This window comes from Carcharhinus amblyrhynchos, chromosome 13 (assembly GCF_965287045.1).
Source record: "Carcharhinus amblyrhynchos chromosome 13, sCarAmb.v2.hapA, whole genome shotgun sequence".
Lineage (NCBI taxonomy): Eukaryota > Metazoa > Chordata > Chondrichthyes > Carcharhiniformes > Carcharhinidae > Carcharhinus > Carcharhinus amblyrhynchos.
The window spans coordinates 25,018,523-25,161,313 of record NC_137336.1 but is presented as its reverse complement, the minus strand read 5'-3'; the positions used below and the strand labels follow the sequence as shown (position 1 = coordinate 25,161,313).

General features: G+C 44.4%; 2 protein-coding genes across 2 annotated transcripts; both read right to left on the bottom strand.

Annotated features, from left to right (window-relative positions):
- Positions 1-29,202: 29,202 nt before the first annotated feature.
- Positions 29,203-97,450, bottom strand: LOC145351652 (organic cation/carnitine transporter 2-like). The gene is made up of 12 exons (XM_080201212.1): positions 97,435-97,450; positions 96,831-96,921; positions 92,339-92,465; positions 77,604-77,704; positions 72,508-72,722; positions 61,754-61,936; positions 60,047-60,182; positions 53,444-53,565; positions 41,701-41,792; positions 35,533-35,635; positions 33,903-33,953; positions 29,203-29,225 (listed from the first exon to the last, which is right to left on the bottom strand). Exons 1-12 carry the CDS (start codon positions 97,448-97,450, stop codon positions 29,203-29,205), a joined length of 1,260 nt encoding a protein of 419 aa, XP_080057338.1.
- Positions 97,451-97,769: 319 nt separating this feature from the next.
- On the bottom strand, positions 97,770-120,431 carry LOC145351651 (organic cation/carnitine transporter 2-like). Its single transcript, XM_080201211.1, has 6 exons — positions 119,937-120,431; positions 109,950-110,053; positions 106,419-106,573; positions 104,770-104,941; positions 101,094-101,175; positions 97,770-97,919 (listed from the first exon to the last, which is right to left on the bottom strand). The coding sequence occupies exons 1-6, from the start codon at positions 120,324-120,326 to the stop codon at positions 97,770-97,772; spliced, it is 1,053 nt and encodes a 350-aa protein (XP_080057337.1). The 5' UTR covers positions 120,327-120,431.
- Between the last annotated feature and the right edge of the window lie 22,360 nt (positions 120,432-142,791).

Sequence of the window (142,791 nt, the reverse complement as noted above, 5' to 3'; positions counted from 1 at the left end):
AGAAATCCATGCAGACATGGGGACAATGTGCAAGCTTCACACAGACAGTGATCCAAGTTCAGAATCACTGTGCCACCGAACCACCCTTGAAAATGTTGGAGATAATTAGCAGGTCTGGCAACATTTGTGGAGAGAGAACAGAGGCGATGTTTTGAGTCTGATCCTGGCTTGAAGCATTAGCTCAGATCTCTCTAGAAACGCGAGAGTTTGAAAAAGGTGGAAAGGGAGAAGAGACAGAATGAATAAATGGGAAGGCCTGTGATACAGTCGAGAGCAGGAGAGACGGTATCAGTGGTGGGCGGGTCTGTGATGGGGTAGAGAGCAGGAGAGACTGTATCAAGGATGGTTAGAGCAAATTTGCTTTCACTTTCCAGGGCCTTCCAAGGAGCTGTTTGCACACGGATTGCAGAATGTTCTGACTATTATCCGGGACAGAATAGCTGAAGCTGTCAACATAACTTTTCCGACCCAGTGTCTGTTGCCGTTTGGTGACGATTTACTGTTGATGTTTTGCTTTACAAAGAGGCATCTCCAGCTATTGGGATAAAATGTTGAATCTAAAATGTTGAGTCAGGGGGCATGGAGTTGGGGGTAGGGTGTTAGCGTGGATAGAGGATTGGCTGTCAAATAGGAGGCAGAGAGTGGGGGTCAATGGGTGCTATTCGGATTGGCGGTTGGTGACTAGTGGAGTGCCCCAGGGGTCGGTGCTGGGGCCTCAGCTACTCACCATTTATATAGATGATCTGGAGGAGGGAACCGAGTGTAGGGTGTCGAAATTTACTGATGACACCAAGATTGGTGGAATGGCAAATTGTGCGGAGGGTGTGGAGAGTCTGCAGAAGGATCTAGATAGGCTGGGCGAATGGGCCAGGAGCTGGCAAATTGAATTTAATGTTGGCAAATGTGAGGTTGTCCACTTTGGTAGGAATAATGGTAGGAAGGACTATTACTTACGTGGCGAAAAACTGTAGCATGTGACGGTGCAGAGGGACCTCGGGGTCCTTGTGCATGAGTCGCAAAAACCCAGCCTGCAGGTACAGCAGGTGGTCAGGAAGGTGAATGGGATGCTGGCCTTCATAGCAAGGGGGATTGAATATAAAAGTAGGGAGGTCTTGCTACAGCTGTATAGGGCACTGGTGAGGCTGCAGCTGGAGTACTGTGTGCAGTTTTGGTCGCCGCACTTACGCAAGGATATTTTGGCCTTGGAGGGAGTGCAGAGGAGGTTTACTAGGCTGATTCCGGAGTTGAGGGGGTTGAACTATGAGGAGAGGCTGAATAAACTAGGCTTGTACTCATTAGAGTTTAGAAGAATGAGGGGAGATCTTATTGAGACGTATAAGATGTTGAATGGGATGGATAGGATAGAGGTGGAGAGGCTCTTCCCGCTCAGAAAGGACAGTAGGACTAGAGGGCACAGCCTCAGGATAAAGGGGGGGTGGTTTAGAACAGAGTTGAGGAGGAACTTCTTCACTCAAAGGGTGGTGAATCTCTGGAATTCTCTGCCCGTTGAAGTGGTGGAGGCTGCCTCGCTCAATATTTTTAAGATGCGTGTCGATAGGTTTTTGATAGGCAAGGGGATTAAAGGTTATGGGGAGAGGGCGGGAATGTGGAACTGAGCCACGACAGATCAGCCATGATCTTATTGAATGGCGGGGCAGGCTCGAAGGGCTAGATGGCCTACTCCTGCTCCTATTTCTTATGTTCTTATGTTATGTTCTAATGAAAGTGACAGGACTAAAACTAAATCTGAACAAGGTGCAGCTGATGCAAGGGTGAGTCATGTTGATGGGGATTCCCATTAATGCCACCAGACAAGAACCATTTGTACGTCATGTAAAGATTATTCAGAGGCCATCTTTACCACTTTGAAATATAGAACAATACAGAGAGTAGGAATAAACAGGCCATTTTCACATTGGAGCCTATTCTTAATGGGATGGGATAAGGGTCCGTATGCAAAGGTCTCAGCTATTTTCAATCCAAGTTACCAACTTGCGTGAAGGGGTCAAGAATAATGGATCCAACTTGGTGATGATCCAAAGTCAGATAGGGAGTAAACAGAGAGGAACACATAAAGAGGCTGCAAAGGGGAGGAGAAATTAAATGGTGAGAATGTTGGTATTCCAAGAGTTTTGAGTGTCCTTGTACTCGAAACACAGAAAGCTAAACTGTGGGTATGACTAAACAATTAAGAATGTCAATGGCATGTTGGTCTTTGTTGCAATGATGTCAGAGTTTTAAGTTTAAGTTTATTTATTGAAGTCACAACTGGGCTTACATTAACAATGCAGTGAAGTTACTGTGAAAATCCCCTAGTTGCCACACTCTGGCACCTATTTGGGTACTCTGAGGAAGAATTTAGGATGGCTAATGCACCTAACCAGCACATCTTTCAGGCTGTGGGAGGAAACCAGAGCACTCGGAGGAAACACTCAGAGACACAGGGAGAATGTGCAGACTGCACACAGGCAATCACCCAAGCTGGGTATCGAACCTGGGTCCCTGGCACTGTGAGGCAGCAGTGCTAACCACTGTGCCACTGTACCTTTCATGTGTTTGTGATTAACAAAGATAGTAATTAATGTTGGCTTTGTTTGGCTCGCAAAGAATAAATTATTTTGTTCTCAATGGTGAAATTCTGTAGCTCGTTGGGTGAAATTTTAATAAAAATTGGGACTGTTGGTTCTGGTGGGAAATATGGCGAGTTTCTTTTCACATTCTGCCACAAAATATCAGCTTGATGTGTTTTATGCTGTCAAGTAGGAAGGCGGGGACTCAAATGAAGTCAAAGTTTGGCAGCACTGAGATCAGGCATCATGTTTAAAGGCCCCCCAACCAGACTAAACAACAACTTCCCTCCCCTCTATCTTCCCAGCCCACCATGGAGGTCTCAGAGGCTCCTCCCCAGCCCCTCCTCCTCTCCATCTCCGTTCCAGACCATAAGCAACATTCACCCCTTCCCTTGATCGGAGCTGGCATTTTCTCCCACCCCGAGAGGAAACGGCTTTTTTCCTCCCCCCCCCCAACATAGCTAGTGCTGGAACCACCTGACCCCTTCCCCCCAAACATTGGACCCTTGCCCCCCTCCCAACAGTCAGTCCTGGCACCTCCTCTCCCCCACGAACATTGGACCATTTCATCTCACCCACACAGTCAATGCTGGCACCTCCCTCCTTCGCTGAACAGCGGATCCTTTCCCCCCATCACAAAGTTAACACTGGCACCTCACCCTGCCCTATCCTACATGGCCACCACAGGCATCCCCAGCTCCCATATCTGCCCTCCACCATAAATAAACAAATTCTCCTGGCACCCCCCAAAAGGCTCCCACTGGGGTCCACCCAACACTGCCAGAGGCACAAATTGGCACTGCCAGGTTGGCCGTACCAACATGTGCCAATGGGGCTGTGCCAGAGGACATTGCCAGGTCACTGCCTGGTCATGTCCCTCTTCCACAGGAGATATAGTCACCTTTACACCCCTAGGGGAATCCCCACTACAGAATCATGTCTGGGTGAACTTGTTGTGAACCGTGCCATCGGTGTGGTTTGAGTATATGGTGGGGGATCAATATATGGTGAGGGAGCGTTAATGACATGCAGGGATGTACCTGACAAGTGGTGGTGCGAATCGGAAGTCATGGTCTCACTGACGAGATCTGTGACCCTTGGTGTTTTTGCAGAATTGTGAAGCCTTGCCTCCATTCCCACGGACGGTGAGTGTGGGCGCAAGATCACCCCCAACCGTTTAGAAAATAGCCTGGGCTTCAGATTTCTCCTTGTTTTCAAGAACAATTGTCTCTATCCAGACTGTAAAACATTGAAGGGCACTGTGCCAAACTTTACTCTTCACAATCACTCTTCACACAGATCCTAGTGCAGTAGAAATGAAGACTGGAGGTGTTAAAATCTGATCTACCTGCTTAAAGAATGAATCACACCATTCTTTGTGAAAACTAAAGACATAAAGTAACAATTACTTTTAACTGAAAGTTCCACATCAAATTACCTTACCTTGGACAGGGTGAATCAGGGTTCAGCTAAACACTACAATCATCTATTTTTATGGAACAAGTAAAATATTTATAGAATTTTGATTAATTGTAAACATAATAAATGTCTATTAACTACCAGTGTTCATCTCTCACAGCATGGAAGTTCCAGTGTCCAGTAACTTGGTCTATACATGAACCAGTGATTTTCAGGAATGTGCTAGTTAGCATGACAGAATTTGGGCAAAATTTTAATTTTGGCGTACCTTTCCGAATGGTGTAACTGGTGCTGTGTGTTGCTTCCGCTCTTTCATCCTTTCCCATTTTCCATGCAATTCTATATAAATATCTTAGTGCCTCACTTCGGCAGCACATATACTAAAATTGGAATGGCACAGAAAAGATTAGCATGTTTGGGGAAACACTTGTGATGCTGCGGTGGGGAAACACTTGTGATGCTGCAGTGGGGAAACACATGTGACACTGCGTTGAGGAAATGTGTGTGATATCGCGGTGGGGAGGCAGGTGTGACACTGCGTTGAAGAAATGTGTGAGGAAACACGGGTGATACTACGGTAAGAAAACACATGTGATACCATGGTGGGGAATATTGGTGACATCCAGCTGGCTATGCTGCAGTCATTGCTGGACTATAAAGGAGCTCCCTGGACAAAAGGAGAAACTCTTGACTACAGCCACTAACTAACTGCCAAATGCTACGTCCATCTGCTAGGATGTCTTCTCTGGATAAATGCATCCTTTAATATGGAAATGCCGGCTTTGGACTGAGGTAAGCACAGTAAGAAGTCTCACAACACCAGGTTAAAGTCCAACAGGTTTATTTGGTAGCACAAACCACAAACCTTTAGAGCGCTGCTCCTTCATCAGGTGAAGTACAAGTTGTGTTGACAAACAGGGCATATAAAGATACAAACTCATTTTACAAAATAATGATTGGATTGCAGATCTTTAGAGGTAATCAAGTCTTAAAGGTACAGACAACGTGAATGGAGAGAGGATAAAGCACAGGTTAAAGAGATGTGTATTGTCTTCAGCCAGGACAGTTAGTGAGATTTTGCAAGCCCAGGCAAGTTGTGGGGGTTACAGATAGTGTGACATGAATTCAAGATTCCGGTTGAGGCTGCTCTCATGTGTGCAGAACTTGGCCATCAGTTCACGCTCAGTGTTGTCATGTGTCGTGAAGGCTGCCTTGGAGAATGTTTACCTGAAGATCAGAGGCTGAATACCCATGACCGCTGAAGTGTTCCCCAACAGGAAGAGAACACTCCTGCCAGGTATATGTCAAGCGGTGTTCATTCATCCATGTTCACAGCATCTGCATGATCTCCCCAATGTACCATGCCTCAGTTTGAGTGTGTGAGACCCACAGGTTTTCCAGCAAATTAAATTTTGCGCAGAAGGCAGATAGTGTGATGAGAATAGGTGTGTCCCAGGATTTTACCCGTAGACCCGATGAGCAGTGAGATTTTCAATTCCTTTCACATCCACAAACAAAACTCTACCCATCACACCCAGGACATTTAGCTCAGTCATCTTCTAATCCCTGAGGCCCCAGCATTTATTGTCCGTAACCCAATTGCCTTTGAGATAGTGATAGGAAGCTGCATTCTCAAACTGCTATAGTCCGTTTGTTGTAGGTACAATCTCAGCAACCTGAATGTCTATAAATTTACTCATCTCAATATTTGAACATTGCCCAAACTTCCAGTAGGAAATCCCAGATGTGGCATTCACAGCTGGGGAGTCTGGATGTCTGAAATCAAGAAGCACCAGTACACAATACTCCAGGTGCGTTCCCACCAAGACTCAATACAGTTGCAGCAAGATATCATTACTCCCGTGTTCAAATCCCCTTGCTATGAAAGTCAACACACCATTTGCCTTCCTGATCACTTTCTGCACCTGCATACTAGTTTTTTTCTGAATCATGAACAAGGATACCGAGGTCCCTTTAGACTTCCCAACTTCTCAACATATAAGAAATACTCTGAAGTCCTATTTTTTTCTATCAAAGTAGATAACTTCACATTTATTCACATTATGGACAAAACCTGTTGCCAAGTTAAAGGTGTACGCAGGAGAAGCAAATAATTCATAAAAGCCTACAGTGCAGAAAAAGGCCTTCTGGCCTATGGAGTCTGGACCGACTTCAATTCCACCCAGGCCCTACCCCCATATCCCTACACATTACCCGCTAATCCCTCTAACCTACGCATCTCAGGACACTAAGGGGCAATTTTTAGCATGGCCAATCAACCTAACCCGCACATCTTTGGACTAATAATACTGATCTGCCTGTGCCAGAAGAGGAACCCATTCTTACACTTCCTGTTAATGTCAATCCTGTGGAAGCATCTCAAACTACAGAATTACACCACTCTGTTAGAAACAGAAAATCCCCTCAAAAACTCATTTATAATTATTGAACATATGCATATAGTGTGTAATCAGAAACTAGTGGAAAAGCTTAACTTATTTATAATGGATATTCATAGCTAATGTTTTAGCGACATTCATATCCCATCTAAAGCTTAGTTTTTAACCTCTAATCAGCCAGATAGGCAAGTTAAATTTGTGGGGCCCCAATTGCTAACTTCACTTGACCACATTGTCGTGTTGTTCTAATGATATAAAGGCACCAACCACTCATAAGAGATTGGATAAACAAGTTGAGTGTTCATTTATTCAGACCAGGCACAATAACATATCCACCTCATGGCCCCTCGGTGACTAGAGTGCTATCCAATCAGTTGGCCTGGTCTCCAGCCGCAATTTGCCAGATGAGCTGCCATTTCCCTGCTCTCCAGTGACCATCAGAGTTCTCAGTCTGATCTAATTGTGGCCTCTGCTCCTCAATGCAATGTCTTACTGGCCTTGAACTTCCCTCCAACTCTTTGCTACAATCCACCTCCCTCACTTTTCATACCTCTGTCTCTCTTTTTCTTCCTTTCTCTCTCTCTCTCTCCCTGAGGCTTCTGGTACCTCATTTTCCTCCAACCAGTGCTCCAGGCTTAGGCCCTAACCCCAGCTTTCTTCAACTCTTCCTCTGGGATCAGGACCTGAATCTGTTTGCCAAACACTTGGGCTCTTATCTGAGGGGAGTCCCCAGGGCTAACTGAATCTCCATGCTGACATCCTCCCAGGCTGATGACCCCTGCTGGTTGGGGCAAGGAATGCCTCACTGTGGTTGGGGCCCAGCCTCTGGCTCTGCTCTGAATAATAACACCCAATGGCCTGCTCACCTCCTCCGTTACATTTACTTGTTTCAATATCACTCCCATTGGATCTGCATAATCTAGTTTTTTTTAATCATTTAATATAGCCTGTATTCACAGACCTTCTGTTTTGTTCTTTTTGTATTGTCCCCTTTATCCTGCCTAAAACACAAATTGAATTGTCCTCCTCCACTTTTACAATTATTATTCAATAAAGATTCTTATCACATCCTATCCTGTATCATGTTTCTATCTGTTGTATATTAACTGATAGGGATGGAAGGGGTACAGAGGAGATTCACCAGGGTGTTGCCTTCAGGATGGGGCATTTGATCTATAAGAAGCGACTGAGTAGGCTTGGATTGTTTTATCTCGGGCAGGGAAAGCTGGGGAGAGGGGTGGTGGTGGCATGATTGACGGGTATAAGATTATGAAAGGCATAGACAGACTGAATAGAAAGCAGCTGCTCCCCTTGGTGGAGGGTCAATTACAAAGGGGATAGTTTCGGTGTGAGGAGCAGGAAATTCAGAGGGGATTTGAGAAAATACTTCTTTACTCAGAGGGTGGTGAGAATCTGGAGTGCGCTGCCTGGGAAGGTAGCGGAGGCCAGATATCTTACAACCTTTAAGAAGTATTGGATAAGAACTTGAAATGTCATAACATTCAAGGATTTGGAACCAGTGCTGATAAATGGGATTAGCGCAACTTTAGAGATAATTATTGCCGGTGCAGATTACATTTTACAATTCCATGGAATTTTACCACCCTACCCACTACAGGCATTTGAAAGGTTTGCTGACTTCGGGCAAGATTTTATGGTTTCAGGATGAATGATGCTGTAAAATCCCATCCTTTGACTCTATTAGTCAATAACTTCATTATCTTTGCATTACGTGTGATTTGTGGTAAAAGACAATCTAGATCAAACTTTGTCTTTTATAATCTGGCAAACTTTAGACTGCCATTTTGTTATCAAGATCAGACCTAGAAGGGTTCAATTTGTAAGATAATCTTCTAGCTCTTTGTAGGGTAGGTGTATTGCTAGGGTGAAGTATACATTTTCATTTTAACATTCTTTCATTTTTGTTTGCTACTATTCTCCTGTTATTGTAATCTTAGAATCATCGAATCCCTACAGTGCAGAAGGAGGTCATTCGGCCCATTGAGTCTACACTGGTCACAATCCTACCCAGGCCCTATTCCCGCAACCCCACGTGTTTACCCTGCTAATCCTCCTGACGCTGGGGCAATTTAACAAGACCAATCAACCTAACCCGCACATCTTTGGACTGTGGGAGGAAACCGAAGCACCCGGAGGAAACCCATGCAGACACAGAAAGAATGTACAAATTCTGCATAGACAGTAACCCAAGGCCAGAATTGAACCCTGGTCCCTGGTGCTGTGAGGCAGCAGTACTAACCACTGTGCCACTGTGCTGCCCCAAAAGAATGGGCTTTGCTGGGAATTGAACTTGGGCTCCCATGTGGCAGGCGAGAAGTCTACTGCTGAACAACCAATGCAAACAGCTAAATCTTAGTTTGCTCACTTTTCTCCTCCTCTGTTCCACCATCAATCCTGCGCGAATGTGCCCTCACTGATGTTAGGTGACTGTCTGTCTGTTGTTTCCTGATTTATCTCGCTGTGCCCGCATCAGAAGAAATAAAGCAAAATAATTACACCAGACCAGATATGAAGGTGCTAATATCAGAAGTACCACCTGCATCTTCCTGCTTTCATCGTCGCTCTGGTGAAGATGTAGCCAATGTGTAAGACCATGAGCTGGGGGACTGCAGTAACACTTTGTCCTTCCTGATCATCTTGATCAAATGGTGAGTGCGATTTTTACAGGTTTCAGTTATGTCACTGCTAGAATTGGTGTATGTTTATTTATATATCAGTGTGGTGACCCTGAGGCTGGAATCAGGGTTAGGTTAGATTTGGCAATGAATAATGGTGTTTTTGCCAGTTGGAACACATCCTGATTAGCACTGCCATCGTTCCATAGAGTTTTATGAGATGTCAGTAGGAGCTGTGCAGTGAAGGGTATGAACTGGCTGACAGTTTAATAGCTTGTGAACATGTAAGGATTTTGATTTATCACACACGCCAGCACAAGGATTATTGGAAATATTAATGTTTCGACTGATCCTTCAGGGAAAGTTCCCTGAATTAAGGTCTAGGGAATGGCTATTGCAACCATTGGAGTTGTTTTTGCCCTGAACCTGTTTCGGTCCTTCAAGTCCTTTTGCTTTATTGTCTAATTATTCTTCAGAGGGTTCTTGGAGCAGCTGAAAATTTGTAGAACCTCCTTAAAGGGAATGGGCAGGATTTTCCAGCAGCACTCACCCCAAAACTGGAAAATCCCACCCAAGGTCAGTGGACCTTTCCATGGTCTGCCCTTTGCCTGCTATGATTCCCAAGGCAGGCGGAACAGGAAAATTCGCATGAATATGGAAAAAAGCAAAGAATCACAATAACTTAGGAAATTTGGATGATGTTACAAGCCAAGAGACAAATGACATATCGAGGCACTGGAACACCTCCTGAACATTCTTATGATGATATTGTTGATTCTACAGGATTCACAATAATAATTTGCAAATATTATAGTTAAATAATTATTACATGAATCTAATCTTTAGATGATGTGTTCTCTGTTATAGGTTGATATATCAGAATATACATGGAAAGTGACCCTGAGCCCATGTCGCCATTCGCGGGAATGGGGTGGACTCAGGATTTGGTGGAACGCCGAAAGTCACAGATCTCGTCAATGAGATCGCGCCTCCTGATTTTTGCCGCCCCCTCATCAGTGACAAAATCAGTTTCACACCCAGTGCAGCCAGGCTTTGGCCAGCATGTATTGGCCCTGCCCCCCTGACTTGACAGCATGAAACTCGCCCACCAATTTTTTTTTTGTGGCAGAGTTTGGCAATATCTGGAGAGAAAATTGCTGTGTTTCTTTGGAGAGGAACACACTGATATTCTCGCCAGAACCAGCACTCTGCCACCTTATGATAAACTTCCACCTGTGGTAATGGACGTCCTATTTAAGTGTCATTGTATCAAATGCCTTTTGAAAGTCCATATACATGGCATCTACTGCATCAATTTTTAAATTATTTATTCATTGCATGTGGGTGTCGCTGGGCCAGCATTTATTGCCCATCCCTAATTGCTCTTGAACTGAATGGTTTGCTCAGCCATTCAGAGAGCACCCATAGCTATGGATTTTGTAAGCCAAACAAGGACAGCAGTTTTGCTCCTCCTAAAGGGATATTATGCGTTTTTACGACACTCAGCATTAATTTCATATTCAACACTAGACTTTTACTTCCAGATTTTTAATCACCTGTTGTGTGATTTGAATGTAAGTTCCCAGAGCACTATCTCAGGTTACTAGTGCAGTGACAAACCCTACCAGCTCCCCTCATATTAATCAACCCTGTCCGTACTTTTCACCAAAGAGTTTGATCATGTTGGTCAGACATGATGAACAGAATGTTAACTGCCAAGAAGGCTTGGGTTGTGGTGTGGGTAAGAGTTTAAAGATCTAAAAAGTGGCTGAAAACCAAAACGATTCCACTGCCTTCCAAGTTTAATTGTAGTTGTTTGCAGGTGAATGGGAAATCCTGTGTGAAGTTGTTGGGTAAGTAAAACCACTGCAGCCGTAGCTTTTTTATTCCAGAATGTATGACTGAACTGAATTGAAATTTCCCAGCTGCCATGGTGCAATTTGAACTCAGGACCCAACGTATTAGTTCAGGCTGCTGGTTTACTGAGTCCAAAACCATTATCTCGATAGCATCATCTTACGTTCTGGTAAAATGATAACACGTCCTGCTTTTTGCAAGATGCTGACATACAGTTTCAAAAGCAGAACACTTCAATTAAAATATTGTCATCATCCTTGAGGAGTGGATATAGCAGGCTTGTTTTGCAGAACAGTGGGATTGAACAGCCCTTCTGAAGCTCTTCTCCTGGGTCTGGCAGTCAATGTATTGCTCTTTAATGCTGAGGGTTTAAAGATCACACAAGAGATCATACAATTGTTTTATTAGCACTGATTGTTGTAAAGTGAAAGGTGGGTAAACATTCCCTGACCAGTTTGAACCTTTTCAACTCAGGCGTATTTCGCTGTGAGATAGACAAAGGGGACAAGAGTCAGGTGAAGGTCCAACACAACTTTATTGAACACTTTCTCAAGGAAAAACAATATTCAGTCTCTTCACAGGACTCTTCAGAAACAGTCATAAATCTCTAATAAACAGTCTCAAATCTATACTAGTGATCTACTTCTAACATGCACTTCTGAGGATTCGCTGCACCCTACCTACAGATCCCTATCACCAGACTTGAACTGCTGGTCTGAATATGACTGATAATACCCATTCAAAAAGGTTGGAACAGGCTGTTCCCTGGTCTTTGAGGGCTGGCTGATGTTTCAGGGTCTACAGTCGTGGATTTGGTTTTCCCCCTTTCATCTGGGCCTTGTTCTGGTTTTCAGGTTATCTCACCTGGGGTCGTCTGGTTCTGGTCAGTCTGATTATGCTCACCGTGAGACTTGAGATGTTGTGCTGCAGGTCGGGTCCCATCACTGGGTTACAGCTCGTGTGGCACATATTCTCACTGGCTGCTGAGAGGCCCTTGAGAGGCCTATGGTGCCAATTAAAGTAAAAGTAAAGTAAAGTTTATTTATTAGTCACAAATAGACTTACATTCACATTGCAATGGAGTTAGTGTGAAATTAGCATGCTTAATACACCTAACCAGCACATCTTTCGGACTGTGGGAGGAACCTGGAGCACCCAGAGGAAACGCACACAGACACGAGGAGAACTTACAAATTCCACATTGACCCAAGCTGGGAATCAAACCTGGGTCCCTGGCGTTGTGAGACAGCTGTGCTAAGCACTGTGCCACTACGCAAAGTGCACTGATATCGCACTGGTTACCTTGCTGGTCAAACTCTGCGGTTTATTTTTGACATTCCATCCCAAGTCCCACTAATAGTTACAAGCAACAGGCCTGGAAGCATTTGCCCCACTGTCAGCATGGCTTTTCACACTATATAAACTCTGAAGTGCTTCCTACAATGAGCACCATAATGTCTAATTGCATGGAAGTTAGGAGGGTTCTTCTGTCTGAAATACAGGCTATTCCTGGAGGCTAGTTTGCACAAGAAGTCCAGGTAGTTACACCTGGAAATAATACAACAAATGTTCCCCAATAATGGTCTTCACACAGCCAGCCTTATTGTCTACATCAGCGCCACATAGCTCAGCCCAATCTGCCAATAGCCAGGAGTACAGGGTTCTATATCTGGGCAGGAGGGACTCCCACGACTGAAACGTGCCAGCACAAGGGGCAGGCTGTATGTCACTCAGAGAGAGAAGTTGGGACAGACATTGTGAGGGTGGGGAAGGGTCTAATATCTGACTTCCTGCCAGGCTACGAGTCACAGTTCATGCACTGATTGCCCAGCTGCATTGAGTATGACAGCGTGATAGCTTCATCCTGGGGCACTCAGATATCCCCGGGGACTTTGAGGACCACTGCAGGCCGCTGGGATGGCTCATGGGAGCAAGAGGTGATGGCTGATGATGCCAATGTGGAGGCCTGAAACTGAGGCAGAAACCCGTTACATTTCGACCCAACTGCCACCTGATCTATCATTGAGCACTGCATTGGTAGGTTCGAGATGTGCTTCTGCTGCCTGAACCACTCTGGTGGCACTCTTTAGTGTGGCCCCAAGAGAATCTCCTGCATTGTGGTGATCTGCTACACCTTACAAAGCAGTCACTTGACATTCTGGAGGATGTATTCCTCTGGGGAGGAGGAGAACAAGGAGGGAGAGTCAGAGGAGGACCTAAGGATGGAGGACAGATGGCAGCAATATGCTAGAAGGATCAAGGACGCCATGATTGCTTCCAGATTCTCTGTTTGGGAGTCTTGGTTTTTACAATGAATGATGTTAGTTTCATAGTCAGACGAACTTTCAATTCCAGATTTTATTAAGTATTGAATTTAAATACCATCGGCTGCCGTGGTGGGATTTGAACCAACACCTCAAGAGCATTATTAGTTAGATTACTAATCAGGTTACATTCGCATTAAATCATCATCTCCTATAACTTCCCAATTCATAATGAGGCAGCTATATGTTCATGAGGTCAGCATCAATATTGTGTTCATTCCAGTAATGGGGTGACCATTTGGCCAGTGGGTGCCATTGTCCAACTGTCCAGTCATCATCCAACTGTCAAAATCAACCTCACAATACACTTTAGCCCAAAAGGTGAGACAAAGTTTTGTGTTAAACAAGAATACATTGTTGGTTCCAAATGAAAGTGTTTGGAAACATCAAACTGTGCAGTACCGTGCTGATCTGAATATTTATCAGTAAACCCTGAGTATCTTGATTACATTGCTAAGAGTGTTTGCACAGGAGATAATGTTAGTCTATGATATAAACTGGAAAGAATTGCTGGTCCATTTCTCCATTGCTGCTGATCTGTGGCCGGGATTGGGTTAGATTTCTTCCGTTTTACTAACAACTATATTGTTTTCTCCAGACGTTTTATTTTCATAAAAAACGGTGTGGATTATTCTGTTTCTTTCTGCACTGGAACCTGTGATAAACTCAAAGAGGGTGCCATCATAAAGAATGCACCAAAACCTTTTGCATTCTGCCTCTTGAGATGCAGGCACTTATTTCACAATAGTCTGGTTTTATTTGAGTAATTCAAAAAGGTTTATTGTTGGTGATATGATAATGGGGTAGCTCATGCTACCAAATAAGTTTGTTGTGAGGCTTGTTACTGTGCCTACCCCAATCTAATGCTGGCATCTCCACATCATGTGTGACATTTGCATGTTCTCCCCGTGTCTGTATGGGTTTCCTCTGGGTGTTCCCATAGTCTGAAAGATGTACTGGTTAGATGCATTGACCTGAACAGGTGCCAGAGTGTGGCGTCAAGGAGAATTTCATAGTGATTTTGTTGCAGTGTTAATGTAAACCTACTTGTGACTAATAAATAATCTTTTTTAAATACCTGAAGGGAAACATTTGCAAGGGAAATGGAGAAAGACTGGGGGAGAGTGATGAATTTCAAAATAGTCAACTCTGAAGCAATGGGCTGAATGGCCTCCTGTTTTGCCATATTCTCATCTATATTCTTAGATCCAGTGAAATACTCACCCACAAGAAAGTTTATGACGGTGATGGCTCAGATATTACAGGTTGTAAACAGGTTAAAATTTCAATAGAATTGTTTACTTTTACCCTTCATATCTCTGAGCTGGAAGGAAAACAAAGGGTTCAGTGTTACCCTAGATTATTAAAAAGCAGCAATATTATCATGCTGTCGAGTGTATATTGGCATAAATGAGAAACTTTTTACTTGAAAACAATGCAGTACAAACCATCACATTTGCAGATTCTTTCTTTTCTCTGCTCTGTCACCTACTATTGACCTCCTACCTGTTGGCCTGAATTTTCTGGATGACAGGTGCTGAAGAGTCAGCCTGGAGCACTGCCCCACCGGCTCCAGCAATCTCTCGATGCCATTGCATACTGTAACAAGTGGTAATTGGCAAAGGCCATCACCAGGAGGAAGTCCCACCTTGGAGAGTTGTCAGCCAATCCAATTGCCCAGCAGTTATCTGGTCAATCATTCCAATAACTGCAATGGCCAGAAGAGGCACTGCAGGTAGCTGTCAAAAATTAAATGCTCAGAACCAAAGTAGCAGGAGTCAAGAGGGGTTCACGAGGTGGCTGTCAGGGTCTCGGAGAATGGGCCTAGAGGACACTGTCCCTGAGGGGAGGGCACCTCCATTCAGAAGTCTCTGCTGATGCAGGCATGGGTCTCTCCCTCCCCCAACCAAGTGCCCAGCAGCATACCAATTAAGGCAGGGTGGAAAAAGGCCCCAAGTGGTCACCCAAGGGCTTCAAGTTGGGGCAAAGCCAGGCTTCCCATTCGAGACCCTGACTGATCCTGTGTAAAATTTCTTCCAGGTCAGGTCGTGGATTAAAAAAGAGAGGCTCAGTATAAACATATCAAAGCGTTTATTGATGCAGGGACATGTACATGTCACTCTTCATGATATTGGCTTCAGAAGAAGAATATTGTATCTCAATTTGTGCTTGGATAGGTAACATGTTTGTAGGATTTGCATTATTATATATTATTGTTTTCTAAAAGTGAGAATTGTAATTAAGTTATAATTCTGCTTGCAATTTCCTTCAGAAACAAAAATGTGGTGTTAGTGGGCAAGTTATTTTAACATGTTATTTTAAAAGTTTATTTATTCGTTTATTACGTTGTGTACTTTGAGCATGATAAATTCTTCCTTACTGGTATTAAACCAATGAATGATTCACACATGATGTGCAATTGTTTAAATTGCTGTCTACGATTACCCAGAAGTGTTAAAGAGACAAAAGTGCAATGATGTGATCAGCAATTCAATGGCAATAATATGTTATTGTTTTAAATCCTAGCTTTTATAAACATGGGGGAAGGGACACAGTGCAAATGCATGTGGCAAGGAAGACACTGAAACTGCTGATCTGCAGTGGCAGTATTGTGTGTGTGTGTGTGTATGTGTGTTCTTCACACCGTATATAGGGCTACCCCAATGGCTATGTATGTAAATACTACTCATCTCCTACCCACCCATTCTGCCCACGCATTCATTGGCCAATTCACTAATACTTCAAAATTAATCTTTAAATCTACCAGATGCTGGATAGTCAAAAAGGGGGTGTGTGCCATTTTCTCAGACATGACTGTCAGAGGTCTGAGCGACGCTGCACATTTCTCAGACAGCTCAGATCGGAATATCCAAGAAGAAACATGCAGTGGCGTCGGGTCAGGAGAATTTTCATGGCAATCCGTTCAAGATAGCGGCACAAAAATTGAACAAGGTGATGCCCCCAAGTACTCAAGTGCTCAGCTACTCTTATTACAGCATGAGAACAGAATTATATAATGGTTACAATAGAAAATGAGGCCATTTGGACTGCTATTTCTGTGTCAGCTCTTTGCACAAGCAACTCACTCACTCCCCTGCCTTTTCTGAAAGGACTAAGTAACTCTCACCCTGCTCATTTTACCTATTGTGGAATATATTAATTTGGAAATATTTAAGAATTTCTGCTAAATTGTGCATTATTATGGTGACTAGGGAAATTCCACAGTAACATTTTTGCAGTGTTAATGTAAGCCTTACTTATGATTAATAAATAAACTTTACTTTTGAGTTAGTCACCCATTATGTATTAACCTCGATTTTCCTGACTGTTAACGTCAATGTAATGAAAAATCATGCGAATTGTCTCATTAACAGTGATTGCATTTTGTACACATCTGCAGACAGTAAAATTGCCCATCCTATGTTTCAGATCAAACTTTGAATTCACCAGCTACAGAGAGATTAGAGGAGCACAAATTCACAAGATATCCAGATGCAGCCTGGATCAAAATCAATTTCATTGTTGCACTCCGGGAGTGCAATATATAATAATCATATACATGGAAGTGTGAGTAGTGTCCCGTAACAAAGAGGCTCAGACTATTTAAGGGAGTGACCAAGCCACTAAACATAAGAGGTATCCATGGTCACATGCAATCCATAAAATCCCCCATCTCTTTTTATATACAAAGTAAATAAATGCTCTACCTTCCTCACATTTATATCCCCCCTATAACAGGATGACCAAACCTCCATACAATGGCCAAGATTTGCTGGCCTCCGCTCAGTGTTTTTCTTGATGGTGGAATATGATATGCAATTCGCTGGCAGCAAGATTTTCTGGTCCCATCGCTGACATTGGGAGTCCCCATTGAAGGACCCTCCCACCATCCAATCCCTGGCCCCACTCTCTGCTCTGTGCCATTGGGGTGTGCGACTGACAGGACCAGAGAATCCTGCTGTTTGAACAGTCAGAGAATTCCAGCCAATATTTTAATTCAGCCTACTAAAGATCTTGTACAACATGTTCTTGATCTTCTCAGTAGAGGCATTGAAGACAAGGATTCTATTTGGATTTTTCATGGCCATCTCTATTCTTGCTGCTACCTTTAATACCGCTAGTATCTGAGTATTAATTGTGCCTGATCGAACTTCTCCTGATTTCTTTCCTTTCTGTTAGCTTGGGGATGGCATGGTGGCATGACCTTAGTGGTAAAAAAAAGTGCGGCATTGACAAGTTGGGCCGAAGGGCCTGTTTCCATGCTGCAAACCTCTACGACTCTATGACACTGCCTTTTGAGTAAGAGAGTTCCAAAGACTCTAAACCCTCAAGAAAACATATATCTCTGGTCTTAAATAGGCAACCCCTCGTGATCTCTAGTTCTAGATTCTCCCACAAGAGGAAGCAAACTCTTTACAGCCATCCAGTCAAGATTTCTCAGGATCTTAAATGTTCCAGTCGAGTCATCTCTTACTCTAAGCTCCAGCAGATTCCAGCCTTGCCTATCCAAACTTCCATTAAAAGACAACCCTCATAAGTTGTCCTAATAGCAAAGATCCTACATAAACTACCTGCCCCTATGCATGGCTAATATATTTTCTCCACTGTTCATTTTTCCAGTCGTGCTATAGTCAAAAGGACAAGCTGCTGAAAAAGGGAGGAGGAGCTTTGAGAGAATGGCTCTCAGTAGGAGGCCACACATTCTTGAGGTGTGCAAGGAGCAATTCATGTATTTGAACATCACCAAGAATCAGTGTGCTGCATGTCAACACTTGGAGCAGGACATTCTCAGTCAAATCTGTCATTTGTTCTAGCCATAACTGCAACTTCACAACAAAGGGTGGGTAGTACTGTTGGTGACTATGACAGCCAATGATATGAAAATTTATGGACAGGACCTTACTGGTCACCATGCCAGTTAATTGGCATGGTGATCCAGTAACAGGGCGAGAGGCGAGAAATCTGGTTCATGTCCATTTCTTGCCTCACGCGATCTTGCTGGTGCAGTTACATAAGAACATAAGAAATAGGAGCAGGAGTAGGCCATCTGGCCCTTCGAGCCTGCCCCGCCATTCAATAAGATCATGGCTGATCTGTCGTGGCTCAGTTCCACTTTCCCGCCCTCTCCCCATAACCCTTAATCCCCTCTCTTATCAAAAACCCATCAACCCGCTTCTTAAAAATATTTAGCGAGGCAGCCTCCACCACTTCAACGGGCAGAGAATTCCAGAGATTCACCACCCTTTGAGTGAAGAAGTTCCTCCTCAACTCCGTTCTGAACTGCCCCCCCTTTATCTTGAGGCTGTGCCCCCTAGTCCTACTGTCTTTTTTGAGCGGGAAGAGTCTTTCCACCTCTATCCTATCCATCCCATTCATCATCTTATACGTCTCAATGAGATCTCCCCTCATTCTTCTAAACTCTAACGAGTACAAGCCTAGTTTATTCAGCCTCTCCTCATAGCTCAACCCCCTCAACTCCGGTATCAGCCTAGTAAACCTCCTCTGCACTCCCTCCAAGGCCAAAATATCCTTGCGCAGGTGCGGCGCCCAAAACTGCACACAGTACTCCAGCTGCGGCCTCACCAATGCCCTATACAGCTGCAGCAAGACCTCCCTACTTTTATATTCAATCCCCCTCGCTATGAAGGCCAGCATCCCATTCGCCTTCCTGACCACCTGCTGCACCTGCAGGCTGGGTTTTTGCGACTCATGCACAAGGACCCCGAGGTCCCTCTGCACCGTCGCCTGCTGCAGTTTTTCGCCACGTAAGTAATAGTCCTTCCTACCATTCTTCCTACCAAAGTGGACCACCTCACACTTGCCAACATTAAATTCCATTTGCCATTTCCTGGCCCATTCACCCAGCCTATCTAGATCCTTCTGCAGACTCTCCACACCCTCCGCACAATTTGCCTTTCCCCCAAGCTTGGTGTCATCAGCAAATTTCGACACCCTACACTCGGTTCCCTCCTCCAGATCATCTATATAAATGGTAAATAGCTGAGGCCCCAGCACCGACCCCTGGGGCACCCCACTAGTCACCAACCGCCAATCCGAATAGCACCCATTGACCCCCACTCTCTGCCTCCTATTTGACAACCAATCCTCTATCCACGCTAACACCCTACCCCCAACTCCATGTCCTCTGACCTTCTGCAGTAACCTCTTGTGAGGTACCTTATCAAACGCCTTCTGAAAATCCAGAAAGACCACATCCACCGGCTCTCCTCTATCCACCGCCCTAGACACATCCTCATAGAACTCCAGTAAATTTGTCAGACACGACTTCCCTTTAATGAAACCGTGTTGCGTCTGCCCTATCAAGCAATTCCCTTCAAGATGCCTCGCAATTTCCTCCTTTTGCTAATGAAAACAGCCTCATACCCAGGAAGAGTGAGGGGCTGATTTAAATATCATTGAGGCTCACTTACCATCGCCCCCTTGCTGGTCAAGGTCCTCACTGGCGAGGATCACAGATGGTGCCCACCAATGGGGACCAGACATGATGGATGACCTTGCTGAAGGTAATGGAGGCCATTGAAGCCCCTGGGTGATCAGGGGCAGGACTGGGCAGTACTGCTGGAGCAATGCCCAACTGGCACTGTCCACTGGGCACCTTGGCACTCCCAAGGGTGTGGAACCTGAGGGCCTGATGGGCTTGGGGTGGTGGTGGTGGTGGGGGGTGGGGGGGGGGCTTCATAGGGGGTTGGGAAAGGTGAAGACAGTTGATCAGTTAGATGGCAAATGGGATTGTGAGGAGGGTGGGTGGCAGGATAGTGATAGATTTCCCAGCGTAATGTCTGCACTGTGTACATAGTGTACTGGGAGTTTGAGGTGTCTGCACAATGTCACCCCTGGACTTGCGCATCCAGCCTCACAGGTGAGCAATTTAGTATGGCCAATCCACCTAACTTGCACATCTTTGGACTGTGGGATGAAACCTGGGCACCCAGAGGAAACCCACGCAGACATGGGGAAAATGTACAAACTACACACAGACAATGACCCAAGCCGGGAATCGAACCCAGGGTCCTAGAGCTGTGAGGTAGCAGTGCTCAGCACTGTGCCACTGTGCCACCCCAAAATTAATGACAAGAAAGTTTGGAAATCCTTCCAACAACTTCTTCATTTAGAATCTCAAAGCAACTGACTAACAGCTCACCTTCATTTGTCAATCAGGGGTTGCCTTTTATGGGGGTTTAGGCCTCATGCCACTTTTGAATTAAGGAAAAGGTAGAAGTATTGCTGTCTGTCTTAAACATACATGTAGAAGCTGCCTCTGACACTGCAGACAATGTCATCAATGAGCAGGATAAAAAAGGAAGGGAGCCTAGAAGCGATCTTTGGTCGATCTTACTGGTAAAGTGGCATAATTGTCAGAGAAAGCATTGCTTTGGTAAGAATTGGATAGTAAATGGGGAACCAAGCAAGAGCACCCTCACCAATATCGACAATGGGGTGAGGCATTGTAGGAAAACAATAGTGTTGACTGGGTAAAGGGCTAGATAGAAGTTGATGACAAATTGTATTACATGACAACAGTCATAGTGGGGCAATGTCATTGGTGATTTATGACAGGACCGTTTTGTCACAGTGGCAGGGATAGAAACCTGACAGGATAGATACAAATCAAATAAAATTGTTTTTAGACTTAGCAAGTGACATCACGTTCATGATGAGTGAAAAGTTTATTGGCGATCAAGTGTTACTGTAGTTTGCATGAAAATTAAGGTTGATTTTTTTTTAGAATAAATAGAATAACGATGACATTGGTTGAGAAGTGGGGGCAGTAGTTGAGAAAAGGAAACCATTGAGAATAATCCAGTGTGGAGGTCAGGAAGGGAGGATGAGTGGAACCAAAAGAGCAAGAGTTGGATTCTCAAGGCCTGAGAAGAAGATGGGAGAGAAACAATGTTTTAGGTGTGGTCTCACCAAGGCACTGTACAGCTGCACTGAGGCATCCTTGCTCCTGTACTCAATTCCTCTTGCAATGAAGCCCAACCTATCTTTTGTCTTCCCAACTGTACCTTGCTGTACCTGTATGTTTGCTTAACGCTCTACCATTCTGTTTCTCTGTCCGAAGTGGATAGCATTACATTTGTCCACATTATACTGCATCTGCCACATATTTGTCCACTCTCAATTTTTCTATTTCACCTTGAAGCCTCTTAACATCCTCCTCACCACAAGCGTTCCCACCAAGTTTCATATCATCAGCAAAGTGGAAATGTTACTCTTGGTTCCTTCATCCAAATCATTAATGCATTTTTGAATAGCTAGGGCCCAAGCATAGATCTCTCTCACAGTCAGGGAGACATTAACACACTATCAATGTTGATGCCCACTTTTACTTTCATTCACGGGTTTTCATTTCATCTTGATTGGAACTAGTGACAAAAGTTACCAATAAATAAAAGTTCTTACCTACTGTCCACATTGGGATATGGTTCACATTCATACTTACCACCACTAAGTACTGTACAGGAAGCCATCAAGAGGCAGGGTCAAAAGCAACATACATCGGTTTCTTATGAAGTATGCAACTAAAGGCAGGAATGTATAGCTGGCTGCAGAAGAAATGCCAACTTCCAGTGTGCCGTGTACAATACGCATAGATTTCCCAAGAAATTCCGATCCAGCAACGAGTTCAAGAACAACAGTGATTGTCAGTTCAAAACAACAAGTGCTGGAAATACTCAGCAGGTCAGGTAGCATACGTGGAAAGAGAAACCAAATTCATTTCAGGTCAATAGTCTTTTATCAGTATCCTTACTGAGTTATTCCCTAAATTAGTTCCACGACTGACTGTTGCTACTTTTTTGTGCGCGATAAACTTTCAATAATTTAATTAAACATCCTTATAATTTAACCCACAAACAAACTGTGCGAAGGATCAGGTCTGTTGACATATCGGCTTAGCCCAGAAACCAATGATTGGGCAATATAAAAAGGGAATAAGATAGTGAGGGTGGAAAAAAGGAGTTGAATACATTTGAAAAACAGGGAAAAACAAAACAAGATTAAAAAAACATACTGGGACTGGCCATTATTATTGCATCTAGAAACAAAAATACAAGAACAGTCTTTCCTTGAAAGCTTATCCCTCTAATCCTTTGGGTCTTATCATCCAACTGTATGTTCAACAATCCCACTGCGTTTGCCTATGCTTCCTGGCAGACGTTTAAACACATGCTCATTGCTTCAATAAATAGTTCTGTTTTTTAATGTATTTTTCACTATTTCTTGTCATATTCCCTGGATCCATTTTCCTGGTGTATTTGAAATAATATTTAGTATTTTAGATATCACAAGAAATCCCAGGTTCACCGAACTGATTCCTGGGTATGCAGGATTGCTGTACGAGGAGAGATTGGGTCGACTGGGCGTCTATTTGTTGGAATTTAGAAGAATGTGAGGGATTTAATTGAAACATAAAAAATTCTGTCAGGGATGTTGCTTCTTCTGGCTGGAGGGGCGGAGTGGGGGAGGGGGGGGCGGTGCGGTGGTGTCTGGTACAAAGGGGCACAGCATACAGGGTAGACCATTGAGAACTGAGATGAGGAGAAACTTCTTCACTCAGAGGTGGTGAACCTGTGGAATTCTCTAGTACAGAAGGCCATGGAGTCCAAGTCACTGAATATATTTAAGAAGGAAACAGATTTCTAGACTTGAGAGGTTTCAAAGGGTACAGGGAGTGTGCAGACGTATGGTGTTGAAGTAGAGGATCAGCTATGAACATGTTGAACAGTTAAGCATGCTCAAAGGGTCAAACAGCTTACTCTGCTCTTATTTTCTATGTTTCTATTCCTGCCTTCATTCCAGGCCTAGAGCAGAAATTGGCTAATTTTTCCTCACAGCTACTTGTCTTTACATTTGGAATCAACCTTGATTACCTCCCTGTACCCTTTCCAAGACAAATAATCAAACATTTAAACATTTATTGAACTTAATTTAGTTGTTTGCATTGGCATCAGTTGCCAAGATTGAAGTCACATTACATGTGAACAAGTATCAGCACATTCTGGTCAATCTTTTGTCACTGCTTAAATTATTCCCATTGCAATATTCCACCATTCAAAATCTCCTGGGTGCATATTCACCCTTACCCCTTTTTCGAGGTCTTCTTTCTTATTCCAGCACAATTCCAGTATTATGTATTTATGACAATTTTTTTTTATACCTGAAAGAAATACATTATAGGAGCAGTCTTTCACTGGTACAGTCTAGAGGAAAGGCTTGCAAAGCACGACCTCTAGGCCCAATTTTACCATTTTGATTCTAAGTGCTGAATCTAGGTGCAATTCAGATCCGACTTGGAAACCTGCTCTCAGGCACCCTCATATGCACTTAGCCTGAAAAAGAAATCGCGGGTCTGAATCACGCTGTGGGCGGGGCTTATCGCGTCCAAAACGCTGCTGCTCCGAGTGGAGCTTTGAAATGTTCCTGCACAGTGAGAAAAAAATTCAAAAAACACTCCTCTGCCACATCATTCCCGGGCTGTAAAGAGCAGATAAAGTGGCCCAGAAATGACGGCCCCCTCAGATGCATCCCACTCCCACAACATAACTGTCCCACTCACCCACCCATGCCTCCCCCCGCTCCCCCGCTACCCAGACCGATCACGACCTTCTGCCCCCTTCCCCCCACTGATCACCCGCAGAGTGGCAGCGGTCTCCCCCACCCCTCCCCCCACACCACAGAATGATCTGGTCTTCTTCCTTCCTCTCCCACCCCCTCCCCTGTCAGCGATACATCTGATCCATCTCCCTCCTCCCTCCCCTCCACCAGAGAACCATCTGGCCTTCCTTCTCCCTCCCCACCAGAGAATGATCAGGCCTCCCTCCTCCCTTACCCCCACCACCAGAGAATGATCTGGCCTCCTCATTCCCGATGTAGAGATGACGGTGCTGGACTGGGGTCAACACAGTAAGAAGTCTCACAACACCAGGTTAAAATCTAACCAGTTTATTTGACAGTAATCCCACAAGCTTTCGGAACCTTCCACACACCTGACGAAGGAACACTGTTTCTGAAAGCTTGTGGGATTACTATTGAATAAACTGGTTGGACTTTAACCTGGTGTTGTGAGACTTCTTACTCCCCATTCCCACCAGAGAATGAGCTGGGCTCCCCCCCACCCCCCCCCGCGACTCAGTAGAGAATGATCTAGCCTGCCTTCCCCCCCTCCTCCACCATCGACCTGAGTCAGAGAGCCGTTGGAAGCTCTGAACTTACCTCTTCAGAAGTTGGAGCGCCCGAAACAGACCTTTGCCGAGCATGTCTGTTTTGCGTCGAATCTGGATGCACGAATGCGATGGTAAAGGGGGAAGTGCTGTTAACGAATGCGATGGTAAAGGGGGAAGTGCTGTTAAAGTTGGGTGGGCAGCCAATTAATTCAATTTAAATGCATGCAAATGCATTTAAATTGCTGTTGCGTCTGTTTTGGGCGCAGTTCGGATCGCGGCCATTTTCGAGCCTTGGTAAAGTGGGCACCTGCGCGGACATGGGCGCAGATAGAATTAATTGCCTCATGCCCGACTTTACCAAGTTTTCGTGCCCGAAAATGGGCGCAATACGATGGTAAAATTGGGCTCTATGTATCTGAGACAATCTGGGTACGGGACTCCCAAAGTACACTCTACGACCTTGCCCTGGATTGATTGACTCAGGAACTCTTTAAAAAAAGTGGTCTGTTGCTGATTCCAGACCTCCTGAGTCCATCCTTGGGCTGAGACTTTGTGGGAGTGCCTTTAAAAGGTATGAGCTGTTTTCTGTCAGAAGCCCACATTCACACACTGCCAATGTGGCTGGCTCCAGGTGAAAATTGCCTGGTTCTCAGCAATTTTTATGGACTCGGGGCAGATTTTTAAAGTGTCATGTTTCATGAACTCTGAGAGGAATTATGAGTGAGCAAGGGGGACCTTTTAAAGGCTAAGTTCCAAAAGTCCTTCTCATGCTCCTTATTCCAAGTTATGCCACTCTTCTGACCCCTCAAAGACCTTGAACCCTCTATGTCAACCTCTGGAACTTCCATGCCAACTGAACCACTGTATGTGTTTTACATCCAATGAGGATCATGGTGCATAATGGTTTCTATGAAAAATATAACTTTGAGAAAATGTGTAAAGTTTCTCCGATGAAAGAAAAATCTTGATCACATGGTAATCAAATTATCATTCATCCAGGTTATTTGAAGTTTCAAATACCCGAACTACAAACACTTGAAACTAATTGGCTTACATCAACAAGGATTGTGAAATTGACCACAGAGATCAGTGATCTTAGCTGCCAATTGAATAATGTTTATTCTGGGAGGTGTTTTCATAATCTAATAGCTCTCTGAGCACTCAAGCCTCATTATGTACATTTGTGGCTTGTGGTGTTTAGAATTTCAAAGGGCTTGAATGGTTAACACTTTCGTTAGCTTACCATGAGGAGAAATCTATTTGAATTACTTTTCTTCATGAGATTTTCTTTACAAATCTGTCTATACACTATGGTATTCACTGTATTTTAAAATTGTACACTGAGTCATTGGACATGGTAATCCTAGAACTTGGAAAGCATGAGGGGCTCAGTGGAAATGCAGAGCTTTGCACAGGAAACACAAGAGGATATGGAGGGTTGGAGATGGGGCAGAGGGGGAAATGTTGGGATATGGGGAGTGTTTAAGGGTGGGAAGGGAGTGTGAGAGGTGAGGGCTGGGGGACCTTTGTTTCTCTTTCACTGGGACCAAATCCCACAGCATTAAGGTGGGCTTGTTAAAGAGCCAGCCTTCGCACTTGGTGGCCCCTGTGGCTACCTTTACAATTCTCACATTGGGCTGGCCAGACTTCAGCTCACACCCGGCCCCCAGCAATGAAGATCCCGCCTGGTGGGCTCTCAAAGCCAGTAGCCCAGGCCAGTAATTATCCTGATGCCCCCCCTCAGCCACCTGGTGGGTGAAAATCCAGGCCCATTCTAAACTTCCTGTATGGCCTAATATGAATATCTGAAGATGCACTGGACCCATTTTGGGGTGTACTTGTGAGTTCAGCATTGAAGAGCCTTTAAAATTAGATCTCTAACATGAAACAGATGATAACAGTGAATACAAAAGTCAGGTTGAATAGAAAAGGAGATGGTGTAACCCTATTAATTATTTTATTTGTTTTAATTGCTGCATAATTTCATGGGATTCACATGCTGAATCTGTGATATCAGAATTTGTCACTTCTATTTTGTCACTGAATTCCATGAATCATGCTTCATTTTGATCTCTTTTTTGCAATCCATTAACTCTCTAGTTGACATTCTGATCAGGAACAATTCTTGCAGACAAGAATTTTCATGTGTCAGAAGTTTTTTGGCCATTTTTCAACAAAAGGATTGGGAAAAAAAAATGAGACTTCAAAATTCCATGACTGTTCTAGCAGTCTGCCATGCCACCAGAAGAGTCATACTAAGAAGGACACCATCACCAAATAGCAAGAAAAGAACTAAAGTATGAATGGAGTAGATATTTACCAAGAATAAAGGCAGATACATAGTTCGAAGTCTGTCCAAGATTCACAATAAAATTCAGAATACAGAATATTTTCCAATTTAGAGATAACACTTGAAGCATAAAGTCTGTACAGCTAAATTTCCAAACAGAACCATCCTCCTCCCAAATCGGCAAAGCAGAAGAAAGTAATGCATCAATATATTGTTGTGGCATGGCTGATTGTTAAGTGCTGCGCTGCCCAAATCTCAACGGCTGTCAGAACTGGTTTTACAATTTGTGTATTATGATGAGGTCCTCTGAAATCCGGAGGTGACATTTCGGACAAATTGTGATGGTTTCTTTATTAAAATGGAACTTTTATTACAATAAAGAAATTAAAATATAATTACACTTAAAAGATAAGAATACCTTCACAGAGTTAACAGTGTTTTGAAACCCTCCAAACAGATCTCATGGATGGTAGATGTCCTTAAGAGTCTTTCTAATTTGTAAAATTCCAGTAATTTTGCCACATAATGCCCTACTACTCTTAATGTTTTCTCTAATCTCTGAAGGTGACAGCAAACTGTTGTCCAGGCTTAGCCTTGTCCGCACTGTCTTCCGTGAGACCTCACCAACTACTGCAAGCACACAATCTTCAATTTTTTAAAATCTCTTTTCCCTTTGATTTTACCTCTCGTTGTTCCTTATCATCCTTTAGAAGTTTTCTTTTCCAGAATCGATCAATCCTCCCTTCTTAACATGGGTTCTATATGTTAGAAGTACACTTACCCTGTCTTTCTTTATCTATTTACAACCTTCCAATTTGTCTAAGTCTTCCTTTGAAATATAACAGCCAACTTTGAACCATTTCTTTTGCTGCCTTTTGCAAATTTTTATTCAAGTGCTTTTGGTTTCCTCTGTTCATCACTGGGTGGGACTTTCTGGCTCACCCCAAAACCTGCTCAACCTCAACAGATCTTTGCATAGTCCCTCTGCTCCCCCCCACCTAACCACCACTACCACCACCCCCAGCCTGTTGCGATTCCCATGGCGGGTGGGATGAGAAAATTACCCATACCCATATCAGATCTTCTCATTGTTGTTTGACCTGTACAATTTTTTAGTCTGTCACCCAGCTAAACCAGCCACGCCCCCACAAGCTTATTTTCCAGTACAGCAGAATATGACAATGCTATTAGAAAAGGTTGAAAAACATTAAAACTCATTTTAGTGACATTCTACACTACTACATACTTACTAACATACACAGACATATGCATATACAAAGAACAAAGAACATATGTTTATTCATATGTTAAATCATGCACTTATGTGCAAATATACAGATGTAGATGGTATAACTATATTCCCTGTGCTACATAGCCATCAAAGTAGTAAATTCAGACCCCTCCATGTGAATGTGATTTAAATAAAGTCACATTGGATTGAAAATTTTGTTCTCACCTACTAGAATTTTGATAAGGGTGCCTTGGAACCTATTACATTGTGGTCTAGATACAAGGTTGCAGTCTTACCTCTGGGACTGAGACATGGTTTGTAGAATCCTACAGTGCAGAAAGGGGCCATTCGGCCCATTGAATCTGCACCGGCCACAATCCCACACAGGCCTTATCCCCATAACCCCATGCATTTACTCTAACTCATTCTCCTGACACTAAGTAGCAATTTAGCATGGCCAATTCACCTAACCTGCCCATCTTTGGACTGTCGGGGGGAAACCAGACCACACATGGGGAGAACGTGCAAATTCCACACAGACAGTGACCCAAGCCAGGAATCGAACCCGGGTCTCTGGTACGGTGAGGCAGCAGTGCTAACCACTGTGCTACTTGTGCATCCTCTGTTAGAGACTAGCTCTCCCCATTCTAGGAAGAAACAAGTCTGGCGTTGATATCAGGAGTTCCCACATCTCTGACCCTGAAAGAGATCTTTGGCACTATTTTATGTTCTTCCCTGTGGTGAATTTGGAGGTAGGAATGATATTCATATCGGGCAGGATCAATGCCTGATCAGTTGGGTGGGGAGGGGGGGTGAAATCAGGAAGGGGCCCCCCACAGGATGCATCTCCGTGCACTCTCCCCTTTTGCTGCTTGCTCCCTGCACCCATCTCTTCCACTACTCCCATTGTGAATCCCCATCCTCCATCACTTATCTCTGGTTTGGGTGTAGGATTGCAACCTGCCATCCTAGACCTCCAGTGTGCATTATTCCAGCACCACCACTGCCTCCTGGTGCTGCTGCTGAGCGAAAGAGCTGGTAGCCTCTGATTAGCCTGATAGGGTTCTCATTTCATGGAAAGTCCATTAGTGATCTTTCAATTGCCTGAATTGTACTAATACCAATGTACAAGCTTATCCAGGTATAATGTACACATAAAAGCCAGGATAATTTTTCCCCACCTAATAGCAACACAATCTGTCTCCACTTAAGTATAAGTAATGTAATGGAGTCATCAATCAGGTGAGATAGCTTCTTCTCCAGTTCATTTCACAACAGCACATATTGGCTTCAGATCTTATCACGGCCTTTATCTGGAAATGGGTGGAAAAGGAGAGGTGCAATTAATGTTATGTTGTAATATTTTGGGAAACTCATTTAAATATATCTTTTCAGGCACATGTATAAATGACTATCCAGAATGCCACATCAGTAACTGTGCCAAGCATACAATGCATCATTCCATCTCACAATAGAGATGTAAGAAAATATAGTTCAGCAAGTCCACTATGACTCTCGCCAATTTTTACAGATGCACCATAGAAAGCATCCTTTTTGGATATATATCACAGCTTGGTGTGGCTTCTGCTCTGACCAAGGTTGCAAGAAACTGTAAATAGTTGTGAACGTAGCCCAGACCCTCATGCAAACCAGCCTCCAATCTACTGACTCCATCTACATTGCTTGGAAAAGCAGCCAGCATAATCAAGAACCTCACATACCCTGGACATACTCTTTTCCCCCTTTTTACATCGGGAAAAAGATACAAAAGTCTGAGATCATGTACCCCAACCTACTTAAGAACAACTTCTTTCCTGCTGCCATCAGACTTTTGAATAGACCTACCTTATATTAAGCTGATTTTTTTTAATGCCCTAGCTACAACTGTAACACTATATTTTGTACCCTCTCCTTTCCGTCTCCCCGATTTACTCTATGAATGGTATGCTTTCTCTGTATGGCATGCAAGAAACAATTCTTTTTCACTGTATACTAACACACGTGACAATAATGAATCAAATCAAATAAGCTGTAACCCATCGCGAAAGTAATCCACCATTGGCCTTATCATCTGGTCCTGCCATTGTTAATTGAGTTTCCCATTGAATGTACTCCTTGCCTTATTCCTTGCCATCATGAAACATATGGGAGGGGTGGGACTGGAAGATACTGCTTGCATGAATAGTGGAACGTTCTGGCCCTAATGTCCGTGCTGGAAAATATTATTGTGTTTGACTTCTGAGAACTAGAAAATATAACATGGTGACACCTGGTGTTGAGTCGAACATTGTGAAGTATGCAAATACTGAATTTGATATTGAAATGTCTACCTGAATTAGAACCAGAGAGAGAAAGTTAAGTAAGTAGATCCCGTGAAAATGTGATGGTGTCTTCCACCAAAATGAATGTGCAGCTCCAGTCCATGTTGAATTAGAAGGCCAGTGATATAACAGATATTTGAGAAGTTCCTGGCAGGAACCAGGTGAACTTGTCAACATTTTCAACAAGATTGGCAGACATAGCCAGAAAGTATAATTTCCAGCAAGTATAATCTGGTGAAAGACTGATCAATTAGCTCGTCTGGGGCTTTGCGCATCCAGATATAAAAAGTCCCCAACCAGAAAGGGCAGGCTATTGACATATTACATGAAGCCACTAGTAGGCAGATAAAGACTACCTAAATGTCTGGAATTCAGTACCCTCAAGGATAAAGTGTAAATAATTCAATTCTCTCAAGGATAAAGTAGTAGGGTTGGTGCAGTAAAACAGAAACAAAAGGACGCACACCAGATAGTAAGAAAGAGGTGAAAAAGTAGTGGATGACCACATGTGTTCAGAAACAACAAGAAATGTTTTGGGTCCAAATCAAACTGTAGAAATTGTGGAAAGCCCAATCAATGGGAAAAGATGTGCAGGAAAAAGAAAGCAGATGGTGAAGGAATTTCAAGGAGCGGAGAAACAGGGTGAATGTGAAAGAGAAGAAGTAAAAATATTCATGAACCGGAAGATGATGATATGTTTGAGGACAAGATAGATATAGGAATCATACACCTACATGAAATGGCTGGATGTGATTGTTATCAGGGAAATAAATTCTCACAACCATTCAAATCAGGAAAAGGGCAAGAGATAAACCCACAGCCATAAATTTGAAAAACAAAATTAACACCATGACACACAGGTTATACCAGAAGATCTTTCCAGAAGGTCAAGAGGACCCTTGTCAAATGCTGAGAGACAAACAAAGACATAAACTTTGTCACTGCAAACTACACCTCTCAAGACTGACATGAAATCACAAACAGCTCAACATAAATAGTTTAGTTTTAAAGAGAAATTTAAACTTCCAGTTAACATCTGAAACTTGGAGTTCTGACAAAGGTCATTGGCTCTATCCTCCTTCCACAGACGCTGTGCTAAGTTTTCCCAGCATTTTCTGTTTTTCTTCCAGATTCTAGCATCTGCAGTGTTTTGCCTTTATCTTAAAAAGATGATGTGTTAAGATTCTGTTTTAAATAAAAACACTCTTGGTTAATGTTTTGCTGGCAACTTATGCTTTCAAATTAGAGAAATAAAGATTATTTATTAGTCACAAGTAAGGCTGACATTAGCACTGCAACAAAGTTACAGTGAAATTCCCCTAGTTGCCACATTCCAGCTCCCATTCAGGTCAATGCACCTAACCAGTACGTCAGAATATGGGCAGAAGCCAGAGCACCTGGAGGAAACCCATGCAGACACCCATGGGAGAACACAGACAATGACCCAAGTCAGGAATCGAACCTGGATCCTGCTGCTGTGAGGTAGCAGTGCTCACCACTATGCCACCGAGCCACCCCACTATGCCACTGTGTGGCCCCATGAAACAATTGATCACACATCACATTCACCATGGAATTATATTTCTTATAGCTGTTACGATGAACAGTTTTGATATTATAATGTTTAATAAAATTGTTTTAAAGGGTACATTCAAAAAAAACTTTGGACTGAGTTTAAAGATTGGTTAAAATTGACTTCATGCCAGACAGAATTGTGTATTTTATACAAGATCATCTTTTCCAAGAGGATAAAAGACAGTCCTTCATTTAATTATGGTTCACTGTGTTCTTACTGAGGAGATAACAAAGTTTTGTTGATGCATCATTATAAGAATGCAATTTGTACCTTGCCCAGGGCAAAAACCACAGATGGGGGAGGGCCATTTGAAATTTGTAAGATGACTTTGCACAGGTCTTAGGATGACAGCATTCATCTCAGTTTACCTGCAAAAAGCATTGGAAAGGGCAACAATCTGCCTCAGGACAGATCACCCTGGATCTATCCAGAACCATCTTGATAAGGCTTCAACCGACGGGGAGAGACAGAAAAAGACACACAAAAACAGCTACTGTCTGCTAATTAGGCAGCTAAAATGTATCACATTTGCAAAACAGGTGCAAGTATTGTAAACCCTGATTGTTTCTATGATGTTCACCACTTAAAGCAGCTTCCCGCAAATTGAGAGGGAAGTTGCAATGATAACTCTACATCCTCAAGACCTTCATTTCTAAAAAATGCAGCACTTCGACTTCAAAGCACATCAAGCCAACATCAAATATTGAGTAATCTAGATTTACGTTTACAAGTGTTGGCCGGAACTTGCTGGTCATTCGCATCTGCAGGATCTCCTGATCCTGTCAACAGTGCACCCTCACCACAAGTTTCAGGGCAGCATGGGGTCAATTCAAAGGCAAACACTATTGCCAGAAGCCGGACCCTAATCCGAACCCTCCACCAGTGGGCCACCTCCTGCCACCACCAAACACGCAGCATGTTGTGTGGTAAATCACAAGAGTCTTTTCCTTTATTTTTAACTATTGCACTGGTAACTTTGGGTGCAATGTCACCAGCTGTTCATGCTAGGCTCTTACTGCAGCAAGGTTGGAGAATTTTGGGGCCAGTCAAATCTCCATTCACTGCAGTGGGATGGGAAAATCCCCCTGGTGTGAACGCTGATAAGATTTGGCCTGTCCACTCTCTACAAAGTACAAGTCAGGAGTGTGATGGAAGACTCTCCACTTGCCTGGGTGTATGTAGCTCCAATACTCAAGAAGCTCAACAGTATCATAGACAAAGCAGCCCACTAGATTGTCACCCTTTCCACAAACATCCAATCCCTCAACCACCAGGGGACAGTGGCAGCCATGCACCATGGATGTACTTCCTCAAGGGCAACTGGGATGGGCAATATATGTTGACTGAGCCAATGATGTCCACATGCCTTAAATTAATTTTTGAAAAAGATAAACTGTTAGACAGCTTCAGGTTGTTAGCTAAATCTTGCTCATTTCCCATTACTACATCAGATGAAGCATGCCCCGCAGTTGGTCCGAGGACACACTCACAATTCTTCACTTTTTCCAAGCATACTAGTCCGCTTGTCCTGATCGATAAAAAATTTAGAAATCTCCATTGAAACCACTTTGTCTTTGTACCACTTTGTAGCAGTCTTTGGTGCGGCATCTTGTCAAACGTCTCCTGGAAATCCAGACATACCACATCCACAGGTTCCCCACTGTCAGCTGTGCATGTAATGTTCTCAAAGAATTCCACTAAATTAGTCAAACATGACCTGCCCTTCATGAACCCATGCTGTGTCCTACCAATGGGACAATTTATATCCAGATGTCTCGCAATTTCTTCCTTGATGACAGATTCAAACATTTTCCCTGCTACAGAAGTTAAGCGAAACAGCCTAAGGTTACCTGACTTTTGTCTACCTCCCTTTTTAAACAGTGGTATCACGTTTGCTGTTTTCCAACCTGTGGGAACCACCCCAGAGTCCAGCGAATTTTAGAAAGTTACCACTAATGCATTTACTATTTCTCCTGCCATCGCTTTTTGTACCCTGGGATGCATTCCATCAGGGCCAGGAGACTTGTCTATCTTTAGCTCTATTAACTTGCCCAACACTACCACTTTCGTGATAACAATTTCTAGGTTCTCACCTGCCATAGTCTTCCTGTCATCAGTTTTTGCCATGTTATTTGTGGCTTCCACTGTGAAGACCGACACAAAATGCCTGTTCAATACCTCAGCCATTTTCTCATTTCCAGTTTTAACATGCCCTTTCTCGTCCTCTGAAGAACCAATGTTTACTTTCACCATTCTTTTTCGCTCTATATATTCATAGAAACTTTTGCTATCTGTTTTTATATTCTGAGCTAGTTTACTCTCAGAACCCATCTAATCTTTCTTTATAGCTTTTTTCATGGCTTTCTGCTAATCTTTAAAGATTTCCCAATCCTTTAGGTTCCCAATAATTTTTGCCATTTTGTATGCATTTTTTCTCAATTTGATACCATCCTTTATTTCCTTAGCTATCCATGACGGATTACCTCTTTTTCTACAGTCTTTCCTTATCACTGGTATACGCTTTTGCTGAGCACTGTGAAAGATCCCTTTGAAGGTCCTCCACTTTCCTCAATTGTCCCACCATAAAGTTTTTGCTCCCAGTCTCCCTTAGCCAACTCCTCCCTCATCCCTTTATAGTCTCTTTTGTTTAAGCACAAGAGACTGGTATTGGATTTTAACTTCTCACACTCCATCCGTATTTTAAATTCAACCATACTGTGATCGCTTCTTCCACGAGGATCCCTAACTGCAAGATCATTCATTATTCCCATTTCGTGTCCCTGATACCAAAAACAAAATACAAACAATGCTGTACGTTGAAGATAAAAGCTGAAAATTCTGGAAATAATGAACAGGCCTGGCAGCATCAGACCTGACAGTACCTGTGCAGAGAGAAACAGAGTTAGTAGATCTGGGACCTTTCATCACACCGGCAGCTGGCATGGTGTTTTGAACACAGTGTTTTGAGTGACTTTACCATATCCAGACTTTGGAATATTTATGAAGATCCCACCAGCCTGCAGCAAGCACTTCACACACATCCACAAATCCAGACTTTGGGAATATAGCACAAATGGTTAGACATTTGTACTATGCACAATTGTGGCCATCCTATTATAGAAAGGATATTATTAAACTAGAAAGAGTGCAGTAAAAATTTATTTGGATGCTACCAGGACTTGATGAATTATAAGGTCAGACTGGATAGACTAGGACCTTTTTCCCTGGAGCATAGGAAGCTTAGGGGTGACCTTACAGGAATAATGAGGGGCATAGATAAGGTCAACATCTGTTACTGAAGGTGGGGGAGTCTAAAACTAGAGGGCATATATTTAAGGTGAGAGGGGAGAGATACAAAAGAGTCCAGAGGGCATTTTCTCACAAAGACTGGTGAGTGTCTGGAACGAACTGCCAGAAGCAGTAATAGAAGTGCGTACAATTTTGTCTTTTAAAAAACATTTAGACAGTTACATGGGTAAGATGGGTATAGAGAGATATGGGTTAAATGTGGGCAACTGGGACTAGTTTAGTGGTAAAAACTGGATAGCATGGACATGTTGGGCCAAAGGGCCTGTTTCTATGCTGTAAACCTCTATGACCAATGACGTCTGTGTACTTGACCCAAGTTTAGCAACACCTCCCCATCCACCAAGAGACTGGTCTTATCTGTGGAAATTAGGATGAAGATTCCTTCTGCCAGGATTGAATAAATGAAGAACTTACCTGTCAGATAATTGTTGGAAATAAAAGCACCAACCAGCACTTCCATGAAGAATGTTGACATGGAAAATGTCCCTTTCCAGTCATCGTTACACACCAAGTCCTGCTGAAAAACAAATGAAAAATAAATTGTGCCTAGTTTGGGCAAAATTACAGGCAAATCATTTTACTGTACTGGTTTTACAATGGTGGGATCAGATTTGAGATAAGTCCTTTTGGCTCACCAAGTGTCAAATCAATGGCAGCATTTACACCTCTAAGCTAGAAGGCTGTGGGTTCAAATCCAACGTGACACACTTCAGTACATAATCTAGGCTGTCACTTCAGTTCAGCATTGAGGGGATGCAGTGTCTTACATGAGATGTTAAACTGCAATCCTCTCTGCCCTCCAGATATAAAATATTCCATGATACTATTTCAAAAGAAAGAATTACTTATGGCGACGTTTGTTGCTCAACTGGTTTGACTGAAGCACACAAGTTGCTTGTTTGTAGGATGTAATTTGTAGGATGTTGCTGTCACATTCATCTAAATTACAACAGTGATTCCAATTAAAAAAGAAACATTCATTCACTTTGAGGAGGGAGTGAAACCACAGACTGCCAATTTAAAAATATTCTCAGTTCAGCACAGCGGAGTCGGCTGGCAGTTTGTCCGCTATGAATAAATTAGCATCTGTCGGGTGGGAGAATCTCACCTGATAGACACTCACCTGATGAAGGAGCAGCACCCCGAAAGCTTGTGATTCCAAATAAACCTGTTGGACTTTAACCTGGTGTTGTGAGACTTCTTACTGATAGAGACTGTTAATAGCTATGGGAAACCTTCCAGGGTTCCTACTGGGGTGAGCACCTTGTCCCAATTCGGAAGAATCACAGCCCATATTATTTTGTCTAACCCAATTAATTTTAACCTAATTATGACCACATGGAGATTACAAACTTATTATTGACATAAGCAAGGCCTCACCCATGAGCAATTCTTTATCCTCCATGGCATCAGGCTAGATCTATTTATTTTTAAATTCAGTGAGTTTGCCTCTCTAAGAATTAGTGTTTTGAATTTTAACTCCTGATTCAGATTGTTCTCAGTTGATATCAATCTTATTTCTTCTTCTGCAATGTTTAACCATGCAGGACTGTGTGTGGCTTCATGTTCTCTGGCCTCTGAGTCAACAGGTTCAAATCCTAGCCCTGCACAACTATCTAGGCTTCTACTCCAGTGGAGAGCCTGGGGAATGTTGAGCCGTCAAACACACAGTTCTCAGGTTGGATACTCAACCAAAGTTCTGTCTGCCCTCTCATAATTTCTCTTCAAGTAGCTGTTTCCAGTCTACTTTTGCCAAACTATATCTTAGCTTTGTAAAATTGGAACATACCTCCATTTATAATGCACACCCTTGGTTTATCTTTGTTCTTTTCCACAATTACACTAACTGAATTACGATCACCAACATCAAGGGCCCGATTTTACCATCGCGTTGCACCCATTTTTGGGCTCGGAAACTTGGTAAAGTCAAGCATGACGCGAGTAGCACGATCCGTGCTGCCTTTGCACCAGTTCCCCCTTTACCAAGGCTGAAAATGGCTGCAATTGAGACCAAACCCGAAATGGGCACGATGGCCATTTTAGTGCATTTGCTTGCATTTAAATTGACTTAACGGGCTGCATGTCCAACTTTACCAGCACTTCCCCCCATTACCACCACATTTGCCCATCCAGGATCAGCGGGAAACAGACATGCTCCATAAAAGTACAATTTGGATGCTCCAGTTAGTGAGGAGATAGGTGCTGAGTGTCCAACGGCTCTCTGTTTGAGATCAGTGGGGAAGAAGGGGAGGGGGAGGGAAGCTGCTTCCACTCTGGTTTGATTTGATTTATTATTGTCACGTGTATTAACATAAAATATTGTTTCTTGCACGTTATACAGACAAAACATGTTCATAGAGAAGGAAACGAGAGAAAGCAGAGTGTAGTGTCACAGCCACAGCTCTAGTGTAGAGAAAGATCAACTTAATGCAAGGTAAGTCCATTCAAAAGTCTGACAGCAGCAGGGAAGAAACAGTTCTTGAGTCAGTTGGTAGTGACCTCAGGCTTTTGTATCTTTTTCCCGACAGAAGAAGGTGGAAGAGAAAATGTCCGAGGTGCGTGGGGTCCTTAATTATGCTGGCTGCTTTATTGAGGCAGCGGGAAATGTAGACAGAGTCAATGGATGGGAGGCTGGTTTGCATGATGGATTGGGCTATGTTCACGACCTTCTGGAATTGCTTGCGGTCTTGGGCAGAGCAGGAGCCATACCAAACTGTGATGCAACCAGCAAGAATGCTTTCTATGGTGCATCTATAAAAATTGGTGACAGTCTTAGCTGACATGTCAAATTTCCTTAGTCTTCTGAGAAAGTAGAGAAAGTTAGCTATAGTATCGGCGTGAACGGACCAGGACAGGTTGCTGGTGATCTGGACATCTAAAAACTTGAAGCTCTTGACCCTTTCTACTTTGTCTCCATTGACATAGACAGGGGCATGGTCTCCTTCATGCTTCCTGAAGTCGATCACTATCTCCTTTGTTTTGTTGACATTGAGGGAGAGACATTGTTGCCATACCAGTTCACCAGATTCTCTATCTCATTCTTGTACTCTGTCTCATTATTGTTTGAGATCCGACCCACTACGGTGGTGTTGTCAGCAAAGTTGAAAATCGAGTTGGAGGGCGACTTGACCACACAGACATAGATGTATAAGGAGTATAGTAAGGAGCTGAGAACATAGCCTTGAGGGGCACCGATGTTGAGGATGATCGTGGAGGAGGTGCTGTTGCCTATCCTTACTGATTGTGATCTATGAGTTAGGAAGTTCAGAATCCAGTTGCAGAGGGAGGAGCCAAGGTCTACGCCATGGAGTTTGGAAATGAGTTGGGAATAATAGTGTTGAAGGCTGAGCTGTAGTCAATAAATAGGAGTCTTTGTTATCTAGGTGTTCCAGGGCTGAGTGCAGGGCCAGGGGAATGGCGTCTGCTGAAGCAGTGAAAGGCAAACTCTAGTGGATCCAGATAGTCCGGGAGGCAGGAATTGATTCGTGCCATGACTAGCCTTTCAAAGCACATCATAATGTTGGATGTCAGAACCACTGGCCAATGCCTGAGATCAGTGAGGGGAAAGGGTGGAGGGCCCCGTGGTCAGTTTGGATGGCAGGGGGTGGGGGAACAAGGGGGCTCTTGGTTGTTCGAGATTGGCCTAGTGCTTCATGTCGTTAGTGTGTGCCTAAACTGGACAAGATACTGGGCAAGACGACAGCTCAGTGACTATCGCTGATTGCTGTGCAGACACATGGATTTGGGCCAGTGTCTGTGGGAGTTTGCGCATTCTCCCCGTGCTTGCGTGGGTTTTCTCCGGGTGCTCCGGTTTCCTCCCACACCCCAAAGATGTGCTGTTAGGCTGATTGGCAGGAATAAATTGTCCCTAAATCAGTTTTCCCTCAATCTGGATGGCCATAAAACATTAGATAGGGGTCATGGGTAGAGAGGTGGTGTTGAGATGGCGGCGTGGGCTCGTTGGGCCAAAGGGCCTGTTTCCCAGGCTGATTTTGTTCTTTGTTCTTTGTTCAGTAATGTTGTAGGGTGGGGCAATGTCTATGTGAGCCAGGGGGAGGCAATATCTGGCCCAGGAGGGACATGACAGGGGAGTGGCATTCTATCATCTTTCTCTGTGCTTAAGCAGTTGGAGGCTCCAATTGGAGCTGCGGGGTTTCGGGTGTGTTAAGATAGGCATCTGCAGCATGATTCGGAATTGCTGATATTTTTTCAGGCAAAGTGCATATGGGGTCGCCTGAGAACGGGTCTAAGAGGCGGATCTGAAACACTCCCAGTTTCAACTCCACCCAGCGGAGTTGAAATGGCCCTAAGATAGCTCAGGCTAACAAGCTTTATTCCCTCACAGTAACTCCAGAAACAAATCTTTTCTCATTAGGCTCTAGCTAAGAAGAAGTCCCCTTGAATTCATTTTAGGATTCCATTCCCTCTAATATCATTTATACTGACTTCATCCCAGTTAATATTAAGGTAATTGATACAATAAGGTTGGTTCGCCCGCATTTGGAGTACTGCGTCCAGTTCTAGTCGCCTTACTACTGGAAGGACATGGAGACCCTGGAGAGAGTGCAGAGGAGGTTTACCAGGATGCTGCCTGGTATGGAAGGACTGAGCTATGAGGAGAGATTGGGCAAATTGGGGCTGTTCTCCTTAGAAAGGCGGAGAATGAGGGGAGATCAAATAGAGGTGTATAAAATTATGAAGGGTATAGATAGAGTGAATAGAGGTAAGCTTGTTCCTAAGTTGGAAACAAAAATTATGAGGGGCCACGGGTTTAGGGTGAGGGGGGGGGGAGGTGGCGAGGTATAATTCGGATGTTAGAGGGAGGTTTTTCACACAGAGGGTGGTGGGGGCCTGGAATTCACTGCCAAGTAGGATGGTGGAGGCAGGCACGCTTGAGTTGCTTAAGGCTTACTTAGATAGGCACATGAGCAGACTAGAGATGGAGGGATACAGGAGACTGATCTAAATAAAGATCAAAAGCCTTGGGATGTCGCTGGGAATCAGTTGATTCCTACGGACCTTCCAACATATGATATGGCTCACTTGTCTTACCTCTGAGCTTCTGGGGATTCCGTAAATGTCTGTCAAAGTTTTGCATATTTATTGATGTCTTTTCTTTTTCTTTGATTCGGTCCGCCTTGTTGTCCACACACGCGGTGGGTCGTGCGAGGGCTGCTCTTGGATGTTGCTTCGAGAGTTGCCCAGTGCTTCACGTCGTTAGTCTACGCTTAAACTGGACCATCTGACGGGCAAGATGACAGCTCAGTGACTATCACTGTTTGCTGTGCAGATACATGGATTTGGGCCAGTGTCTGCAGGAGTTTGCACATTCTCCCTGTGATTGCGTGGGTTTTCTCCGGGTGCTCCGGTTTCCTCCCACACCCCAAAAACGTGCTCTTAGGCTGATTGGTGTAACAAATTGTCCCTAAATTAGTCTTCCCTCAATCTTCCCCAATAGGTGTAGACAAAGGTCACAGGTAGAGGAGGGCACTCATAATGTTAAAATGGCGGTGCAGGCTCGTTAGGCCAAAGGGCCTGTTTTTCCATGCTGTGTTGTTCTTTGTTCTTTATACTTTGCTGTTGTTGCCTTATTTTTTTCTCACATCAACTGCCTAAGTATTTGTTTTTGTAAATCCGTAGGAAAATTGTTCAGAATTGAGGTGGGCGCGGCTTGCAGAACGGAATTCTCCGCTGGCCTTGGGCAAGGTTTTACGAGCACCGCCCATGTGAGTTCGTAAAATACCAGCTTTCATAACCCAAACTATAGACAGATAAGCATTTATAAAATATGAGAAAGACAATGAATGATAAATTAAAGACAGCAGCTGTTTCTGGGGGGTATGGTGAGGATTAGATGACCAGCTGTGATCATAATGAATGTTGAAGTAGACTCAAAGGGCTAAATTGCCTACTCTTGCACCTACTTTCTATGCTCCTTTCTTAGGATTATAACAAATGATAAAATGGAGAGTAGCAGAGCAAGAGGGAGTCAAAGGGGAACATACGCCTCCAGTTTAAGGGGCAGAACAGGTGTAAGGTTTAAGAAAAAAGCACCAGAATGTTGGTTACTATCAAGGATCTAGAAAATCGGAAAACCCTGATGGCGGAGATTGTAAAACATGGCACTTGAAGGAGATTTGTTCTTGTACATCTTTCTGACTAGGGGTCTGTAGCCCTCTCCCAGCAGGAATTCAGAGGTGTGTTCTTCATCAGCAATTCTCAGCTGGGGATCATGAATCTGTGAGAAGTTTTCAAATGCTCCGTCCGTCATGGAAAGGACTTTGACAGAAAGTCAGTGGCTGGATGCAGAATTGTGTTTACCACCAAGCGATTTGCACAGAACCGCGGCTATGAAGATCTCACATTGAATGTCGTTTTTGATTTTGCCTTATTCACTTTCACTAAGTGTTCCTCACCAGAGAACTGGACTTGAACAATTCCCCTTCATTTAGTGCCTTATATCATTGGTTCTGGTGAGGAGAGGCAAGTTAAACTGTTAAATTATGTATTACTATCTTCACAACAATCTAATGTCAGAGTCCCTACTGCCAGTGCAATGGCTGCGTTCCTTCAGCCACTTACCTCGCTGGCGATGGTGGAGATGTACTGATCCTTAGTGTACTCCCAACCATCCAAATGGGGTTCCTGTTCTAGCCCAGACATATTGAGGGAATCTGGATTGGGAAAAGTTTGCGAAAGATTTACGATCACATCCAGCCGGTACCGTCTACATTTGCTGTGCTGGAATTTGCCTCTTTCTAGCTCGAGAGGGATAGTCCTATTGATCCATGCTTCATTCAGATTGAGATTCCTGGGACTGACACAGCGATGTTCTGGAATATCCACAAGGAAAACCATTGGAAAAGATCCTGGAACTCAAAAGGAAGAAGATAGCTTTCTGGTAGGGTCCCCGTTCTCCGAGGAAAGCGGTGATTTCATTGTAATCTCGCATAATGGTAACAGTGTGGGGACCTGGCAGTGAATTCCTTCCCTAAAACTATAAGAATTTACCTCTGGAAGGGAGTGGAAAAAGAGCCTGGAGTCATTTCAAAGTCTGGTGCAACCTAAGTCAAAAGATCCGTCAAGATAATTAAACGTTTAAATATAATTAAATATTAATCTAATCTTCACCTAGCACTGAGACAGCTCCTCCTAAATGGGACATCATTTAGCAGATACTCTGCTGTTTAAACTCAGCCTCTGATGTCCCTTGTGAAACACATTGCTGACAGAATGCTTTCCAGTTGAGACATTGACAGTGTTTTAAATTTTCTATGAGGTGTTGGTAATTAACCTATTTCTTACAAATTTACACAGAACAAATTCTCGCAGATGTTGGAAAACCAAAACAGAAACAAAAAAATGTAAGAAATAATCAATAGGCCTGACAATATCTGTGGAGAGAGACACAGAGTTGAAGTTACACACATCAATGAACTTCCTGAGGAAGAAATGTGAAAGTTTGAAAACAGTGGAAAGGGAGAAGAAGCAGAACAAAGAAATGGGAAGGCCTTTGATGGAATAGAGAGCAAGAAAAAATGTATCAGTGATGGGGTAGAGAGCAGGAGAGACTGCATCAGTGATGGGAAGGTCTGCAATGGGGTAAAGTCAGGAGAGACTGTATCAGTGAAGATAAGGGCTGTGATGTGGTAGAGAAGAGAGACTGTATCAGTGATGGGGTAGACAACAGGAGAGACTGTATCAGTGATGGGGTAGAGAGCAGGAGAGACTGTATCAGTGATGGGGTAGAGAGCACGAGAGACTGTATCAGTGATGGGGTAGAGAGCACGAGAGATTGTATCAGTGATGGGGTAGTGAGCATGAGAGATGGTATCAGTGATGGGGTAGAGAGCACGAGAGATTGTATCAGTGATGGGGTAGTGAGCATGAGAGATGGTATCAGTGATGGGGTAGAGAGCAGGAGAGACTGTATCAGTGATGGGGTAGAGAGCAGGAGAGACTGTATCAGTGATGGGGTAGAGAGCAGGAGAGACTGTATCAGTGATGGGGTAGAGAGCAGGAGAGACTGTATCAGTGATGGGGTAGAGAGCAGGAGAGACTGTATCAGTGATGGGGTAGAGAGCAGGAGAGACTGTATCAGTGATGGGGTAGAGAGCAGGAGAGACTGTATCAGTGATGGGGTAGAGAGCAGGAGAGACTGTATCAGTGATGAGGTAGAGAGCACGAGAGACTGTATCAGTGATGGGGTAGAGAGCAGGAGAGACTGTATCAGTGATGGGGTAGAGAGCAGGAGAGACTGTATCAGTGATGGGGTAGAGAGCAGGAGAGACTGTATCAGTGATGGGGTAGAGAGCAGGAGAGACTGTATCAGTGATGAGGTAGAGAGCACGAGAGACTGTATCAGTGATGGGGTAGAGAGCAGGAGAGACTGTATCAGTGATGGGGTAGAGAGCAGGAGAGACTGTATCAGTGATGGGGTAGAGAGCAGGAGAGACTGTATCAGTGATGGGGTAGAGAGCAGGAGAGACTGTATCAGTGATGGGGTAGAGAGCAGGAGAGACTGTATCAGTGATGGGGTAGAGAGCAGGAGAGACTGTATCAGTGATGGGGTAGAGAGCAGGAGAGACTGTATCAGTGATGAGGTAGAGAGCACGAGAGACTGTATCAGTGATGGGGTAGAGAGCAGGAGAGACTGTATCAGTGATGGGGTAGAGAGCACGAGAGACTGTATCAGTGATGGGGTAGAGAGCACGAGAGACTGTATCAGTGATGAGGTAGAGAGCACGAGAGACTGTATCAGTGATGAGGTAGAGAGCACGAGAGACTGTATCAGTGATGAGGTAGAGAGCACGAGAGACTGTATCAGTGATGGGGTAGAGAGCAGGAGAGACTGTATCAGTGATGGGGTAGAGAGCAGGAGAGACTGTATCAGTGATGGGGTAGAGAGCAGGAGAGACTGTATCAGTGATGGGGTAGAGAGCAGGAGAGACTGTATCAGTGATGGGGTAGAGAGCAGGAGAGACTGTATCAGTGATGGGGTAGAGAGCAGGAGAGACTGTATCAGTGATGGGGTAGAGAGCAGGAGAGACTGTATCAGTGATGAGGTAGAGAGCAGGAGAGACTGTATCAGTGATGGGGTAGTGAACAGGAGAGACTGTATCAGTGATGGGGTAGAGAGCAGGAGAGACTGTATCAGTGATGGGGTAGAGAGCAGGAGAGACGGTATCAGTGATGGGGTAGAGAGCAGGAGAGACTGTATCAGTGATGGGGTAGAGAGCAGGAGAGACTGTATCAGTGATGGGGTAGAGAGCAGGAGAGACTGTATCAGTGATGGGAAGGCCTGTGATTTGTTCAATGGACAGAGAGACTGTAAGGGTAAATGAAGACTGTATCAGTGCTGCTTCCTGCTCTTGCCAAGAACTGGAAAACTTTGTTCCCTTGGTTTCCACTTTCCATTCTTTTCTCTGTTTACTATTGACTATTAACCCACAGTTATCTTCACTACATTTCCTAATGTCTGCTTTCTGGAGGGTCTCCAATTCATTTTATCTGTTTCTCCAGTTGTCACGTCTAATCTGACCTCGCCACCTTCCACCCAGAACTTCTGAGTTGCCTTCCTTTTTCCTCAACCAGGGATTCCCACCTTGCAGCAACAACAGGATCTTCAACCAGCCATTTCCCTCACTTCTGCTTTCATCCTTACCCTCACTCTCAAAAACATGACTGGCTCACCTTTCCTCACCTTTCACCCCACCAGCCTCCATATTCAACGGATTATCCTCCACCATTTTACCAGTACTACCACGATGCTACCACCAATCGCACCTTCCCTCCCCTTTCAGCATTCAGAGGGGAGCATTCCCTCTGCAACAGCCTGGTCCGCTCCTCAGTCACCCCATAATAACCCTCAACTTTTCTATGATGCCCCACCTGTCCTCCTTTCTCACTGTCCAAAGCCTCAAACACTCCTTCAAAGTGAAAATTAACTTGCTTATACTTCTTTCAACGCTGCATTCAGTTTCTCAATGTGGTCTCCTCTACATTGGTGGTGCCAAATTGATTCTGGGTGAACGCATTACTGAACACCCCCATTCAGTCCATAGACATCACCGCGGGGTTGGGAAGGGGGTTGTTTTCTCAGGTGAAACTGTAGCAGCAAGGGGAAATAAACCACAACGTCACAACTTGCCTGAGCTCAGTGGAACATCTTCCATCCTCCAGGACGTGCACTGATAACCAAAGCTGAAAGGCATAGATTGTGCCTTTTAGCATTGGCAGCTCATCTGGACTGGAAACACCAGCTGCGATTCTCCCAAAAGTGCTGAATTGGTGGGAAAACTGTTCTAGATCCCGACTCTTTTCTCAGTTCAGCTTCTCACCTGAATCTCTGCACTCTGTGCACTGCAGAGGTCGTAGTCGTGAATCTCATTAAAAACCCAAGGGGGCAGGGCCTATTCGCACCAGAGACTGACAGTTCTGGAATTCTGTGCCTGCGCAGTGGCCCCGATCTGTCAGTCTCCCTGTTTCCTGGTCAGCTTGATCGCTGGCCAGTCCGGGACCCCCGCAGTGCTGACCCTCCAGCCCCCTCTCCACTGGTCCGATCATGGCCCCCACAACATTTCCCGGACAGCCCTGATCTCCCTCACCCCAGAGTGCCCCAGTGTCCAGCCCACCGCCTCCCCCCAGCAGTGGCAATCCCCCATCCACTTCACCCTGGCAGACCTCTCCTACAGACTCCCCCCCCTGGTCAGAACCCACCCCCGGGAGGCAGCCCTCCCCCCCCACCCCAGCAGACCAACCAGCCCCTCTCCCCAGTCCACCCCAATCACTGTCCTCCCTCCGTCCCAGTCCGATCCCAATGCAGAAAGGCAGCGGGACCCTGACCCCCATCAATCACCCTATGCCCTGCCCACAGTAGGCTCTATCCTCTTGGCACTGCCTGATGCCTAGTGGGCAGTGCCAAGGTATCCCCTGGGAATGGGCACTTTGCTCCTTGGGTATGGGCACTGCTTAAGTGATGGCACTACCAGGGTGCCCGTGACCCAGGGACACCAGCCTCATGCTGCTCAACCCCCCGGGGGGCCTCAATTGCCCCCCCTTCATTCCAGTGAGGTCTCCTGCTAGTTCCCCAAATGTGGGGAGCTACTCTAAACCCTGCCAGAATGAAGTACCCCGGCATGGTGGGAGATTTGATCAGGACCGGCAAGTTCGCGATAATGACATTTAAAAGATATTTAAAGCATATTAAAAACAGATTCAAATTACTTACCTGTCTTCCCACCAGTTTCCAGCGTGGTCTGGACTCCAACTGTTTGTTGACTCTGGGAGATGCGCGTGTGCTCCCAGCACATACGCAAATTCTGGAACAAGGCCGGCAATGTGCATCTCCCACCCCGACTCGCTAGAAACGTTGTGGGTCATGATGGGAGAATTGCGGCTGAGTGTCAGTTCCTTTCTCCCTGGGATATCCTGCACTCCTGGCTCCAATTGATATCTTTAAGTCCAGCTGAACCTGAACCTTTTAGGACTTTAGCTGCTTAAGGGAATACTTTCTGAGGGTCAAACATTGCCCGGCATGTGCTTTAGATGATTTTGGGTGGAGTTGCCAAAATCCAGGATTTGCCTGGAGTCGTATTCATAGAATATTATAGCACAGAAAGAACCAATTTAGCCTACTGAGTTCATCCTGGGCCCTCTCTCCCATAGCCCTGAAAGTATTTTCCTTTCAAGTGTGTGTCCAATTCCTTTTTTAGAGCTATGATTGAATCTGTCTCAACTATTCTCAGGAAGTACATCCCAGAATCTAATCGCTCATTTTTCTTCATGTTGTCTTTCGCTGTTTTATCAATCATCTTAAATCAATGTCCTCTGGTTCTCAACCCTTCTGCTAATGGGAAAAGTTTTACATAGGAACATAAGAATTGAGAGCAGAAGTAGGCAAATTTAGTCCTTCGAGCCTGCTCACCTCAGCTAGGTTCATGACTTTCTGGTAAATTAGGACCTGGGTTGCCACATTTGGAACAGCTGATTTCTCCTTGGTCTCAAATTCATCTCCTCACCTGTTCTTCATATCTCTCTTTCCTTTTTTTATTAGAAGTACGTCGATCTTCATCTTGAAACCATTCAACAATTCAGCCTCCGCTGTGCTATCGGGCAGCGAGTTCCACAGATTCACCAGCCACTGCAAGAAGTAATTCTTCCTCATCTCAGTTTTAAACCTACAGCCTTGCATCTTGTTCTAGATTGTCCCATAAGAGGAAACATTTGGTCCACATTTACGTTATCAATCCTTTTAAAGTTTTATATACCTCAATCAAATCCCTTCTCATCTTTCTAAACTCCAGGAAATACAAGCCCAAACTCTTTAATCTCTCTTCATATGTGAACTCCTTCACCCCGGAATCGACCTGGTGAACCTCCTCTGAATTCCTCAAATGAGGCAAGCAAAACTGGACATAACACTCCAGATGTGGTCTCACACTATACAACTTTTGTACTCAAGTCCTTTTGCAATGAATGCCAACATCCTATTTGCATTTTTTATTACGTGCTGCACCTGTTTACCGATTTTCTGCAAGTCATGAACATAGATACCCAGATCTCACTGCTTGGACTCATTTTGAGTCTGCTTTCCATTAGGTAATATTTGTCTTTCTATTTTTTCTGCCAAAATGGGTAACCTCACACTTATCCACGTTAAACTCCATCTGCCACATTTTGGCCTATTCTCCTATTCTATCTAGATCTGTCTGTAGAATCTTTATATCCTCTTCGCTGCCTGCTTTCCCACCTATTTTAGTATCATCCATAAATTTTGCTATGTTACATTCTGCCCTTGCTTGCAGATCATTTATGTAGATTGTAAACAGTTGAGGTCCGAGAACTGACCCCTATGGCACCCCACTAGTTACATTTCACCAGTCAGAGAAGGACCCACATATCCCGACACTCAGTTTCCTGTCAGTTAGCCAATCCTTAATCCATTGAATTGATCTAGATCTGTCATGATTCTGAACACTCTTTTATCAAATTGCCTCCTAACCTTCTCTAAGGAAAATAACTTCAACTTCTCCGGAAGAAGCCCCACATCATTGGAATGGTTCTCATAGTTTTTTTTGCAGTTGTACCCACATCTTTCCTAAAGTATGTTGGCCGGAGTAAAATATTGTATTCTCGTTGATGCTGAACCAAACGTGGGTGAAACATGGGCAATTGGGACTAGCTTAATGGTAAAAACTGGGCAGCATGGACAAGTTGGCCTGTTTCCATGCTATAGACTTCTATGAATCTATAATGTTATAATCAATGATTTATCAAGCTTCATCACAAACTCCCCACTTTTGTACTCTTATGGCCTGAATTTTATGGGGAGTGGGAAATCACATGGATTAAAATCCCTTTGACATCCTGCTACCCCCATCTGGAAGCAATATTATGGTGGGGTGGGCTAGTTTTCAGAGGAGGGCATTCTGCTCTCACTCCAATAAGGTCCTTAAGTGGCCACTGATTGCCCACATATGGATCTTATCCTGCCCAGCCTCAATATTTAACTTAGCAGATGGATGACAGATCAGGATGGACATCTTGCATGGAACATGGATGAGACACCTCCAGCAGAAGCCCCCTTCTGATGGTTGATACTCTCTCTTGATGGTCCAGAGCTGGGACATCCCTTGCTTATCCCCCAGGATTGCTATCATACCCCTCACAAACCCTACCAAGTGCCCCCCACACTCCTTGCACTGAGTCATGTATCACTTAGATGGCCTTCATGTCCCAGTGCTAACTTACAGGTATATTACTGCATTGCCTTATCCAGCTACAGTATTGTTGTACCTGGAGGGCATGGAGAACTGCTAGCAAATCAGCTTAGCCAAGAGCTCTCCAAGGCAGGACTTCATCCTGATAGCGGAGATCCATCAGATGACCGTATGACTTCATTCTTGTCTTGGTTATTTTCTTTGATGCTCTCACAATCTTTCTGATCTCCTAATGTGCTGGTTCTTAATTCTTCCTTTCTTCATTCATCCACACATTCATCTCAGCATCCATATCTCATTTGTATCTCATAGTTATTCCTCGCTTCTTGAAGTTGCTCAAGATTCTCCCAAGTCCATCCTCCCCCCACCCTCCACCAACCCCCCCACCACCCCCAACCAGAGATCCATCTGAGCCCACCCCCCTCCTCTGGCAGGCACCAGCTGAAGGCCAGGAAGCTGCTGCAGGCTGTCCAATGAGTGCAGTAAGAAGTCTCACACCACCAGGTTAAAGTCCAACTGGTGTTGTGAGACTTCTTATTGTGTTTACCCAGGTCCAGTGCTGGCATCTCCACGTCAGTGAGTGCAGGTCAGAAGGATGTTGGAGGGAGAGCAGCAATCGAGGCAGGGTGGGGGTGTGCTCTGCCAAAGGGGGGGGCCTGCCTCCTGGGGGGCTGTCTGATCACGGTGGGGGGAGGGCTGCCTCCCGTTGGGGAGGGTGGGGGGGGTTGTGACCGTGGTGGGGGGGCTCTGCCTGGGGGGTCTGCCTCCCAGGGGTGTCCGATTGCAGCTCATCCAACCACTGCCCCCCCCGCCCCGGCTCTCTCTGCTGGTTTTGTTTTACGCACCCAGGCGCATTGTTTCAGATTTTTTTCGAACTGCGCATGCGCAGTTCAGAGCTCCAATCGTTCTGGCAGCGCTAAGCCCCACCCACAGCACATACCAGATCGGAGCTGGCAAAAAGCGTATGGGCGCGCTGGAATGAGGATTCGGGGCTCGGATCCATTTTACATCCGGATCCGAACCTTAGCCTCCGATTGGTAAAATCGGGCCCCAGAGTACTGTGTGCAGTTCTGGTCTCCTTATTTGAGAAAGGACATACTGGCACTGGAAGAGGTGCAGAGGAGATTCACTAGGTTGATTCTGAAGTTGAGAGGGTTGGCATATGAGGAGAGACTGAGGAGACTGGGGTTATACTCATTGGAATTCAGAAGAATGAGGGGAGATCTTATAGAGCCATATAGAATTATGAAGGGAATAGATAAGATAGGAGCACGGAAGTTGTTTCCATTGGCGGGTGAAACTAGAACTAGGGGACATGGCCTCAAAATAAGGGGAGCAGATTTCAGCCTGAGTTGAGGAGAAATGTCTTCACACAAGGGGTTGTGAATCTGTAGAATTCCCCGCCCAGTGAAGTAGTTGAGGCTACTTCATTTAATGTTTTTAAGGCAAGGATAGATAAATTTTTGAACAGTAAAGGAATTAAGGGTTATTGTGAGCAAGTGCGTAAGTGGAGCTGAGTCCACAAAAAGGTCAGGCATGATCGTATTAAATGGCGGAGCAGGCTCAAGGGGCCAGATGGCTGACTCCTGCTCCTGGTTCTTATGTTCTTAAAGCTTACTGTTCATAGAGTACATAGGGGAGAAGGAAAGAATGCAGAATATAGTATTGCAGTTACAGATAGGATGAAGAGAAAGATCAGTTTAATATATAATAGGTCTATTCAAAATCTGATAGCTGCAAGGAAGAAGCTATACTTGAGTCAGTTTCTACGTGTTCTTAGACTTTTGTGTCTGACAGTAGAGGGTGGAAGAGAGTATGTCCTGGGTGCATAGGGTCCTTGATTATGCTAGCTGTCTTTGAAACGCTGATAGTGTAGAGGAATCTGTGCCAGCCTCCTCATCGCAAATGGTCCCAGGATGTGTTTAACAGATACAACTGGAAACAAGGCATCCAGGAACTTCCAAACATTTATTAACCATATAGAGATATGTGCAGAATAGATAAACACGAGACCGCTTCCAGCTTTTCTCCCTCTTCCTCACTCCCTGGGAGCCCCGGTCATGTGATCTGATATCAATGATGATGTACATTGAGTCATAGATTTTGATATGTTATCCATCCCTGATTGCCAGTTGAGCTGATTGCTTTGCCATTTCAGAGGGCAATTAAACTACAGCCGATCACATCACCATTCTCAATTTCAGCCCTGGCTCCAGTTGTTGATTTTAAATCTCCCCTCCCTGAATTTAACCTGATGATCTTTTTCCCATTTTATACCCAGCTGGGGGAATTTGGCTGTGGGACTAGAACAGGAGTAACGGTTGTCAGGAACAGTGGAGAGTACCGGCTGAAAAATAGGCACTGGTTTGGTGCTGTGGTTTGGTTCATGTTCTTTGGCAAAATTGTTCCTCCGGGGAGAGAAGCACACAGAGAATACAATCCTCATGGTGTCAATATTCACTTGTACTGTCTAGTGATAACAAGACTCGAAATGGCACTGGTAGCCTCATCACCCCAGTAACATCAATGATTTAACTTCATTATTGGGAGTTCAGTATGGACATCTGTATTGGCACTTTTTAATTCTTCCATGGGATGTGGGCATTGCTGGCAAAGCTAGCTTCTGTTACCCAGCCCTTATTGCCTTTGAACTGAACGGCTTGCTCAGCCATTTTAGATTCAACCACATTGCTGTGGATCTGAGGACTCATGTAGACTAGACCGGCTTTCAATCCCTATAGGGCATTAGTGAACTATATCGGTTTTTAACAACAATCAATGGATGATGTCAATTTCATGCCCAGACTCACTCTTCATCCTGGATTTTATTGGTTAATTGAATTTAAATACCACCACCATTTAAGTACCACCACCATCCAAGGTACCAGTGGAGCCCAGATTTGACCCACCCACATTAGACCAAGCTTTTGGATCACTACTCCGGTAACATTAGCACTATGACTCCACCTCTCTAAACTTCACAACCCACAAAGGGACAACTACATGATAATGAGGTCAGCAACTCAAGATTGAGGTCAATTCTGCATTCCTACAATGGGAGAATGGCTGGCCGGTGGGTGTCACTGGTCTGTTGTCCACTTGTCAAAATCAAACTCGTAACACACTCGCACTCAAAATGTGAGACAAAGCTTTATGTCACACAAGGGGCCTGATTTTACCATTTTCATTCTAAGTGCTGAATCTGGGCGTAATGCAGATCCAATATCTGTTTTCAGGTGCCCCCATACGCACTCAGCCATCTCCAGACTCATTCGCGCTGTGGGCGAGGCTTAGAGCAGCCAAAATGATCAGAGCTCTGAACTGCGCATGGGCAGTGGGAGAAAAATTTGAAAAAGCAAACCTGTTTCAGATTGCTCCTGTGCTGCAGAAAGTGGAGAAAGTGGCCTGGGAGTGAACAGCGGGAGCGATGGTGTACACACACACATCACTGTCCCCCTTATCTACCCTCCCACCACCCACACACATCATTGTCACCCTTATCCATCCCCCACTACCCACACACATCACTGTACCCCTTATCCACCCCCCCCCCCACCATCCACTCACATCACTGTCCTTCTGATCCACCCCCCCCACTACGCACAGACATCACTGTCCTTCTGATCCACCCCCCTCCACTATGCACAGACATCACTGTCCCCCTTATCCACCCCCCACAACCCACACACATCACTGACCCCCTTATCCACCCCCCCACTACCTACACATATCACTGTTGCCCTTATCCACCCCCCCACTACCCACACACATCACTGTTGCCCTTATCCACCACCCTCACTACCCACACACATCACTGTCCCCCTATCCACCCCCCACTACTCATACACATAGCTGTCCCCCTTATCCGCCACCCCCGCCACCCAGATCGATCACCAACCCTGTCCCCCTCCCCTCCCTACCAATCGCCTGCAGAGTGGAACCTCCTGCCTCCTCACCAAAGATCCATCTGTTCTCCCCCCCAACCACCGGAGATCCATCTGCCTCCCCCCCACCAGTGAACGATCAGGCCTCCCCCTCCCCCGAGATACCTCTTAACCACCTCCCTCCTCCCAACCCCCTCGCCCCCAGACAATGATCTGGCCTCAGTCACCGCACCCCCCCCCCCCCACCTCTCTCCCCACCACCCACTCAGAGAATGGTGTGGCCTCACTGCCCCTCTCCTCCAGAGGAACATCTGACCCAGCTCCTCCTTCCCCCATCACCAGACAATGATCAGCCCTTCCCTCCCACCACCAGACAACGGTTGGTCCTCTCCCCCACCCCCACTCCAGAGATACATCTGACCTACCTTCTCCCACCACCCCCCCCCCAGACCAGACAATGATCTGGCCTCACTCCCCTCCTCCCCTCCCAACCAGAGAATGATCAGGCCCGCCTCCCTCCTCCCTCCTCCCCCCCCACTACTGATCTGAGTCAGACAGCCATTGGAAGCTCTGAACGCGCTCTTCAGAAGCTGGACCACCCAATTCAGATTTTTATTCAGCAGGTCCATTACGGCGTGGTTCTGGATTGGTGGTAAAGGGGGAAATGCTGATAAAGTTGGGCAGGGAGTTTATTAATTCAGTTTAAATGCATGCAAATACATTTGTTTTGGGTGCGAAGCAGATTGCCACTATTCCTGGGTTTCGGTAAAGTGGCAATCTGCGCAGGCGCGGGTGCGGATCGCAATAATGGGCTCTCATGTGACTTTACCACGTTATCGCGCCTGAAAACGGGCGCGAGGCAATGATAAAATAGGGCCCAAGAATACATTATTGGTTTCAAATGGAACTGTAGCAAACAGACAATCATGCAGCAGCATGCTGATCTGAATCCATGTGTACCTTGATTGCATTATTAATTATTTTTGAATGGGCAATAAGAATCTGTGATGCTAGTCCATTTCTCCATTGTTGCTGATGTGTGGCTGGGGTCGGGTTAGATTTCTTCTGTTTTACTGACAATGTAAGATGTTCTATTTTCATAAAGATGGTGTGGATTTTTATGATTCCTTCTGCCCTTGAACCTGTGATAAAATCAAAAACAGCACCATCATAAAGAAGGCATCAAAATTTTTTCATTCTGTCTTTCTTATTTCATATCAGTTTGATCTTATTTGTGTAATTCAAAAAGAATAGCATCGGTGATATGCTAATGGGGTATGCTAATGTTCCAATGAATTATTTTATTAAAGATCGCCAATAATAATCATACCAAGCTGTCAGGGAAGATGCTAACATCAATTTTTTATCTGAAGGATTTTCAGTCAAGAAAAACCAATCTCAACTCAGTGGGCAGAGAACAAAAGCAAAACTATCCACATTCAGAAATAAATGAGCTAGTGGAGTGGAAAATGTGTTAAAACATTAAGGCACATCAGCATGATATACCTGTCAGGCTTATTGCTGTTCTCATATGTCTTGGATCAATATTGAAGGCGTTTCAAAAGAAATCTGATTCCTGCTTCAATCTATAATATCCATTCTTTCACAATTAAATCTGATGTGAATTGTAGTAGATCAGGAGTTTTGAAAATTTCTGCCAGATCTGTGGCATGTTTGATGGTCTGAAATTCTGGAGAAGATGCTGCCATTAGCCTCTCTGGTCTCTGGAGTAACCAGCTGTCCAGGAATGTCCTGGAAGCTGGAAATCTTAAACAGTAAACTACTGAATGACCTACACAAGATGGTTTTGGATTGGGGGAAGGCAAATGTTATTAACTTAAGGCAGTATCTGGCCGAAGATGACTGAGTATAGCTCCTTGTGGGAAAATCGACAGCAGAGTGGTGGGGGGCATTCAAAAAGGAAATGGGGAGAGTACAGATCCAACATGTTCCCCGTAGGGGGGAAAGGAAAATTATAGGAGTAATAAGTTCAGGGATCCCTGCATGTCAAGAACAATTCAGGAAGTGGAGATGCCGGCGTTGGACTGGGGTAAACACAGTAAGAATTCTGACAACACCAGGTTTAAGCCCAACCAATTTATTTGATAGTAAACTCACAAGCTTTCGGGGTTTGCCCTTCGTCAGGTGAATGGAGAGTTCTGGCCTCAGACAGAGCATATAACAGCACAGACAGTTTACAGATTACTGATTAGAATGCGAGTCTTTACAACTAACCTGCTATTCAAGTCTTAAAGATGCCGACAATGTGAGTGGAAGGAGCATTAAGCACAGGTTAAAGAGATGTGTATTGTCTCCAGACAGTACAGTAAGTGAGGTTTAGCAAACCCAGGCAAGTCATGGGGGTTACAGATAGTGCGACATGAACCCAAGATCCCGGTTGAGACCGTCCTCATGTGTGCGGAACTTGGCTATCAGTCTCTGCTCAGCAACTCTGCGCTGTCGTGTGTTGTGAAGGCCGTCTTGGAGAATGCTTACCCAAACATCAGAGGCCGAATGCCCATGACCACTGAAGTGTTCGCCAACAGGAAGGGAACAGTCCTGCCTGGTGATTGTCGAGCGATGTTCATTCATCTGTTGTCGCAGCGTCTGCATGGTCTCCCCAATGTACCATGTTTTGGGACAGCGTATTAGATAGACGTTGTCAGCGTTCTCCAAGGCAGCCTTCACGACACACGACAGCGCAGAGTCACTGAGCAGAGACTGATAGCCAAGTTCCACACACACAAGGATGGTGTCAACCGGGATCTTGGGTTCATGTCGCACTATCTGTAACCCGCATGACTTGCCTGGGTTTGCAAAACCTCACTTACTGTACTGTCTGGAGACAACACACATCTCCTAAACCTATGCCTAATGCTCTTTCCACTCACATTGTTGGCATCTTTAAGACTTGAATAGAAGGTTAGTTGTAAAGACTCGCATTCTAATCAGTAATCTGTAAACTGTGTTGTTATATGCTCTGTCTGAGGCCAGAACTCTCCACTCACCTGACAAAGGGCAAACCCCGAAAGCTTGTGAGTTTGCTATCAAATAAGTTGAAGAACAATTCAGAACAGGATAAGGAAAAACAGAATAGTTTTTAGCAAGTTGAAATTGAGCAAATCAGCTGTGGCCCTAGAGGGATATAGGAAATGCAGAGGGAACTTAAGAAAGCGGTTAGAAGGGCAAAAGGGGTGGGGGGAGGTGTGAAAAAGAACTTGTGAACATGCTAGGGAGACTCTTAAGATCTTCAATAAATACCATAAGGGGAAGAAGTTAACCAAGAAAAGAGTAGGGCCCATTAGAAGCTAATGTATGTGAAGCCACAGGACATTGGAAGGGTCTTAAATGAATACTTCTCATTGGTCTTCACTCAGGAGAAGGAGGATTTGGGATCAGAATTCAGGAAAAGGGACAGTGAGGAGCTTAATCCCCAGGCCCAGATTAATTGCATTCCACGCTGCTGTGGGAGGCAAGGCAGGAAATTTCAGGGGTCTGATGCAAATTTTTAATTCCTATTTGGCCATGGGGGAGCTGCCAGAGGACAGGAGGATGGCTAATGTGGTTCCACTTTTCAAGGAGGTGGTAGAGATGAACCAGGGAGTTACAGACTGTTGAGTCTCACATCAGTGGTAGTGAAACTATTGGAGGAAATTCTGAAGGAGAGAATTACTCTCCATTTGGAAAGGCATGGTTAATTAGGGATTGTCAGCATTGTTTTGTCAGAGGGATTTCATGCCTCACAAATCTGATAGAATTTTTCAAAAAAGTGTTTGAGTATGTGGATTAAGGAAGGGCAGTTAATATGGACTTTAGCAGAGTCTTTGACAAGATCCCACATAGGAAGCTGATTGAGAAGGTTGAAGCACATGAAATTGAGGGAGACTTGACAAGTGGAATCCAAAACTGGCTTTGTAATAGACTCAAAGAGTAGTGACACTGACTGGAAGTTGGTGTCTAGTGACATGCCACAAGGTTCAGTGCTGAGTCCCTAATGGTTTGTCATATACATAAATGATTTAGATGATAATGCGGGGAAATGATAAGTAAATCAAGATTGATAAAGTGGTTAATAGTGAACAAGAAGATCGTAGGTTACAGGAAGATATAGATGGGTTTGTCTCATGAACAAAGCAGTAGCAGATAGTATTTAACCCTGGTAAGCGCAAGTTAATGCACTTTGGAAGAAGGAACTAGGCAAAGGAGTATTTAATGAATGGCAGAACATTAGGAAACTCAGAGGATTTATGAATAAGTACCCTTGGGTAAAGGGAGGGAGGCTATGTGGAGCTGTACAGAACTTCAGTTAGGCCACAGCTGGAGAATTGTGCGCAGTTCTGGTCACCTCACTATAGGAAGGATGTGAAAGCAGCAGAGAGAGTGCACAGGAGATTTACCAGGATGTTGCCTGGAATGGAGCATTTGAGCTGTAAAAAGAGACTGGACAGGTTTGGATTGTTTTCTTTATGCCCTGTTTGTGAACTGAAATCCCACTCACCTGATGAAGGAGCAGCGCTCCGAAAGCTGGTGGCTTGTGCTACCAAATAAACCTGTTGGACTTTAACCTGGTGTGGTGAGACTTCTTACCTTGTTTTCTTTAGCACAGAGCAGGCTAATAGGGACATGATTGAGTGTATAAGAATATGAGGATTTAGGACAGGGTGAATCAAAAGCAGCTGTTCCCCTTGTTTGAGGGGCAATTACAAGGGGCATAGTTTTAGGGTGAGGGGCAAAGATCCAGAGGGAATTTGAGAAAAGAAAAATTCATTCAGAGGGCGGTGTGCACCTGGAATGCATGCCCTGGAAAAGTAGTGGGGGCTAGAAACGTTTTTAAAAATATTGAGATGAGCACTTAAAATATAACATTCAAAGATATTGGACAAATGCTGGAAAATGGTTATCAGTGTGATATTATTGGTGGTTACTGTTGATGCAGACTTGATGGGCTGAAGGGGTTTCTCTACACTGTATGACTGTATGATTCTATGGTCACTACGCTGAACAACACAGGGGAATATTATTCGGGCCATGGTCTTTTTCTCTGTTTTTTCTGCAGTTTCCTTTAATAATTATAAAAGCAAGACTTTGGAAACTTGTGGCACCTTTTATGACACTAAGATGTCCCAAAGCACATTACAACAAGTGAAATACTTTTGAAATGGCATCACTGTTTGAATACAAAAAAGTACAGCAGCCAATTTGCACACAGCAAGTTCCCACAAACAGCAATATAATAACAACCAGAGACTCTGTCAAATCCCTGAGCCAGGAATCCTTGAACCCACATCTTGCCACTCAGGTGAGGTTGTCACAACTGAACCATAGCCAAATACTTTCTTTTTCATTATTAATTATAAAAACATTGGGGATAGGATTAAATGCTGTTAACTGGATGTGTTAGTTGGAGCAGGGTGATTACATGATGACATTTCTCGGGTTATCCTCATGGCCCCTGGAAGCTGAGATAGGGGAGCATGCAGTGAAGCTGAGATGGAGGGAACAGTGGTGTGTGCATGAAAAGCCAGGCTTCTCTCAAGACATGGAAATTGAGTGAGTCAAATATTCCATCAGTCACTCATAGCCTTGACCCCTTGGCTCTGAAACTCAAGATGACATCTAGTGAAGTAAGATACAAACAGGAGTTACAACAAAATGCATTTCACAGAGACCTGTCTTTTCTATCAGAGTCATCACAATGCCTTTTGAATCTCTCTTCTTCCCCTTTCTTACCAGATCCTTTTCCAGCACTAATATTCATCAACATTGTCTCTGCTCACACACTGTCTTTTCAAAAACTCCATCATAACAACCAGAGCCACAAACTCTTTATCTCCTTAACCTCTATTCAAATTTTGAATCAGAAAACTATTGAATGTCATTCACTTCTAGTAATAGTGGTAAACCTTCTCACAGTGGGTCCTTTCAATGTTTCTGCAATAACACCAGCACTGAGTACATCTCATTGAAAGCATAGTCTCTGTGACAGTGATCATGGGACAGTATTCTCTTCGACCTTGCTGCGGCACTTGATATAATTAATCATGCTTTCCCCTCTATTAAGCTGGATCATTCGCTGAGGGTGAATTCCCCACATTCCAACTTAAAATTGGGAGCGAGCCTGCCTTAGACCTGCAGAAAGAGCACTGCATCCAGGACCACTCCTTCTGTCCTATCCCCATAACCCCATGCATTGGCCATGGCCAACCCACCTAACTTGCACACTTTTGTACACTAAGGGGCAATTTAGCATGGCCAATCGACCTGGGCTGCACACCTTTAGATGTGGGAGGCAACGCAGAGAAAACCCACTCAGATATGACGAGAACATGCAAACTCCACATAATCACCCAAGGCTGGAATTGAACTCAGGTCCCTGGCGCTGTGAGGCAGCAATGCTAACCACTGTGCCACCATGCCATCCTGCTTTAATCTTTCAGGTGGCAGCCATCAACAGACAGGAACTTCCTTCCTTTCTCCTCTATGAAATATGCTGGGATATTTTCTACATTGAAAGCCTTATGTACGTGAAACTCACTGTTTGCAGCAAAAAATTTAGAAAAAGGTCTCAGGCATGATTTTACAGCCTCACTTGTCCTAAAATCATAAAATCCCACCCAAGTTGAAGTCTTGTTGCAACTGTACAGGGTACTGGTGAGGCCGCAGCTGGAGTACTGTGTGCAGTTTTGGTCGCCGCACTTGCGGAAAGATATATTGGCCTTGGAGGGAGTGCAGAGGAGGTTCACTAGGCTGATACCAGAGATGAGGGGGTTGGACTATGAAGAGAGACTAAATAGACTGGGTCTGTACTTGTTGGACTTTAGAAGGATGAGGGGGGATCTTATAGAGACGTATAATGAAAGGGATGGATAGGGTAGAGGTAGAGAGATTCTTCCCGCTCAGAAAGGATAGCAGGACTCGAGGGCACAGCCTCAAGATAAGGGGGGTGCAGTTTAGATCGGAGTTGAGGAGGAACTTCTTCACTCAAAGGGTGGTGAATCTCTGGAATTCTCTGCCCGTTGAAGCGGTGGAGGCTACCTCGCTAAATATATTTAAGTCAAGGGTAAATAAGTTTTTGATAGACAAGGGAATTAAGGGTTATGGGGAGAGAGCGGGAAAGTGGAACTGATCCACTTCAGATCAGCCATGATCTTATTGAATGGCGGGGCAGGCTCGAAGGGCTAGATGGCATACTCCTACTCCTATTTCTTATGTTCTTATGTTCTAAGTTCAACAGACCTTTCAATGGCCCATCCCTTGCCTGCTCCAATTCCCATGGCAGGCAGGATGATAAAATTCCGGCCTTAAAAAATCTTAAACACTTACCTCTTCATTTTCTGCATCTGGTTAATGGTTTGAGGGAGAGGAACATTGAGTGTTTCAGGCAGAAACAAGACCAGAACTGCTGCAAATATTGTCAAACTCCCAATCAGAATATAAGGCAGAAACTTGTGATAAATACCTGAGAAAACACAGCACATACATAACTTGTAAGGTGCAGACCCACATATCAAATAAAGCCATAGACAGTCCATATAAAACAGGTCATGTCATCAATCCTCTTCCAAACATTTACAATGTAAATATGTTCAAATAGTGTGGGGGGACCCTTTCATTTTTATTTTTGGAGTTTGTTTTCTCTTGCTTGTTTTTAACTTTTCATCAGGCCCCATTTCCCAATGAAGAGACAGGAAACTTGTTCCAAAACAACAATAACAGAACTGGACCGGAATTACTTTGCTTTACCCTCAACATTTCTGGGAAAGCCCTACAGATTAAGATTCAGAGCAAGATTAGGATTTTATTTATAATTGAATGATTACATGATCACGCCCACAATCCTGTGCTGCAACAATGCCATTGTCTTGGTTATGGATATTCCATGTGTCAACAATCAAAGGTCCTGCATTCGCGAGAAAATGCAGCCATTGCCACCTTCTTGATTTCACTCTTGGGCAATATGGTTGTCATCCAGAAACATATGATCAGATTCTACCTGTAGGCTGATGAACCTCGATTGCATAGGGGAGGCAATAGCCTTGTGGTATAATCGCTATATTGTTAATCTAGATACTCAGCTAATGTTCTGGGTGGGTGAGATCATTGGAGGGAGGAGACTAGTTGGGGGGGGATGTGGGTGGGTGGAACATGAGCTCAGGGGGCTGCAGGTCCTTAATATTTATGATAGATTGTGGGGTGGATGAGATATTTTGGGGTTGTGCTCTTCCTGCTCCAGGCTCCTTCTCCTCCTGGCCCACAGTGCAATAAAGGCATCTATCCTATGCCTCCAACCCTTCCCTCCTCCTTTTAGCTACGAGAATGACTGAGTTGTGGGCATTCTGGATGATATTTGGTCAAGATGAGAAAAATACTCGTAGAGGCATGCAACCTGCTTAACAGATTTCATTGGCTGATCTGCCTCCAATTGGTCTCTCAAATCCTGACTTGCTTCCATTAAATCCAGTAGCAGGTGGGTCCAAGGTAGGTTGGGGTCAGGTTTGAAATTTTTACTTAGCACCTAACGCAAGTCCACTATTTCTTGGAGTTTTAAGGCAACTTCTGCATACGTTTAATAAAAAGGATATGGTGATGAAATAAATTTCAATAACAGACAACGAACGTGGAATGGAAATTATAGAGTTCAGTGGCCGATTTGCCTAAACCTTAAGCACACTAAAGTAAAAGCACAGTCACTATAGTTGCAGATGACTGTAGGCTCTTCACCTCTTTGAGGGGCAGAGATGACTGGTGGTGATTTAACCTAAGGAGCACCCCACCTCAGGCGAGGGGCAAAATCGAGATGGCAAATCTCCTTCTGCACTGTCAGGGTTCTATGACTTGATGTGGCAGGGCTGCAGAATTTTGATATCACCCTTTTGATTGAAGGATCACTTCGCTTTGTCTGTAACATATTTCCACTTTTTGCCATGCAAGTAATCCTGCTGTAGCAGTTTGACACCTAATTTTTAGGTAAGCCTGGTGCTGCTTCTGAACTTCTCACTGAAGCGTACAGAAGTTAGGCTGCTGACTTACCAATATAGAAGATGTAAGGTGAGACGATAGTGCCAAACCTCGCGGCTGTTGAGCTCATTCCCACACCCATGTGTTTTACAGAAGTTGGGTACAGCTCAGTATTGTAGACGTAAATCATGATGAAGGCACATGTGATTCCAAATTTTCCAATCATCACCAGCACGATAGCAAGCACTGAAAAATCTAGAGAGAAGAAAAACATTTAATTCTTCATGTAAGGTGCAATGGTCTACAAGAATGCAAGAACACATTAACAGAAGGGCTGGGATTTTCAGCTCCTGCCGTGATGAGAGCCATCAGCCAAAAGTCCATTGAATTCAAGTAGGATAAGGAGATCTTGGCAGTGAGCGTGGCTGGAGCATTCTGGCCAAGAAATAGGGACAGAAATGGACAATGTGGCCATTGACCTGGCTGCCCCTTACATGTGAGCATGGTCCTCAACTCCATTTCCCCATGTGCTCCCCATGTCCCTTAATTTTCTAGGAAGCCAAATATATATCAGCTCCACCCTTAAACGTAATCAATGATGGTGCATCTCGGCAGTGGAGAATTCCAAAGATGGCATGGTGGCAATGTGGTTAGCACTATTGCCTCACAGTGCCAGGGACCTGGGTTCAATTCCTGGCTTGGGCCACTGTCCTTGTGGAATCATAGAATAACTACAGTGCAGAAGGAGGCCTTTTGGCCCATCGAGCCTGCACCAACAACAATCCCACCCATCCTATCCTACATTCATAACCCCACATATTTACCCTTCTAATCCCTCTGACATTAAGGAGCAATTTAGCACAGCCAATTAATCTAACCCGCACATATTTGGACTGTGGGAAGAAACTGGACCGCCCAGAGGAAACCCACCCAGACACGGAGAAAATGTGCAAGCTCTACACAGGCAGTCACCCAAGGTCGGAATTGAACCAGGGGCCCTGGTGCTATGAGGCAGTAGTGCTAACCACTGTGCCGCCCCAGAGTTTGCACACACATTCTCCCTGTGTCTGCTCAGTTTCCTCCCACAGTCCAAAGATGTGTGGGTTAGATGTATTGGCCATGCTAAATTGCCCCTTAGTATTGGGGGACTAGCTAAGGTAAATGCATGGGATTATGGGGATAGGGCTTGGTTGAGATTGTGGTCGGTGAATACAAGAGCAGGGATGTATTTCTGAGGCTGTATAAAACTCTGGTCAGACTCCATTTGAAGTATTGTGAGCAGTTTTGGGCCCAGTAACTAAGGAAGAATGTGCTGGCCATGGAAAAGGTCCAGAGGAGGTTCACAAGAATGATCCCTGGAATGAAGAGCTTGTCGTATGAGGAACGGTTGAGGACTCTGGGTCTGTACTCACTGGAGTTTAGAAGGATGAGGGGGCATCTTATTGAAGCTTACAGGATCCTGTGAGCCTGGATTGAGTGGATGTGGAGAGGATATTTCCACTCATAGGAAAAACTAGAACTAGCACAGTCTCAGACTAAAGAGAAGATCCTTTAAAACAGAGATGAAGAGGAATTTCTTCAGCCTGGGAGTGGTGAATCTGTGGAACATCTTGCCGCAGAAGGCTGTAGAGGCCAAGTCATTGAGTGCGTTTAAGACAGAGTTAGATAGGTTCTTGATTAATAAAGGGATCGGTGTTGTGGGGAAAAGGCAGAAGAATGGGGATGAGGAAAAAAACAGCCATAATTAAATGGCAGACCAGACTTGACGGGCCGAGTGGCCTAATTCTGCTCCTATGTATTACCCGTGTTCTTGATTCCCCAGCCAGGGGAAACAACAACTCAGTGTCCACTCTGTCAAATACCTACAGAATCATCCATATTTCAGTGAGGTCACCTTTCATCCTTCTAAATTCCTGATGATAGTTTCAAATTACTCAGCCTTTCAATGTAGGACAACCCTATCATCTCAGGGACCAATCTTGTGAACCTTCACTGTACAGAAATCTGCACAATGTCTAATCCAGGTCACATGCGACACATGGGACATATTTTAAAGACATGTTGATTCAACAATATGTATATAAGGCCCAGATATAATGCAAAATATTATATATCGTATTCTAAGTGTGTGAAGGCCCCAGTGGTGACAATTGATAGCAAAAAAGTTGTTTCACCAATTTCATACTATCATTCTTGGATAAAATACTTTTATACTTTTTATACTTTTAAAATACTTGGTTACTGTTTTTAAAGGAGGTGTGGGCTGTCAGGGAGGGGTAGTACCTCTGGTGGGGGACATGTCGCACCCTTTTCAGGGCGGTTTGTCCACCTTTGGTCCCCATCTGGCATTCAGCTCTCACCTGCTGCTCCCCCTAACTGTTTGCACGCGACAGCGGCCACACTCCGGGCAACGGCTTCGACAAGCCGGCTAAAACAGGTGAGGGTAGCTGACAGGTCTCAACCCTCGGTGAGCTAGGGAGATGTTTATCCCAGTATGTGAAGACAGACTCTGGCAGATTGAGCGGACGAGACCAATGGAAGGTCCAACAGTCAAGAAGGCAGTCTCTGCAAGCGTCGTGGAACACGAAGAGAGGACAAGACACAGAAGACGTCCTGGTCATCCACTGCGCCTAGTTCCACCTCCAGCCGCTTCAACTCTTGTCTTGCCACTGGATCCAGATGGGAATTGGGAAGAGAGAGTGAGGCTGACGCTGCGCAACTCTCCCTCACTTTAATCCAAATCAAGCATTAGTCTCGATACCACCATCATCATCATCATCATTGTCCTGTTCAATCCTTGAAGTCCTGTGACGATGGGCGAGTGACAAAGCAGCAGGTGCGGATACACTGGGAGCTGTAGTCACGGACCTGCACACAGGCAACTCAGGTCTAATGGTCGTTTTCTGCTGACCGAAGTAGCAGTGAAACTCGGTGTCTACCTGGGCGACTGCGCAGCCCACTTCAGGAACGCAAAATGAGGAAGGGGCTAGAAAAGGTGCCCTAAACATTGTCTGCTTCACTACACCCTGGCCAGTTTACTGCAGCTGGCAGGGATCTCATCTTGCGGTCAAACAAACGAAATAAAACACAAGGTGATACCGCTCACCATTGGCACTTGGAACTTACACACACTTTTGGACAACCCTATAGTAGACAGACCAGAGAGAAGAACAGCCTTAGTTGAGAGGCAGCTTGCAAGATACAACATTGACATTGCAGCCTGAGTGAAACTCGTCTTGCCAAAGTAGGTCAGTTGACCGAAACTGGAGGTGGATACACTTTTTTTTCTGGAGCGGTCGCAGCAGCGATGAGTGTTGTGATGCTGGAGTTGGATTCGCCATCAGGAGTCACCTTGTTCGGAAACTTGCTAGTCTCCTTAAGGACGTGAACGACCAGCTTATGGCATTACAGCTTCCGCTACAGAACACATGTCAAGCCACCCTGATCAGTGCCTATGCCCCCACAATGAACAACCTGGATGAGACAAAAGACAAGTTCTATGAAGAACTAGATGCCCTACTATCAGCAGTGAGCAGTACCGACAAGCTGATCTTGCTTGGCGACTTCAATGCAAGAGTAGGGTGTGACTCTGCAATCTGGCTGGGAGTCATTGGGAGGCATGGATGGGCAAGTGTAACAGTAACACCTAATCTTACCGAAGACCTGTGCAGCACACGACCTCCTCATCACCAACACAACCCTCCACCTGCCTACCCATAACAAGACCTCCTGGATGCACTCTCACTCTAAGCATTGGCATCTTATTAACAATGTCATTGTCAGGAGAAAAGACAGGCAAGATGTCAGAGTGACCAAGACCATGTGTGGTGCTGACTGCTGGATAGATCACAGGCTCATTGTCTCCAAAATGATGCTCTGCATCAGACCCAAGAGGACACCACAAGGAAGCAAGGTTATGAAAAGAATCAATACGGCCAAGCTAAAGAACCCCAGCATAGCTTCAGCACTGGTTGAAGACTTAAAAACCAAGCTTGCTGACCTACACCTCGCAGGCAGTGCTGAGGAAGACTGGGAATGCTTCAGGGATGCTGTCCATACATCTGCACTGAAGATGCTCAGGCCCTCTACCAACAAGCAGCATGACTGGTTCGATGAGAATGATGAGGAGATACAGGCTCTACTTATTGAAAAGCACCATCTTCATTGTACCTGTCAGAATGACCCATCATCAGCTGCCAAGAAAAACGCCTTTACCAGTGCTCGCAGGACAGTCCAGAATAAACTGCATAAAATGCAGGATGCCTGGCTGAGCGCCAAAACAGATAAAGTACAGGCATATGCTGACAGAAACGACTTGAAACAGTTCTATGAAGCCCTCAACACTCTCTACAGACTTCAATCTCTCGGGAGCTCCCCCTCCTGAGTAACAGATGGTACAACTCTCATTACAGAGAGGGCTCAGATCCTGCAGAGATGGGCTGAACACTTTGAAGCCGTCCTCAATTGACCATCATCTATTAATGATGAGGCGATAGACAGGATTACCCAGGCTGATATCAACAGTGCCATGGATGACCCACCGGTAGTAGCCAAAGTCATGAAAGCTGTCGGCCAGCTATCCAGTGGCAAAACCCCAGGGGCAGACGCCATACCCGCAGAGATCTACAAAGCTGCTGGACATGTATGCATCGAGAAGCTCACCGAGTTGTTCCAGTCCTTTAGGAAGCAAGGATCCATTCCCCAGGAACTTAAAGATGCTTCCATCGTATATCTCTACAAGAGGAAGGCAATCGGCAAGTATGCGACACCCACTGAGGAATCTTGCTGCTCTCCATCACAGGAAAACCCCTCATAAGAGTCCTGCTAAATCATCTGGTCACTCATCTGGAGCTGAGCCTGCTTCCAGAGTCACAGTGTGGCTTCCGCAAAGGTCCTGGGACTATTGACATGATTTTTTGTCGCGCGCCAACTTGAGAAGTGTCAGGAGCAGAATCGCAAGCTCTACACAATCTTTGTTGCTCTCGCAAAAGCTTTCAACACTGTCAGCGGACAAGGCCTGTGGAGGATCGTGTTAAAATTTGGCTGCCCCCCCCAAATTCATTCAGATGGTACGTCAGTTACACAATGGCATGATGGCCAGAGTACTGGATGGCAGAGAATCCTCTGAGGCATTCCCAGTCACAGTGGCGTCAAACAAGACTGTGTGCTCGCACCCACACCGTTCAGTATGATGTTTACTGCCATGCTGAATGATGCCTTCCAGTGTTGCTGGAATCAGTTCAAGTACAGAGTGGATGAGCAGCTCTTCAACCTGGAGACTTCAAGCTATTACCAAAGCGGACGAGACTGTTCTGAGAGACTCCCTCTTTGCCGATGACTGCGCCCTGTATACTGGCTCAGAGCCAGAGATGCAAGTCAGTATGGACAAATTTTCCATGGCTTGTGACAACTTTGGACTTGCCATCAACATTGAAAAGATCAAAGTCATGCACCAGCCTGTTCCTCATGCACAATACACAGAACCCATAATCACAATCAAAGGGCAGAAACTACAGACAGTGGACCAGTTCACTTATCTTGGCAGCACCCTCTCCCAAGCAGTGACTATTGATGCAGAAGTTAACTGCAGAATAGCAAAGGCAAGTTCTGCTTTCGGTAGACTGCGCTCCAGTATATGGGAATGTTGAGGAATCAGCCCAGCAACAAAACTGAAGGTCTACAGCATCACGGTATTCACTACCCTCCTATATGCCTGTGAAACATGGACTGTGTGTCGAAGACATGCAAGACAGCTCAATCATGTCCACATGACTTGTCTTCACAGAATATTATGCATCAGATGGCAAGACAAAGTACCCGACACTGAAGTTCTCTCTAGAGCAAGTCTACCATCAGTCCACACACTGCTGATGAGAGGGCAGACCTGGTGGGCAGGTCATACCATCCGTATGCCAGGCGAGCGCAATCCCAAGCAGCTCCTTTTTGGGGAACTCTCTGCTGGAAGACACTCACATGGAGGGCAGAAGAAACATTACAAAGACACATTCAAGGCCACCCTGAAGTCGCTTAACACAGACACGACCACCTGGGAAATGCTGGCACAAAACCGCCCTACCTGGCGCTGCCTCATCCACAAGGGCTGTCAAGCTTATGAAACAAGGTGCAATGCTGAAGCACAACTGAAGCGCGAGCTGCGCAAGTCCAGAGCCACCAGCGCAACAACTACAGTGTCTACACAAGTCTGTCCAATATGTGCCAGGACATTCCATGCCCAAATTGGCCTAGTCAGTCATCTTCGGACACACAGCATCCAGCCTCAAAATGACTAATGGTGTCAAGGTCCTCATCAATGACGATGGATGAACAACATATAAGGTCCAGATATAATGCACAATATCATATATCATATTTTAAGAGAGTGAAGGCCCCAGCTATGACATTTGATTGCAAAAAAGTTGTTTCACCAGGTTCATATTATCATTCTTGGATAACATATAAGGTTACTTCTTTGTTTTTAAAGGGAAGTGCGTGATGCTGACAAGACCAGCATTAATGCCCATTTCTAATTGCTCTTGAGAAGATGGTGGTGATCTGTCTTTTTAAAAGTTAAGATTGATGTTTTGTAGGTACACCCATGTGCTGTCAGGAGGCAGTTCCAGGATTTTGACCCAGTGACAATGAAGGGATGGCTACACGGTTGCAGGTCATGTGGCTGGGAGGGGAATCTGCAGGATGCAGTGTTCCCATGTCCTTCTGCATGGTAGTTATCACAGGTTTGCAAGGTATTGTCGAAGGTGCTTTTGTGATTTGCGGCAGTGCATCTTGTAAATGGTACAGACTGCTGCCACTTTGCATTGACGGTGGAGGGAATGAATGTTGAATGTGGTGAATGTAGTGCCAATCAAACGGGCTGCATTGTCCTGGATGGTGTCAATGTTCTTGAGTATTGTTGGAGCTGCACTCTCCAGACAAGTCGAGAGTTTTCCTTCACACTCCTGACTTGTGGCTTAATAGGGGACAGGCTACTTTTGCAACTTGGGATGAAAATATAGTTTGGCAATTGAGCTCTTTTGCCAATGCTCCTGCTGGGTAAAGCATGACAGGACTGGCTTCGTGTTAGTCACCCACAGTTTTACTCTTCTTTTCCCAGTATGCCATCTTTATAGACAACAAAGATGGCTGAAGCTGTGGTGAATCTCCATTGTTTGCAGTAGTTAGCACTGCTGCCTCACAGGACCAGGGACCTGAGTTCAATTCCAGCCTCGGGTCACTGTCTGTGAGGTGTTTACACTTTCTCCACGTGTCTGTGTGGGTTTCCTTCGGGGGCTCTGGTTTCCTTCCACAGTCCAAAGATGGGTAGCAAATGTGGTCCCGCTGTTCAAAAAAGGTAGTAGGGATAACCCTGGAAATTATAGACCGGTGAGTTTGACATCGGTGGTAGGGAAATTAATGGAAAAAATACTTAGGGGTAGGACGTATGAGCATTTGGAGCGTTGCGATCTGATTAGGGATACGCAACATGGCTTTGTTAGAGGGAGGTCTTGCCTTACGAACCTGGTGGAATTCTTTGAGGAGGTGACAAAAACGGTTGACGATGGGAGAGCCGTTGATGTCATCTATATGGATTTCAGTAAGGCGTTTGACAAAGTCCCTCATGGTAGGCTGGTAGAAAAGGTTAAGGCACATGGGATACGAGGTCAGGTAGCTAGGTGGATTGAGAACTGGCTGGGTAATAGGAGACAGAGGGTAGTTGTGGAGGGGACCTTGTCGGGCTGGAGGCCAGTGACCAGTGGTGTGCCGCAGGGCTCAGTACTGGGACCTCTCCTCTTTGTAGTATACATAAATGACTTGGAAGAGAGCGTAGGTGGTGTGATCAGCAAGTTTGCGGATGACACCAAGATGGCAGGGTTGGCGGGTACTGAACTGGATTGTCAGGTGATACAACAGGATATAGATAGGTTGGTGCATTGGGCAGATAGGTGGCAGATGGAATTTAATCCTGACAAATGCGAGGTGATGCATTTTGGAAGGAATAATGCAGAGAGGAGCTATGTGATAAAAGGTAGGCCGATTAGGAGTATGGACATACAGAGGGACCTGGGAGTGCAGGTTCACAAATCCATGAAGGTTGCGTCACAAGTGGAGAAGGTTGTTAGGAAGGCTTATGGAATGTTAGCCTTTATAGGAAGGGGTATAGAGTATAAAAGCTGCCGTCTAATGCTTCAGTTGTATAGAACGTTGGTTAGACCGCATTTGGAGTACTGCGTCCAGTTCTGGTCACCTTACTACCGGAAGGACGTGGAGGCTCTGGAAAGGGTGCAGAGGAGGTTTACCAGGACGTTGCCTGGCATGGAGGGGCTGGGTTACGAGGAAAGGTTGGAGAAACTGGGACTATTCTCCTTGGAAAGACGGAGATTGAGGGGGAACATGATAGAGGTATATAAGATACTGAAGGGAATAGATAGAGTTAATAGTGAGAGACTGCTCCCTAGACTGGGTACAAACACGACAGGTCATGATTTAAGGGTGAGGGGGGAGAGGTATAATTTGGAAGTGAGAGGAAGGTTCTTTACGCAGAGAGTTGTGGGGTTATGGAACGCGCTACCAAGTAGGGTGGTGGAGGCAGGAATGTTGGACTCTTTTAAGGTTCAGTCAGATAGACACATGAGTGAAACGAGGATGGAGGGTTATGGTAGGGGCTATTAAATAAGTTTAGAACCTCGGGAGACACCGGAAAAGCAGGCTTGTAAGATTAACGTTTTTGTCTTTTATTCTGCAGGTGGAGGTCCACCTCGTTGTCAAACAAGGGGCATGCACACAGTGGGTCATGCGTGGGCTGCTCTTGGAGGTTCCGGGAGTGGCCTAGTACTTCATGTCGGTGTGTGTGCTTGATCCTGGACCGGTAGACGGGCACCGCAACAGCTTGGTGACTAGCACTGCTAGCTGTGCAGATACATGGATTTGGGCCTGTGTCTGTGGGAGTTTGCGCATTCTCCCTGTGGTTGCGTGGGTTTCCTCCAGGCGCTCCGGTTTCCTCCCACACCCCAAAGATGTGCTCTTAGGCTGATTGGTTTTACCAAATTGACACTATTCTCCCCTGAATCTGGCTAAGTTAGGGGTTCCATTCGTAGGCATGCAGGGTAGAATAGGTGTAGGGTGATGCGGCGGCGTGGGCTCGTTGGGCCGAAGGGCCTGTTTCCCGTGCTGGGTTGTTCTTTGTATGTGTGGATCAGGTTGCTTGGCCATGCTCATTTGACCTTAGTGTCTGGGGATGAGCAGGGTGAATATGTGGGGTTACAGGAATAGGGCCTGGGTGGAGTTGTGGTCGGTGCAGAGTCGATGGGCTGAATACCTCCTTCTGCGCTGTAGGGATTCTATAGATTCTATGTAAAACAGTGTCAGAATGTTAAAACCCATTAAGGATTGCACCACTGAAAGAAATAGCTCTCTTATATCCTAAACATAATATCTAAAGAAATCAATTGAACATTATAGAAATGATTCTTGCTTTGTCTTTTTCCTTATTAACAAAGATTTGATTGCAGCCTACCAGCACCAATACAGACACAAGACACAATAGACCCCTTATCTCTGCCAAGGTTATCATCCAGGCACAGCCCTTAGAATATCCATTCCTGGACCTGATGTGAAGTAACTTTATATCCACATATCTTAAGACAATCTGTCTGAAAGAAGATAGCTAGATGTGTATAAGGATAAGGGAGGAATGGCCTGATAGAAAAGGGGCTAGAATGGGAGAGGTCCAATTTGGGCAATTGAGTATGAATACTTCACTCAATGAACGGTTGGGATGAGCTATCCAATTGTCCCAGAGATAAGGTACATAAACACATACTCGGGAAGGGAAAGTAATGTTGGAAGAGGACTTGGGCTGAAGGAGAGGTGATTGTTAACACAACCTGCAGAGATCAAGCCACCTTGTCTTTTCTGTCAATGAATCTGATCCAGAATTGTTAAACCATCCCGCTATTGGCCGCCTGTCCACTTATTGGAATGATATAGAACATAGAACATAGAACATAGAACATTACAGCGCAGAACAGGCCCTTCGGCCCACGATGTTGTGCCGACCAGTTACAAAAACAATGACCCACTAGCCTATACCAATGCCTTTTCGTCCATAAATCTATCCATAGATCTCTTAAACGCCCCCAAACTAGGCGCATTTACAACTGCAGCAGGCAGGGCATTCCAATCCCTCACCACCCGCTGGGTAAAGAACCTACCCCTGACATCCGTCCTGTAGCTACCCCCCCTTAATTTAAAGCCATGCCCCCTCGTGCTAGCTTTCTCCATCCGAGGAAAAAGGCTATCACTATCCACCCTATCTAAACCTCTAATCATCTTATATGTTTCAATAAGATCCCCTCTTAGCCGCCTTCTTTCCAACGAAAACAACCCTAAATCCCTCAGTCTCTCCTCATAGGACCTCCCCACCATACCAGGCAACATCCTAGTAAACCTCCTCTGCACCCTCTCCAAAGCCTCCACATCCTTCTTGTAATGTGGGGACCAGAACTGCACACAGTACTCCAAGTGCGGCCGCACCAGAGTCGTGTACAGTTGCAACATGACGCTGCGACTCCTAAATTCAATCCCCCTGCCAATAAACGCCAAGACACCGTACGCCTTCTTAACAACCTTATCTACTTGATTCCCAACTTTCAGGGATTTATGTACACATACACCTAGATCCCTCTGTTCATCCACACTATTCAAAGTCCTCCCGTTAGCCCTATACTATATGTTGCATTTGAACTATTGTTCTTTCACTCATGAGATCTAGCTTTGAAATATTTATATAGACAGTTTGCAACTATTTTAGTCGCACTGTGAAAAATTACTTGAAGGTATGAGCGGGATGAAGAAAAGGACAGCTCCACCAAGGAAGAGTATGCCTGAAATGCTGAATTTTCGAGAAAACCTGTGGAGTAAAATCCAAGATACAATACAGGCTGGAACTTCGATGGCAGCAGAGAAGAAACAGTTCAAATAGTCATCACCCTGGAAATTGGGTGTATTCAAAGTCAGGCCAAAGTATGCAACTGTCGTGACCATCCTGCAATAAAATGAAAAATCTTGTGAAAACATGTTGAAAACTTTCCTCCCCATCACTCTGTTCCCATGATGGTTTGAGAACGATTTTCTTTCTCTCTCAGTTGTTCTCCTGTTCTGTCCATTATTTCCCACCAAGGGGTCAGACAGCAGATCTGCTTTCCATTTTCTGTATTGAAATATAAGGAGCCAAACAGTAACATTCCGCGGAAATACAAATCTTCTAAATTTACCACTTTCCCATTGAGTACAGGTATTTTCTTGGAAAGACATGGCTGAGGAAATTTCTTTTTCTCTCTGAGGGTCATGAATCTTTGAAATTCTCCTCCTAAAAATGCAGTGAAAGCAGAGTCTTTGAATAACTTTAAAGTAAAGGCAGATAAATTATTTTAAAGCTTGGGGGTGAACTTAGTGTGGGTAGGCGGGAAGTTGGAGTTGAGGTTTGAATCAGGTCAGCAGTGAGCTTATTAAAAGGTGGAGCAAACTCAAGGGCCTACAGGCTAGCTACTGCTTCTAATTTGTATGTTCATATCATTTGTCCGTATTGTTGCCCACGAGGATTCAGTAGATCTCGAGGTAAGATATTCCTTTCCTTGCTCTGACTGCTCAGCTAGAAATGGTCAATGTCCTCTGGGGTTTTTGAACTCCTGTAGGCCCCACCAAAGACTACCGCAGCTGCACCTGTGCAAGGGTAGCCTCAGCTATAGAACAGGAAGCACATGAACAAAGGACAAAAAACATTATAGCACAGGAACAGGCCCTTCAGCCCACCAATACAAATGTCTCCAAATCTAATATTCTCTTGCCTTTACGTGGTCCATATTCCTCTATTCACAGCTATTCATGTTTCTATGCAGATGGGCATCGACCACTCTTTGTGTGAAAAACCTGCCCTTTTTACCTCTTTTAAAGTTTCCGCCTCTCAGTTTCAACCAATGCTCCTGAGTAATTGATCCTTTGATCCTGGGAAAAAGACTCTGACTGTCCACTCTATCCAAGCCTGTCATGACCTTGTAAACCTCTATCAGGTTCCCCCCTCCCTGCCTCTGTGAGAGCATGTGAGACTCTGAATGAGGAGGGAGCAAGGGTTGAGGAATATAACATTTTGAACAGGGATTGCACTGCTCCATCTTCCCATTTGTGGCCCATGGCACATCCTTGCAAGCAACAGCTGGATGGTACTTTACTGCACCTTAATGGGCTGATTTCTTCCATCCTATTTACACTGATGGATTGAACATGCAATAAATTGGTCAGAGCTAGTATGGACTTGGTTGCCAGCTGTGTTTGATTCTTCATCAATGCACTCATCCTTCCTGTGAAGGTAGAAATTTGTGGAAAAGTATGACCTATTGTGGACTCCTCAAAAATTTCTCCAAGTTATTTGCCTCTCCAAGAGAAAAGTAACTCCATTTCCTGACTCCCAGAAACCTGTCCACCAACTACAAGGCACAAGTCAGAGGTACAACATAGAACATTAGGGTTAGGGTTAGGGTTACAGTATAGGCCCTCTGGCTCCCGATGTTGTGCCAACCTGTGAAACCAATCTAAAGCCCATCTCACCTACACTATTCCAACATCATCCATATGTTTATCCAATGACCATTTAAATGCCCTTAATGTTGGTGAGTTCAGGCAGGGCATTCCACGGCCTTACTACTCCTTGAGTAAAGGACCTACCTCTGACATCTGTCCTATATCTATCACCTGTCAATTTAAAGCTATGTTCCCTCATGCTAGCTACCTCCATCCGACGAAAAAGGCTCTCACTGTCCACCTTATCTAATACTCTAATCATCTTTTATGCCTCTATTAAGTCACCTCTTAACCTTCTTCTCTCTGACGAAAACAACCTCAAGTCCCTCAGCCTTTCCTCATAAGATCTTCCCATATACCAGGCAACATCCTGGTAAATCTCCTCTGCACCCTTTCCAATGTTTCCACATCCTTCCTATAATGCGGCAACCAGAACTGTACACAATACTTCAGTGTGGCCGCACCAGAGTTTTGTACAGCTGCAACATGACCTCATGGCTCCGAAACTCAATCCCTCTACCAATAAAAGCTAACACACCTGTACACCTTCTTAACAACCCCATCAACCTGGGTGCTAACTTTCAGAGATTTATGCACATGGATTCTGAGATCTCTCTGCTCATCCACACTACTAAATAACTTACCGTTAGCCCAGTACTCTGTATTCCTGTTACTCCTTCCAAAATGAATCATCCCACACTTTTCCCCATTAAACTTCATTTGCCACCTCTCAGCCCAGCTCTGCAGCTTATCTATGTCCCTCTGTAACCTACAACATCCTTCTGCACTATCCACAACTCTACTGACTTTAGTGTCATCCACAAATTTACTAACACATCCTTCTGCACCCTCACCCAGGTCATTTATAAGAATGACAAACAGCAGTGGCCCTAAAACAGATCCTTGCAATACAACACTAGTAACTAAACTCCAGGATGAACATTTCCCATCAACCACCACCCTCTGTCTTCTTACAGCTAGCCAATTTCTGATCCAAACTGCTAAATCACCTTCAATCCTATGCTTCCGTATTTTCTGCAATAGCTTACGATGGGGAACCTTATCAAACACTTTACTGAAATCCATATACACCACATCAACTGCTTTACCCTCATCCACCTCTTCAGTCACCTTTTCAAAGAACTCAATAAGATTTCTGAGGCACGACCTACCCTTCACAAAACCGTGCTGACTATCCCTAATCAAATTATGCCTTTCTAGATGATTATAAATCCAATCTCTTATAATCCTTTCCAAAACTTTGCCCACAATAGAAATAAGGTTCACTGATCTATAATTACCAGGGTTGTCTCTACTCCCTTTCTTGAACAAGGGGACAACATTTGCTATCCTCCTATCTTCTGGCACTATACCTGTAGACAATGACGACATAAAGTTCAAAGCCAAAGGCTCTGCAACCTCCTCATTAGCCTCCCACAGAATCCTAGGATAAATCCCACCCGGATTTATCTATCTTCACACTTTCCAGAATTGCTAACGCCTCCTCCTTATCAACCTCAATCCCGTCTAGTCCAATATTCTCAGTATTCTCCACAGCAACATTACCTTTTTCCTGTGTGAATACTGAAGAAAAATATTCATTTAGCGCCTCTCCTATCTTTTCAGACTCCACACACAACTCCCCAGTACTGTCCTTGACTGGCCCTAATCTTACCCTTGTCATTCTTTTATTCCTGATATACCTCTAGAAAGCTTTAGGGTTTTCCTTGATCCTACCTGCTAAAGACTTCTCACGTCCCCTCCTGGCTCTTCCTAGCTCTCTCTTTAGGTCCTTCCTGGCTAACTTGTAATTCTCAAGTGCCCTAACTGAGCCTTCACATCTCATCTTGACATAAATCTCCTTCTTCCTCTTCACAAGAAGCATAGGTACCTTAAAAGTTAGTATCATGCGTTGTTATGTCCAGAACATGTAGTGATTGGCAAGAAAAAGGAACTTGCATTTATACATCATCTTTCATAATGTTAGGATATCTCAAAGTACGTCAAGCCAATGAAGTACCTTTGAAGAGTAGCCAGTGTTGTGAGTGAGATGGTTCTAAGAAAATGTTAAGGATTGGAGGGAAGATAATGTAACCCAACTATTTAAAATTGGGGGGGCGGGGGGGGGGGGGGGGGTGGCGTGAGAGGGAGTGAGAAAATGGTAAATTATAAATGCTACAAACTGCTGCCATTTTGCATCGGTGGTGGAGGGAATGAGTGTTGAACGTGTTGAATGGGGTGCCAATCAAGTAGGCTGCTTTGTCCTGGATGGTGTCAATGTTCTTGAGTATTATTTGAGCTCCACTCATCCAGGCAAGTGGAGAGGTCCCCGTCACACTTCTGACTTGTGGCTTAATAAGGAACAGGCTACTTCTCCAATTTGGGATGAAAAGGTATTTGGCAATTGAGCTCTTTTGCCAATGCTGATGCTGAGTATAACATGAGGGATACAGGACTGACTTCGTATTCGTCATCCACAATTTTCCCTCTTTTCCCAGTATGTCATCTTTAAAGGCAACACAGATGAACGAATCTGTGGTGACTCTTAATCACTTGCAAAATGGTGTCAGAATGTTAAAATCTATTAAGGGTTGCCCTACTGAAAGAAATGACTGTCTAATATCTTAAATACAACATCTAAAGAAATCAATTGAACATTATTGAAATGATTCTTCCTTTGTCTTTTTCCCTTATTAACAAAGATTTGATTGCAGCCTGCCAACATTGAAAACAGGGAATTACAGACCAGCCAGCCTGACATCGGTAATTGGAAAAGTTCTAGAGTCCATTATCCAAGATTTAATTGCAGAGAAATTGGAAAACAATGGCAGGATCGGATAGAGTTAGCATGAATTTACAAAAGGGAATAAATCTACTGGAATTTTTCGAGGAAACAACTAGAAGAGTTGATGAGGGGGAGCCAGCAGACATTAACTTGGATGATAAGCCATGATGATAATAAATGGCAGAGCATTTGAAGGGCCAAATGACCTCCTCCTACTGACACTTTCTATGTTTCTCTATTTATATGTCTCACTAGAGTCACATTAAATGATTAATATTCAGTAGTTGGGTGAATGTTGTGATTGGCAAAATAACCCAAGCGGATCTGAGGAAAAGGTTTATATTCAGCAAAAGTTAAGAATTTGGAATTCACTGTTTGGTAGCAAGGTAGATACAAATTAAAGAGTAACTTTCAATTGTGAATTGGATAAAGATTTGCAAAGGTGATGGAGAATGAGCAGGGTGTGGGACTAATAGAAATTTTCTTTGATAAAAACCAATGCAGAATCAATGGGCTGAATGGCCTCCATCTCTGTTCTATTCTACAATTTGATGAAATACTCACCACTCTACTGAAGTTATCAAAGTGATGGCTCGGATATTGCTGGTTTTAAACAAGTGAATAATAGCACAAGACTGTTTACTTTTAGCTTTCATATCTTCAAGCTGGAAGGAAACAAAGAGAGTTCAGTGTTACCACGGATTATTAGAAAGCAACAATATTATTAACTATTACTGTTGAGGACAAACTAAGTCAGTTAGGATTATATTCACTGAAGTTTGGAAGAGTGAGGGGGCGGGGGGGTGATCGCATAGAAACTCATAAAATTCTAACAAGGTTAGACAGGGTAGATTCAGGAAGAATATTCCCGATGGTGGGGGTGTCCAGATCTCGGGGCATAGTTTGAGGATGACAGGTAAACCTTTTAGAACTGAAGTGAGGAGAAATTTCTTCGTCTGGAGGATGGTGAATGTGTGAAATTTACTGCCGTAGAATGTAATTGAGGCCAAAATGTTGTCTGATTTCAAGATGAAATTAGATAGAGCTCTAGGGGGTTAAAGGGATTAAGGGATATGGGGGAAGGGGAGATCAGGATATTGAATTCGATGACGATCCACAATCAAAATGAATGGCGGAGCAGGCTCGAAGGGCCAAATAGCCTACTCCTGTTTCTAGTTTCTATATTTCTACGTTTCTAAGTTGGACATGGATGAACCAGAAAACATTTTTTAAAATCTATGCAGCCTAAACTATCACATTTGGAGCTTCTTTTTCCCCCTGCCCTTGCCGCCTATTGCATTGACCTATGATACTGGTGAATAAAAAAAGTGGAGCTCAGTGTATGCAGAATAAAACTCTCATTTTATTGATACTGTGACATGTCACAATTCATTAGACTAGCTTCAAGGAGGAATATTGTCACTCTCTGTGCTTGGAGAGGTAAAATGTTTTTGTCGATTCTGGTTACTATATAATATTTATATGTTTTTAAGTAGGAATTGTAATGAAGTTACATATAAGCTCTTCCTGCAATCTCCTTCAGAATTAAATATGTAAAGAGTGGTGGGCAAGACTTAATATTTTGTGGACAATAAATTCTTCCCAACTGGCATAAAACCAATGAATGATTCAGATATGATTTACAATTGTTTAAAGTGCCATATTATCACGATATATTTTCTCAGGTAATTATTGGTCACGTAAGGGCTGTTCCCCACTCACGCTTCTCTGATACACTTGTGACGTGACTAGGGGTTCTGCGGCTCAAAGTCCAGGATATTGGACTAGACAACTCTGGTCAATCTGGTTGTTGAACAGTTCTCTGAGGTGAAACTTCTTCCTGAGTAAAGAAGGGTAGAAGACTGACCTGCAGACACTTGCTGCATGTTGGGAGTGTGAAATGGCTGTAGTGTATGCAGGATCAAAGGGGATGTGTTCTACACTAACTCCTCAGAAGGCAGGAAGGGAAATCCCACCATCATAAAATGCTTTTGGGCCAGAATCTTACCACCGATCATGCCAGCAGGATTTTTCCCATCCCGCCACGGTGAACGGAGATTTGGCTTTGCCATCAGTCTCTCACATGACAGCTAATACTTCAACAATGTTCTTAGAAATCCATTTATGTTGCCAAAGAATTTCCTCAAGTCAGTCAAGCACAACTTATCTTTGAAGAAATCCATACAACATAATCAATATGATTCCCCTGGTTTTTTGTGCTTTGCATGCATTATGACTCTCCTTGTTTATCAACAGTCTATTGGGAGTGGTGTGGCATGAGCTGCATGATTTTGTCCAACATAGGAACTTACAAATTAGGAGTAGGAGTTTGCTCTGCCATTCAGTGAGATCTGATTGAAACTTTGTAGAGGTGAATTCCTAACCAGCTAATGAGATTTCTAGGTAGAATGCAGTCTTTAAGAGGACAGATTGGTAAGGAGCGCATAAGAGATTTTATTAATAAGTTAATATGGACAATTTGATCATATGAGTATTACAGTAGCAGTATTAAAACAAGTAAATATGATTTTAAGCTATATATATATATATAGCAAAATATTAAATCTATTTTAATATATTGTTTGCTTCATCCAGTGCTGCAAGGAATGGTGGTAGGGGTCTGAAGTTTAGCGCCACATGGTTAGGAAAATCGTTAGCTAAGCAGAATTATGTTTAATACATGGGACGATGTTGAAACTTAATGTATAGGTGGCTTTCATTATTCAGACTAAAGTTGATATGGCTCTTGGGCACAGAGTTACGTGTCTGCTTGTCTTGGCAATCGGCTGATGGGAAGATTCATTTTTGGTTTGTATTAAGCGTCTGTTCTAAGCTTAGCCAAGATGGGAGTTATGTCCAAATTAAATGGAGCAATCAAATACCATTATGCTGAGCAGCAGATTCGCAGATAGTTGAGTATCTGACGAGAAAATATATTGATGTGTTAACTGTTGAATGAAATTGATTCAAAGCTAATGAGAGGCATAATTTAGAGATAAGAAAAACTATAATCGTTCGGTACTTTGGCTGAGTGCCTCAGGTCTCTCGGAGAGGTTTTTAAGTTCTGAAGTTTTTAAGTTCTAAGAGCTGTTTAACCCTTTGGGGAACTCCAAACAGCCGTACGTTTATGTTCCTATGTCCAGTTTTACTTTATGTTTTTAAATAAATTTTGTCATGTCTTTTGAACAAGACTTTCCGTTTTGTGAGGTTTTGAATAGTCTGAGTTTTTTAGACTTTAGAGTTTGGCCACCTTTTTCTACATTTTCCCCACGATAGTCTTTTTGGCGACAGAGGGCAAGACCTCGACGTCTGGACTGGCCTTCTACAGGGTGAGTATATTTCAATTACCACTCTAGTTAGCTAGAGGGCGCTACACGCCCAGTTGTCAGATCCATACATTGACCTATCTGAACTTCTTGTGGGGTCGCTAAGGCAATATCGCCGGTCAGGGAAATCCCGCTTAATGTGGAGATAAGATAGACACAATGCCAACCCACTCAGCGCAGCCAAAACACCGCCTGAAAAGAACAGACGTAAATTTGGGGGGGGACATAATCCAGGGGGTCAGAAACCAGAGGGTCCTGATACTGCCCCTCGGTGGTGTCAAATTTAAGGGCTGTGCGCATGTAACGTAAAGCTAACCATAGGAGGGAGATGGTAGTGAAGATGGTAAAATAGGCCCGTGGAGAGGGGAGTAAATTTTAGGGAGGGAACGTTGTGCTTTCGGCGAGAGCTGTGGGTCAAACTTAGGACATTCTCAGAGGAAATGTCCGCAGAATTAGGAAAAGAGAGAACAATAATAGGGAAACCAACAGGCGGGACTGGAAAATCTGTGGAGACAGAAAGAGGGAGAGCGTGAGAGAAGTAAGGGTTAAAAAAAGCAAAACATAAGCCCGAGTGAAATTGTGTAATCAACATCGTCACTTGTGCTGGAATAAAGTACGGCAGAAGGTACAAATTCTGTGAACCTGAGCAGAAAAAAGTAACATACAGAGAGACCCTGTAAATGCTGCTCAAGAGAGTCTTAAAATGAGTCTGCAGGTGAGGCAGTAACAGATTCATTGTATTCCCCAATCCCTGGGCAGTCAAGAAGATAGGAAAATCAATTAGAAAAGACAAATTGTAAAAATAGAATTCCACCTCGCAGTAGTCAAATGCAACAGTCCATTCCGGCAGATCTTCTTTGTACTGAAGTACATAGAACTAGGGGTGAGTAGAGAAAAGGTTTCCTCTGTTCCACGAAAACCAAATCATTACAACAGAAACAGTCCGAGTAAGCTCCAGCACAGATAGAACATTCAGCTCCCAAGTTAAAACCTGTCATGTGCGTGGAAAGGGAAGGTGTGAGAAACGCAGCTCACAGTCAACAATTTTAGTCGAGTCAAGTTCCAAAGGAGCAAGATATTTTACTAAACGTTCTTGCAAGACCGGGTGTCCAAAAAAAATAGGCACACTTTACATTGATTTGCAGCACATTTTTATACTTTTTCTACAAGCATTGTAATGGCTTTACAATGTGTTGTTCTCCCCTAATTGGTGGTCCCTGTCCCATCTATGTGTTGTCATTGCCCTATTGGCTCAAGGTGCCCCAAGTTCCCATCCCCTCTACTCCCCATCTAACAACGTCTCCTGTTATCACAAGAGTGCATTAGTAAACTCATCCGTCTTATCTAACACTGTTACATGTCCAGTTCAGATCGGCGGTAATCAATCTTTTGCCAACTTATTCACTGCTGTCCCGACTATCTCAGCGACCTTTTTCCCCTTTAGGGAGTATGCTCAGTTGTAGAAACAAAACATCTTGCATACCATTTGTTGTTACAACCTGGACCTTATACATTCCTACAGAATGTGGTGTATGTATCTCACTGCACACAGCACATCTGGTGTTATTCTTACACAGTAAAAAGTCTGACAACACCAGGTTTTAGTCCAACCGATTTATTTGATAATACTCACAAGCTTTCGAGGTTTCCCTCTTCGTCAGGTGAATGGAGAGTTCTGGCCTCTGTCTGAGGCCAGAACTCTCCATTCACCTGACGAAGAGGGAAACCTCGAAAGCTTGTGAGTATTATCAAATAAATCGGTTGGACTAAAACCTGGTGTTGTCAGACTTTTTACTGTGTTTACGCCAGTCCAATGCCGGCATACCCACATCATGACTGTTATTCTTACACCACAGGCAGTCTCTTTATTGTCCCTGACTATTGCTCTGTTCAGCATCAGCGAATTTTATGTCCTGTGTTTGTGACTAAAATCACAGTTGTTCCCATAATGTGGGTTAGCAATGTGCCTGACTATATCCAGTCTACCTGACTTTAGGCTATTTTTCTATGGTGTACAGATATATGTGTTAACAGCATCTTTACCTGTTGCTCACAAAGGTACGTGGCCAAAGATTGTTTAAATAAAGTGTCGAGATACAATCAGAACACTAAACAAAAATGCAGTAATTGTGAGAACGTAGGTCATGATGCAACTCAGTGCCAGATGACGGGGAGAGGTAGAGAAGGGCAGGATCCTAGTTGGATAAACACAGCCAAGGTTCTGAGGAATACAGAATTTTTTTTGGATTGCTAAAATAATGACGTCATGATGTCCAGCTGAGAAAATTTAGTCTGCCCCCCCTTTTGAAACAAGCTGGGAGTTAATCCATTCAGTCCCAGACAGGATGAATCTTTGTGTGTTAAAGATTGTGGCAGCTATGAGCCAATATAGTAGAAATTGTTAACACAAATCAAAATCTAGCAGAAGAGGGTGGGGGTGGGGTGGTGGGAGAGCATTGAGTGAAAAATTACACAAGGTAGAATGGGTGGTGGGGGGAGGAATGTGAGATTTATATTTGACCCACTGGATAACTTGTGATAATAGCACCGGTTAACTTAGGGCTATTCAACAATGATAGCAACTTAACAGCATTTTAGTTGGATTGTGAGGAGTGGATGTTTAAAATTAGTGTACCAATCATGTGACTGAGAGAAGTAGCCCAGAGTACAGAGCACATCTTAGTGCAAATTTTGAATATGGGAAGGTTGAAAACTGTAACAGATGTAAGGCAGGCTCAAAGACAAATAATCTAATAGAATAAATAGACATTGAAGGAAGTGAACAGGGTGATCAGATAGATTGTAATAAACATTAGGAAGCCCACATTATTATTTTCTGAGTTTGGGACAAATCTAACATTGTGCTGTAAGCAAGCTATTTTAATACAATGGTGCTATTTAAGATAAAGAACGAGTAATCAAAATAAATTGCTGCCTGGAATCAAATTGAAAGGCTTGATTTTTGTTTCAATGTTATTATGTTATAAAATTCAGTAAGAAATAAATTCCAGAAGATCCGGAAGAGGGTTATGCATTATGTACAAAGGTGTCTCACTGGAAAAGGACTAAGACAAATATTGAAGGCTTTTTAACTATTGCAGGAATTTTGTGGAAGATTATGCAGTGCTTGTAAAATATTTACAGAGTTCCATCAAAGGAGGGAGAGCCAGTAGAGAGAATGTAGAGTGGGGAGAGTGAAAACCAGGCCTTTACAGATTTAAAATTGGCTGTGATTAATGTTGCATTAAGGTTGCCAGATCTCATAAAACAGTTCTGTCAGGAAAATGATGGGATGCAAGTTGCTGTAGTAACACAACAACATGGGGACAGGTTAAGACCAGCGGGGTATTACTGTGCCCACACACCATAGTGCAGCTTTTAGAAGCAGGGATACTGACAGGTTTCAGATGCAGATGTTCAAAATGGGAGGCAAATCTAGGGATAATCATACAGAAATCAGCAGAGATATAGAGAAAATCTTGCAGGAGGGTTAACAGTGCTAGAGACTGAGCATGAATGTGTTACAGATGTCAATGAAGAGACAAGCAAAGGCTTACCGGAAGAACCACTCACTGTGAGAGAATAAGCAACCTTCATGTGGATAGGGCTAGAAAATACATCAATAACAAAACTCACACTGCATGGGTAGTGGTAAATTATGAAGAAACAGTAATTGCAGGGGAACAGATTCAGGAAGTAAATCAACACAGGGAGCAGAGTTGATAGTTTTAACTGAAGCTTTAGAATGGAGTGCAGGAAAATGTGTTAACACACACACAGACAGCTAATACGCTTTTGGGGGTAATTCATGACTATATTTCAGCTTGGAAAAGGCGAGGTTTTGTTACCTCAAGTGGAGGACACATGCAGCATAAAAATCTGATTAAAGATCTAATCCAAGCAGTCTGCATTCCTTCAGAAGCAGCAGTAATCAAAATACAAGCTCACAAAAAAATTATAAATAAGGCCTGACAGGGAAATAGCCAAGCAGACAGAGCAGCTAAAGACTTGTTGGAGCAAAATGTGGAAGGAACACAAGGAGCAGGTATAACAGAATTGCAAGTTAGTGATAATCCAGGCATTGATGCGAGGCAGGTACAAAAATAGGCCCCAGAGGAGGAGAAACAGATGGAGAAAACAAGGAGGGCAGAAAGAGTGAGTTGGTAAATGGAGAGGGGAGGGGAAGATATTAGCACTGGAGGCAGTGTAACAAATCTTGTTAAAGCTGTAACATGGGAAAGCACACACAAGCAGAGACAAGATGAACAATTAGGAACTGTTAGTGATGGAAGGGAATGGGAGAAATGATAGTTAAATTCTGTCAAAGATGTATTCAATGTGCTCATGGAAAACCAGGATGCCACTATAAAGTAAAGATGGGGGAATCAGCCTAGACCTAAAGGATCCATGGAAAAATTGGAAAATTGATTTCACAGGATCATTACCCAGAGTGAGAGGGAAGTGTTACAGTTTAGTTATCATTGAACTGTTTACAGGTGGGTTGAAGTGTTCCTGTGTAAAGATGCCACAGCCAAAACTGTAGCTTTGATATTGGCCAATGAACTAATACCTAGGTGGGGAGTGCCTCTTCAATTAGGATTAGAGCAAATTAAGATTGTTGCTGGAATCTGAAACCAAAAGAAAAACTGCAGTAGGTCTGGAAGCATCTGTAAGGAGAGAAAAGAGCTGACGTTTCAAGTCTAGACGAGTCTTTGTCAAAGCTAAAAGGCATAGAACGTGGGAGATATTTATACTGCAGAGGGCAGGAATGAAAGATGTGTCATAGCCACAGAAACTAGTTAATGGCTATTCACAGAGAGAATAATGGGTGTGAATGGCCAAATGGTAGAGAAGCTAAAATGAAGATGTGGTGTTGTGTGTGTTGGGGGGGGGGATTAGGTGAGATAAAAGTAAATTTAGAAAAGGAGAAGCAAAGGAGGAGAAAAGGTAAGGGAAGGGACCTAAAGTGGGGGAAAGAGTTGTGGGGGGGAGGAAGAAAAATGAAGATAATAAAGAAATAAAAGATAAGAACAGCAAAAAAATTAAACAAATTAGAATGAAGACACAGAGGTTGAGTTGGGGTAGAGCAAATCATCTGATGTTGTTGAATGCAATGTTGAGACGGAAGCTGTAAAGTGCCTAGCTGGAAAATGAGATGCTGTTCTTCCAGTTTGCATTGAGCTTCACTGGAACATTGCAGCAAACCAAGGACAGACATGTGGGCATGGGAACAGGATAGTGTGTTAAGATGGCAAGCAACCGGAAAGTGAGGGTCCTGATTGCACAGAGACTGAAGGTGCTCAGCAAAGTGATCACCCAGTGTACGCTCTCTCCGATATAAAGAAGACCACATTGGAAGCAGCGAATGCAATACACCAAATTGAAAGAGGTGCATGTGAAACACTGCTTAACCTGCATTGAGTGTTTTGGACCTTGGATGGTGAACATAGAAGAGGTAAAGGTACAGGTGTTACACCTTCTGTGATTGCATGGGAAGGTGCCATGAGTGATGGGAGAGATGTTGGGTATAGTGGAGGAGTGGACTAGGTTATCCTAGGGAGAATGGTCTCTGCGGAATGCTGACAGAGGGAGTGAAGAGAAGATATGTTTGGTGATGGCATCGTGCTGGAGTTGTCAAAAATAACAGAGGATTATGCTTTGCAAAGAGGCTGGCGGGGTGAAATGTGAGAACAAGGGGGACTCTATCCTTGTTCTGGGAGGGAAGGGAGGGAGTGAGAGCCATGGCACGGAGGTGGACCGCACGCCATTGAGGGCCTTGTCGACAGAGCCCTCAACAGCGTGTGGTCCTTCTCCCATGCCATGACCCTCACTTCCTCCCTCTGGGATTATGTCATTCATGCCACCTTCCCATGCAATCGCAAAAGGTACAACACCTGTCCCTTTATCTGTTCTATGCTCACCATCCAACGTCCAAAACACTCATTCCAGGTTAAGCAGCGATTCACTTACACCTCTTTCAATTTGGTGTATTTCATTCACTGCTCCCAATGTAGTCTCCTCTATATCAGAGAAACCAAGCGTGGACTGGGTGATCACTTTGCTGAGCACCTTCAGTTTGTGCGCAATCAGGATTCTGCTCTTCTGGTTGCTTGTCATTTTAACATACAATCCTGCTCCCATGCCCACATTACTGTCCTGGGCTTGTTGCAATGTTACAGTGAAGCTCAAACAAACTGGAAGGGCAGCATCTCACCTTCTGGTCTCAACATGCAATTAACAGCTTCAGATGATTTGCTCTACCCCACCTCGACCCCTCTGTCTTCATTCTATTTTGTTTTATTTTTTACTGTTCTCTTACCTTTTATTTCTTTATTGTCTTTCTTCATTTTTCTTTCCACTCTTTTCCCCTACTTAATGCGCCTTCCCTTACTTTTTCTCCCCCTTTGCTTCACTTTTTCTAGATCTTACTTCTGTTCCATCTATTTTCTTCCCTCCCTCCCCCAACATCTTCATTTTAGCTTCTCTGCCATTCACACCCTTTATTCTCTCTGTGGACAGCTATTAGCTGGTTTCCTTGGTTTCTGTGCTTATGACTCATTTTTCATTCCCTCACCCTGCAGTGTAAATATCTCCCACTTTCTATGCCTTTTAGCTTTGACAAAGGATTGTCTGGACTTGAAACGTCAGCTTTTTTCTCTCCTTACAGATGCTGCCAGACCTGCTGAGATTTTCCAGCATTTTCTCTTTTGGCCTTCTGAATTAGATTCAGATCAGGGGACTCACTTCACAGGGAGAGTTTTAAAAGAAGTTTGCAGAATATTGGGAATAAAAGAGAGGTTCACACATCATACCACCCAGAGAGTTCAGGAATGTGGAGCGAATGAATAGGACATTGAAGAACAGCTTAGCCAAAGCCATTCTGGATGAAGGAAATAATTGGGCACAGGCCTTCCCTGCAATTTTGCTAAAGGTAGAGAACCACCCCAACCCGAGGAACAAGCTTAATCCCTTTCGAATTGATGACTGGTAAGGTGATGTGATAGTGGGAAGCTGGGAAAGTGAAATTGGAAGACAGGCAGCATTTCAGTGTATGAGGGACCTAGTAGATTGTTTGCATTCTTGAAAGAAACAGGTAATCACTCAGCAACAACACAGGGGTTGGATGAAATTGGCAAAGAAAAACACTCCTAATACTTACGTGGCGAAAAACTGCAGCAGGCGACAGTGCAGAGGGACCTCGGGGTCCTTGTGCATGAGTCGCAAAAACCCAGCCTGCAGGTGCAGCAGGTGGTCAGGAAGGCGAATGGGATGCTGGCCTTCATAGCGAGGGGGATTGAATATAAAAGTAGGGAGGTCTTGCTGCAGCTGTATAGGGCATTGGTGAGGCCGCAGCTGGAGTACTGTGTGCAGTTTTGGTCACCATACTTACGCAAGGATATTTTGGCCTTGGAGGGAGTGCAGAGGAGGTTTACTAGGCTGATACCGGAGTTGAGGGGGTTGAGCTATGAGGAGAGGCTGAATAAACTAGGCTTGTACTCGTTGGAATTTAGAAGAATGAGGGGAGATCTCATTGAGACATATAAGATGATGAATGGGATGGATAAGATAGAGGTGGAGAGACTCTTCCCGCTCAGAAAGGACAGTAGGACTAGGGGGCACAGCCTCAAGATAAAGGGGGGGCAGTTTAGAACAGAGTTGAGGAGGAACTTCTTCACTCAAAGGGTGGTGAATCTCTGGAATTCTCTGCCCGTTGAAGTGGTGGAGGCTGCCTCGCTAAATATTTTTAAGACGCGGGTTGATGGGTTTTTGATAAGCGAGGGGATTAAGGGTTATGGGGAGAGGGCGGGAATGGGGAACTGAGCCACGACAGATCAGCCATGATCGTATTGAATGGCAGGGCAGGCTCGAAGGGCTAGATGGCCTACTCCTGCTCCTATTTCTTATGTTCTTATGTTCTTACTCCTGGAGTCAAAGTAATGGTACAGCTAATGACAGACAAGAAAGGATTAGACACTAGATGGGAAGGGCTTTTCATTGTAGTTGTGGCAAGACAGACATATGTCCTAATTGATGAGAAATATTGTACCATATGGAGACACTGGGCACAGTGGAAACCATACCCTAGTGGGCAGACTACCAGCACCGAAACTGTTCCAGTAAATGAATCATCTTGTAGAGCGCAGAATCAAATGGCTTCAATAGCCACAGGACTGGTGAGAGAGTTAACTGGATTTATAGACAAAATTATTAGGTTAACCAAGTCATAGCATTGAAATCAGATTAGTATTAGACCAAACAAAAATGAATAATTTAATTATTATGTTACTAATTTTAAGACCTTCGGGACACTCTTTATAATTACAGGATATAGCGCACGGAGCCAATCAGACCCAACGAGTCTGTTTTCCCAGGTCGGAGGTGATGACCACGAGGTGTCACAGGCTGAAAGTGAGACAGGCAAGGTTTAACTCAGATATCAAAGGGACGTTTTTTACACAGAGGGTGGTGGGGGCCTGGAATGCACTGCCAAGTAGGGTGGCGGAAGCGGACACACTGGGATCGTTTAAAACTTACCTGGATAGTCACATGAGCAGACTGGGAATGGAGGGAAACAAACGAATGGTCTAGTTGGACCAATGAGAGGCACAGGCTTGGAGGGCCGAAGGGCCTATTTCCTGTGCTGTACTGTTCTTTGTTCTTTGTTCTCTTTGATTGCCAACAATCAAGCCCCAACGCTGACTGTCAAGTTGGAACATTTGAAGATAAAAGCAATGAAGTTATAGCGCAATTCTGTAAAGTATATTCACATTTTAATATTAACAAATGGCCCAGAGACACCAAAAGAGGGCTTTTAAGATTATTAATTCAGATTGACAAGGTGACTGTACCCTATTTTTTTCTTGTATTGTTGAATTTGCTGTGTTTAATACAGCCAGTACATCGAAAATTGATTACAAATATTTATCCAAAGTCCAAAGGTGTATGGGTTAGGTGGATTGGCCATGCTAAATTGTCCCTTAGCATCAGGGAACCTAGCTTGGAGGCCCTTCAGCCCTCCAAACCTGTGCTGATTATGATGCCCTAACTAAAACATAAGAACATAAGAAATAGGAGCAGGAGTAGGCCATCTAGCCCTTCGAGCCTGCCCCGCCATTCAATAAGATCATGGCTGATCTGAAGTGGATCAGTTCCACTTTCCTACTTTAAGAACAAAAGAACAAAGAATAAAATCAGCCCGGGAAACAGGCCCTTCGGCCCAATGAGCCTGCGCCGTCATCCCAATGCCACCAGTCCCCCCCTCCACGCATGACCCTTGTCTAATGTTTTATGGCCATCCACATTGAGGGAAACTAATTTAGGGACAATTTATTACTGCCAATCAGCCTAACAGCTCATCTTTGGGGTGTGGGAGGAAACCGGAGCACCCGGAGAAAACCCATGCAAGCACGGGAAGAATGCGCAAACTCTCACAGACACTGGCCCAAATCCATATGTCTGCACAGCAATCAGTGATAGTCACTGAGCTGTTGTCTTGCCCAGTATCTGGTCCAGTTTAGGCACACACTAACGACATGAAGAAGCACTAGGCCAATCTTGAACAATCAAGAGCAGCCCAAGTACGACCCATCGTGTATATGCCCCTCATTGGACACAAGGCTTTCTCCCCATAACCCTTAATTCCCTTGTCTGTCAAAAACCTATCTACCCGTGACTTAAATATATTTAGCGAGGTAGCCTCCACCACTTCAACAGGCAGAGAATTCCAGAGATTCACCACCCTTTGAGTGAAGAAGTTCCTCCTCAACTCCGTTCTAAACTGCCCCCACCCCCTTATCTTGAGGCTGTGCCCTCTAGTCCTGCTATCCTTTCTAAGCGGGAAGAATCTCTCTACCTCGACCCTATCCATCCCTTTCATTATCTTATACATCTCGACAAGATCCCCCCTCATCCTTCTAAACTCCAACGAGTACAGACCCAGTCTATTTAGTCTCTCTTCATAGTCCAACCCCCTCATCTCCGGTATCAGCCTAGTGAACCTCCTCTGCACTCCCTCCAAGGCCAAAATATCCTTGCGCAAGTGCGGCGACCAAAACTACACACAGTACTCCAGCTGCGGCCTCACCAGTGCCCTGTACAGTTGCAGCAAGATCTCCCTGCTTTTATATTCTATCCCCCTCGCTATAAACGCCAGCATCCCATTCGCCTTCTTGATCACCTGCTGCACCTGCAGACTGGGTTTTAGCAACTCATGCACAAGGACCCCCAGGTCCCTCTGCACCGTAGCATGCTGCAGCTTTTTGCCTTTTAAATAGTAATCCTTCCTACTATTATTTCTGCCGAAGTGGATAACCTCACACTTGCTAACATTGTACTCCATCTGCCAGGTCCTCGCCCACTCGCTCAGCCTATCCAGATCAAAAAAATCCAGATTAAAAAAACCTTCTGCCCCTATTTGGTCTGTATCCCTTTATTTCCTTCCTATTCATGTACCCATTCAGATGCCTCTTAAATGTTGCTAATGTGCCAGCTGCCACCACATCATCTGGCAGCACGTTCCAGGTACCCACCACTCTCTGCGTGAAAAACTTCCCACGCACATCTCCCTTAAACCTTCCCCCTCTCACTTTGAACCTGTGCCCGCTTGTAACCTTGAAAATGTCTTTGACTATCCATCCTGTATATACCTCTCATAATTCTGTAGACATCGATCAGGTCTCCCCTTAGCCTCCGTCTTTCCAGTGAAAACAATCATAGTTTATTTAATCTCTCCTCATAGCCAACTCCATTGAGACCAGGCAAATTCTAGTGAACCTTCTTTGCACTCTCTCTAAAGCTTCCACATCTTTCTGTGGTGTGGTGATCCAAACTGCACATAATACTCCAGTTGCTGCCTAACCAATATCTTATATAGCTGCAACAGATTTCCCACCTGTGTTGCCATTTTTAGGGAACTGGACCTGCACACCCGGATACTCTGTTTGTTAATGTTTCTAAGGCTTCTGTACTCCAGTAGATACAAGCCTAGTCTTTCCACCCTTTCCCTCATAAGACAACCATCTCAGATTGTGGGTGGCACGGTGGTTAGCACTGCTGCCTCGCAGCACCAGGGACTCAGTTTTATGTCTATGTGGAGTTTGCACATTCTCCCCGTGCCTGTGTAGTTTCCTCCGAGTGCTTTGGTTTCCTCCCATTGTCCAAAAGATGTGTGGATTAGGTTGATTGGCCATGCAAAATTGTCCTTTAGTGTCCAGGGGATTAGGAGGGTGAAGGTATGAGGTTACAGGGATAGGACCTGGGTGGGACTGTTCAATAGGCCAGATGGCCTCTTTCTGCACTGTAGGTTTTATGATTCTATAATTGTTCTCTCTGCAAAGATCCTACATAAACTGCCTGCTCCCGTACATGGATAGTACATCTATAGCATGGATTGCAGTATGATTGGAAGAATGAACAGCAATTGTAAATCACCCAGACTGCTGTCCACTATTGCATAAAGGAAATCTCTGATGCTCCATATCCCAAAAGTTACCTTTCTTTCTTTCCAACCATTATCTTGTAAATTGAGCTTGTGTCTGTACATGGCCTGTTTGTGAACACAACTCCTCACTCACCTGAAGAAGGGGCAACACTCCAAAAGCTCGTGCTACCAAATAAACCTGTTGGACTTTAACCTGGTGTTGTGAGACTTCTTAATGTCCCCACCCCAGTCTAACGCCGGCATCTCCACATCATTTTCTCTTGCCAGAGAAGCAAGGGCAATGAGAACATGGCTTTGCAAATATTGAAGGGAACACTGCAATATTTGCAAGGTTGCCTATAATATTTTGGTTCTGATTCCAATAACTGCATGCACTTCGCTTTGCAGATGCTGCATATCAACTGTGGAATATAACACAACTGAAAGGATTCCGCAGCCTCTAGCTTCAGCTGGGAGGTCCTGTTATGCTTTTTATTTTGAGGGGTAATGCCCAGTCTCCTGGTAGCTGTCATGATGTTATCATTCTGCAGTACCTCAAGATCACTGAAGAAAACCTCTGGTGAAGTGATATGGTTTTTCTTTGCAATGTGTCGGAGAATTGTTTCTGCTTCCTGTACTCTTCCCGTTACCAGCAGCCAGTAAGGAGATTCAGGAATAAACCTGAAATTAAAGGTGTTTTTGTGTCAACTGAAGAGTACAAAAGTCACAGAAAGGATTTGATCGGTTACTATTAGCATTAACATTCTTCTTAATGGTAGATATTAACAAGCATTCAAATCAAGGAGTAGGTTCAGAGTGTTAGAATGTAACTGGTGACAACATTGATTGGATGTAATGTAACCAATGGGAACAAGATGTAAGGGTCAGCTGACCCAGTAAAACATGGATTCAATTACAGAGTGATGTAATAGTCAGCTGACCAGCTGATTCGCGATAAACAAGGATATTGGTTTCTGCTATCGCAGCGCCAAATGTCGTACTGGAGAATTTCTTGTTTCCCGAGTTGTGATAATTAAACTTAACAAAGTTTGCTTTTCTAAAATTCAACTAGCTTTTATTATCACAAAACTGCGTCCAGTATATGGCTGAATCTTGGAAACAGAGAGCAGTCCACACTAACTGCAGGTTCTATCCCAAGACTGCGCCTACTTCAAGGATCAATTCAATAGTTATGCATTTTCTTATCAGCTTACATGATTTTAATAATACGAAGAACAAAGAACAAAAACAGCCTGGGAAACAGGCCCTTCGGCCCAACGAGCCCGCGCCACCATCTCAACACCACCAGTCCCCCTCTCCACCCACAACCCTTGTCTAATGTTTTATGGCCATCCAGATTGAGGGAAACTGATTTAGGGACAATTTATTACTGCCAATCAGCCTAACAGCTCATCTTTGGGGTGTGGGAGGAAACCGGAGCACCCAGAGAAAACCCACGTAAGCACGGGGAGAATGTGCAAACTCTCTCAGACACCGGCCCAAATCCATGTGTCTGCACAGCAATCAGTGATAGTCACTGAGCTGTCGTCTTGCCCAGTATCTGGTCCAGTTTAGGCACACACTAACGACATGAAGCACTAGGCCAATCTCGTACAACCAAGAGCAGCCCCAGTACGACCCATCGGTACATCGAACAAAACAAATTCTGTGACTCCCTCATCCCCGACCTTGGTTCTGTGACTCCTTTATGCCTTATTTTCTGTAATGAACAAATTCTGTGACTCCCTCCTTCCTGACCTTATCTAATGTCTCGTATGTTATCTCACGGTACATGGAGTCATCTGTGTAAAGGCCAGCTCTCCTGGTGTTAATCATGTGTCACCCAGGCTATGTGAAGTCAGTCTCATCAAAATAGACTGAAGGCCAAGCATTTGGTCTTCACTGGTTGTAGTCATTTCTTTGTTCAGAGTCAGTCAGCTTTACAGGGGTCTGGCATTTTGAAATGGCTTGGTCTGCTGTCCTTTACTTTATAATAAATACTTGACCATTTTTCCCATCAGGCTACTGCTTCATTCATACACTATCACAGTGGGAAGTTTGGAGTGGCCCAGGATGAGGCCCGAAGTTCGGAGTAATGACGTTTTTTTATTAAACCTTTTCTTTGATTTATAAGTTGGACTAAGTTTTATTGTATTTTCATTAGCTGCATTTTGAAGAGTTCCTCCTAAAGAAACAGAGAGAATGATATGAAAGATAATGGAATTTGGACAAGATGGTAGAAATGCCTGGATCAGAATTTACAAAAATTATGATCACTATCCCAAAGTGTGGTGGATGCTGGGGTAGTGAGTAAATTTAAGGAGCAGTTAGACAGATTTTTGATTGGTAATGGATTGAAAGGTTATGGGGGGAAAGCAGGAAAATGGGGATAAAGAGAATATCAGCCATGATCGAATGGTGGAGTGGACTCAATGGGCCTATTTTTTATGAACTTATGAAATTTTATTAATTGATATGGCTTAGAGCAAGAAAGGAGCTGGGGCACTTTGCTTTGTCTGTTTCACTAAACTATATTAAGCATTGCATGGAATGGAAACTCCAACAGGAAAAGAATGAAATGTCTTTATCCAGATTTCTCAGCCTCCGACCTGCTCTTGTAACCACCGTATCTATGTGGCTGGTCTAGTTATATTTCTGGTTAATGGTGACCCCTAGATGTTGATGGTGGGGGCACGTAGTGATGCGGACATAATTAGATATCAAAGGGAGTAATGTCAGAAAAACAGAGGTAGATTTGTAATTAAAGTATAGATTTAAGTGGGTTTGATTTAGTGCATCAGATGGGTAAAATTCTAGTTAGGTAAGACAATCTTAGACAAAGGGATTTGTATGTCCAGGGATTCGGTCAGTTCAAACTGCGCTCCTATTGTGCTTAGCGGGGTTATGACATGAAAAGTAAATAAACTTGGAGAAGTAAAAAGTCGTGGTTTAGAAACTGGGGCATCTTTAGAGCAGTAAGGTTTTCGGGATTGTGATTTTAACTGAATTCATAACAGTTAAGTGTAGGAACCTAGGAAAGGAACACCTCTCTCAGGTTTGCTACATGAAAAGCTATATCATGGAGTCATAAAGTCATAGGGGCATACAGTGCAGAAAAGGCCCTTTGGCCCATTGAGTTTGCATAGACAATATCTACCATAAAAGGCGTGGTCATCCCATTTTCCTGCACTTGTCTCAAGTCCTTGAATGTTATGATATTTCAAGCGCTCATCCAAATATTTTGTTATAGTTTATAAGGTTTCTGGCCTCCACTACCTTGATGTGGGTATGCCGGCGTTGGACTGGTGTAAACACAGTAAAAAGTCTGACAACACCAGGTTTTAGTCCAACCTATTTATTTGATAATATACTCGCAAGCTTTTGGGTTAGCCCAACCCGAAAGCTTGCGAGTATATTATCAAATAAATAGGTTGGACTAAAACCTGGTGTTGTCAGACTTTTTACTGTGTCTCCACTACCTTGCCAGTCAGTGCATTCCAGATTCCCACCAATCTCTGAGTGAAAACGGTTTTCCTCAAATCCCCTCTTGCCCCTTACTCCAAAACCATGCCCCCTCATGATTGACCCCTCAACCAATGGAAACAGTTGTGCCCTACTCACCCTGTCCATACCTCTCATCATCTTGTGCACCTCAATCATGACCCTCCTTAACCCTCTCTGCTCTAAGGTAAACAATCCAAGCCTATCTAGTCTCTCATTATATCTCAAATGCTCCATCCCAGGCAACACTGTGGTGAACCTCCTCTGTATGCTTTCTAGTGCTACCACTTTCTTCCTATAGTGAGGTGACCAGAATTGCATACAGTACTCCAGCTGTGACCTAACCAACACTCTGTATAACCCCAACATTATCTCCTTGCTCTTATACTTGATATCATGACTGATGAAAGCCAGTGTCCAATGTGCCTTCTTAACCATCCTATTCATGTGCCTTCAGGGATCTGTGAACAATTCCCCAAGGTCCCTCTGTTCTGGTTAAGAAAGCCAATGCCTGAAATTTAAATAACAGCTTGTTAATAAATCAAGAGAAATGAAGAGAAGTTTTCAACGAGTCTGAAGTTGAAGGAACAAAGACTATAACAGGATGCCATTCTGGAATCTTCCCGTCCAGTGATAACACCAATCAGGAACATAAAAGTTAGATTTTCTCTTGTTGGAGGTGGCTATTGCCTTGCACATGTGATGCAAATGTTACAGCCACCTACGTCAACCTAAGCTAGGATGTAGCCCAGGCCTTTCTGAATACAGGCATAGGCTGCTTAATAAAATCAAAGGTTACAAATGGAACTGAAAATTGTGGAACCATCAGCAAACATCCACAGTGCTAACTTTATGATGGATGGAAAGACAACGGTAGAGCAGCTGCAGACAGTTTTGCTTAGGATACTATCGAGAGGCACGTGAAATAGTGTCCTGTAGCAGAGATGTTTGGTTTCCCACAGCCAGAGCTATCTTTCTCCTTTGCTCTGACAAAGGGTCATCCAGACTGGTTGAGATTTTTCAGCATTTTCTGTTTTTGTTTCAGATTCCAGCATCCGCAGTAATTTGCTTCCATCTTCCTCCTCGATGGGTGTGACCGCAACTGGAGGAGACGCTTCCTCTGATTCTTATGGACTTCAATTTTACTAGGATGCTTTGATGTCAGAATCAGTCAAATGCTGCCTTGGTGGCAATGGGCAGTCACCCTCACCTCTGGAGTTCAGCTCTTTTCTCCATGTTTGGGGTAAGATTGTCTTGGGGTCTGCAGTCGAGTGTCAGAACCAAAGCTGAGCGCTGGTGAGCAAGTCAGCCAGCGAATAAGCATTGCTTGATAGCTCTGTTGACAACTGCCCTCACTCCTTATATGAAAAATGGTATTTGTCATAATCAGAGTCACTAATGAGAGAGGAAGTAAAGTGCTCATTTGTTGACCAGTGGACTCTGATTGGCAGAGGTGCTTTTTGGGCGATTTTAATTCTAAGTGCTGAATCTGGGCACAATTCAGATCCGACTCGGAAACCTGTTCTTGGGTGCCCCCATACGCACTCAACCTTGAAAAAGAAATCACGGGTCTGAATCACGCTGTGGACGGGGATTATTGCGTCCGAAACGCTGCTGCTCCGATCGGAGCCTTCAACTGTGCATGCGCAGAGAGAAAAAAAATTAGAGAAACGCGCCCCTGTCACATTGTTCCTGGCCGCAAAACGTGGGTAAAGTGGCCCAGAAACAAAAAGTGGGAGCAGTGGCCCCCAAAAGATATCGCCCAACCCCCATAACATAACTGTCCCCCTGATCCACCCAACTCCCCCCCCCCCCCAACTACCCAGGCTGACCGTGACCCCCTGCCTCCTTCCCCCCTCCCCCCACCGATCGCCCGCAGAGTGGCAGCGGACCCCACCAGCCTCTGCTCACCCCGACCAGAGATCCATCTGGCCCACCTCCCTCCTCCTCCCACCTCCACCCCCCCCCCCACCCCCAAGCAGAGAATGATCGAGCCTCCCTCCTCCCCTCCCCACCCCCACCAGAGAGCAATTTGGCCCATAGCCCTCCCCCCCGCCCCCGCCAGAGAATGACCGGGGCCTCCCACCCCCACCCCCAACGGGGAACGATTGGGCCTCCCTCCCCCGCCCCCATCGGAGATGCATCTGACTCGCCTCTTCCTCCATCCCCCCAACCAGAGAATGATCTGGCCTGATTTCCACCCCCACCCCCAACACCGCACCCACCCACCCCCCCGCCACCCCCCCCGACCCCACCCCCACCCCCACCCCACTCCCCTTCCACTGATCTGAGTCAGAGAGCCATTGGAAGCTCTGAACTTGCCTTTTTTAGAAGCTGGAGCGCCCAAAACAGACTTTTCCTGAGCATGGCTGTTTCGCGCTGGATCTGGACGGGCGAACACAGTGGTAGAGGGAAATGCAGGTAAGATTGGGCATCCAGCTCATTGAGGCAATTTAAATGCATGCAAATACACTTAAGTTGAAGTCACACCCATTTTGGGGCCTTGGTAAAGTTGGCATCTGTGCAGATGCAGGCTCGGATCGCGCTAATCGCCTCACACTTGACTTTACCAAGTTTTTGCACCCAAACACGGGTGCGACACAATGGTAAAAATCGGGCCTGGTGTGTCTGAACCTGGACATAATATGGAGATGCCGGCGTTAGACTGGGGTAAGCACAGTAAGAAGTCTCACAACTCCAGGTTAAAGTCCAACAGGTTTATTTGGTAGCACAAGCTTTTGGAAGCAGGGGTCTGAAAGCTCATGCTACCAAATAAACCTGTTGGACTTTAACCTGGTGTTGTGAGACTTCTTACGGAATCTGGACAGAAAACCATGCTGGTTTTCTCACTGGAAACAATACTCTGCCATTGGTAAGATTCCCCGATACTGGTGCTGATGCTCCATAAACAGGAAGCTACTTCTCCTGCACCAGTCTTTGAGCCATGCATTCATTTCATTTCAAAGAACAAAAAACAAAGAACATTACAGCATAAGAACCCTTCAGGTCTGTATTAGCACAGATGCCTCTCTAATCTAATATTTTCTTGCCTCAACATGGCTCATATCTCTCTTTTGCCTGCCTTTTCATCTACCCAGATCCCTCTTGGATGTTGTTATAGAATCTGCTTCCACCATCTCCTCCGGCGTTCCAGGCTTTTATCACCCTCTGTGTGAAAAACTTGCCCTGAATCTTATTCGCCCTATGCCAATTTGCATGTGGCGCCAATAATAATCTTTCAGTTAACTTTCAGGTTCTGTCTTCAAATGTGGTACTTAACTCCACGTACTGATTATGCAGAAGCTCTTTCCTAGTTCTACCTAGGTTGTTGGTCCTTCCATGGACCGTGATGACTGAATGCTCTCCCCTCATTGCAAGTTGCTCTCCAGCCCCGAGCAGATGTCCTGAACTCGGGCACCAGGGAGACAATATAGCTTGGATTCTCACTCTTTGCTGCAGAGAATAATCACCCTCACTAAACTGTCTCCTACGACTACTACTACATTCCTTTTTGCTCCCCACACTATGGCTTCTTGCACCACGGTGTCATGCTGCAGCTGCATAGAAATTTAGTTAGGCCTCATTTGGAATATTGTGTACAATTCTGGTTGCCACACTACCAGAAGGGCATGGGTGCTTTGGAGAGGGCACAAAAGAGGTCTACCAGGATGTTGCCTGGTCTGGAGGGTATTAACTTTGGGGAGAGGTTGGATAAACTCTATTAGTTCTCATTAGAATGGCAGAGGCTGAGGGGTGACCTGATACAAGTTTATAAGATCATGAGTGGCATGGACCGAGTGGATAGTCAGGTGCTCTTTCCGAGGGTAGAAAAGTCGAGTACCAGGAGACATAGGTTTAAAGTGTGTGGGGGAAAATTTAGAGGAGATATGCAAGGCAAGCTTTATACAGTAGGTGGTGAATATCCGGAACGAGCTGCCTGGGGAGGTGGTGGGAGCAGGTACCACAGTGGCACCTAGACAGATACATGAATAGGGTGGGAATGGAAGGGTACGGACTCCATAAGTGCATACCAAGGCTCAAAAATGGCCGCGATTGGAACTGCGCTTGAAACAAGCACACTGTCAATTTAAATGCGTTTGCATGTATTTAAATTGACTTAATGAGCTGGACGTCCAATCTTACCTGCATTTCCCTCCTTTACCATCGCGTTCGCCCGTCCAGATTCGGCATGAAACAGACATGGTTGGCAAAGGTCTGTTTTGGGCACTCCGGCTTCTGAAAAGGTAAGTTCAGGGCTTCCAATGGCTCTCTGACTCAGGTCAGTGGGGGTGGGTGGGGGGAAGAGAAGGATCAAATCACTCTCTGGTGAGGGGGGCGGGGAGTGGAGGGAGGCCAGGTCGCTCTCTCTGGTTGGAGGAGCGGGGGGGGAGGGGAGGAGGAGGGCCAGAAGTATCTCTGGTGGTGATGGCGGGGGGGGGAAGAGGGAGGCCAGATGGTTCTCTGGTTGGGGAGGGGGGATAGGAGCAGGGGAGTCTGCTGCTATTCTATGAGTAATCAGTGGGGGGGGGGGATTGGTCTGGGTAGCGGGGGGAATAAGTGGATAAAGGGGGACAGCTATGTTGTGGGGGTGGAGTGATAACTGTGGGGGCCATTGCTCCTGCTTTTTGAAGCCTGGGAGCGATGTGACAGGGGAGCGTTTTTCAATTTTGTTTTACCGCGCATGCGCAGTTGAAGGCTCCGATTGGAGCAGCAGCATTTTGGGTGTGATCAGCTCCGCCCACAGCACAATTCAAACTCGCGACTTTTTTTTCAGGCTGAGTGCATATGGGGGAGCCCGAGAACAGATTTTCAAGTTGGATCTAAATTGCACCCAGTGTCCGCACTTAGAATCAAAATGGTAAAACCTGTCTTATGAAAATCTGCAAACAGAAGTATTTGTTTGATGTGACCCTAAACCAGGCAATGCTGGAATTTAAGAAAAGTTCTGTATTCATGATTTTCAATGTATAAATATCCCATGATTTTTCAGTTGGGAAGGGCCTTGTTTGACAGACATTCTCTGAGGTAGTCCTCTCCCAACACATTGGCAAATAAATAATTGTTCTGTGCTTGAGGGCTCCTGAGATTATTTTGTTTAATAATCTGCTCCATGACTGGTTTCTAGCATGCATAACTGAAATAGATGGTGAGCCCGACTGTAAATATTATATTGGTTAGATTGGTAATTCTTGGCACAATCAGGATTGCTTAGCAAGTGCTGTTCAATTATGTAGTTTCATTGAATAGTTGGAGACTATGCCTGTGTTTTGCAAATAGGGCTAGTTAGGTACGGTCATCACTTTGCTTGTTGCAAGTTGCTGAAGGGACGTGCTGTTTGATATGATGCCCCAGTCATTGAGACGTACATAGTTTGTAGATGATACTATGATTGGACAGCACTTACCTTACTTGCAAAACAATTCTCCCTATCTGACGATGTGAAACTTGCCCAGCTGCTTTTCATAGAATTCCTAATCAGGTCTGCACCAAATCTCCAATAGAGCAGCTTACTGAGGCCCAACCCACACCCTATCCCTATAACCCCACACATTTACCCCACTAATCCCCCCCTAATTTATACACCTGGAGACACTAAGGGGAGATGTAGCATGGCCAGTCTACCTAATCTGCACACATTTGGACAATGGGAGGAAGCCGGAGGACCCAAATATGGAGAGAATGTGCAAACTCTACACAGACAGTGACCCAAGGCTGGAATCGAACCTGGGTCCCTGGCACGCTGAAGCAACAGTGCTAACCACTGTGTCACTGTGACAGAGTGTGGTAGGATGAGGAGAAAAAACTGACCTGCATGTCGTTTTGCTTGCCGGAACCAACACTCTGCCAAATTCTGGTAAAATCATCCCCTAAGTACACACAGCACTCTGTCCTTTGCAGAAGGAAGGAGAACATTCAAGCATTGCACCTTTTTCAACCAAACAAACCATTCCTTGGTTTATTCCCCATGGCAACACCTTGACCAATCAGATTCAACCTACTTGGTTGGATTTTAAAGAGAAACTTGGCACTCACATTCTCTATGGCAATGCCCTACCAATAGGAGTCCACTTAAACCATAAGGCCATAAGACATAGGAGCAAAATTAGACCACTTAGCCTGTTGAGTTTGTTCCGCAATTCAATCATGGCTGATATCTTTTTCATCCCCATTCTCCTGCCTTTTCCCCATAATCCCTGATGCCCTTATTAATCAAGAACGTATCAATCTCTGTCTTAAAGATAGTCAATTACCTGTCCTCCACAGCCTTCTGCGGCAAAGAGTTCCACAGATTCACCATTCTCTGGCTGAAGAAATTCCTCCTCATTTCTGCTTTAAAGGATCATCCCTTTAGCCCAAGGTTATGCCCTCTGTTTCTAGTTTTTCCCACGAGTGAAAACATCCTCTCCACATCCACTCTATCTAGGACTCGCAGTATCTTGCAAGTTTCAATAAGATCCCCCCTCATCCTTTTAAACTCTAATGAGTAAAGACCCAGAGTCGTCAACTGTTCCTCATACAACAAGCTCTTCATTCCAGAGATCATTCTTGTGAACATCCTCTGGACCCTTTCCAAAGACAGCACATCCTTCCTTAGATACAGAGCCCAAAACTGCTCACAATACTCCTAGTGAGGTCTGACTGGAGCCTTATACAGCCTCAGAAGTACATTCCTACTCTTGGATTCTCACCCTCTCAACATGAATGCTAACATTGCATTTGCTTTCCCATCTGCCGACTGAACTTACACATTAACCTTAAGAGAATCTTGAACAATGACTCCCAAGTCCTTTGTGTTTCTGACCTCCTAAGCATTTTCCCATTTAGAAAATAGTCTAAGCCTCCATTCTTCCTTCCAAAGTGCATAACTTCATACTTTTCCACATTATATTCCATCTGCCACTTCTTTGCCCACTTTCCTAACCTGTCCAAGTCCCTCTGCACCCCCCTGCTTCCTCAATACTACCTGTCCCACTACATATCTTTACATTATCTGCAAACTTAGCAACAGTGCCTTCAGTGCCTTCCTCCAAATCATTAATGTATATTGTGAGAAGTTGTGGTCCCAGCACTGACCCTTGAGGCACACCACTAATAACCGGCTATCATCCTGAAAAAGACCCCTTTATCTTCACTCTCTGCCTTCTGCCAATCAGCCAATCCTCTATCCATGCCACAATATTACCCTTAACATCATGACCCTTAACTTAGAGTCATAGAGGTTAACAGCATGGAACAGGCCCTTCAGCCCAACTATCCATGCTGCCCTTTTCTAAAAAAAAACCCTAACCTAATCCCAATTGCCTGCATTTGGCCCATATCTCTCTGTACCCTTTGTACCCATGTAAACTTATTTAACACTCTCCTATGCGGCACTTTGTCAAAGGCCTTCTGGAAGTGGTCCACTTTGGTAGGAATAATGGTAGGAAGGACTATTACTTACGTGGCGAAAAACTGCAGCAGGCGACGGTGCAGAGGGACCTCGGGGTCCTTGTGCATGAGTCACAAAAACCCAGCCTGCAGGTGCGGCAGGTGATCAGGAAGGCGAATGGGATGCTGGCCTTCATAGCGAGGGGGATTGAATATAAAAGTAGGGAGGTCTTGCTGCAGCTGTATAGGGCACTGGTGAGGCTGCAGCTGGAGTACTGTGTGCAGTTTTGGTTGCCGCACTCACGCAAGGGTATTTTGGCCTTGGAGGGAGTGCAGAGGAGGTTTACTAGGCTGATGCCGGAGTTGAGGGGGTTGAGCTATGAGGAGAGGCTGAATAAACTAGGCTTGTACTCGTCAGAGTTTAGAAGAATGAGGGGAGATCTCATTGAGATGTATAAGATGATGAATGGGGTGGATAGGATAGAGGTGGAGAGACTCTTCCCACTCAGACAGGACAGTAGGAGTAGGGGGCACAGCCTCAAGATAAAGGGGGGGCGGTTTAGAACGGAGTTGAGGAGGAACTTCTTCACTCAAAGGGTGGTGAATCTCTGGAATTCTCTGCCTGTCGAAGTGGTGGAGGCTACCTCGCCAAATATTTTTAAGACACGGGTTGATGGGTTTTTGATAAGCGAGGGGATTAAGAGTTATGGGGAGAGGGCGGGAAAGTGGAACTGAGCCACGACAGATCAGCCATGATCTTATTGAATGGCGGGGCAGGCTCGAAGGGCTAGATGGCCTACTCCTGCTCCTATTTCTTATGTTCTTATGTTCTTATGAAATCTAAATAAATCACATCCACTGGTTCTCCTTTATTTAACTTCCTTGTTATCTTCTCAAAAAACTCTAACAGATTTGTCAGACACAACATCTCCTTTACAAAGCCATGCTGACTCAGTCCTACTTTATCACGCACTTCCAAATACTCTGCGATCTCATCTTTAATAAAGGACTTGCCATCTAATCAACAAAAGTTAAGATTATTTATTAGTCACGAGTAAAACTTATATTAACACTACAATGAGGTTACTGTGAAATTCCTTTAGTCACCACAGTCCAGTGCTTGTTCGGGTCAATGCACCTAACCAGCACATCTTTCAGAATGTGGGAGGAAACCAGAGTACCCAGAGGAAACCCACATAAATATGGGGAGAACATGCAAACTCCACACACAGACAGTGATCCAAGTCAGGAATTGAACCTGGATCCCTGGTGCTGTGAGGCAGCAATGCTAACCACTGTGCTACTATGCCCCCCACTCTCATTTCTCATGCAATATGAATTGCTGTTCCCTTTACAATTGGTAATCCATCAGTCCTGATGCGTGCAAGATGCAAAGCTTCAACAGCATGTCTGTTTTTCAGCAATACTATGTTTATATTTAACTCTCCTTTGGCACATTACATTTCCGATTCATCTCATAGTCTCTTCTGATTTAGAAGCTACAGATAATGTACGCATTAATCGCTTGCATTCTCCCGTGCACGCAATGGCATTTTTGCACAGGAAGCAGTTAATGACAGAAGAAACACTAAATACTGTTTCCCTGTTACTTTTCTGAGTGTTGAGGACATAACCAACTGGAGAGAGTCATATGAAAGGGCAGCGCTTTAAACACATTAATAATCCAGACATTACCCACAAGCCAATGAATTGAAGTAAATAAAAGCTGCAGTGTACTAATTCTCCAGATATTATTACCTTGAGGATTTGAAATAAAATGTTCATCATTGCCACCTGTATGGTCAGTAATCTAATATAGTTGATCATCTGCCCATTGTGGGAGCCATCTTATTTTCAACTCATAATTTCAATATTTCTCAGGTATTATAATGACTGGATATTGATTCCATTCAGATACCTCCGAGGCAATGAATATGAAAATTAACTCTCTGAACTTCAAGACTCTCATCATAGTAAAAGGGACTCTTTAGTGCACTGTCAAGGCTGACTCCCCCATTCTTACTCTCATGCATGATTGAATTTGTGACAAAAGTTAACAGAAAATAAAATGTTCTTCCCTTGTTTACACTGGGACATGGTTCACATTCATACTTACCACCAGAAAGGAATGTACAGGATGCCAACAGAAGACGAGACGAAAAGCAACATCCACCAGCTTCGTATGAAGTATGCGACTAAAGGCATGATCATATAGCCGGATGCATAAGCAATGCCAACTCCCAGTGTGCAGTATACAACACGGAGAGATTTCCCAAGAACTTCTGATCCTGCAACAAGTGTAGAACAGATATACAATGTGAGAACTCTTCTTGCAGACTTGTTCTGGCACACTGAATGTTGTGAATCATATCCGATATATTTTCTGAAATTTAGTAATCCCCTGGTTTACAATCCCGGCAGGAATATTCTTACTGCCTATCATTTTTCAGAACTTTATTGACCATTTTTCCACTAAAGGATGGGAGACTGGTGCAGAAGGTGAAATCGCATGGGATCAGAGGTGAGCTGGCAAGGCGGACACAGAACTAGCTCCGTCATAGAAGACAAAGCAGTGCATTTCTGAATGGAGGGCTGTGACAAGTGGTGATCCTTAGGGATCAGTGCTGGGACTGATCATGTAAAAATCATATAAATGATTTGGAAGAAAATGTAACTGGTTTGATTAGTAAGTTTGTGGATGACACAAAGGTTAGTGGATTTGCGGATAGTGATGAGGACCGTCAGAGGAGACAGCGGGATATCGATCAATTGGAAACTTGGGCGGAGAGATGGCAGATGGAGTTTAATCCGGACAAATGATGCATTTTGTAAGGTCTAATACAGATAGGAAATGTACAATAAATGGCAGAACCATTCGGAGTATTGATAGGCAAAGGGATCTGGGAGTACAGGTACACAGGTCACTGAAAATGGCAATGCAGGCGGAGAAGGTAGTCAAGAACGCGTACAGCATGCTTGCCTTCTTCAGGCGGGGCATTCAGTTTAAAAATTGTCAAGTCATGTTGCAGCTTAATAAAACCTTAGTTAGGCCGCACTTGGAACATAGTGTTCAATTCTGGTTGTCACATTACCAGAAGGATGTGGAGCTTTGGAGAGGGTACAGAAAAGCTTTACCAGGATGTTGTCTGGTATGGAGGGCATTAGCTATGAGGAGAGGTTGGAGAAACTTGGTTTGTTCTCACTGGAACAACGGAGGTTGAGGGGCGACCTGATGGAAGTCTACAAGATTGAGAGGCATGGACAGAGTGGATAGTCAGAAGCTTTTTCCCTGGGTGGAAGAGTCAATTACTAGAGGGCATAGAGTTATGGTGTAAGGGACAAGCTTTAAAGGAGATGTATGAGGCATATTTTTTACACAAAGAGTGGTGGGTGCCTGGAACTCATTGCCAGGGGAGGTAATAGAAGCAGATACAGTAGTGATTTTTAAGGGATGTCTTGACAAATGCATGAATAGGATGGGAAGAGAGATATATGGTCTCCGAAAGGGTAGGGGGTTTTAGTTAAGTTGGCAGCATGGTCGGTGCAGGCTTGGAGGGTTGAAGGGCCTGTTCCTGTGCTGTAATTTTCTTTGTTCTTTGATTGGTGGAGGGGTGGAAAATGAAGCCTCAAAATTCCATGGTTGTTCTGCCAATCTTCTGGATTATTATGTAATGACCAGAGCTTAGTGTCATTACAGAGAATGACAAGATCATCATAAGTGGCCAGAAAAAGACTAATAAAACCCTGAATGGAGTAAGTACTTACCAAGAACAAAGGCAGCCACATAGTTTGAAATTGCTCCAAGACCCGCAATGAAACTCAAAATGCAAAATGTTTCCCAGTTTGGAGAGAAAGCTTGAAGCATGCCAAATACAGTTTGTACAGCTAAAGTTCCAAACAGAACGATCTTCCTCCCAAACCTGCAAAGTTGAAGCAAATAACATGGCAACTTATATATACACACTGCTGTGTGCTAACTAAAATGCACATGATTTATCATGCAATTACTCACATGCTCACTTGCTAAATCATGCATATATTTGTACATACAAATGGTGTAAATGGTATGTCTATATTCTCTTAATTGCATAAAGGATCATGTATTTAAACACAGACTTCTCCACTCACTCATTGATTTACATAAAATCGCATTGGCATTGAACATCTGATCCTACTTAAATTAAACCAACATAATATTAATGATGGCGCACTGGATTAAAAGTTATGTTGACATCCAGATACAAGATCAAAGTCATACCTCTGGGATTAGGGGATGGCTTGCAGAGACTTGCTCCACCCTGGAAGTAAAATTATCATAAGAAGAAACAAGCCAGGAGATGATGTCTAAAGACCTTAGTCGGTGCTTTGTGTGCTTCTTTGTGATAGGTTTGTTGGCAGGCATTGGCATTTAATCAAGCAGCATAGGTGGGGATCCTGCTTCCCTCACCCTGATTAAGTCAATAGAGGCCCTTACTGATAACTAATGCCCAATTAAGGACTCCTTCATGTCACCACTGGTATTAACCCAACAGAAGGTGGGCCTATCGCCATAAATAGAGCAAACCCCTTCAGAGTATTTGTGGTCTTTGAGGCAGGGAGACTGGGGGTGCTGGGGAGCTCGTTCATAGGCACTCAGTTTATGATCGATGGGATCGAGAAGAGGGGGATCACCCACTGAGAGCTAGCCCACTGCCCTTCCTGCCATCTTCCCACGCCCCCTTTCCTAAATTCCCACCCTTTATCACTTACATATAGCATTGGTTACACCCAAGAGGCAGCGACAGAAATGTGGGGTGGGCAGATGGGTTAGGTGGTGTCCACTGAGCCACCAAAAGGAATGTAGTGGTGCAGATTATTAGGCTGACACATACCAAGATGACTGCAACAGCATAAGCAAGAGTATGTAGGATAATCCTGCCTTATGCACCTCCTCAGGTCAGATACATAGAACCAGAAGGAGGCTGTCGAGCCAGCTCTGCTTTCAATTAGCTCATGGCTGATCATCTAGCTGAATGCCACTTTGTCATGATATCCCCACATCTCTTAATGTCAGATTGCACCTACCACCTTTATCTATCTGGCACGAAGCACAAGTTACAGATGATGCGACTGTGAACTGCTTGCTTTCCACTCCAGCCCTTTTCCCTCACCTCAACACTCCCCTTCTGCATTTCTGCTTTCAGAAACCCAATAAATGCCAGCTCGCCAAACAATGTAACCTGACCATGAAGCACAGCAAATACCGAATGAAGGGAGTACCATCGCAGCAAGTCCTAAGACGTGCTGGTTAGGTTGATTGCCATGCTAAATTGACCCTTGTGTCAGGGAGGTTAGAGGATAAATGCGTGGGATTGCGGGAATAGAGTCCAGGTGGGATTGTGGTCGGTGCAGACATGATGGGTCGAATGGCCTCCTTTTGCACTGTAGGGTTTCTATGTATGGTTTCTATGATTGCTCAATCGGACACTCTCAGTCACCATGCCAGGTAGCACTTTAGTGGGTAGTATAGAGATCAGAACTGCAGGTGATGAATCTCTGCAAACAAGCTAGGGATAGGAAAGCACATGTGCTGACCCCTGGAGGATGAGGCTGTAGAAAATTCTGTTGTACAGGACTCAGTTGAGGCTTTTGCTTTGTGACTTACAGGAAAAGGTTGATGGATAGAGACAAAGAGATGCTTTGTTCATTCAGAGTTCTCCCACAGAGCCCGTTTGTCATTGTCAAGGAACATGGGATGTAGTTTAGCTCCAACTTCCACAGGTTTCACACACAGATTAGAGTTCTTCCTTCAACATACTGGTAGTGGCCAAGTCCTTGAGAACACTTGATGTAGTGTTGGGTGACTGATGTCTCAGCTTCTGTTGCAGCACAGACAGAACTCAATTAAAGCAGTGGAAGCTCAGATTGACATCAGGAGATCCATGCTGCTCTTACCTTGCAAGCCCTGCCTGACATATGCAGACTCAATCGATGTAATCATGGCTGCAGGTATCAGTGCATAAAGGGTCTCACAATAATCCAGCAATCTGTGCTTCAGCAGATGACAAAAACTGAGCAGTTACTCTGGGAAAAGGGCCATGGAGTCCACACTCAGAAGGACCGAATTCATGCTCACCCCACTCCATTTTCACAAGTACCCCTTGCTGCTTTCTGTTAATGAGCCGGCTCAGCATGCCCTCACCTATGGTAAAGTGCTGCAACCTGAAATTGGGACTTCAAAGCCCAAAGATGTTCAAAGACCCTTGAGGGCAAGTCTCCCCCACTGAACATTAGCTAATTTTCACTGGCCTTACAGCGGCCAGCATGGGTAGCACTATGTAAGAGCACTATGACAGGCAAACATACCCAAGCCACATTGGCACTGCTGCTTCACATTACTAGGGACCCGGATTCAATTCCCAGCTTGGGTCACTGTTTGTGCAGAGTCTGCATGTTCTCCTCGTGTCTGCGTGGGTTTCCTCCAGCTGCTCCGGTTTCCTCTCAGTCAGGAAGATGTGCTGGTTAGGTGCATTGGCCATGCTAAATTCTCCCTCAGTTATCCAAACAGACGCTGGAGTGCTGGGGATTTTCTCAGTTACTTCACTGCAGTGTTAATGTAAGCTTACTTGTGACAATCATAAATAAACTTAAGCTTAAAATTCAATACATCCACTAAGGGAAAGCACAAGAGGTGAAAAGTTGAGTGCTATCGTGCCATTGTTGTAAATGTTGTTGTGTAAGGTTTGCCTGGACAGGTTGGTTTGTGTTGTTTTTAATTACAGGAAATCAGCAAAGAGAATATTCTGATGATCCCTCATAGGGTGTCAGATGGGGAACTGCAGAGTAATGGTGATCTGGGAATCTTCCCAAATGAATTTGGATCTGATGAGGTCATCACGGACTGCCTGTCAGAGTGTTGTCATACAGGGTGCCGCCATCCTCTAATATCTTAGCAACAGGGGTAACTCATTCAGCCACTCGAGCCTGTTCTACCATTTAGTTACATTCTAGCTGATCTGTGACATCAGTTCATATCCCCACCTTTGTCCCATATCTCTTAATATCATTGGTGAACAAAAAGCTTTCAATCTCAGTTTTAAATGTAACTATTGATCTCAGATTAATTACTGTTTTCAGAAGAGAGCTTTCCTTTCTGTAAAGTAACACAAATAATAAATTCAGTCCTGGAAGATCTGTCTCATGACGCTAATGACTCCTAGTTTTACAAAAGCTCCTCCTCTGCCAACAGGCCATTTTTTTTTGGTGTTAATTAGGAAGAAGATTCCTTCTCCAGGATTCAACAAAGGGAAAACTCACCTGTCAGATAGCTGTCCAGAGGTAAAAGAACCAACCAGCACCCCCATGAAGAATGCTGACGTGGAAAATGATCCTTTCCAGTCATCTTTACACACCAAATCCCACTGAAATGCAAAAAGAAATTAAAAACAACTTACGTGTATTTTGGCAAAACTCACAGTAGAAATCATTTTGCTAGCATTGGCCCGTGGAAGGAGGGGATTGCATTTGAAAAAAAGTCTGTTTGACTCACCAAACCTCCTGTCATGTCAACCTCAAATCAACAGTAGCTTTTTACACTTCTAATCCAGAAGTGTGAGGGAGTGGGAAACTTCAGCAGCTAACCTAGGCTGTCACTTCAGTTCAACACTGAGGGGATACAGTATTTCATATTAGATGTTAACCTGATGGACCATTTGGCTGAATATCAGTGGCAGGCAAAATGCAGGAGTTTATTATTAAGGATGTGATAACAGAACAATTTGAAATGTCTATGGGATTAGACAAATTCAACATTGATTTGTGAGAGGGGAGCCATGTTTGACAAACCTAGTTGAGTTTTTTTGAGGATGTAACTAGCAAAATAGGTAAGAGAACCAGCGAATGTGGTGGATTGGGATTTTCAGACAACTTTTGTTAAATGCTATGAACCACATTGATGTTAAATGCACAGGTGTCCCAAAACCCCAAAGAGTAACTTGGTACATCGGTTCTAGTGGTTTGTTTTTAGTATTGTATAAGCAAGGCTGTACGAAGTAGTGAGGAAATATTCCAGTTGTTGTGTGAACAATTAATAGAGAATACACTGCAGCCCCGTTATAACGCGATGGTTGGGGTCTATAAAATGTTATCGCGAAAAAGGTGGGGTCGTGCTAAATCGGGGTTCAAGAAAATCAGCGTTCAAACTGACTTAATTTTTCATAAAGCTTTTTAATAAACAATACAAAACCAGTAGCTCGGAACCATCCACAGTTAACAAATAACATTTAAACCTACACAACACATGGAGTTCCTTTCCACGTAATAAAACTATAATAAAATCTTCGACAGTGTAAGAGCTGGAAAGAGGTCTTGTAATAGCTCAAATATCAATCATTTTTGACAGCTTGATGTTGGCGCAGATGAAACCTGATACGTCTTCTATTAAGCGAGAAATAACAATTCAGTTTTTGTTAACCCTTTCTCTAAACCTGGCGTGTTTGCGTCAGCTTTGATTCAATCCTGTGGAAGTTTCGAACTAACTGCCACCCTCACGTGCAAATTACATTTATTAAGGGTACTTGGAGTCTCTGGAGACTGTGGTCACAATGTCACTACATTAACTGAGGGCTGCAGTGCGGAATGTTGTTCCACATACTTTGCATCGATACTTTAACTGCCTCATTCGCAGCATCCTAATGCCATTGTGTGGGGTACTGTGCAAGGCGTATCCTTGACCTCTGTTGTCATCACAGATATTGGGTCCAATGATTCATCGTGTTATACCTGAATTCGTGCTAAATCAGAGGGCGTAGAATCGGAGTTTCATTGTATTATAATAAAGTAGAAACAAAAATACACACGCACACAACAAGAAGGGCTATAATACTCCACGACACTTGAGAATGCTGCTGGCTATACACACATATTTTGATGAAATTATCCCTTGGTCCCCAAAACTATCAATGCTTTACATGAACTCTGAAACACTGCTTTTCCCAAACAACGTCAAAAATTAAGTAACTCTATGAGCTAAATTCAGCAAATGATGACCACATGTCTGGGAAATAGTCTTCTGGTTCAGCAAAGGTGGAAAAATGCAACTTCTCTTGGTAGACTACAGCTGTATCTTGCTGCAGTTCTGATGTTAGCTGTCTCTCTCCCTTTTCTTTTTAGTTTTCTAAAATTGCACTATTTCTTTTCCTTTGATTTTATCCCCTTGTGGAGTTAACTTTTGGCAGGTATGTGTCAATTTCTTATCTCTCCACTTTGAAGTTACCACTTCAAAAGTTCCCTTCAGTCACATATGTAAAATACTCGTTTTCCACTGATAGGCATCTCATCATCTACTTAGCCATCTGCCTCGGATCAATTCCCTGTTTTGCTTGCTTTTTATATATCTTAATTTTCCCCAATTTTTAACATGAAGTCCCACCTAAGAGGTTGGTGTTGAAAATTGAAGCACATAGGATTGAGGGCAATATACCAACATGGACGGAGATTTCATAGCAACAGGAGAATAGCAATAAATGGGTCTTTTTCAGAGTGGCAAGCAGTGACTAGTGAAGTACAACAGAGACCGGTGCTTGGGCCCCAGCTATTCACAGTATAAATCAACAATTTGAATGAGGGAATCAAATGAAAAATTTTGAAGCTTGCTGATAACACAAAACTAGGTGGAATTTGAGTGGTGAGGACGATGCTAAGAGGCTCCAAACAATTTAGACAAGTTGAATGAATTGTAAAATACACACCAGATGTAACAGAATGTGGACAAATGTGAAGTTACCCATTTTGTTAGGAAAAACAGAACAGCAGAGTACTATTTAAATGGTGGTAGATTGGAGAATGTTGATGTGCAAAGGGATCCGGGTGTTCCTGTGCACCAGCAATTGAAATCAAACATACAGGTGCAGCAAGCAGTTATAAAGGCAAATGGTATGTTGTCTTTCCATTTGATTACAGGAGCAAGGATGTCTTACGGCAGTTGTACAGAGCTGCACGAAAACCACAGCTGAAGTATTGTGTCCAGACTGACTTGTCTGTATGTTTGACGGATATGTTAGAAACCCTCAAAGTCCATCTCCATGGCAACATATAACTTCTTTTCATGTTGAAATACTAATCAGCTATCTTTGAGACTCCCAATTATTTTATCTTGGGAAGTAAGTAGGGCAATTTAAAGCATAATGGTTTACAATTTAACTGACCTAGTGGAGTCAGTCTCCCTGAGATTTGGATGATAGCAAAATAGGATGAAAAGAGTTTTATCGGGTACAAAATTGATTGTGGTCAAGTTGAAAGGGTGGAGGTTAGAACTGATGGAAATCCTTGCTGGAATTTTACTGCCTTGCCCGCCCAAGGCTCGTAAGATCCCGCCCAAAGCCAACAGAGAATGCTGTTCTGCGGTCTTGTCCACCCTGATTCCAGGGGAGCGTGCCGATAAAATTCCGACATCTATGTCATACCTATAAAGAGAGTACAATTTCCCAAGGGCGGCAGAAGTAGATCTGGCTATTTTGGTTGATTCCTTGGTAGAGCAAGGGGATTAAAACCAATAGCTGACAACAATCTCACCCAGGCCCTACCCCTGTAACCCTTAGTATTTACCCTGCTAAACTCTCTGACACTAAGGGTCAATTAGTCCAGTCAACCTAACCCACACATTTTTAGACAGTGGGAGGAAACTGGAGCGCCCAGAGAAAACCCACACAGACACAGAGCAAATGTACAAATTCCACACAGAGTTACCCTAGGCTGAAATTGCACCCGTGTCCCTGGCGTTGTGAGGCAGCAGTGCTAACAATTGTGCCACTGTGTCACCCCAAGTTTTTAAATCACCCACTCTTATTCAGGTAGGTGATTAAGTGAATATTGGCCACAGAATTGAATACTGTCCACCGTTAAATGCCCATTGTCACATGTTAACAAGGTCCACTCCAACTCTATTTTCAAGTTTGCTGATGACACCACCATAGTAGATCGGATCTCAAGCAATGGCGAGATGGAGTAGAGGAAAGAGATAGAGACTCTGGTGAAATGGTGCAACGACAATGATCTCTCCCTCAATGTCAACAAAATGAAAGAGATAGTCATTGACTTCAGGAAGCATAATGGAGGACATGTCCCTGTCTACATCAATGGGAATGAAACCAAAGTGGTTGAGAGGTTCAAGTTTCCAAGTGCCAGATCACCAACAACCTGTTCTAGTCCCTCCACACTGATGCTATAGTTCAGAAAGCCATAAACACCTCTACTTTCTCTGGAGGCTAAGGAACTTCAGCATACCCTCTATGACTCTCAACAATTTTTACAGATGCACCATAGAAAACATTCTTTCTGGTTGTATCACAACTTGATATGGTTCCTGTCCTGATCAAGACTGCAAGAAACTGCAAAAGATTGTGAACATAGTCCAGTCCATCACGCAAAACAGCCTAGATCCATTGGCTCCGTCTACACTTGCCATCGCCTTGGAAAAGCTGCCAGCATAATTAAGGACCCCATGCTCTCTTCCACCTTCTTCCATCAGGAAAAAGATACAAAAGTCTGAGGTCACGTATCAACTGACTCAAGAACAGCTTCTTTCATGCTGCCACCAGACTTTTGGGTGGTTACCATATATTAAACTGATCTTCTTCTATACCCTGCTATGACTATTGAAATTGAAAACCGCTTTTTTTCTGTACTTCCGGTTCTCGGGGTTTGTTAGAGTGTAGTTTACTTCCGTACCGGAAGTTAGGCGAGGGGATAGTCGGTAAGGGGGAGCGGGGGGTATAAAAAAGGGGTAGCAACACACAGTGGGCAGTGTCGGGAGCGGGCAGCGGAGTGAGTGGGAGCTGAGTGAGAAGGGCTTTGGCTCGCTGGGCTTAGGCGAGAGCAGGCTCAGAGAAGGGGCGTTGCACATTTCTACCTTTTGGCGCTTACAGGAGGTTGGGACATGGCAGGGAATATAGGGAGGAATATAAGCTGCGTCAGGTGCCGCATGTGGGAGTTCTTGGTGGCGTCACGTGTCCCCAAGGTCCACATCTGTACCAAATGTTTAGAACTGCAGCGCTTGAGGGCCCGGGTCAGGCAACTCGAGGGGCGTCTGGAAGATGCGTTTCTAGTCAGGGAAAACGAGGAGTTAATGGCTAGGAACCATGAGCAGGAAGAGGTCCCAAGGGCTGAAGAGCAGGAAGGGTGGACGACTGTTAGGAGGAGAAAGAGGAAGAAGAAGAGTAGTCAGGGTCCCCCGGCCTCCCCAGAGGCCCCCCAGTGTTCGTTGACAGGGGCACAGAAAGATAGGCAGGAGGGGGAGACTGACTTAGAGGGACAGAAGGGGCCTGGTAAGGTGATAGTGGTAGGGGATGGGAGGGTTCGAGGTATTGATAGGAGGTTCTGTGGACAGAGGCGTGACTCCAGGATGGTGGTCTGCCTCCCTGGAGCAGGGGTAAAGGATGTAACAGAAAGGGTAGAGGCAATTTTGAAAGGGGAAGGGGCACAGGCTGAGGTCATAGTGCACGTAGGGGAGGGGGACATAGGAAGGAGGAGTAGGGTAGAGGTCCGTAGGCAATTTAGGGAGTTGGGGTCCAAACTAAAGAGCAGGACCTCCGGGGTGGCACTCTCTGGGTTGCTGCCCAGTAAAAAGTCTGACAACACCAGGTTTTAGTCCAACCTATTTATTTGATAATATACTCACAAGCTTTCGGGGTTAGTCCCTTCGTCAGGTGAATGGAGAGTTCTGGCCTCAGACAGAGCATATAAAGCACAGACAGTTTAGAGATTACTGATTAGAATGCGAATCCTTACACCTAACCTGCTGTTCAAGACCTGAAGTGGCTGATAATGTGAGTGGAAGGAGCACTGATCACAGTTTAAAGAGATGTGTATTGTCTCCAGACAGTACAGTAAGTGAGGTTTTGCAAACCCAGGCAAGTCACGGGGGTTACAGATGAACTTGGGTTCATGTCGCACTATCTGTAAGCTGAGCTGTGGATTACAGGGAGTATTGAAGACTTGGTCAGGAAGAAGAGGGAGGCATATGTTAGGTCGAAACAACTGGGTACGGAGAGTGCGCTGGAGGAATATAGAGAGTAGGAGGGAGCTAAAAAGGGGAATTAGAAGGGCGAAGAGAGGGCATGAAATGGCTTTGGCTGGTAGGATTAAGGAAAATCCAAAGGCATTTTATTCCTATATTAGGAGCAAGAGAGTAGTTAGGGGGAAAATTGGTCCTCTTAGGGACAGAAGTGGAGAGTTATGTATTGAGTTGGAGGGAATGGGGGAGCTCCTGAATGAATACTTTGCGTCGGTATTCACGAAGGAGAGGGGTTCGGAGTCGTGCGGTCTCTTGGAGGGAGCTGAGGATCAGTGGCAGGAAATATCTATTATGAGGGAGGAAGTGCTAGGGCTTTTAGGTAGTGTAAGGACGGATAAAGCTCCGGGGCCTGATGGTATTTATCCCAGGCTGCTTAGGGAGGTGAAAGATGAAATTGCTGGGCCTCTGGCGCAAATCTTTGTCTCTTCTTTGGACACAGGTGAGGTCCCAGAAGACTGGAGGGTAGCAAATGTGGTACCGCTGTTTAAAAAAGGTAGTAGGGATAACCCTGGAAATTATAAACCGGTGAGTTTGACATCGGTGGTAGGGAAATTAATGGAAAAAATACTTAGGGGTAGGATGTATGAGCATTTGGAGTGTTGCGATCTGATTAGGGATATGCAACGTGGCTTTGTTAGAGGGAGGTCTTGCCTTACGAATCTGGTGGAATTCTTTGAGGAGGTGACAAAAACGGTTGACGATGGGAGAGCCGTTGATGTCATCTATATGGATTTCAGTAAGGCGTTTGACAAAGTCCCTCATGGTAGGCTGGTAGAAAAGGTTAAGGTGCATGGGATACGAGGCCAGGTAGCTAGGTGGATTGAGAATTGGCTGGGCAATAGGAGACAGAGGGTAGTTGTGGAGGGGACCTTTTCAGGCTGGAGGCCAGTGACCAGTGGTGTGCCGCAGGGCTCAGTACTGGGACCTCTCCTCTTTGTAGTCTACATAAATGACTTGGAAGAGAGCGTAGGTGGTGTGATCAGCAAGTTTGCGGATGACACCAAGATGGCAGGGTTGGCGGGTACTGAAGTGGAATGTCAGGTGATACAACAGGATATAGATAGGTTGGTGCATTGGGCAGATAGGTGGCAGATGGAATTTAATCCGGACAAATGTGAGGTGATGCATTTTGGAAGGAATAATGCAGAGAGGAGCTATGTGATAGACCGATTAGGAGTATAGAAATACAGAGGGACCTGGGAGTGCAGGTTCATAAATCTATGAAGGTTGCGACACAAGTGGAGAAGGTTGTTAAGAAGGCTTATGGAATGCTAGCCTTTATAGGAAGGGGTATAGAGTATAAAAGCTGCCTTCTAATGCTTCAGTTGTACAGAACGTTGGTTAGACCGCATTTGGAGTACTGCGTCCAGTTCTGGTCACCTTACTACCGGAAGGATGTGGAGTCTCTGGAGAGGGTTCAGAGGAGGTTTACCAGGATGTTGCCTGGCATGGAGGGGCTGGGTTACGAGGAAAGGTTGGAGAAACTGGGACTTTTCTCCTTGGAAAGACGGAGATTGAGGAGGGACATGATAGAGGTATATAAGATACTGAAGGGAATAGATAGAGTCAATAGTGAGAGACTGCTCCCTAGACTGGGTACAAATACGAGAGGTCATGATTTAAGGGTGAGGGGGGAGAGGTATAATTTGGATGTGAGAGGAAGGTTCTTTACGCAGAGAGTTGTGGGGGTATGGAACGTGCTACCGAGTAGGGTGGTGGAGGCAGGAACGTTGGACTCGTTTAAGGTTCAGTTAGATAGACACATGAGTGAAACGAGGATGGAGGGTTATAGTAGGGGCTATTAAATAAGGTCAGAACCTCGGGAGTCACCGGAAATGCAGACTTGTAAGTTAACATTTTTGTCCTTTTATTCCGCAGGTGGAGGTCCACCTCGTTGTCAAACAAGGGGCATGCACACGGTGGGTCGTGCGTGGGCTGCTCTTGGAGGTTCCGGGAGTGGCCTAGTACTTCATGTCGGTGTGTGTGCTTGATCGTGGACCGGTAGACAGGCGCCGCAACAGCTCGGTGACTAGCACTGCTAGCTGTGCAGATACATGGATTTGGGCTTGTGTCTGTGGGAGTATGTGCATTCTCCCTGTGGTTGCGTGGGTTTCCTCCGGGTGCTCCGGTTTCCTCCCACACCCCAAAGATGTGCTTTTAGGCTGATTGGTTTACCAAATTGACACTATTCTCCCCTGTATCTGGCTGAATTAGGGGTTCCATTCGTAGACACGCAGGGTAGAATAGGTGTAGGGTGATGTGGTGGCGCGGGCTCGTAGGGCCGAAGGGCCTGTTTCCCATGCTGGGTTGTTCTTTGTTCTTTGACTATAACACCATATTCTGCACCTCTCCTTTCCTTCTGCCCTATGTACTCTATGTAGGGTATGTACAAGGAACTCCTTGTTTTATCCTTCATCCTGTAATAGATCATCAGTCACTTGTAACTATCTTAAAAATGCCTCCCAACATTGTGTCTGCATGGATGCAATGTATTATACTAAAGCTACACCATTACAACCTCAGCGTCATCAACAAACATGGTAAGGAGCTGCATTGTTGTACTTGGCTAACACCCCATCCAGTGCCTTCTAACCCACTACAGGCCAGGCAGATTGTGTAGACATTGTGGCAATAGTAGTGCTATCCTTTTGTAGAATAGGGGACCTCAGAGATGGCTTATGGTCAGACATCACATGCAGACAATTGCACAACGTCATCAGTACTCCGAAAGCTCGTGCTACCAAATAAACCTTTTGGACTTTAACCTGGTGCTGTGGGACTTCTAACTGTGCCTACCCCAGTCCAACCCAGCTATCTCCACATCATCATGAGGGGCTGGCCAGAATCCTCGAGGGAGCTTCCCTATGAGTCCGCATATTCTTCACTGTCAATGATAAACTGACTGCACATGATGGACTGATACTGCATGGCCAGCGATTTCTCTTCAGAGGTACTACACCCAAAAACTTCACCAGGAGCGGCCCAGGTTGGAAGTAACCAAATATAGAGCCATGGATTCATTGCACTGGTTCTCCATGCATGCAGACATGGAAAGGGAAATCTCCAGATGGATATAACACAGCGCATTCAAGCCATCAATGAAATGTATTGTTTCTTTTGCATGAGGTCCTGGTCCTGCCATGGTCATTTATAGCAGTTGACAAATGGCACAGTAAGAAGCCTCACAACACCAGGTTAAGATCTGACAGGTTTATTTGGAATCACAAGCTTTCGGAGCGCTGCTTGTTCATCAGTTGAAGAATGAAGCTGAAGATGAAGGAGCAGTGCTCCAAAAGCTCATGAATCCAAATACAATTGTTGGACTTTAACCTGGTGTTCATAGAATCATAGAATCCTACAGTGCAGGAGGAGGCCATTTGGCCCATTGAACCTGCACTGGCCCTATCCCCATAACCCCATACATTTCCCCTAGCCAATCCCCCGACACTAAGGGGCAATTTAGTATGACCAATCCACCCAACCCGCATATCTTTGAACTGTGGGAGGAAACCGGAGCACCCTGAGGAAACCCATGCAGACATGGGGAGAATGTGCAGACTCCATGCAGACTGTAATGCAAGCCGGGAATCATAGCTATTATGAGACTTCTTACTGTGCTCACCCCAGTCCAACACCAGCATCTCCACATCATTTTCAAATGGAACAGTAAATTTAGTTTTAGTAACATTTAGTTTTAGTTAATTCATATTCTGGGTAGCTTGAACTCAACTACTGCCAAACATGACGAGGCACTACATCATCATCAAACTCGAGAGACATTTCACCACATCCTGCAGATAAAATGTTCATCAATTCATATCGACTGAATTCTATGGCTTTGCACACATCAAGATTTTTTTTGCCTAATGTGTGGAAAGATTTGTCTATTAAGTCGCCCCAAAAATGAATTTCTCCTGTTTTCACGCTCCTGTGGCATTAGAATTTTTTTTTGGTTAGATCGCGTCCCCTGTGCATTGCGGAAGAAACAAGATTGGATTGAATGCATAACAAACTGAAACAGGAGTTAAAATTCAAAACACTAATGCTTAGAGAGGCAAAGAGCAGAAGTTAAATGTTAATATATATCTATCCCGAGAACAGGGAAGGTAAAGATTTGCAGCTGTCCCAGTGTATCTGTTCCTTTTACTTAACACAAAATTGAAATATACTAGTTGCTGTAATCTCAGAGTCCCCATTGCCAGTGTAATAACTGTGTTCTTTCAGGCGCTTACCTCGCTGACGATGGTGGAGATGTACTGATCCTTACTGTACTCCCAACCATCCAAACAGGGCTCCTGTTTTAGCTCAGACATATTGAGGGAATCTGGATTGGGAAAAGCCTGCGAAAGATTTACAATCACATCCAGCCGGTACCGTCTGCATTTGCTGTACTGGAGTTTACCATTTTCCACTTGCAGGGGGATAGTCCTATTGATCCACGCTTCACTCAGATTGAGATTCCCTGGAATTAAACAGCGATGCTCTGGAATATCCGCGACAAAAACCATGATCAATCCAGAGAGACCATTGGGGATGACAGTGAGGCTCAGAAGGAAGAAGACAACTTTCTGGTAGGGTCTCCATTCTCCGAGGAAAGCGGTGATTTCTTCGTAGTTCCTCATGTTGGTGACAGCGAGGGGAGAGACTGACAGCGATTAACTTCCGTAAAACTGTAAGAATTTACCTTCGGTGGATGGAGTGGAGAAACAGTTCGAAGCCTGGCTAAATCTCAGTCGTTTCCATATTTAAATATTAATCCGACCTCCACCTGCCACTGACAGTGCTTCTCCGAAATGGGACAGCCTTTGGCACGTACTCTGCTGTTTAAATATGATCTTTGCTGTCCCTTGTGAAACACATTGCTGACAGAATGCTGAAATGCTTGATTGTAGTTAAATGGGGTGCAGGTGCAGGTACAGGCTTGAAAGTGGTGAGCAGGGTGGTGAAGAAGGCGTTTAGCACACTTGCCTTCATGGGTCAGAGCATAGAATCCCTACAGTGCAGAAGGAGGCCATTTGGCCCATTGAGTCTGCACCCTACCCAGGCCCTATTCCTGTAAACCTGCATATTTACCCTGCTAATCCCCCCAATACTAGGATCAAATTAGCATGGCTAATCCACCTAACTCACAAATCTTTGGACTGTGAGGGGAAACCAGAGCACCTGGAGGAAACCCATGCAGACACGGGGAGAATGGTGAAGTTGGGATCTTATGTTGCAACATTGGTAAGGCCACATTTGCAGTACTCCATACAATTCTGGTCACTCTGCGATAGGAAGGATAGTATTAAACTGGAAAAGATGGAAAAAGATTTCCAAGGGGACTGGAAGGTTTGAATTATAAGGAGGTTGGGTGCATTGGAACTTTTTCTCCTTGGAGCATAGGAGGATGATTTGATTTGATTTATTATTGTCACATGTATTAGCATACAGCGAAAAATATTGTTTCTTGCATGCTATACAGACAAAGCATACTGTTCACAGAGAAGGAAACAAAGAACAGAAACAGCCCGGGAAACAGGCCCTTCGGCCCAACAAGCCTGCGCCGCCATCTTAACACCACCAGTCCCCCCCTCCACCCATGACCCTTGTCTAATGTTTTATGGCCATCCACACTAAGGGAAACTAATTTAGGGACAATTTATTACTGCCAATCAGCCTAACAGCACATCTTTGGGGTGTGGGAGGAAACCGGAGCACCTGGAGAAAAACCATGCAAGCACAGGGAGAATGCGCAAACTCCCACAGACACTGGCCCAAATCCATGTGTCTGCACAGCAATCAGTGATAGTCACTAAGCTGTCATCTTGCCCAGTATCTGGTCCAGTTTAGGCACACACTAACGACATGAAGCACTAGGCCAATCTCGAACAACCAACAGCAGCCCAAGTATGACCCATCGCGTGTATGCCCCTCGTTGGACACAAGGCTGACCGAGAGATCAACTTAATGTGAGGTAGATCCATTCAAAAGTCTGATGGCAACAGGGAAGAAGCTGTTCTTGAGTCGGTTGGTATGTGACCTCAGACTTTTGTATCTTTTTCCCGATGGAAGAAGGTGGAAGAGAGAATGCCCGGGGTGCGTGAGGTCATCAATTCTGTTGGCTGCTTTGCTGAGGCAGTGGGAAGTGCACTCAGAGTCCAAGGATGGGAGGCTGCTTTGCGTGATGGATTGGGCTACAATCTCGACTTTTTGTAGTTTCTTGCGGTCTTGGGCAGAGCAGGAGCCATACCAAGCTACAGTACAACCAGAAAGAATATTTTCTATGGTGCATCCGTAAAAGTTGGTGAGAGTCACAGCTGACATGCTAAATTTCCTTTGTTTTCTGAGAAAGTAGAGGCATTGTAGTAGTAGAGGTGGGTTTTCTCAACTATAGTGTGGGCATGGGGGGATCACCAGTTTGTCGGTGATCCAGACATCTAAAAACTTGAGGCTTTTGACCATTTCTACTTTGTCCCTGTTGGTGTAAACACAGTAAAAAGCCTGACAACACCAGGTTTTAGTCCAACCGATTTATTTGATAGTAAACTCACAAGCTTTCGGGGTTAGTCCCTTCGTCAGGTGAATGGAGAGTTCTGGCCTCAGACAGAGCATATAAAGCACAGACAGTTTAGAGATACTGAACTCTCCATTCACCTGACGAAGGGACTAACCCCGAAAGCTTGTGAGTTTACTATCAAATAAATCGGTTGGACTAAAACCTGGTGTTGTCAGACTTTTTACTGTGTTTACGCCAGTCCAACGCCAGCATACCCACATCCTATTGGTGTAGACAGGGATATGTTCTCCATTGCGCTTCTTAAGTCGATGACAATCTCTTTAATTTTGTTGACATAGAGGGAGAGGTTATTGTCATCATACCAGCTCATCAGGTTTTCTATCTCATTCCTGTACTCTGTCTTGTCATTGCTTGAAATTCCACCCACTATGGTGGTGTCATCAACAAACTGAAATTTGAGTTGGAGTGAAATTTGGCCCCTCTTTGGATGAGGGGTGACCTAATTAGAAGTTTATAAAATCATGATGGGCACAGATAAGGCGAGTAGCCAACATATTTTCCCTAGGGTATGGGAGTCCAAAACTAGAGGGCATAGGTTGAAGATGTGAGGAAAAAGGTCGAAAAAGGATCTGAGGTGCAACTTTTTCACACAGAGGGTGGTGCATATATGGAATGAGCTGCCAGAGGAGGTGTCAGGACTGATGAAGGATCATCCAAATTCGAAACATTAACTCTTACGCTCACGACACAGGTCTGTCAGACCTGTTGAGATTTTCCAGCATTTTCTATTATTACCAAAGAAACACATTATTCCTATCTGAAAAAGCAACCATTACTCTTGATTTCTTTTCACTCAGCCAATTTTGTCACTGCAGTGCCACTTTCCCTTTTATTCTATGAATTTTAACTTTTGTTAACTGACCACATAATAGGTCTGTCAGCAAATTCTATATAGAGCACATATCTACCACATTACCCTCACTTACCCTTTCTATTACTTCATCAAAATATTCCAGAAATCCACAGTGAGGGCCGAAGGGCCTGTACTGCGCTGTTATGTTCTACGAAACTGTTGCATCTACACTTTTAAAAATTCCAAGCCAGCATTCTTAACTTAATTCACATTTTTTTCAAATTCATTATCGCAGATTATCATTTCTGAAAGCTTTCACACACCAAGAGTAAAGTGACTGACTTATCGGGTGAGGATGTCCTTACATTCTAATCTCCCCAAGGTGTGACATTTCATAATTCCATCTTCTTCTTGAAACACCCAGATAGTTCAGGAGGAATTGAAGATTGGGTCATGTTTGTGTGGACATTGCACATTGCCTGCATGGGTTTCCTTCGGGTGCTCAGGTTTCCTCCCACAGTCCAAAGATGTGTGGGTTAGATGGATTAGCCATGCTAAATTACCCCTTTGTGTCTGGGGGATTAGCTAGGTAAAATGCATGGAGATTGGGACTGTGGTCAGTGCAGACTCGATGGGTTGAATGGCCTCCTTCTGCACTGCAGTATTCTATGAACTGATTGAAAATGAATTCCCTTTTACAAAACAATGCTTACGCTTCCCAATTACCTTGAGTTTCTCCAAGTGCCCAGCTCTTTAATAATCGATGCAAACACTTATTCCACAAGAGAAGTCAAGTTTACTGCCAATAGCTTCCTGTTTTCCACTCTCCACTCTTGAATAAAGGAGTTATATTTGCTACTTACCAATCTGATAGAACCTTTCCAGAACCTAAAGAATTTTGGAAAATTAAAACCAATGCATCTACCACCTCATTAACCATCAATTTTAACACCTTAAAACAAAGTCCATCAGGACCCGGAGGCTTGTCAGCTCACAGCTCCATCATTTTCTCAGTAAGGCTTCCCAAATGATTGTAATTTCACCCATGTCTCCTCTCCATTCCGCCTCATGATTCACAGCTATTATTGGAACGTTCTTGTACCCTCAAGAGGATACAAAGATGGAAGCAAAATATTTTCAGGATCTACAGGCATGTCAAGGAAGCAAAATATTTGCAGGATCTATAGGCATTTAGAGACACAAGGCCTGATTAGGGACAGTCAACATGGCTTTGTGAGTGGAAAATCATGTCTCATAAATTTGAGTTTTTTGAAGGGGTAACCAAGAAGATAGATGAGGGCAGTGCAGTTGATGTTGTCTACATGGACTTTAACAAGGCCTTTGACAAGGTACCGCATTGTAGGTTGTTGCATAAGGTTAAGTCTCACGGGATTCAGGGTGAGATATCTAAATGGACACAGAATTGGCTTCTTGACAGAAGCCAGAGGCTGGTTGTAGAGGATTATTTTTCAAACTGGAGGCCTGTGACTAGCAGTGTGCTCAAGGATCAGTGCTTCACTGTTATTTGTCATTTATATTAATGATTTGGATGAGAATATAGGAGGCATGGTTAGTAAGTTGGACTTATGAGGGGGTTGGACTATGAAGAGAGACTAAGTAGACTGGGTCTGTACTCGTTGGAGTTTAGAAGGATGAGAGGGGATCTTATAGAGACGTATAAAATAATGAAGGAGGTGGATAGGGTAGAGGTAGAGAGATTCTTCCCACTCAGAAAGGACAGCAGGACTGGAGGGCACAGCCTCAAGATAAGGGGGGGGGGGGGGCAGTTTAGAACGGAGCTGAGGAGGAACTTCTACACTCAAAGGGTGGTGAATCTCTGGAATTCTCTGGCCGTTGAAGTGGTGGAAGCTACCTCGCTGAATATATTTAAGTCACGGGTAGATAGGTTTTTGGTAGGCAAGGGAATTAAGAGTTATGGGGAGAAAAAGTGGGAAAGTGGAACTGAGCCACTTCAGATCAGCCATGATCTTATTGAATGGCGGGGCAGGCTCGAAGGGCTCGATGGCCTACTCCTGCTCTGACTTCTTATGTTCTTATGTTCTGTCATTTGATAGCTTGAGGTCTTGAGGGCACCTGAATTCTGATTGATTCAGGCCTGACCAATGGCAGGAGCCTCCTCAGTTGCCACAATGTCCTGAGGCACAGGTGTTCTTGGCAGCGAGGATGGAGAAACTGTGACATTAAAGATTAAATGTCCACCGCAGAAGGTTCGGTTGGGCTTGCAAGAACGGTAGAGAAACAGCTTATGGGAGCAAGCTGACAAAACAGGTTAACCACAGGCTCCAGCTTGCTGAGCCCGGCTGGGGTGTGAGTCTAGCTGAGTATGTGACAATGCTCTCTTTTGTGCTAACAAATGGCGTATCCTAAAGACATTATGCTTCTGTTCTGTTGGGTGGGGTTGTTAAGTAGTAAATATGCATTTTAATAGGATGTCCTTTCTTATGCAGCAATTCCTGTAACTACTCATTTTTGATTAAATTGGGTGATGTGTTCTTTAGTCTAGACATTTTTGATCGAATCAGATGATGTGTGTTTTAGTCTTGTTTGAAATCACATCTACCTGATGGGATTGTAAACTATATAAAAGGGGTCAGCCTTGTTGCTTTGGGTGCTTTTTACTAACTGACTTCCAGCACTGAGTGGAGGTAAAGATTAGCCAGCCAACGTATGTAGGACAAATAAAGAATTTTGATCCTGACAATGGTTGGTATTTGCCTTTGTATCAAGGATGGAAGAGTCTCGCAAAAAAAGAACTTAATTGGCGGTGCAGAGCGGGATTCCAACACATACAGCTGTCCTCTGAGGTGGACTGAATAAGTGATTGTCTGGGTGTCGGTAACGTGAGACGGACAGGCCCACAAGGTAAGGTTAACCTTGGTCTCTCACACTGAACTAATACTCAATCGACCCCTCATCCCCCCAGGCTCTGTATTGACGGAACCTGAAGACAACTTACATCCTTGAACACTGACTAGTCCTTCACTGGATGTTTCGAGTCCCCCAAGTGGCCTGGTGGTTCGAGTCCCCAGGTTTGTTTGTTAAGATAACGGAGGTTCAAGTCTACCGTTAACCTTAGTGTTTGAGTCCCTAAGTCGGTAACAATCGAGGTTCGAGCCCTCTGAAGTGACCAATATTTAAACTAACTAAAATATGGGTCAGACCTTTGATAACTCACGGGACAGAAGCCCCTTGTACCCCCTCTGTCTTCAGCACCCGGCTGAGGAGAAACAGTTAAGACGACTGTCAGGTTGCCTCAATAAAAAATAGGAAACGAAAATTGGCCGTTAGGGGGAACCTGGGATTTGGGAGGTGTATTAAAGACGAAAAGACTATTTGGAAACGAAATGCGGAAAGTAAATGGAAAGTATTAATGTCCCTTTGGAGAAAGAAAGCTAATGAACTAACTGAGAGGTCAAAACTGGCCAGTTGGGAGGACAATGCATGTCGAAGGGGGATAAATTAATGTGGTAATGAGGGTAAACCCATATCCTGGGAAATTTTGAAACGGTAATGTGAAAAATATGAGAAGCAGGTGAGGGATAGAGCAGAACAAGAGAGGTTAGAAAAGGAAGATAGAGATAGAGATGCCCACATTCTCCACTCTGATTTGCAGTGCTCCAGTGGTGTAATCTGTTGGCATGTCATACTTATACAGCAATGCAGTCAGCGGACTATGCTGAGGTTGTGAGTTCAAGGCTTACCTGGTGCAGATGTTTTGGGTGGCACAGTAGCACAATGGTTAGCATTGCTGCTTCACAGGTCCAGCGACCTGGGTTCGATTCCCGTCTCGGATCACTGTCTGTGTGGAATTTGCATATACTCCTTGTGTTTGCATGGGTTTCCTCCAGGTGCTCTGGTTTCCTCCCACAGTCCAAAGATCTGCAGGTTAGGTTGATTGGCCATGCTGCAATTGTCCCTTAGTGTCCTGGGATGGGTATGTTGCAGGGATTAGTGGGTAAATGTGTAGGGATATGGGGATAGGGCCTGCGTGGGATTGTGGTCGGTGAAGACTCGATGGGCCAAATGGCCTCCTTCTGCACTGTAGAGTTTCCATAATTTCTAAGATAAGAAAAAAGGATTAAAAAGACAGGCTGAACCAAAAAAGTGTAAGAAACATGAGTTACCTCCTGACTTACCGATGTTGTTTGGAACAAATGACACCAATGACCAAGACAAAGATTGGAGCCTCTACCCAACTGCTTCTTTCGGCTCACCCATGCCATTTGCACTGGCACCACCTGCCCCGTCCACCTCTACTTAATCCGCGGTCACCACCGGCAGTGGATTTCCATGATTCTCCTTCTAGTATACACGTGCTATGTTTTTTTATGACCCAATTAACACAATGTAACCAAAATACAAGTTAGAAATAATTCAAATGATTTTCTACCGGTTTAACAAACCTGTTTAACAAACTCTGCCATCGTTCTACTTTACCAATTTTATTTATGAATAACATGATTTGCACAAATGGCTTATTTGTTCCTCTTTTAAGCATTCCCTATTCTAACTCCTGTAACCCCAAATAACAAAGTACTAGGAAAGTTCCTGTCACCTGTTGTGAGGTCATTGACACTCTCCAGAGCCCTTAACTTTTCAGAAAAATTAACTCCCAATTTATTAGCATTTACAAACATTGAACTGAACAAACTTTACATGTAAACATGAGGATTACTACAACATTTACTCAGTATAGGAAAGTCACAAAACAAACAGATATTACTTTGTAAAATTGTCTCTCATTCAAATGGTTACATCATAAACGAGAACATATATTAATGCATCCTTCTTTGAAACACAAAACCCATACAGACTCTCTTTCCATTAACCCTTTAATTGTCAAAATTAAACTTAGTTACCTCTTTAGAATTTAGACAACTTCCCATTTATAAGTTGGTTATCTTGAGCGCTCAATTTATTCTATCAATTAATTGTCAGAAACTGTAATGCTTAAGCATAACCAATCACTTTAATTTAAAAGGTAACAGTGAGAAAATCTGAATGAGCCAAACTCTTCAAGTTTCAATTATCACTAGGTTGTGATAAACAATCTTGGAGTCTTGAAGCTGCTAGATTTGTTGTCCACGAGACATCTATTTAAAAACACTAACACACAAATACATTTGGCTTGGAGCCAAATGAATTAGTTTGGTCTGAAAATCTGCCAAATTAAAAACAAAAACAAAAATAAAATTTACAACCTCCAATGTATATAAATTTTAATTGCCAAATTAGGAACAGAAGATGGTGAAATCTCTGACAGTTAACAAAAAACACAAGATATAAAATACATTCTAATTGGAAGATGTCATGATTTCTTCAAGACAAAGGAAAGAGCACATTGTTCCTTGGGAGCACTGAAGAGAAGCAGCAATTTGTAAGAGGGTTACTTTTTTCTCTGTATTTCTAAAAAGGGCAAGTATGAGTGTGAGGCCAGTATGTTGTTGCCAATGCAATATGTGGGAGCTCCTGGAGGGTCCTGGTCTCCCAGACATCCATATCTGTGCTCGGTGTGTGGAGCTGCAGTTCCTAAGGGACCAGGTTAAGGAACTGGAACTGCAGCTCGAGGACCTTCGCCTCATTAGAGAGAATGAGGAGGTAATTGACAGGAGCTACCAACAAGTGGTCACAGCGGGGCAACGGGAAGTCAGGGGGAAGCTCATGTGATGGAGTGCACGCTGGTGGATGTCCCCCTTCAAGATAAGTACTCCTGTCTGAGTACTGCTGGGGGGGACAGCTCACCTGGCGGGGGGCAAGCGGTGGCCAGGTCTCTGGAGCTGAGCCTGACTCAGTACTTCAAAAAAGTAATGTTGTCGGACGACAAATTTTATGAAATTGGGCACCCAAAATGGAAGCAAACTAAAGCTATCCTCAGAGCCCTCTACTAAAAACACAAAGTAACAGACACTGATCAGTAGGCAAGAGCGTGCTTTCAGAATGCAAATGAGCACATAAGGGAAATTGGACAGGATGGCACCTACAGGAACTAAATTAAAGAACACATCCCCACCCCATCAAAATCAGCACTTCTAAACCAGTCAAACAACCCATGGAGACACCTAAAATTAACACAGTTAAGGAAACATCCCTGGCCCTTCAAGCCTCTTGAGATCAATAACACACCTATGGTTCAAACCCCAGAGATCCTAGACCATTGATAGCCAACCAGACAAAAACGATTAACACACCTTAGAAGAATTGCTCCAACACTCGAAAGCATTGAAACAGGACGGCTGAAGTCAAATACCATAAATAAAGGATTAGCATTTGAAACGCGAAGTTCAGGTATAACTGTAGCCCTTTGTGGGGGAGTCTTTAGAACGCTTTCAGGACAGTCCGATTGTATGTCCTGACTGTGCTTCTCTGTCGACATAAAGAAAATAAAACTGTGCCATTATTGAACTTCACCCTGAGTCCGTAGTGGCCGTTTCGCCCACTCGCGCTAACAGTAAAATAAAGAGCAGCAAGGCAGTGTTAATAGGGGACTCCATAGTGAGGGGATCAGACAGGCGTTTTTGCGGACGCAGACGGGAGTCGCGGATGGTGGTTTGCCTCCCTGGAGCTGGGATCCAGGATGTCTCTGGACGCGTCCCAGACATCCTGAAAGGGGAGGGTGAGGAGTCGGAGGTTGTGGTTCATATAGGTACTGTTGACATAGGCAGGAAGAGGGAAGCGGTCATGAAAAGGGATTATAGGGAATTAGGTAGACAGCTGAGAAAGAGGAACGTGAAGGTAGTAATCCCAGGATTGCTGCCTGCGATGCAGGAGAGTGAGAGCAGGAATGGAATGAGGTGGAGGGTGAATGCATGGCTGAGGGACTGGAGCAGGAGGCAGGGATTCAGGTTCCTGGATCATTGGGACCTCTTTAGGGACAGGTGTGACCTGTACAATAAAGACGGGTGGCACTTGAATCCCAGGGGGACCACTATCTTGGCGGGAAGATTGGCTAGGGCTACTGGGGGGGCTTTAAACTAGAAAGGTTGGGGGGAGGGAATAGAGATGAGGAGACTGAGGGCGAAGAGGTTTGCTCCCAGGTAGAGAAGGACTGTAGACAGTATGAGAGGGAGGTTAGATGGGTAATGGAGAAGGGAAGTGCCCAGACCGAGGGTCTGAGGTGTGTCTATTTTAACGCCAGGAGTGTAGTGAACAAAGTAGATGAGCTTAGGGTGTGGATTGCTTCTTGGGAATGTGATGTGGTGGCCGTTACAGAGACTTGGATGTCTCAGGGACAGGACTGGGTACTTCAGGTGCCGGGATTCAGATGCTTCAGGAAGGACAGGGAGGGGGGCAAAAGAGGTGGCAGAGTGGCACTGTCGATCAGGGACAGTGTCATGGCTGCAGAGAAGGTGGATGCCGTGGAGGGACTGAGTATGGAGTCTCTGTGGGTGGAAGTTAGGAACAGCAAAGGGTCGATAACTTTGCTGGGTGTTTTCTATAGGCCGCCCAATAATGACAGGGAAGTTGAGGTGCAGGTAGGGAAACAGAACCTAGAGAGATGTAGTAATAACAGAGTTGTCATGATGAGAGACTTTAATTTCCCAAACATCGACTGGAATATCCCTAGGGTAAGGGGTTTGGATGGGGAGAAATTTGTTAGGAGTGTTCAGGAGGGTTTCCTGACACAGCATGTGGATAAGCCTACGAGAGGAGAGGCCGTACTTGACCTGGTGCTGGCTAATGAACCAGGACAGGTGACGGATCTTTCGGTGGGAGAGCATCTCGGGGATGGAGATCATAATTCTATCTCCTTCACGATAGCATTGGAAAGAGATAGGATCAGGCAGGCTAGGAAGGTGTTTGTCTGGAGTAAGGGGAAATATGATGACATCAGGCAGACGATTGGATGAGTAAACTGGAAGGAGGTGTTCTTGGGGAAAAGTACTGAAGGAAGGTGGCAGATTTTCAAGGAATGTTTGACTGGAGCTCTGCATGACAACGGTCCGATGAGACAACGAGGTTTTGGTAGGTCGCAGGAGCCGTGGTGCACAAAGGGTGTGGTGAACCTAGTCAGGAAGAAAAGAAAGGCGTATAAAAGGTTCAGAGGGCTAAGAGATGCTAAGGATCTAGAGGAGTACAAGGCTTGTAGAAAGGAGCTTAAAAAGGAAATTAGGAGAGCCAGAAGGGGACATGAGAAGGCCTTGGCGGGTAAAATTAAGGAGAATCCCAAGGTGTTCTACAAATATGTGAAGAGTAAAAGGATGAGAAGAGAAGGGATAGGACCTATAAAAGGTGAAGGGGGAAAATTCTGTGTGGAACCGGAAGAAACGGCAGAGGTGCTTAATGAGTACTTTGCCTCGGTATTTACGGTGGAAAGTGATCTGGGAGATTGTACTACAGGTTTGCGGCAGACTGAAAAGATTGAGTATGTGGATGTTAAGAAAGAGGACGTGTTGGAACTTTTAAATTCTATCAAGATATATAAGTCGCCGGGACCGGATGGGATGTACCTCAGAATACTGTGGGAGGTGAGGGAAGTGATTGCAGAGCCCCTGGCATTGATCTTTGCATCATTGATGGAGACGGGAGAGGTTCCGGAGGATTGGAGGATTGCAGATGTGGTTCCTATTTTCAAGAAAGGGAACAGGGATAGCTCGGGAAATTACCGACCGGTGAGTCTGACCTCAGGTGATTGATAAGTCGATGGAGAGGATTCTGAGGGACAAGATTTATGAGTATTTAGAGACGTTTAGAATGATCAGGAATAGTCAGCACAGCTTTGTCAAGGGCAGGTCGTGCCTCACGAGCCTAGTTGAGTTCTTTGAAAATGTTACTGAACACATTGACGAAGGAAGAGCGGTGGATGTGGTTTACATGGACTTCAGCAAGGTGTTTGATAAGGTCCCCCATGCAAGACTTCTTGAGAAGGTGAGAGGGCATGGGATCCAAGGGGCTTTGGCCTTGTGGATCCAGAACTGGCTTGCCTGCAGAAGGCAGAGAGTGGTTGTGGATCTGTACTTTCTGATGCAAGGCATATGACACTGGGCAAGCTCAGAAAAAACCTAGACGTAGCCTCAAAGTTTGAGTAAATTTTGGTGGAAACTCCTTTTATCTGACCCACTTCTCTTTGACACACCTCTTGATATTTACATAGAATTTCTTGACATTAAATATTTCTAACCGGTCAAGTTTTATATGTTTTAACCAGTTTCGTCCCATGACACTGGGTGAAAGCGATAATTTTAAATTTCTCTTAGTTTAGATAAGGTACAGACACCAACAAAGCTAACAGTTGATAGTGGAATATGATTCAAATCACATTTTAAGGCAGTAAGAGATTTAAAGCAAGTAACTATGATTTTAATTCATATAAGTTGATGTTCTAAATGTATTTTACTGTACTTGAACATTTTCAGTCAATGCAAGGTACCAAAAAGCAGAATGGGAGGTTTGAAAAGTTTAAGAACCCTTATCCTGGGAACCTTATAGTATAACTATGTCTGGGAGATCATTGTAAGGGAACACATTTTGAAACTTTATTGAATAGTTGGTTCACAGCCCTGACACAGACTATGTATAACCTTGGACACGGGGAAGGATGTCTCATCAGTGTTAAGAACATAAGAAATAGGAGCAGGAGTAGGCCATCTAGCCCTTCGAGCCTGCCCCGCCATTCAATAAGATCATGGCTGATTTGTCGTGGCTCAGTTCCACATTCCCGCCCTCTCCCCATAACCCTTAATCCCCTCTCTTATCAAAAACCCATCAACCCGCGTCTTAAAAATATTTAGCGAGGTAGCCTCCACCACTTCAACGGGCAGAGAATTCCAGAGATTCACCACCCTTTGAGTGAAGAAGTTCCTCCTCAACTCCATTCTAAACCACCCCCCCTTTATCTTGAGGCTGTGCCCCCTAGTCCTACTGTCCTTTCTGAGCGGGAAGAGTCTCTCCACCTCTATCCTATCCATCCCATTCATCATCTTATACGTCTCAATGAGATCTCCCCTCATTCTTCTAAACTCTAACGAGTACAAGCCTAGTTTATTCAGCCTCTCCTCATAGCTCAACCGCCTCAACTCCGGTATCAGCCTAGTAAACCTCCTCTGCACTCCCTCCAAGGCCAAAATATCCTTGCGTAAGTACGGCGCCCAAAACTGCACACAGTACTCCAGCTGCGGCCTCACCAATGCCCTATACAGCCGCAGCAAGACCTCCCTACTTTTATATTCAATCCCCCTCGCTATGAAGGCCAGCATCCCATTCGCCTTCCTGACCACCTGCTGCACCTGCAAGCTGGGTTTTTGCGACTCATGCACAAGGACCCCAAGGTCCCTCTGCACCGTCGCCTGCTGCTGTTTTTCGCCCCATAAGTAATAGTCCTTCCTACCATTATTCCTACCAAAGTGGACCACCTCGCACTTGCCAACATTAAATTCCATTTGCCATTTCCTGGCCCATTCGCCCAGCCTATCTAGATCCTTCTGCAGACTCTCCACACCCTTCGCACAATTTGCCGTTCCACCAATCTTGGTGTCATCACCAAATTTCGACACCCTACACTCAGTTCCCTCCTCCTGATCATCTATATAAATGGCAAAAAGCTGAGGCCCCAGCACCGACCCCTGGGGCACTCCACTAGTCACCATCCGCCAATCCGAATAGCACCCATTGACCCCCACTCTCTGCCTCCTATTTGACAACCAATCCTCTATCCACGCTACCACCCTACCCCCAACTCCATGTCCCCTGACCTTCTGCAATAACCTCTTGTGAGGTACCTTGTCAAACGCCTTCTGAAAATCAAGAAAGACCACATCCACCGGCTCTCCTCTATCCACCGCCCTAGACACATCCTCATAGAACTCCAGTAAATTTGTCAGACACGACTTCCCTTTAATGAAACCATGCTGCGTCTGCTCTATCAAGCAATTCCTCTCAAGATGCCTCGCTATTTCCTCCTTGATGACGGATTCTAACATTTTACCTACAACAGACGTTAAACTAACCGGCCTATAATTCCCTGCCTTTTGCCTGGCACCCTTCTTAAACAACGGCGTAACATTAGCCGTTTTCCAATCTTCCGGCACTTCCCTGGAATCCAGCGACGTCTGGAAAATAACCACCAAGGCATCCACTATCACCTCCGCCATTTCTTTCCGAACCCTCGGATGCATTCCATCCGGTCCTGGCGACTTGTCCACAATCAGCCCCTCCAGTCTGTCAAGCACCGCCTCTCTCGTAACAGTAATGTCATTAAGACCCTCCAGTCCTACCACCTTTCCATCTCTAACACCCGGCAAATTATTCACGTCCTCCTCCGTGAAGACAGAAACAAAAAAGTTATTCAGGACCTCAGCCATATTCCCATCCCCTACCACTAAGTCCCCCTTCTCATCCTCTAAGGGACCAACGTTCACCCTAGCCAGCTTCTTCCTTTTTATATATTTATAAAAACTCTTGCTATCCTTTTTTATATTAAGCACTAGCCCAGCTTTATAGTTTCTCCTACCCTTCTTTATCAACTTCTTTGTCAATCTTTGTTGACATTTAAACCTCTCCCAATCCTCTTCTCGCCCACTACTCTTAGCTACTCTAAACGCCTCCGCTTTTAATTTAACACTTTCCTTCACCTCCTTCGTTATCCACGGCTTATTACCTCTCCTCCTACTGTCCTTTTTGACCATCGGAATAAATTTCCGCTGCGCACCAAGAAAGATCTCCTTAAAGATTCTCCACTGCTCCTCAGCAGACCTACCTTCCAACGCACTCCCCCAGTCCACATTCGCCAATTCTTCTCTCATCCTACCGTACTCCCCTCTGTTCAAACAAAGGACGCGCGTCTGGGAACCCACTTTCTCCTCCTACATCTGCACCAGAAACTCCACCATACAATGATCACTCTCCCCAAGAGGATCCTTCACCGCAAGGTCCCTAATTCTACCCACCTCATTACATAACACCAGATCCAAGATAGCGTGCTCCCTCGTCGGCTCCAACACACACTGTTCCAGGAAACTATCCCGGCAGCATTCCAAGAACTCCTCCTCGAGCCCACCGCGTCCAACATGGGTCGACCAATCTATACGTAGATACCCGCCACCCTCTGTGTAAAAAACTTGCTTCATACATCTCCTTTAAACCTTGCCCCTCGCACCTTAAACCTGTGACCCCTAATAATTGACTCTTCCACCCCGAGAAAAAGCTTCTGACTATCCACTTTGTCCATGCCTCTCATAATCTTGTAGACTTCTATCAGGTTGCCCCTCCCCCCTCAACCTCTGTTGTTCCAGTGAGAACAAACCAAGTTTCTCTAACCTCTCTGCGCAGCTAATGCCCTCCAAACCAGGCAACACCCTGGTAAATCTTTTCTGCACCCTCTCTAAAGCCTTAGCACCCTTCTGGCAGTGTGGTGACCAGAATTGAACACTTTAGTCCAAGTGCGGCCTAACTAAAGTTCTATAAAGCTGTAACATGACTTGCCAATTTTTAAACTCAATGCTCCGGCCAATGAAGGCAAAACATGTCGCATGCCTTCTTGACTACCTTCTACACCTGCATTGTCACTTTCAGTGATCTATGTACCTGTACATCCAGATGCCTCTGCCTAACATAAGAACATAAGAAATAGGAGCAGGAGTAGGCCATCTGGCCCCTCGAGCCTGCCCCGCCATTCAATAAGATCATGGCTGATCTGTTGTGGCTCAGCTCCACATTCCCGCCCTCTCCCCATAACCCTTAATCCCCTCTCTTATCAAAAACCCATCAACCCGTGTCTTAAAAACATTTAGCGAGGTAGCCTCCACCACTTCAACGGGCAGAGAATTCCAGAGATTCACCACCCTTTGAGTGAAGAAGTTCCAATACTCCTAAGGGCTTTGCCATTTCCTGTCTATTTCTTGTCTGAATTAGACCTTCCAAAATCATTACCTCTCGTTTGTCTGGGTTAAATTCCATCTACCATCTCTCTGCCCAAGTCTCCAACCGATCTATATCCTGCTGTATCCTCTGATGGTCCTCATCACTATCAGCAATTCCACCAATCTTTGTGTCGCCCACAAACTTACTAATCAAACCAATTACATTTTCCTCTAAATCATTTATATATATTACAAACAGCAGAAGTCCCAGCACTGATCCCTGAGGAATGCCACTGTCACAGCCCTCCATTTGGAAATACACCCTTCCACTGCTACTCTGTCTTCTATGACCAAGCCAGTTCCATATCCACTTTGCCAGCTCACCTCTCATCCAGTGGGACTTCCCCTTCTGTACTCGTCTGCCATGAGAGACTGAGGGATATTATGCTAGAAAGTACTGAACAATTAGCTGAATTCTCTGACAGGGATTTATATTGATGTATTGACATTAAATGAAATTACTTTTATACTAATGTAAGGCAGAGAAATAAATTAAGAAAATGTATAACTGTATTGATTTCTACTCATAACTTCAGGACTCATTTGAGGGGTCCAGGTACCCTTAGCTCGATTTTACCATTTTGATTCTAAGTGCTGAATCCGGGAGTGTTTCAGATCTGCTGTTTAGATCCATTCTTGGGTGCCCCACATGCACTGTGGCTGAAAAAAAGCAGCGATTCTGATCACACTGCAGAAGCCTGTGAGCAGGGCTAATCATGCCTGAAGCGCTGCAGCTCCCATCTGAGCCTCCAACTGCGCATGTGCAGTAAGGAAAAAAGAAAAATTCTCCCCTACCACCTCTCTCCCAGGTCTGATAATGCCTCCCTTCTGGACTCCGTTGCTACGGCACACTTCCAAGCTTTCCACGGCACATCGTTTGGGAATGACTGCCCTAGGTAGCATTGATGATAACATTCTTGAAGTTTACATTAAGTTTAGGGGAGGGAAGGTTGGGTTCAAGACTAGTATTTTGAACTTAAAGAAGGGCAATTCTGAAGACATGAAAGCACAGTTAAAATGAATTGACATATCAGGTTAAGGGATAGGTCAGTACAGATTCAGTGACAGACAGTTAAGGGATATTCAGAATACACAGAAATACACATTCCAATGTGAAATTAATTTTCCAAAATTCCTAGGTTTAGGGATGGTTCCATTAAACTGGAAAATAGCAAATGTACTCCTTGAATCTAATAAGGTGGGAGACAAAAAACAGAAAACTACAGGCCAGAGAGCTTAATATCTGTCATAGAAGAAATGCCAGGAGCTGTGATGAAAGACATTATAGCAGGACACTTGAAAAAATTTAGGGTAATCAGGCAGAGTCAAATGGTTTTCCGAAAGGGAAATCATGCTTAACTAGTTTATGGAATTTTTTGAAGAGCTAACACATGTTGCGAATAAAAGGAATATAGCTCATTTTAATTTCCAAAAGGGTTTGATAAGGTGATGTACTGAGAATAATAAAATCCCATGGTGTCAGGGATGATATGTTGTCTTGGATAGACGATTGGCTAGCTAACAGGAAACAGATGGTAAGCACAAATGTGTCCCTTTCTGGTTGGTAAGATGTAATAATTAGTGCTCCTATGGTGCCACAGGAATCAGTATCTCAATGTTTTACAGTTTATATCTATGACTTGGATGGAGGGTTTAAAGGTATGGTTGCTAAATTTGCTATTGAGACAGATAGGTAGAATAGTTAGTTATCAAGAAGGCACAAGGAGGCTAAAAGGATATATGTAGGTCAACTGAATGGACAAAGCTGTCAAATTGAGTACAATGTGGGAAAGTGTGGAAAAAGTCCATTTTGGCAGGAAAAACAAACAAAAAACATCTTGTCCGGGATTCACCCAGCCTGCTGCACTGGGCTAGGAAACAGCACTCCAAAGCATTTTTTGGAGCGCAATCAGCTCTGCACTGACTATCATATGGAAATTGATTTTCTGGACCTGCTAGCATCTCCCCCACGCTGCCGGGAGTGGTTCCCTTTAGCAGGGTTTGCGACTGCTCCCCACTGATGGGGAACAGGGGTACTCACCCCAGTGGTGGGGAAAAGAGACCATTGAGGCCATCCCAGCAGGTCAGGGGCAAGGGGGGTACCCCTTGAGCAGTGCCAGCCAGATAATACCAGCCCTCTGGCACTGCCCACATGTCAAACTGGCACTGCCCACCAGGCACCTTGGTATTGTCCCCTGCTCACTGGACGTTGCCAAAAGGGCAAGCTCAAAGGGGGTGGGACATACTGGGGGCAAGGATCTATGGGTGACAATTGGTGGGGGAGACCTGCTGCCACTCTGCAAGTTGAACTGGTGGGGGAGGGAGGAAGGCGATTGGGGCTGGCCAGAGGGCGGATTTGGCCCTGATCATCCCGGTGGGGATCTAATCATCGAGGTAGGAGGGTGGATTGGGCTGGCTGGAGTAGGGAAATTGGGGCTGTCTGAGAGGAGGTAGATCTGGGCTGAGGGGGGTGGGGACAGAGATCTGGGCTGACCCAAGGAGCTCTGGTAGGCAAAGATTGGGAGGCTGGCAATGGGGCAGGGGGTGGAGTTGGGGGTTGGGGAGTGGGGGGGGGGGGATACGCAGAGCGCATGCACAGATCTCCGCACTGATAATTTGGCACATGCTGTCGGTCTCTTGGACAGAAATAGGCCTCACCCACTACTCATCAGAGTGAATCTTGCTGACGCTCTCTACATTGCTTGAAGTGTTGGAGACTCGTTCTGGTAAGTATGTTCAAAAATTATGTTCAAATACTCCTGTTTTCCTACCCATTAGGCACTTTGTTTTTTTTTATTAGGACAATTGGGGCTATAGTGGCAAAGGCCTCAGGGATGGGGTGTGAAGAAACTGGGTGAAAACTGGGGAAGAGTTGGAGTCAAAAGGGGGAAGGCAGCCAAGCGTTGCAATGACCGTTCCTGAGGCTGCCTTCTGCTCCTGGACCACGGCCTTCCTGGAGAACCCTTACACTGGGAAACATACCTGGGCTAGTGAGGTGGGTAGGTGGCGAGTCATCATGAGCTGGTTTCACTCATATGTTGTAGCGGGGTGGAAGGGGCGTTCAGATGAGGAACAGGGTTGGGGGTGGAGGGAGGCACCCAACATGGACAAATCTAATGCTGAGATGTGTCGGTAACAAACATTCAATTGCAGCTGAGATCTTTCAGCTACAACTCAATGGATCTTACCAGTAGCTCAGTCAACATGTCCTTCACTAACTCATTCCTTTCCAGTGAGTTAACCAAATCTGTGCAGTGTATTATTACGAGAACAGAAAGAATGGTTTGTGCTACCACATGGGATTTAACAATAGTGGATTGAAAATTTCCAAAAGCATATCTGTGGACAAACAAAGATTTGTAATGAAATGAATAAGAGTAGCACTTAGAGTTACCAACACTTAGCGCATACGGAATAAAGATAGATACATCTCTGTGCGGCACTTAATTTAGTTTGAGTCAGATTTTATTTATTGGTAAACCATATGTATTTGAATTGAATCTATTCATACACGAGTTGAATTCACTCATAAATAGGTAACTTGGAGCACACTATTATGGTCTCAGGAATCTGATAATTTTGCTTCAAAATATATTAGAAACAGGCCAGTCTCTTGAATTCTAGCCATTCGATCATATTATGACTAATCTATAGCTTAACTCTGTTTTCCTAGCTCGGTTCCACATGATTTTAATATCCTTGCCTGATGGAATTATATCAATCTTCATTTTTTAAAATTTTCAATTGTCTTCGCTATGACATCATTTTATTTTCTTTGGGGGTGGAGCTGTGGTGTAGTGGAGTTTCCTTTACTTTTGTGTGAAGACATTAACCCTGGCTCTAATTTTGAAGCTATGATCCCCTGTTCTGGATTTCCCTAACATAAGAATGCATTTCCCTGGATGTACTACCAAATTCTTTTGTCATTTTAAGCACCTCAATTTGATCACTGTTTCATCTTCCGTTTGTGATGGAATACAAGCTGATGCTATACAACCTGTCCTTTTACCTTAACACTTAGCTCTGGGTTCATCAGTCTGCACTGCATGCCCTTGAAAGGCAATATATGCTTCCTCACCTGCCGAGAAAGGACCCTAATCTTACAGATGGGATGTAATCATATCTTTATGTAGCCTATATAATTCCGGCTCCTTTGAAATAAAAGCTAATATTCTAAAGAATAAAGAACAATGAAAACTACAGTGCAGGAACAGGCCCTTCAGTCCTCTGAGCCTGCACTGACCATGCTGCCCATCTGAACTAAAACTTCCTATGTTCCAGGGACCATATCCCTCTATTCGTCCAGATGCCCCTTAAAACTCACCATTGTATCTGCTTCCATTACCTTTCCCGGCTGTGTGTTCCAGGTACCCACCACCCTCTGTGTAAAAAACTTGCCTCGTACATCTCTTAAAGTACAAAGAAAATTGCTATTAGTAATTCCTTTAGCCCTGACTTTTTTGAACCAGTTTCTGATTTTTTGTATCTGGACCCCTATAATACTCTTCCGCAGTTTTCATGGTATGACTGTCACTTAGATCTTTCTTGGGCATATTGTAGTTGGCTACACATAACTTCACGCCCAATTCCATTTGTCACATTTTTCCCAATCTCTTAGTCTATCAAAATGCCTTTGCAACCTGCCGTAAAATTTAACATAGTATCAATCAACACTGAGTTATAGCTCTTGAGCCTAAACAACTTGTTCCATCATCCAAACCCGCATTTGGATCAACCCATGAATTGTGCAATTCCCTGAGGCTTCCCATTAATATCACTTCAATTGTCATTAGCACCTTATTGACACATGTTAATAAAGGACGTTAAAAATCAAATAAAATTGGAAAGTTTCCAAAAATTCCATAAACTCACATCTAAATCCTACAATTTCAATTAACCATGATTCTCCATTGCAGCCTTATTACTCATACTCATTGATCCATAATTGCGATATTCACTATCTATGTTGATCTTGGACCTCAACTGGGTGCAGTGCTGCCAATAGTGACCAACTGCTGGTTTCTGACTAGCTGGAAGCACTTGACAGTGGGACTTACGCCACTGGGGACCTCAAATGTGGAGAAGGCCCAATAGTAGTCAATTAAGTGCCTGAAGGGCAGTTCATTCCATTGGGCCTCCCCCATGAAACTGACAGTGGATTTCCACAGGATTCCAGTGTTCAACCAGACCTCCATTAGCCTGATACAAGCCTAGCAACGACGGCATTCACAATTGATAATAATATATGATGGTAGACATATTTCAAGATCTTGTTCTAGAGTATGACTTACGTTCAAAAAGGCAACATAAATACATGTTCGTAATTTGGACCACTTATAAAATAATTACTAATTATTAAATAGTCACCTGATAGTGCAGCTGAAGTGTTGCTGAAGATTTTATCTTACACTTATCAGGACAAACACAAGAATGCCACCTTTGAAACAATTGCAACAATTTATACCTCAAGAGAAAAACACACTGATTAGTTGACTGCAATTGGTTGATGTGGAGATATCAATAGGAAACTATAGGCTCCCCAAGAAAATCAAAAAAGTGCAAGGCTTGAAAAAATATCCTTTTGTTTTCAGAGAATGGGTTCTCCACAAATAAAAATGTGTTGCTTTTGCCACATTTTGACCTTGACTGATTATCTTACATTGGTTGGTAGAATAGCTACTTGCACACTCAGGATTAGTCAGCCAATGCTGCCCAATTGTGGAATCACATCCACATTTGTTTTGTTTTGGATTATGTAAGTGCGGGTTGAAGAGACAGCAAACAAAAGGAAGGTATTAAAAGTTTTATTTATTTTTTGAATTATCCAGGATTAGATAAGCATTTAGTTCCCTGTAGATTTTTCCAATGTAAGCCTCAGCCAAGCAGAGTTGACTCATCAACAAATCAGCAACTTTTTCTCCGGTAGTGTGCATTATGTGGTCGTTTAAAGTTTGGCATTCTTGTGCTTATCCTGATGAGTGAAAGATGCAAACTTCAATTGAATGAAACTATTTATTTTCCACTTGGTATTTCACGTACATATCTTCAGTCTCAAATACAACCTTATATATTTTTTATCATTTCAGTCAGAATATCTTTCCACTACTCCATTTCTTCAAGATTGTGTTATTTAAAGGATAACTTTCTCTCTCGATGCTAGCTGTTCCTCCCACTGCTGAACTTAAATCTCTTTTCCCTGTAACTAACTTGATGAATTATTTTCCATATTACACCAGCAGGAAGAGCTTGGATACAAGTTGGAGCAATGGAGCAGGTGTAGAGTAATGAAGCAGATGTAGAGCAATGGCTCCCAGAATCAGATTGAAAGGAAAGGGCTGACTTGATGCTACTGTTTGGTTCATGGCCTTTGGCAGAATTACTTCTTTGGGAGAGAAACCAGAGGGAGGTGATGATCCCTTTGAGGTCAATATTCACTTCTGTTGGCTGGTGTCAACAGATCAGTTTTGTACGTGAAAGAAGATTGGTAATCTTACTGCCTTGCTAGCAACTGTGAAGAGATTGCTGACATTTGGATAAGAGCCTAGCACTGGGGGCCCAAATCTTGCTCTTGTTTTAGGCAGTATGCTCCACTTAATACGAAAATGAGGTTTCCTCAGACCATGATTGCCATTTTAGATTGCAACTGGCCACAGTATGTGCTGTATACATACAGTTCAGTGCAGATGGGAACCAATGAGTTCCAGCCAAGGTAAGTCGGTTATTATTTTTGTTGGATACAGAGGAGTAGGAAAACTCTTCCAGGTTCTACAAAAATATTCTGAGCTGATGTTGCCCTGGGACCCTATACCATGTGATTATGGCCCAAGTCCCAGAATCTTGCTAGTGGACAGGGAAGCCCA

What these genes read in the sequence shown, in the direction of transcription:
- LOC145351651 (XM_080201211.1), bottom strand. Translation starts at nt 120,326, where the DNA reads ATGAGGAACTACGAAGAAATCACCGCTTTCCTCGGAGAATGGAGACCC. An exon ending in TCTCCACCATCGTCAGCGAG is followed by an intron (nt 110,054 to 119,936) that starts GTAAGCGCCTGA and finishes TTTGCATTTCAG; the next exon opens with TGGGATTTGGTGTGTAAAGA. An exon ending in CTGTACATTCCTTTCTGGTG is followed by an intron (nt 101,176 to 104,769) that starts GTAAGTATGAAT and finishes CCTTCTGCAAAG; the next exon opens with GACAGAGTGCTGTGTGTACT.
- LOC145351652 (XM_080201212.1), bottom strand. An exon ending in ACCTTACATCTTCTATATTG is followed by an intron (nt 60,183 to 61,753) that starts GTAAGTCAGCAG and finishes GTGTTTTCTCAG; the next exon opens with GTATTTATCACAAGTTTCTG. An exon ending in TGACAGGAAGACTATGGCAG is followed by an intron (nt 29,226 to 33,902) that starts GTGAGAACCTAG and finishes ACCCATTTCCAG; the next exon opens with ATAAAGGCCGTGATAAGATC.